The sequence below is a fragment of the Tetrao urogallus genome (genome assembly GCF_951394365.1).
Source record: "Tetrao urogallus genome assembly, chromosome: 8".
Taxonomy (NCBI): Eukaryota; Metazoa; Chordata; class Aves; order Galliformes; family Phasianidae; genus Tetrao; species Tetrao urogallus.
Genome location: NC_136821.1, coordinates 35352699 through 35468487, shown reverse-complemented (window position 1 = coordinate 35468487; position 115789 = coordinate 35352699). Strand labels below are relative to the sequence as shown.

Here is a 115789-nt window from a genome sequence, read left to right as displayed (position 1 = left end):
CCTCGCCATTCTGCCCCCCACACCTTAGATATTTATAGACCTAGACTGAATATGCCTGCACTGTGTTTCTCAATAAACCCACATACACATAAAATCTGTCTCCAGCTAGTTCAGATGGAAACAGCGCAATGCATGGGCAAAAATACAGCAATGCTTTAGCAAAATATTTTCTTTGCTTCCAGATGTTGTGCAACCCAGAAACTCTGTCAAAAAAAACACTTACATTTTTGAGGGTTTTTTTTCAGTCTTTTTGGTAGCTCTATGACCTTTCCGTGCGTAACAAGATCCCTCACTTCAATCCCTTTTGTTTTGTACTTGCCACTCCCTAGTTTCTCTTACTGTGCTGCAAATGTTTGTTTTAGAAACGAATGAGCCACGAATTATACTGAAGCACTGAATAATCATTCCCAATCTACCTTAATCCTACTTGCAATTTTATGGTTCTTTATCACATTAACCCAAAAGTGTGGATGCCCCATCTCTGCAGGCATTCAAGGCTAGGCTGGATGTGGCTCTGGGCAGCCTGGTCTGCTGGTTGGTGCCCCTGCACATAGCAGGGGGTTGGAACTGGATGAGCACTGTGGTTCTTTTCAACACAGGTCATTCTAGGATTCTATGATCCATTCTTACAACTGAGTGAATCCCCCATCTTCTATTACCCTTATAAAGTTCCAGAGGTGTGCAAACCACAGGTTGCTATAGCTAAATAATCATTGTTTGGCTCTTGTTCAAGCGCTGAGCATTCATCTTAGAAATGCTTAGTTTTGTTGTTCTTGTGGTTTTTTTAGATCACGCCAATCATGCCAGTACTCTGCTGTACATTCACTTCAAACTCAGACACTATGCACATAGTTTACACACGAATTTACCTACAATCAGCATTATCAGCTACTGCATCCTTCTGCTTCTCAGTAGCTTGAAGACTTGCAAACTTCACTAACGGTGCTCATTTTTATTGCTATGTATCAGCAGATATCACAAGAAAAAATACCCACTTCAAAATTCACTTTCTTTTTTTTTGGCCAACTGATTACCGATGCTGAACCTCAAAAGAGCCCTAGAAAAAAGAGAAACTACATCTTACTCCCTTCTGTGAGGGTTCATCTTCAATTTCCTATCTTTTATTCAACTATTCAATCAAGCAAAAACTTTCTTCTCCTGTGCCAGCTTACTTTCCTAGAGAGCCTTCAGTGGCAAACCTTACTGAATATCTTTTTAAATGCCAATAGTCCTGAGCTCCCCACTCAACTAGCTGCTAGTTCTTCAAGTATCTGACAAATCTCTTTTTATAAAATCACATAGAATCATAGAATGTCTGTGTTGAAAAGGACCACAATGACCAACTAGTTTCAACCCCCCTGCTATGTGCAGGGTCGCCAACCAGCAGACCAGGCTGCCCAGAGCCACATCCAGCCTGGCTTTGAATGCCTCCAGGGATGGGGCATCCACAACCTCATCATTACATTAAATAATTTTAGTCCTTTTGCCTATTTCTCATGCAAAAGGCTATGCTCTGAGAAGCTGACTATGAAGCAGCATGGGAACGTTCACTCTTATTCGTGACACTTCTTTATCACTTTATACAATGCATATGCATCTTAAAACTCCTTCAAAAATGAAATCATGCAGTTGGAATAATGAACACACACACGGGATAAATCTTTTTTCAATGCCTTTTTCTACTCTGAATGCAGCTCTAAAACCTTTATCTCACCTCCCCTGCTTCAAACATGATTGATAAGTTGAGCACCCTTCAAAAGCTCTCAGCCTTCATCTATTTTACAGTGGGTGTGTCAATGTTTACCATTTAACCAGACAAAGATTATGATTCATACTGTTCTCATGTGAACACATACTTTGATCCTAATAGGCTTGCTCACCATAAAAGCACGCACACTTGGGAAGCACTGCTGACTTGAGCACCCCTCACCACTCCAGAGAAGCAGGTAAGTGGGACAATACCAAACTTTCCTTCACTCCTTGCTTCCGGACCCACAAAGCATTACTGTGTCTTAGCTTCAGCTGGGAAGGAATTGTTTTCTTCAAAGTGCCTAGCACTATGCTTTATTTTGTTTCTAGGAGATAAACAATACTGGTAATACGCTGATGTTTATAGCAGCTGTTAAGCAACGCTGTAGAGAGCCAAGGCCATCTGCAGCAAAGGGCCCAAGGAGCTGAGAGGGAACAGAATTAGGACAGCTGATTTAAAATGACCAGAGCAATATTCCATATCACACGGCATCAAGCAAAAGGTGTTCTGAAGGAGGAGAGAGCTCATCTCTCTCTCTTCCACTGCTCAGGGGCTAGCTGGGCATTTCTCAGGGGGTGGTGAGCAATTGCTTGTGCACTACTTGTAATTTAAATTCATATGTATATATATACATATATATATATAGTCGTAATTATTATCCTTCTCCTTTTCTCTATCTTGGTAAATAATTATCTCAGCCTATGAGTTCTACTTTGGTTGTGTCGCCCTCCCCCCCCCCATCCCACTGGGAAGGAGGGAAGCGAGAGCAAGGCTGCGCGGTGCCGAGCCACCTGCTGGCTTAAACCACAACATGCTGCCAGCACTTTCCTTCCCTTAAAAGTCATAAAATACGGATTAGAAACGTAAAATCACAGCACGGCTTCGGCTGGAAGGGACCTTACGGCCCATCTAGTTCCAGCCAGGTGGGGCTCGGGGCTGCTTGCCAACAAAAATGGTTGCCCATCCCCCATCCTTCAACGCCTCAGGGCACCCAGAACTTCACCGGGCAGCGCCTCATCACTCAAAGAGTCAATAATTTCCTCCCAATATGCAATCCAGATTAATTAAACTCTTTCAGTTTAAATCCACTCCCCCTTGTCCTGTCCCTACCGGGCCACGTGAAGCCACTCTCCCTCCTGCCTGTAAGCTCCCTTCGAAGAAACGAGACGCCCCCCCAACACTCACCTCACCTCACCTCCGCCGCCAGCCTCCCACCTCTCCTCAGCCGCCTCTTCCCCTCGCGGGCTGCACCCCCGCCCAACACCCGGCTCCACCCCGCCAGGCAACTGCGGCAGCGCTCCACTCTCCGCTCGGCCTTGTCTCGGTTCCGGCCGGGAAGAAGGCTGGATCCGCACCGCTCAGAGCAATCAGACGGCCCAAAGCCGCCGCCTCTCTGTCGCCGCTGCCGCCATTTTTGTTTTGGCGCGACGCAAAGTGCGCTGAGGGGCCGGGCCTGCCGGGCCTGCTGGGGGATGGAGTCCGCCGTGCCGTGGCAGCTCTGTGCCTATGGCCCTACGTCATGCTGTGCCTTACCAGCACAGCCCCAAGGTCCTCCGCAGAGAATCTCAGAAGGGCTGAGGTTGGAAGGGACCTTAAAGTCCATCCAGTTCCAACCCCTCTGCTCAGGCTGCCCTTGAATGCCTCCAGGGATGGGGCACCACAGCAGCCTGTACCAGTGCATTACTGCCCTCAAAGAAACAATTCCTGCCTGACATCTAACCTAAATTTATCCTCTCTTAATTTAAAGCAATTCCCCCTTGTCCTATCACTCAAAAGGGTGCATCTTCAGATGAAAGACAGTTCCTCCTTCATCATGCCCCAACTTTGTCCTTTCCCACTCAAGCCTGAAGTTCCTAACTGTCTCCTTGTGTGGGTAAATCAGTTTCAGAAGAAACCAGCTGTTATCCAGCGCTGCCTTGAGCCCAGAAAAGATTAACTCATACATAAACCCTTGCCAGATAATCCAGCAAAATAAGTGAGGCCTTGGCAAACCGGCAGACATATGCAAGCTCTTCTATAGTACTGATTAACTTCCCTCATCCTCAGTTTGACTCTGCACCCTTTACCTTCCCTATTAGCACTGTTGCAAGTTTGGATTTTCCAATCGTCATGCTGCAAGCTGAGAGTCAATAGTGGAAGCCTAAAAGAGGGCAGGGCATTTCCCTGGTAGAACACAAGCTGCTCTCTGCTATTTAGCTAAAAATCAGCTCTGATAACTGGGCGCGCATGTGAGTCTTTTTTGTGAGACCTTTACACATATTAGGTATACCATGTTATATCTGATTCTACTTGATATCTATATTGGTGAAGAGTTTTCAGCTGCATAACAGAAGTTCCATGGCCGTTTCCTAGACTGTGAAAAAAACTGCATCGCTCCTTGGAAGTAAGATGCTGGACTTCAAATACACAGATCTCTGCTGCAGATGCCAGACTAGTCTCTAAATCTCCCATCTTAGTGCTACATTGTAGGCTGCAGGGATATTCCCTTCCTGGTAGCCCAGAAGACTTTGTCAATCTCACTTTAGTCAGTAACACAACATCCTCCTGTTCTGTTTTCAGAGAAATTCTCTGAACATCTGTGTATCCAACCATAATCTAATGTCTTGAGGCTCTTTTCATTTGTTATTGTACTGTGTCAACTCTTTTCACCACACTTGCCTTCCTTTACCCTGACCAGGACACAACAGTGATCAAGAGAAATGTTTTAAGAAAACTAATTGGGATGTAAAGGAGCTAGTTCTTCACTGAGCACTGCAGAACTCCAGTGAGTCAACACAGTGGAGGGTCAATACATTCGGCATTACAAGTAACTAAAAAAAAAAAAGCAACAACACTCACCCACAAATCAGCACAGATCTCAGGAGTAAAAAATTAACTGGAATACAAACAAAAAACAGCACAGCTCAGCAAATACATCCAATCACAACCTGTGAAAGCATATTCAAGCTAGAGCCTGCAGTAGGAGACAGTTTTGCAGTCAGTGCTCTGTCCACAGCACAATGACGCTGCGGCTTTGCTATCCACTTGCTGCCGGGATTTTTATCCTCCTCATTCCTGGCCTCTCTGAAGGAGGGAAACTCCTGGTGGTGCCCATGATTGGAAGCCACTGGCTAAGCCTGAGGGAAGTAGCTCATGAGCTTGCTAAGAGAGGACATGAAGTGGTGGTGGTTAAACCAGAAGTAAGCTGGAATACGGATGACAAACAGGGACACGCATATACTGTGAAAACATACCCAGTGTCCACCAAGTTTGAAGATCTGGATAATACCTTTAAAGTGTATCTTGAAGCTCACCTCAAGAGTATGCCTTTCCCAAAATATGCTATAGTACTCTTCAATTTTTTCAAACGACTTATTGAAGCCTTTTATGGTCAGTGCAAGGAACTGTTCAACAGCACGGAAACACTGCAGTACTTGAATCAAAGCAACTTCGACGCAGTCATCACAGATCCCTTTTTTATGTGTGGAGCAACAGTTGCTAATTACCTTTCGCTTCCATTTGTGTTCTTCATGAGAGGATTACCTTGCAATCTACACTTCGATGCAGCACAGTGCTCAAGTCCTCTGTCGTATGTCCCCAGAACACTTTCCTTCAACTCAGACCACATGACATTTTTCCAGAGAGTAGAGAATACACTGATTTCTTTCTTGGAGCGCTTTTACTGTAATGTCCTCTATCAAGATGCAATACAGTTTTCCTCTAAAATTCTTCAAAGAGACGTAACCCTGCTGGACCTCCTGAACTCTGCTTCTATTTCAATAATGAGGTTTGACTTTGTGTTTGAGTATCCCAGACCGGTGATGCCCAATATGGTCTTTGTTGGAGGTATGAACTGTGCTGAGAAGAAACCACTGCCTAAGGTATGTTCATTTTCTCAAATTGCACATTTTCCAAAGCAATGCAATTTCATGGCTTATGGATGGTTAGTGTACTTGATATTATTTTTCTTTCCAAAATATTTTAACAGATCTGATTCTTGGCCTACTGTTATTCCATGGTCTGAAGTGGTGGCAGGTGACTGTTCTTTGAATTAGTATTTTCAGAGAAATCCAATGTTTGACTTCATTTTCTGTATGCTGTTGTCAGTGAATACATATTATTCTGTCAGATGCAGGCATAGTTTCATCTTCATGCAGTGTAACTAGTTTTTCTTTCATCTGAATGATAAAATGCATTTCATTAATTTGAAAAATTATTTTTTAATTAAATTTGCATTGTTTCTATTTTCATAACATGATGTTTCCTAACTGGCTAATCATTTTTCGTATGTGTTTTTTGACACTGGCTTTTATCAGAATTGTTCTGCAGGAGTCTTATAGACAGCCTATCTAGTTAAAACAATTAGTAGCATCAGACATTTCTTACCAGTCATGGAGGAGGACACACATTGCTTTCCTCTGATATTTCCTTCTCACTTCTGAAATGTGCTGACATGGTATTATTACATATTTGTACCACAGTTTCTTTGAGTTAAATTTCTTTTCTTTCTGCACTTGTACTCTTTCATGGGTTTATTCAGTTTCCAGTGAGTTTCAGCAAGGCAAATACAAAATAAGCTGAATGCAGATATTTCCTTGTGTTTGGCTGAAGATAGTGATAATTTAATGATTTAGATTTTGGATGTACTTGCAGATGTTCTTGCAGATTGCATGACAGAAGTGTTTTATATTCTTTTACTTGTCTTTATATCCTGAAGCTGATGGTCAGATTAGGTGATCTTGGAGGTCTTTTCCAGTAATGGTATACCATGTGATACTATGAAGGTCTCAGATCTGCCAACAGTTTGTAGATGGCTGTTTTCCAAAGGTGTATAACTATTCTTCCTGTATTTTATACCCGGTGCCTCCTATCATCATAATGACTTTCATCACTGTCTGGAAATCATGTTTTCTGCACTTTTAAAAACCTTCTCTATTCCTCCTCCCTTCTCTCTGGTTATATTTTGTATGGAAAACGTTAGCATTTCTCCTATTTTGCTTGGAACAGCACCCTGCAGCAAAGCAAACATGCATCAGAGTGTAAACATACAAATAAGTGGTGTGTATCCATACACAGATGTAAGCTCTGTGTCGATCACTACTGTTCAGAAATACAATCCTGTGATAAGAACAGATAGTTCTCTGAAGCACAGTACCCTGTGAGTACCCATAGATAAGAGAATGGAAGGCTGGGATGACCCAGTTACAGGAGAAATTTGTGTAGCAAAACACCTAAAAGGATATGTAACACAAAGTCACAAGGTTTAGTTCCCTGGGTCTAGCTCCCTGAGTCACTCTAACTGGAGTCTGGGAGGCTATTCTGTATATGGATTGTTGTTGCTTTCTTACAGCCATTACCTGGTGTCCAGTGGATAACCAGGTTTGTTTTGGCGTCTACCAACCTGCTGCAATCCTTATGCGTGACATTTCAGCAGCAAAAAAACCACCAGATTCAATTGCAGAATGATTCCTTCTGACTTAATGTAGAAGCCTATGGTATCAAATGTATTAGGATCCTAGAATGTTCCAAATGGGAAGGAACCCTTAAGGATCATTGAGTCCATCTCCTGGCTCCACAGAAACCTTTCAAAACCCAACTCTTATGGCTGAGAGCAGTGTCCCAACACTCCCTGTGCTCTAGCAGCTCGGGGCTGTGTCCACAGCCCTGGAGACTTATGGAGCACCATGGGGAGCTTCAGGCTACCATGAGGTTTCCCCTCATTTCCCCTTCTCAGAGCTTTAAAAGGAGGGCTCAGCTTCTCCTTATCAGTCTTGCCCTGATGTCCTATCACTCAGGACTTGGAGCAACTTTTTTTGCTTCTTGTTAAGCTTGAAGAATAAGAGTGCTATCAGTTGGCTATGAGCAATCATATATCACACTATACAAACAGAGGGGCATCATGACATGTTATCCTAGCAGTGCTTCTGGACATCTGTGCTGTGGATGCATTTCTGTCATGGGGACCCAGGTACCCTGGAGTATGTTGTCAGTAAATGTCCAAGTCCAGTTTCTTCTGTCCACCCAAAGAGCTCCAGCAGCTGCACAAACCACACGGCAGTCTGCACGTGGGTGCTCATCCCACTTGCCAACATGTCAGACAGCCTGCTGTCTAAAGACGTTTGTGTTGGGTTCTGGGACACTGGTTTAAGGTCTGGAGTGATGCGATGTGCATCCAACATTGTTTTATCAAAGTTCTCCATTTGGATGCCAAGATTCCAGTTGTGTTACAGCGCACCTTCTCTTCACTTACTGAATGTACAGCAAGAACGGGAAAACCCTGTGAGAGGTGCATGAATTTGAGGCAAATGTTTTGTGTGTGATGGGAGAGGAAGCCTTACATGGAAGTGAAAGTATCACACACATTTGTGAGAGAATTTTCCAGTCTGTAGCAGATTTTCTGTGGCCAAACATCCTGCATTCCGTTGTACTGGTATTCTTATAGGATAACAAGGAGTTGTTTTCACGAGACTTGCCTTCCTTTGTGCTGACCAGAGCAGAGTGAAGACACATCAGTGTTCAAGAGAGAAGTCTGTAGAAATCCAACGAGGATGTTGAGGAGCTCGTTCTCTGTTAAGTATTGAACATTCTAATGATTCAGCAAAGGTATGGATCACTATAGTTGGGTTCACAAGTTCTTAAACAAAAGCCATAAACTTTATTCACCCGTGGGTTATGAAGGATTAGGGCAGCAAATCATTAACTAGAAGGTAACCATAGATCAAAACAATACAGCAGATAAATTCATCCCCTTCCCTTCAAAAGCATATTAAAGCTACAGCCTGGAGAAGGAGAGGGAGAAGGCGAAGGCGAAGGCGAAGGAGAAGGCGAAGGCGAAGGAGAAGGAGAAGGAGAAGGAGAAGGAGAAGGAGAAGGAGAAGGAGAAGGAGAAGGAGAAGGAGAAGGAGAAGGAGAAGGAGAAGGAGAAGGAGAAGGAGAAGGAGAAGGAGAAGGAGAAGGAGAAGGAGAAGGAGAAGGAGAAGAAGGAGAAGACGGTTTTGCAGTCAGTGCTCTGTTCTCAGCACAATGACGCTGCGGCTTTGCTATCCACTTGCTGCCGGGATTTTTATCCTCCTCGTTCCTGGCCTCTCTGAAGGAGGGAAACTCCTGGTGGTGCCCATGATTGGAAGCCACTGGCTGAGCATGAAGGAAGTCGTTCAGAAGCTCGCCGAGAGGGGACACGAAGTGGTGGTGGTTAAACCAGAAGCAAGCTGGCAGATGGGAGAGAGAGAAAAACACGCGTACACTGTGAAGACCTACCCAGTGTCCACCACGTTAGAAGACGTGGATAATGCCTTTCAGCTGTATCTTGCTACTCACCTGAAGAGTCTGCCTCTCCCACTGTATATTCCAGCACTGTACAACATCGCAGTAGATTTTTGTGGCAAATTCTTTATTCAGTGCAGAGATCTGTTCAGCAGCACAGAAACTCTGCAGTACTTGAATCAAAGCGGCTTCGATGCAGTCCTCACAGACCCTCTTTTGATGTGTGGAGCTACGCTTGCCAATTACCTTTCACTTCCATCTGTGTTCTTCATGAGAGGATTTCCTTGTAACCTACACTACGAAGCTACACAGTGCCCAAGCCCTGTGTCGTACGTCCCTAGGCTATTTTCCTTCAACTCAGACCACATGACATTTTTCCAGAGAGTGGAAAATACACTGATTTCTTTCTTGGAGCTCTTCTACTGTAATGGGTTCTATCGAGCTGCAATACAGCTTTCCTCTGAAGTTCTTCAAAGAGATGTATCCCTGCTGGACCTCCTGAACTCTGCTTCTGTTTGGTTAATGAGATATGACTTTGTGTTTGAGTATCCCAGACCGGCGATGCCCAACATGGTCTTCATTGGAGGTATAAACTGTGCTGAGAAGAAACCACTGCCTAAGGTATGTTCATTTTCTCAAATTACACATTTGCCACAGCAGTGCAATTTCATGGCTTAGGGACAGTTCGTGGATTTTTTTCTTTCCGAAATATTTTAATATTTCTGAGACTTGGCTTTTTCTCCCATGGTCTGGAATGCTGGCAGGTGGCTGTTACTTGAATTAATATTTTCAGAGAAATCCGATGTTTGACTTCATCTCCTGTATGCTGTCATCAGGGAATACATTCTGTTCTTTGGTCAGATGAAGCTGTAGTGTCATCTTCATGGAGTGTAGCATCAGAAATTCCATCAGAAATTTGAAATGCATTTCATTAATTCAAAACATTATTTTTAATTAATTTGCATTATTTCTGTTTTCATAGCGTGATGTTTCCTAACTGGCTACTCGCTTCTTGCATGTGTTTCTTGACACTGACTTTTATTAGAATTGTTCTGCAGCGGTGTTAAAGACAGTCTGTCTTGTTAAAGAATTCATAGCATCGGACATTTCTTCTAGCCATGGAAGAGGTTATGTATTTCCTTCCTCTGGTATTTCCTTCTCACTTCTGAAGTGTGTACACACGATATCACAATGCGATTGTGTTACTGTATCTAAGAATGGATTGTTTTCTCTTTCTTCCTTTTTCTTCTTTGACGGGCGCATGCTCATTGCATTGAACGTCACAGTGTCAAATACAAAATAAGCTGGTTGCAAACATTTTCTTGTTTTTGACTTGAGAGTGTGATAACTATTTTAGTCTGAAGAGCCAGCATTACTTGTCATCAGTGATTGCAGGACTGAAGATCTAATTGGTCCAATAAGAAAATGATCGTGTCAGGAGACAGGTGTGGTAAAAGGCATGATCAAGATCTACATTCTTAACAACAGACTGTTAATGACGTGGGGAAGATTCCTAAGAAATAACGGTTCAGTGCTACTTCCAAAATAGGAAAGGAAGAAGAGAGACTGGGAAAAATCAAGCAGTGGCTTATTGATATAAGAACAACTACAAAAAGCTGATTTTTTTTTTCTCTCAGGTTTATGACTGTCATGATAGTTATAGAGTTCTGCTGATAAATTCCAGGAGGAGACTGTGTAAATGAACTCCTAAAGGGATGTGTAATACAAAGACACAGAGTTAGGTTCAGGGGTTCTTGGGGTCAGCCTTGCAGGAGCCTGAGAGGCTATTCTGTATACGGGTTGTTACTGCTTGCTTGTGGCATTACCCAGTGTCCTGTGGCAGTGCTGGGTAAGAGGAGCATTTGGTGTAATTCAGTGCCGTCGTACCTACCAAAAGCGGTGTGGAGGTGGGGAAGACAAGAGCCATCAGCTGTCTGTGGGCTGCATCGTGTGGAAGGTGTGAGACTGTGACACTGGGAGCCAAAGGCAAAGACATGAGGAACATGCTAAAATGTACCCCTCCTTCCCTGCTTGCTTTGCTCAGAGAGAGGGCTATGGTGAATGCTACCGACCTGACCTACTGCTTACTGAACTGAACTGAGAACTGGAGAATTCATTCTGTATTCCAGCTTGAGATCCAATATGAGATTTGGAAATAGTTTACGTGATTAATCAGAAACCTCAGCCCTGTGCCCAGACTTCTGATGATAAATGACAATGATAATGAAACCACACCTGTGAGGGATTAATTGACATCTTCAGTAGTTTCGAATGGGATTTTCTTTGGGGTCTACCGACCTCCTTGTAGGAGGCAGGAGAATCAATAGATGTGCTGGCCTGTGGATACAAGAGAGGGTTGTTGGTTCTTGGCTCGGCATCATCACTTTGACCTTGAGCAATTGCAAGCTTTTGTACTTACAGAAGAGAGTCCAAGTGATAGTCACAGGCTTAAACCTGCTTGTAGGTGGCCTCACATAAACTCAGTGAGCTAGGAAGCTGCATATCTTGCAATCAGCCTGAAGGTCAGCAAGTAGGTCTTTTTGGGATCCAACACTCATAAATTCACAGCGTCTGCAGTCAGGCTCTTTGTGGCTGGAGACGTGTTTCGCAGGTAATGCAAGCATCTAAATGATGGTGCTGTCACCAACATCTGCCTAGTTTTTCACATTTATCTTTATTGTAAGATATACTTCACTGACAAATTTGCCTTGGTTTGGTTAGAAAAGAAATGTTTATTACTCCTAGCAGTGTTTATGGACCTCTGTGCTGTGGATGAATTTTGTCACGTGTTCCCAAGTACCCTGGAGTATGTTGTTAGTAAATGTCCAAGTCCAGTTTTCTTCTGTCCTCCCAAAGAGCTCCAGCAGCTGCACAAACCACACGGCAGTCTGCATTGGTAGACAGCCTGCTGTCTAAAGACGTTTGTGTTGGGTTCTGGGACACTGGTTTAAGGTCTGGAGTGATGCGATGTGCATCCAACATTGTTTTATCAAAGTTCTCCATTTGGATGCCAAGATTCCAGTCGTGTAACAGCCCACCTTCTCTTCACTTACTGAATGTACAGCAAGAACGGGAAAACCCTGTGAGAGGTGCATGAATGTGAGGCAGATGTTTTGTGTGTGATGGGAGAGGAAGCCTTAAATGGAAGAGAAGGTATCACACACATTTGTGAGAGAATTTTCCAGTCTGTAGCAGATTTTCTGTGGCCAAACATCCTGCATTCCATTGCACTGGTATTCTTATAGGATAACAAGGAGTTGTTTTCACGAGACTTGCCTTCCTTTGTGCTGACCAGAGCAGAGTGAAGACACATCAGTGTTCAAGAGAGAAGTCTGTAGAAATCCAACGAGGATGTCAAGGAGCTCATTCTCTGTTAAGTATTGAACATTCTAATGATTCAGCAAAGGTATGGATCACTATATTTGGGTTCACAAGTTCTTAAACAAAAGCCATAAACTTTATTCACCCGTGGGTTAGGAAGGATGAGGGCAGTAAATCATTAACTAGAAGGTGATCACGGATCAACACAACACAGCAGATAAATTCATCCCCTTCCCTTCAAAAGCATATTAAAGCTACAGCCTGGAGAAGGAGAGGGAGAAGGCAAAGGCGAAGGCGAAGGCGAAGGAGAAGGCGAAGGCGAAGGCGAAGGAGAAGGAGAAGGAGAAGGAGAAGGAGAAGGAGAAGGAGAAGGAGAAGGAGAAGGCAACGGTTTTGCAGTCAGTGCTCTGTTCTCAGCACAATGACGCTGCGGCTTTGCTATCCACTTGCTGCCGGGATTTTTATCCTCCTCGTTCCTGGCCTCTCTGAAGGAGGGAAACTCCTGGTGGTGCCCATGATTGGAAGCCACTGGCTGAGCATGAAGGAAGTCGTTCAGAAGCTCGCCGAGAGGGGACATGAAGTGGTGGTGCTTAAACCAGAAGTAAGCTGGCAGATGGGAGAGAGAGAAAAACACGCGTACACTGTGAAGACCTACCCAGTGTCCACCACGTTAGAAGACGTGGATAATGCCTTTCAGCTGTATCTTGCTACTCACCTGAAGAGTCTGCCTCTCCCACTGTATATTCCAGCACTGTACAACATCGCAGTAGATTTTTGTGGCAAATTCTTTATTCAGTGCAGAGATCTGTTCAGCAGCACAGAAACTCTGCAGTACTTGAATCAAAGCGGCTTCGATGCAGTCCTCACAGACCCTGTTTTGATGTGTGGAGCTACGCTTGCCAATTACCTTTCACTTCCATCTGTGTTCTTCATGAGAGGATTTCCTTGTAACCTACACTACGAAGCTACACAGTGCCCAAGCCCTGTGTCGTACGTCCCTAGGCTATTTTCCTTCAACTCAGACCACATGACATTTTTCCAGAGAGTGGAAAATACACTGATTTCTTTCTTGGAGCTCTTCTACTGTAATGGGTTCTATCGAGCTGCAATACAGCTTTCCTCTGAAGTTCTTCAAAGAGATGTATCCCTGCTGGACCTCCTGAACTCTGCTTCTGTTTGGTTAATGAGATATGACTTTGTGTTTGAGTATCCCAGACCAGCGATGCCCAACATGGTCTTCATTGGAGGTATAAACTGTGCTGAGAAGAAACCACTGCCTAAGGTATGTTCATTTTCTCAAATTACACATTTGCCACAGCAGTGCAATTTCATGGCTTAGGGACAGTTCGTGGATTTTTTTCTTTCCGAAATATTTTAATATTTCTGAGACTTGGCTTTTTCTCCCATGGTCTGGAATGCTGGCAGGTGGCTGTTTCTTGAATTAATATTTTCAGAGAAATCCGATGTTTGACTTCATCTCCTGTATGCTGTCATCAGGGAATACATTCTGTTCTTTGGTCAGATGAAGCTGTAGTGTCATCTTCATGGAGTGTAGCATCAGAAATTCCATCAGAAATTTGAAATGCATTTCATTAATTCAAAACATCATTTTTAATTAATTTGCATTATTTCTGTTTTCATAGCGTGATGTTTCCTAACTGGCTACTCGCTTCTTGCATGTGTTTCTTGACACTGACTTTTATTAGAATTGTTCTGCAGCGGTGTTAAAGACAGTCTGTCTTGTTAAAGAATTCATAGCATCGGACATTTCTTCTAGCCATGGAAGAGGTTATGTATTTCCTTCCTCTGGTATTTCCTTCTCACTTCTGAAGTGTGTACACACGATATCACAATGCGATTGTGTTACTGTATCTAAGAATGGATTGTTTTCTCTTTCTTCCTTTTTCTTCTTTGACGGGCGCATGCTCATTGCATTGAACGTCACAGTGTCAAATACAAAATAAGCTGGTTGCAAACATTTTCTTGTTTTTGACTTGAGAGTGTGATAACTATTTTAGTCTGAAGAGCCAGCATTACTTGTCATCAGTGATTGCAGGACTGAAGATCTAATTGGTCCAATAAGAAAATGATCGTGTCAGGAGACAGGTGTGGTAAAAGGCATGATCAAGATCTACATTCTTAACAACAGACTGTTAATGACGTGGGGAAGATTCCTAAGAAATAACGGTTCAGTGCTACTTCCAAAATAGGAAAGGAAGAAGAGAGACTGGGAAAAATCAAGCAGTGGCTTATTGATATAAGAACAACTACAAAAAGCTGATTTTTTTTTTCTCTCAGGTTTATGACTGTCATGATAGTTATAGAGTTCTGCTGATAAATTCCAGGAGGAGACTGTGTAAATGAACTCCTAAAGGGATGTGTAATACAAAGACACAGAGTTAGGTTCAGGGGTTCTTGGGGTCAGCCTTGCAGGAGCCTGAGAGGCTATTCTGTATACGGGTTGTTACTGCTTGCTTGTGGCATTACCCAGTGTCCTGTGGCAGTGCTGGGTAAGAGGAGCATTTGGTGTAATTCAGTGCCGTCGTACCTACCAAAAGCGGTGTGGAGGTGGGGAAGACAAGAGCCATCAGCTGTCTGTGGGCTGCATCGTGTGGAAGGTGTGAGACTGTGACACTGGGAGCCAAAGGCAAAGACATGAGGAACATGCTAAAATGTACCCCTCCTTCCCTGCTTGCTTTGCTCAGAGAGAGGGCTATGGTGAATGCTACCGACCTGACCTACTGCTTACTGAACTGAACTGAGAACTGGAGAATTCATTCTGTATTCCAGCTTGAGATCCAATATGAGATTTGGAAATAGTTTACGTGATTAATCAGAAACCTCAGCCCTGTGCCCAGACTTCTGATGATAAATGACAATGATAATGAAACCACACCTGTGAGGGATTAATTGACATCTTCAGTAGTTTCGAATGGGATTTTCTTTGGGGTCTACCGACCTCCTTGTAGGAGGCAGGAGAATCAATAGATGTGCTGGCCTGTGGATACAAGAGAGGGTTGTTGGTTCTTGGCTCGGCATCATCACTTTGACCTTGAGCAATTGCAAGCTTTTGTACTTACAGAAGAGAGTCCAAGTGATAGTCACAGGCTTAAACCTGCTTGTAGGTGGCCTCACATAAACTCAGTGAGCTAGGAAGCTGCATATCTTGCAATCAGCCTGAAGGTCAGCAAGTAGGTCTTTTTGGGATCCAACACTCATAAATTCACAGCGTCTGCAGTCAGGCTCTTTGTGGCTGGAGACGTGTTTCGCAGGTAATGCAAGCATCTAAATGATGGTGCTGTCACCAACATCTGCCTAGTTTTTCACATTTATCTTTATTGTAAGATATACTTCACTGACAAATTTGCCTTGGTTTGGTTAGAAAAGAAATGTTTATTACTCCTAGCAGTGTTTATGGACCTCTGTGCTGTGGATGAATTTTGTCACGTGTTCCCAAGTACCCTGGAGTATGTTGTTAGTAAATGTCCAAGTCCAGTTTTCTTCTGTCCTCCCAAAGAGCTCCAGCAGCTGCACAAACCACACGGCAGTCTGCATTGGTAGACAGCCTGCTGTCTAAAGACGTTTGTGTTGGGTTCTGGGACACTGGTTTAAGGTCTGGAGTGATGCGATGTGCATCCAACATTGTTTTATCAAAGTTCTCCATTTGGATGCCAAGATTCCAGTCGTGTAACAGCCCACCTTCTCTTCACTTACTGAATGTACAGCAAGAACGGGAAAACCCTGTGAGAGGTGCATGAATGTGAGGCAGATGTTTTGTGTGTGATGGGAGAGGAAGCCTTACATGGAAGTGAAAGTATCACACACATTTGTGAGAGAATTTTCCAGTCTGTAGCAGATTTTCTGTGGCCAAACATCCTGCATTCCGTTGTACTGGTATTCTTATAGGATAACAAGGAGTTGTTTTCACGAGACTTGCCTTCCTTTGTGCTGACCAGAGCAGAGTGAAGACACATCAGTGTTCAAGAGAGAAGTCTGTAGAAATCCAACGAGGATGTCAAGGAGCTCATTCTCTGTTAAGTATTGAACATTCTAATGATTCAGCAAAGGTATGGATCACTATATTTGGGTTCACAAGTTCTTAAACAAAAGCCATAAACTTTATTCACCCGTGGGTTAGGAAGGATTAGGGCAGTAAATCATTAACAAGAAGGTAACCACAGATCAACACAACACAGCAGATAAATTCATCCCCTTCCCTTCAAAAGCATATTAAAGCTACAGCCTGGAGAAGGAGAGGGAGAAGGCGAAGGCGAAGGCGAAGGCGAAGGCGAAGGCGAAGGAGAAGGAGAAGGAGAAGGAGAAGGAGAAGGAGAAGGAGAAGGAGAAGGAGAAGGAGAAGGAGAAGGAGAAGGAGAAGGAGAAGGAGAAGGAGAAGGAGAAGGCAACGGTTTTGCAGTCAGTGCTCTGTTCTCAGCACAATGACGCTGCGGCTTTGCTATCCACTTGCTGCCGGGATTTTTATCCTCCTCGTTCCTGGCCTCTCTGAAGGAGGGAAACTCCTGGTGGTGCCCATGGTTGGAAGCCACTGGCTGAGCATGAAGGAAGTCGTTCAGAAGCTCACCGAGAAGGGGCATGAAGTGGTGGTGCTTAACCCAGAAGTAAGCTGGCAGATGGGAGAGAGAGAAAAACACGCGTACACTGTGAAGACCTACCCAGTGTCCACCACGTTAGAAGACCTGGATAATGCCTTTCAGCTGTATCTTGCTACTCACCTGAAGCGTCTGCCTCTCCCACTGTATGTTCTAGCATTGTACAACATCTCAGTAGATGTTTCTGGCAAATTGTTTCTTCAGTGCAGAGAACTGTTCAGCAGCACAGAAACTCTGCAGTACTTGAATCAAAGCGGCTTCGATGCAGTCCTCACAGACCCTGTTTTGATGTGTGGAGCTACGCTTGCCAATTACCTTTCACTTCCATCTGTGTTCTTCATGAGAGGATTTCCTTGTAACCTACACTACGAAGCTACACAGTGCCCAAGCCCTGTGTCGTACGTCCCTAGGCTATTTTCCTTCAACTCAGACCACATGACATTTTTCCAGAGAGTGGAAAATACACTGATTTCTTTCTTGGAGCTCTTCTACTGTAATGGGTACTATCGAGCTGCAATACAGCTTTCCTCTGAAGTTCTTCAAAGAGATGTATCCCTGCTGGACCTCCTGAACTCTGCTTCTGTTTGGTTAATGAGATATGACTTTGTGTTTGAGTATCCCAGACCGGCGATGCCCAACATGGTCTTCATTGGAGGTATAAACTGTGCTGAGAAGAAACCACTGCCTAAGGTATGTTCATTTTCTCAAATTACACATTTGCCACAGCAGTGCAATTTCATGGCTTAGGGACAGTTCGTGGATTTTTTTCTTTCCGAAATATTTTAATATTTCTGAGACTTGGCTTTTTCTCCCATGGTCTGGAATGCTGGCAGGTGGCTGTTACTTGAATTAATATTTTCAGAGAAATCCGATGTTTGACTTCATCTCCTGTATGCTGTCATCAGGGAATACATTCTGTTCTTTGGTCAGATGAAGCTGTAGTGTCATCTTCATGGAGTGTAGCATCAGAAATTCCATCAGAAATTTGAAATGCATTTCATTAATTCAAAACATTATTTTTAATTAATTTGCATTATTTCTGTTTTCATAGCGTGATGTTTCCTAACTGGCTACTCGCTTCTTGCATGTGTTTCTTGACACTGACTTTTATTAGAATTGTTCTGCAGCGGTGTTAAAGACAGTCTGTCTTGTTAAAGAATTCATAGCATCGGACATTTCTTCTAGCCATGGAAGAGGTTATGTATTTCCTTCCTCTGGTATTTCCTTCTCACTTCTGAAGTGTGTACACACGATATCACAATGCGATTGTGTTACTGTATCTAAGAATGGATTGTTTTCTCTTTCTTCCTTTTTCTTCTTTGACGGGCGCATGCTCATTGCATTGAACGTCACAGTGTCAAATACAAAATAAGCTGGTTGCAAACATTTTCTTGTTTTTGACTTGAGAGTGTGATAACTATTTTAGTCTGAAGAGCCAGCATTACTTGTCATCAGTGATTGCAGGACTGAAGATCTAATTGGTCCAATAAGAAAATGATCGTGTCAGGAGACAGGTGTGGTAAAAGGCATGATCAAGATCTACATTCTTAACAACAGACTGTTAATGACGTGGGGAAGATTCCTAAGAAATAACGGTTCAGTGCTACTTCCAAAATAGGAAAGGAAGAAGAGAGACTGGGAAAAATCAAGCAGTGGCTTATTGATATAAGAACAACTACAAAAAGCTGATTTTTTTTTTCTCTCAGGTTTATGACTGTCATGATAGTTATAGAGTTCTGCTGATAAATTCCAGGAGGAGACTGTGTAAATGAACTCCTAAAGGGATGTGTAATACAAAGACACAGAGTTAGGTTCAGGGGTTCTTGGGGTCAGCCTTGCAGGAGCCTGAGAGGCTATTCTGTATACGGGTTGTTACTGCTTGCTTGTGGCATTACCCAGTGTCCTGTGGCAGTGCTGGGTAAGAGGAGCATTTGGTGTAATTCAGTGCCGTCGTACCTACCAAAAGCGGTGTGGAGGTGGGGAAGACAAGAGCCATCAGCTGTCTGTGGGCTGCATCGTGTGGAAGGTGTGAGACTGTGACACTGGGAGCCAAAGGCAAAGACATGAGGAACATGCTAAAATGTACCCCTCCTTCCCTGCTTGCTTTGCTCAGAGAGAGGGCTATGGTGAATGCTACCGACCTGACCTACTGCTTACTGAACTGAACTGAGAACTGGAGAATTCATTCTGTATTCCAGCTTGAGATCCAATATGAGATTTGGAAATAGTTTACGTGATTAATCAGAAACCTCAGCCCTGTGCCCAGACTTCTGATGATAAATGACAATGATAATGAAATCCCACCTGTGAGGGATTAATTGACTTCTAGCAGGCTCTTGAAATTCACTTCTTCAGTAGTTTCCAATGGGATTTTCTTTGGGGTCTACAGACGTGGAGCACGATAGTTGCTTACCTATTCTTTCATTGCTACATGGGTGATTTTAATGATGATCTTCCGGGATGGTGGGAAACTTTTTGCACTGTCCGATGTGAAAACCACAGGTTTTGCATGAGTCATGTACTGCAGAAGCTCAGTCAGAACAGGTAGAAACTGCTTGCTGATGACCTGCAAACCAGCATCACGTATGTAGTGGACACACTGTAGACATGTCCAGTCCTGTACACAGGACAGGTGGGCTTCTGTAATGTTCCATGGTCACAGGGTTTCCAGTTTCATGTTCAACTGTCTCCATTCAGTACCGCCATGGTGATGTTTTCATCCTGTAGAAATCTGTTTGTTGACAAGGAAATGACAGAATATGTCATTTACTGTGGCCTGGATGGTCTCTTTTGATGCTTCTGAGAGGAGCCACAGTTGCTAACTGTGCTACAGTCCCATTTGTGCTCTATGGGAGATGATCTCCAACTGTTTTATGCCAGCGTGTTGTTGTTCTGTCAGTTTTGCTAGTATTATTCCTCTTGTTGTTTTGTGTAGGGAAGTCAATAGATTGTGCTGGCCTGTGGACACAACAGATGGCTGTTGTTGCTTGGCTAGTCATCATCACTTTGAGCATGAACGATTGCAGCCTTTGTACTTACATGAGAGAATCCAAGTGATAGTCACAGGCTCAAACCTGCTTGGAGGTGGCCTCACGTAACCTCGGTGAGCTAGGAAGCTGCGTATCTTGCAATCAACCTGAAGGTCAGCAAGTAGGTCTCTTCTGGATCCAACACTCATAAATTTACAGCGCCTGCAGTCAGGCTCTTTGTGGCTGGAGATGTGTTTTGGCAGGTAGTAAAACAATCCAACCAGACGGCAGTGCCACCAACTGCTTCCTTGCTTCCCTGTTCTCCCTCTCAGGTTTTGCCCTGAGTGCTACTGTGATTTTGTAAACAGCCCCTTGTTGACTTGGATAGTGACATGGATCTCCCATTTCCCTGGCATGCCTTGAAAATAAGTAAGTCGGTTAAAAGTGCAGAGGGAGGAAAAGCAGTGGTGATGGAGAGCCTTGAATGGCTGGAGGAACAAATCCCCAAGGCAGGATAGAAACATGCTTGTTTGTAGATAGCATCTGCCTGGTCACTTACCTGTATCCGTTGGTTTCTTGGGAAGCAATGCCACCTATTTCTTTCAGTGAAAAGTACAACAGATAAAAGAGCACAACAGCACTATTTGTCAGAGTAAATTCTCAGCTACAAAACACTGTTCTACAGCAGAGTCACCACCCCTGGCGGATTCACATGCATGAACTGATTGAGGCCCTACTCATTTTGTGGTGGGGCAGCTGTGCATGGCCATCAAGAGCTTGGCTCGCCTTCCACATTGCTGTTGCCACTGCAGAAATGCGACAACCACGGCTTGACTGATCTAACTTCCAGAGTTTGGTCTCTGTAAACGTTTATCAATTATTGATGAAGGTCAGTGGGTGCCATTTAGTGCACATGGTGGTTATCGAGTATGCGTATAAATTTTAATTGTGACTAGTAGTCATCACTCAGGAATTTACAACTGCAAAATATCTGTCGGCACACTGTTCAAAAACCATGTCAGTCCGGAAATGCACTCACTCAGACCTTGAACTCACCATTTTATGAGCTAGAATCATGTTCTTCGAAGTCTTGTGTTATCTTGGGCTCCGCAGTGGACTTCAGTTTCGCAATATAGCCTTATGCCTGACAGGATGAAAGGTTAGAAGGAAGTTCTATTTTCTATTTCTAGAAGGGAGTATATTTTACGAGGGGAGAAGATTTTCAGTTGTCTACTTCTTTCAAAAATGCAGGTATCCTTCAGTGAAGAAGATAAATCTCAGTTGTACCAAGTAGTGGTTTGGGTTATTTAAAAAGCAACACAGGTCGTTCAACACTAGTTTTTCACATTTATCTTTACTGTAAGATATACTTCACTGACAAATTTGCCATAGTGTGGTTATGAAAGAAAATGCTTATTAATCCTAGCAGTGTTTCTTGACCTCCGTGCTGTGCATGCATTTCTGTCACGTGTTCCCAAGTACCCTGGAGTATGTTGTCAGTAAATGTCCAAGTCCAGTTTCTTCTGTCCTCCCAAAGAGCTCCAGCAGCTGCACAAACCACACGGCAGTTTGCACGTGGGTGCTCATCCCGCTTGCCAACATGTCAGACAGCCTGCTGTCTAAAGACGTTTGTGTTGGGTTCTGGGACACTGGTTTAAGGTCTGGAGTGATGCGATGTGCATCCAACATTGTTTTACCGAAGTTCTCCGTTTGGATGCCAAGATTCCAGTTGTGTAACAGCCCACCTTCTCTTCACTTACTGAATGTGCAGGAAGAAAAGGAAAGCCCTGTGAGAGGTGCATGAATGTGAGGCAGATGTTTTGTGTGTGATGGGAGAGGAAGCCTTAAATGGGAGTGAAAGTATCACACACAATTGTGAGAGAATTTTCTACGGAAGCAGATTTTCCGTGGCCAAACTTCCTGCATTCCATTGCATTGGTACTGTTATAAAATATCTAGGAGTTGTTTTCACGAGACTTGCCTTCTTTTGTGCTGACCAGAGCAGAGTGAAGACACATCAGTGTTCAAGAGAGAAGTCTGTAGAAATCCAACGAGGATGTCAAGGAGCTCATTCTCTGTCAAGTATTGAAGAATTCTATTCACTCTGCTTGGGTAAAGGTCACTATACTTGGCTTTAAAAGTAATTTAAAAAAACCAACAGCATTATTCACTGGTTGGTGTGCAGTGATTAAGTCAGTAAATCATTAACTAGAAGATAATCACAATTCAACACTACTCAGCAGATAAATACATCCACTTCCTACAGAAGTGTATTATAGCTACAGCCTGGAGAAAGAGAAGGAGGAGAAGGCGACGGTTTTGCAGTCAGTGCTCTGTCCTCAGCACAATGACGCTGCGGCTTTGCTATCCACTTGCTGCCGGGATTTTTATCCTCCTCGTTCCTGGCCTCTCTGAAGGAGGGAAACTCCTGGTGGTGCCCATGGTTGGAAGCCACTGGCTGAGCATGAAGGAAGTCGTTCAGAAGCTCGCCGAGAGGGGACATGAAGTGGTGGTGCTTAAACCAGAAGTAAGCTGGCATATGGGAGAGAGAGAAAAACACGCATACACTGTGAAGACCTACCCAGTGTCCACCAAGTTAGAAGAGCTGGATAATGCCTTTAAACTTTTTCTCGATCCTTTCCTGAAGAGTTTGCCTTTCCCAGAGAATGTTATAGTACCCTACAAGAACACCATACACCTTTTCAAAACCTTCTATCTTGAGTGCAGAGAACTGTTCAGCAGCACAGAAACTCTGCAGTACTTGAATCAAAGTGGTTTTGATGCAGTCCTCACAGATCCCTTTTTTATGTGTGGAGCAACAGTTGCCAATTACCTTTCACTTCCATTTGTTTTCTTCATGAGAGGGTTTCCTTGTAATCTGCATTACGAAGCTGCACAGTGCCCAAGCCCTCTGTCGTATGTCCCGAGAGCGACTTCAATGAACTCAGACCACATGACATTTTTCCAGAGAGTGCAAAATACACTGATTTCTCTCCTGGAGAGCTTTCAGTGTAATGCAATGTATCAAGATGCAATAAAGTTTTCCTCTGAAGTTCTTCAAAGAGACGTAACCCTGCTGGACCTCCTGAACTCTGCTTCTATTTGGCTATTAAGATACGACTTTGCGTTTGAGTATCCCAGACCAGTGATGCCCAATATGGTCTTCATTGGAGGTATGAACTGTGCTCAGAAGAAGCCATTGACTAAGGTATGTTCTTTTTTTCCAATTACACATTTTCCAAAGTAATGTAATTTCGTGGCTTATGGACAGTTAGCAGATTTGATATTATTTTTCTTTCCAAAATATTTTAATAGATCTGATTCTAGGCATATTGTTATTCCATGGTCTGAAGTGGAGGCAGGTAGCTGTTATTTGAATTAATATCTTCAGAGAAATCCAAGAAAAGTTTGTCTTCATCTGCTGTATGCTGTCCTCAGTGAACACATATAGTTTTTCTGTCACTGTATTAGTTACATCTTCATGGACTGCAACAATTTTATTTTTTTTAATCAGATATATGAAATGCATTTATTTTATTCAAAAATTAATTTTTAATTACATTGCATTTTCTGTTTTCTTAGCTGTAGGTTTCGTAACTGCCTAATCATTTTTTTGTGTGTATTTCTTGACATTGACTTCTATCAGAATAGTTCTGCACAAGTTTTAAAGACAGTCTGTCTAGTTAAACAATTAGTAGAATCAGACATTTCTTCTAGTCATGGAGGAGGATACATATTTCTTTCCTATGGTATTTACTCCTCACTTCTGAAGTGTGGCCACATGGTATCACTGCATAACTGCACCACAGTTTCTTTGAATTGAATTTCCTGTCTTTCTTCATTTATATTTTTAATGGGTTTATTCAGTTTCTACTGAACTTCACTAAGTTAGATAAAAAATAAGCTAATTAATTACAAACATTTTCTTGTTTTCATCTCAAGAAACTGGTGCTTAATTGTTTCACTTTTTTGAAGTACCATGTCATGTTCTTTCAGATTGCATGACAGAAGTCTTTTATATCCTTCTATGTGCTTTTATATCCTTAAGTTGATGGTCAGACAAGATGGTCTTGGTGGCTTTTTCTAACCTTGGTGATTCTTTCATTCTATGAAGGTCCAGGCCTTTAAAGCAGTACAGATGGGCTTCTGTAAGGCCCTATAGTCACAACACATCCTGTTTCATGTTCTACTGGCTCCATTCAGTACTACCATGGTGATGTTTTCATCCTGTAGAAATATGTTTGTTAACAAGGAAATGACAGAATATCTCATTTACTGTGGCTTTGATGATCTCTTTTGATGCTTCTGAGTGGAGCCACAGTTGTTAACTGTGCTACAGTCCCATTCATCCCAATCCTCTCTGGGAGAGGATTTCCAAGTGTTTTACACCAGTGTGGTGTCGTTCTGTCAGTTTTGCAAGTGTCATTCTCCTTGTTGGAGGCAGGAAAATCAAAAGACATGCTGGCCTGTGGATACAAGAGAAGGCTGTTGGTGCTTGGCTAGTCATCATCACTGTGACCTTGAGCAATTGCAAGCTTTTGTACTTACATGAGAGTCCAAGTGATAGTCACAGGCTTAAACCTGCTTGTAGGTGGCCCAACGTAAACTCAATGAGGTGGACGAGAAGCTGGCCATGAGGCAGCAGTGTGCGCCTGCAGCCCAGAAGGCCAACTGTGTTCTGGGCTGCATTACAAAAGGGGTGGCCAGCAGGGGGACGGAGGTGATCGTCCCCCTCTACTTGGCTCTTGTGATGCCCCATCTGCAGCACTGCATCCAGGCCTGGGGCCCCCAGCACAGGGAGGACGTGGAGATCTTGGAGTGGGTCCGGAGGAGGGCACTGAGATGAGCAGAGGGCTGGAGCAGCTTTCCTATGAAAAAGGTTCAGGGAACTGGGCTTGTTTAGAGTGGAGAAGAGAAGGCTGCAGGCAGACCTCACTGTGGCCTTCCAGTACTTGAAAGGAGCATAAAAACAGGAGGGGGAATAGCTGTTTGTGAGGGTGGGTGGTGATAGGACAAGGGGGAATGGTTTTAAACTGAGACAGGGGAGTTTTAGGTTAGATATTACGAGGAAGCTTTTCACACAGAGGGTGGTGAGGCACTGGCACAGGTTGCCCAAGGGGGCTGTGGATGCCCCATCCTGGAGGCATTCAAGGCCAGGCTGGATGTGGCTCTGGGCAGCCTGATCTGCTGGTTGGTGATCCGACACATATCAGGGATTTGAAACTAGATGATTGTGTAGTCTGTTTCAACCCTGGCCATTCTATGTTTCTCTGATACTACAATATGCTGCAGTCAGCCTGAAGGTCAGCAAGTAGGTCTCTTCTGGATCCAACACTCATAAATTTACAGCGCCTGCAGTCAGGCTCTTTGTGGCTGGAGGTGTGTTTTGGCAGGTAGTAAACAATCCAACCAGACGGCAGTGCCACCAACTGCTTCCTTGCTTCCCTGTTCTCCCTCTCAGGTTTTGCCCTGAGTGCTACTGTGATTTTGTAAACAGCCCCTTGTTGACTTGGATAGTGACATGGATCTCCCATTTCCCTGGCATGCCTTGAAAATAAGTAAGTCGGTTAAAAGTGCAGAGGGAGGAAAAGCAGTGGTGATGGAGAGCCTTGAATGGCTGGAGGAACAAATCCCCAAGGCAGGATAGAAACATGCTTGTTTGTAGATAGCATCTGCCTGGTCACTTACCTGTATCCGTTGGTTTCTTGGGAAGCAATGCCACCTATTTCTTTCAGTGAAAAGTACAACAGATAAAAGAGCACAACAGCACTATTTGTCAGAGTAAATTCTCAGCTACAAAACACTGTTCTACAGCAGAGTCACCACCCCTGGCGGATTCACATGCATGAACTGATTGAGGCCCTACTCATTTTGTGGTGGGGCAGCTGTGCATGGCCATCAAGAGCTTGGCTCGCCTTCCACATTGCTGTTGCCACTGCAGAAATGCGACAACCACGGCTTGACTGATCTAACTTCCAGAGTTTGGTCTCTGTAAACGTTTATCAATTATTGATGAAGGTCAGTGGGTGCCATTTAGTGCACATGGTGGTTATCGAGTATGCGTATAAATTTTAATTGTGACTAGTAGTCATCACTCAGGAATTTACAACTGCAAAATATCTGTCGGCACACTGTTCAAAAACCATGTCAGTCCGGAAATGCACTCACTCAGACCTTGAACTCACCATTTTATGAGCTAGAATCATGTTCTTCGAAGTCTTGTGTTATCTTGGGCTCCGCAGTGGACTTCAGTTTCGCAATATAGCCTTATGCCTGACAGGATGAAAGGTTAGAAGGAAGTTCTATTTTCTATTTCTAGAAGGGAGTATATTTTACGAGGGGAGAAGATTTTCAGTTGTCTACTTCTTTCAAAAATGCAGGTATCCTTCAGTGAAGAAGATAAATCTCAGTTGTACCAAGTAGTGGTTTGGGTTATTTAAAAAGCAACACAGGTCGTTCAACACTAGTTTTTCACATTTATCTTTACTGTAAGATATACTTCACTGACAAATTTGCCATAGTGTGGTTATGAAAGAAAATGCTTATTAATCCTAGCAGTGTTTCTTGACCTCCGTGCTGTGCATGCATTTCTGTCACGTGTTCCCAAGTACCCTGGAGTATGTTGTCAGTAAATGTCCAAGTCCAGTTTCTTCTGTCCTCCCAAAGAGCTCCAGCAGCTGCACAAACCACACGGCAGTCTGCACGTGGGTGCTCATCCCGCTTGCCAACATGTCAGACAGCCTGCTGTCTAAAGACGTTTGTGTTGGGTTCTGGGACACTGGTTTAAGGTCTGGAGTGATGCGATGTGCATCCAACATTGTTTTACCGAAGTTCTCCGTTTGGATGCCAAGATTCCAGTTGTGTAACAGCCCACCTTCTCTTCACTTACTGAATGTGCAGGAAGAAAAGGAAAGCCCTGTGAGAGGTGCATGAATTTGAGTCTGCTATTTTGTGTGTGATGGAAGAGGAAGCCTTAAATGGGAGTGAAAGTATCACACACATTTGTGAGAGAATTTTCTACGGAAGCAGATTTTCCGTGGCCAAACTTCCTGCATTCCGTTGTACTGGTATTCTTATAGGATAACAAGGAGTTGTTTTCACGAGACTTGCCTTCCTTTGTGCTGACCAGAGCAGAGTGAAGACACATCAGTGTTCAAGAGAGAAGTCTGTAGAAATCCAACGAGGATGTCAAGGAGCTCATTCTCTGTCAAGTATTGAAGAATTCTATTCACTCTGCTTGGGTAAAGGTCACTATACTTGGCTTTAAAAGTAATTTAAAAAAACCAACAGCATTATTCCCTGGTAGGTGTGCAGTGATTAAGTCAGTAAATCATTAACTAGAAGATAATCACAATTCAACACTACTCAGCAGATAAATACATCCACTTCCTACAGAAGTGTATTATAGCTACAGCCTGGAGAAAGAGAAGGAGGAGAAGGCGACGGTTTTGCAGTCAGTGCTCTGTCCTCAGCACAATGACGCTGCGGCTTTGCTATCCACTTGCTGCCGGGATTTTTATCCTCCTCGTTCCTGGCCTCTCTGAAGGAGGGAAACTCCTGGTGGTGCCCATGGTTGGAAGCCACTGGCTGAGCATGAAGGAAGTCGTTCAGAAGCTCGCCGAGAGGGGACATGAAGTGGTGGTGCTTAAACCAGAAGTAAGCTGGCATATGGGAGAGAGAGAAAAACACGCATACACTGTGAAGACCTACCCAGTGTCCACCAAGTTAGAAGAGCTGGATAATGCCTTTAAACTTTTTCTCGATCCTTTCCTGAAGAGTTTGCCTTTCCCAGAGAATGTTATAGTACCCTACAAGAACGGGAAAACCCTGTGAAAGGTGCGTGAATTTGAGGCAGATGTTTTGTGTGTGATGGGAGAGGAAGCCTTAAATGGGAGTGAAAGTGTCACACACATTTGTGAGAGAATTTTCCACTGAAGCAGATTTTCCGTGGCCAAACATCCTGCATTCCATTGCACTGGTATTCTTATAGGATAACAAGGAGTTGTTTTCACGAGACTTGCCTTCCTTTGTGCTGACCAGAGCAGAGTGAAGACACATCAGTGTTCAAGAGAGAAGTCTGTAGAAATCTAACGAGGATGTGAAGGAGCTTGTTCTCTGTTAGGTATTTAATAACTCCACTGACTTGGCATAGGTAAATCTTGTTGTACTTGGCATTACCAGAAAATAAAACGAACAAACAAGCAAAAAAATCCAGCATTATTCTCTGATAGGTGTGCAGTGATTAAGTCAGTAAATCATTAACTAGAAGATAATTACAATTCAACACAACACAGCAGATAAATACATCCACTTCCTACAAAAGCATATTCAAGCTACAGCTTGGAGAAGGGGAAGCAGAAGGAGAAGGAGGAGAAGGAGAAGGCAACGGTTTTGCAGTCAGTGCTCTGTCCACTGGACAATGACGCTGCGGCTTTGCTATCCACTTGCTGCCGGGATTTTTATCCTCCTCATTCCTGGCCTCTCTGAAGGAGGGAAACTCCTGGTGGTGCCCATGGTTGGAAGCCACTGGCTGAGCATGAAGGAAGTCGTTCAGAAGCTCGCCGAGAGGGGACACGAAGTGGTGGTGCTTAAACCAGAAGTAAGCTGGCATACGGGAGAGACACAAAAACACGCATACATTGTGAAGACCTACCCAGTGTCCACCAAGTTAGAAGACCTGGATAATGCCTTTCAGCTGTATCTTGCTGCTCACCTGAAAACTCTGCCTTTCCCAGAGAATGTTATTGCACTGTACAACATCGCGAAACATGTTTTTGAGACCTTCTATCTTCAGTGCAGGGAACTGTTCATTAGTAGCGAAACAATGCAGTACTTGAATCAAAGCGGCTTTGATGCAGTCCTCACAGACCCTATTTTTATGTGTGGAGCTACACTTGCTAATTACCTTTCGCTTCCATTTGTGTTCTTCATGAGAGGATTACCTTGCAATCTACACTTCGATGCAGCACAGTGCTCAAGCCCTCTGTCGTATGTCCCCAGAACACTTTCATTCAATTCAGACCACATGACATTTTTCCAGAGAGTAGAAAATGCACTGATTTCTCTCCTGGAGCTCTTTTATTGTAATGGTTACTATCGAGCTGCAATACAGCTTTCCTCTGAAGTTCTTCAAAGAGATGTATCCCTGCTGGACCTCCTGAACTCTGCTTCTGTTTCAATAATGAGGTTTGACTTTGTGTTTGAGTATCCCAGACCGGTGATGCCCAATATGGTCTTTGTTGGAGGTATAAACTGTGCTGAGAAGAAACCACTGCCTAAGGTATGTTCATTTTCTCAAATTGCACATTTTCCAAAGCAATGCAATTTCATGGCTTAGGGATGGTTAGCGTACTTGATATTATTTTTCTTTCCAAAATATTTTAATAGATCTGATTCTAGGCATATTGTTATTCCATGGTCTGAAGTGGTGGCAGGTGACTGTTCTTTGAATTAGTATTTTCAGAGAAATCCGACAGTGTTTGTCTGCATCTGCTGCATGCTGCCCTCAATGTGTTCATGTTGTTCTTCTGTCAGATGCAATTTTGTTTTCATGTTCACGGAGTGTAGCATGTATTTCTTTAATCGGAATGATGAAATGCATTTCATTGGTTCAGAAATCAGTCTTTAAACTGTTTACGTTGCTTTATTTTCATAGTGGGAGGTTCCCTACGTGGCTGATCATTTTTTCGTATGTGTTTCTCGACATTTACTTTTATCAGAAACGTTCTGCAGGAGCTCTAAATACATCTGTCTTGTTAATTCAATTTATAGCTTTGGACGTTTCTTACTAGTCATGGAGGAGGACACACACTTCTTTCCTGTGACATTTCCTCCTCACTTCTGAAGTGTGGTCACACGGTATGGCTACATAATTGCACCACAGTTTCTATGAGTTGAATTTCTTTTCTTTCTTCATTTATATTCTTTGATTATCTTATTCTGATTCACTGAGGCAAATACAGAGTAAGCTGGTTGCAAACGTTTTCCTGTGTTCGACTGAAGAGAGTGGTAATTAATTACTTTAGATTCAAAACGCACCATGACACGCTCTCACTGATTGCATGACTGAAGTTTTTTATGTGCTTTTACTTACTTTTCTATCCTGACAGCCTCAGGGTGCCGACACTTTGTAGCTCACTTCTTTTAAAAGGATTATAACTATTCCCCCTGTATTTTATTCCCAATGTCTTCCATATTCATAACGATGTTTGTCATTGAGTGGAAATGGTGCTTTCTGCATGTTTAAAAACCCTGTGTATTCTTCCAGTATATCTAAAGAAAATTGTGGAATTTGTCCTGTTTTGCTTGGAGTGATGCCCAGCATCAAGGCTGTAATGCAATAGTGTGTAAACATGCAAAGTAAGTCGTGTTCTGGAAAAATATCAGTTCATATGCACTGGGATAATCTGAGTTGATGTTCAGAAACTACATAACGTGAGAATAGATGGTTGTATGAGACCCAGTATCCTGTTGTGCAGAAGGTAAGAGAACAAGAAAGTTGGGATGACTAGGAAAGGGAAAGAGAAGAAAGCTGCCAAATAATTTCTTGGTATATCGTCATTCTGAATATTGTCTTATCCTTCATCTAAGTAAAGGAATTGTAGAACAGCAACACAGATAGTATCAGGAGACAGGTGTGGTAAAAGGCATGATCAGGATCTACATTCTTAACAACAGACTGTTAATGACATGGGGAAGATTCCTAAGAAATAACGGTTCAGTGCTACTTCCAAAATAGGAAAGGAAGAAGAGAGACTGGGAAAAATCAAGCAGTGGCTTATTGATATAAGAACAACTACAAAAAGCTGATTTTTTTTTTCTCTCAGGTTTATGACTGTCATGATAGTTATAGAGTTCTGCTGATAAATTCCAGGAGGAGACTGTGTAAATGAACTCCTAAAGGGATGTGTAATACAAAGACACAGAGTTAGGTTCAGGGGTTCTTGGGGTCAGCCTTGCAGGAGCCTGAGAGGCTATTCTGTATACGGGTTGTTACTGCTTGCTTGTGGCATTACCCAGTGTCCTGTGGCAGTGCTGGGTAAGAGGAGCATTTGGTGTAATTCAGTGCCGTCGTACCTACCAAAAGCGGTGTGGAGGTGGGGAAGACAAGAGCCATCAGCTGTCTGTGGGCTGCATCGTGTGGAAGGTGTGAGACTGTGACACTGGGAGCCAAAGGCAAAGACATGAGGAACATGCTAAAATGTACCCCTCCTTCCCTGCTTGCTTTGCTCAGAGAGAGGGCTATGGTGAATGCTACCGACCTGACCTACTGCTTACTGAACTGAACTGAGAACTGGAGAATTCATTCTGTATTCCAGCTTGAGATCCAATATGAGATTTGGAAATAGTTTACGTGATTAATCAGAAACCTCAGCCCTGTGCCCAGACTTCTGATGATAAATGACAATGATAATGAAATCCCACCTGTGAGGGATTAATTGACTTCTAGCAGGCTCTTGAAATTCACTTCTTCAGTAGTTTCCAATGGGATTTTCTTTGGGGTCTACAGACGTGGAGCACGATAGTTGCTTACCTATTCTTTCATTGCTACATGGGTGATTTTAATGATGATCTTCCGGGATGGTGGGAAACTTTTTGCACTGTCCGATGTGAAAACCACAGGTTTTGCATGAGTCATGTACTGCAGAAGCTCAGTCAGAACAGGTAGAAACTGCTTGCTGATGACCTGCAAACCAGCATCACGTATGTAGTGGACACACTGTAGACATGTCCAGTCCTGTACACAGGACAGGTGGGCTTCTGTAATGTTCCATGGTCACAGGGTTTCCAGTTTCATGTTCAACTGTCTCCATTCAGTACCGCCATGGTGATGTTTTCATCCTGTAGAAATCTGTTTGTTGACAAGGAAATGACAGAATATGTCATTTACTGTGGCCTGGATGGTCTCTTTTGATGCTTCTGAGAGGAGCCACAGTTGCTAACTGTGCTACAGTCCCATTTGTGCTCTATGGGAGATGATCTCCAACTGTTTTATGCCAGCGTGTTGTTGTTCTGTCAGTTTTGCTAGTATTATTCCTCTTGTTGTTTTGTGTAGGGAAGTCAATAGATTGTGCTGGCCTGTGGACACAACAGATGGCTGTTGTTGCTTGGCTAGTCATCATCACTTTGAGCATGAACGATTGCAGCCTTTGTACTTACATGAGAGAATCCAAGTGATAGTCACAGGCTCAAACCTGCTTGGAGGTGGCCTCACGTAACCTCGGTGAGCTAGGAAGCTGCGTATCTTGCAATCAACCTGAAGGTCAGCAAGTAGGTCTCTTCTGGATCCAACACTCATAAATTTACAGCGCCTGCAGTCAGGCTCTTTGTGGCTGGAGATGTGTTTTGGCAGGTAGTAAAACAATCCAACCAGACGGCAGTGCCACCAACTGCTTCCTTGCTTCCCTGTTCTCCCTCTCAGGTTTTGCCCTGAGTGCTACTGTGATTTTGTAAACAGCCCCTTGTTGACTTGGATAGTGACATGGATCTCCCATTTCCCTGGCATGCCTTGAAAATAAGTAAGTCGGTTAAAAGTGCAGAGGGAGGAAAACCGCAGTGGTGATGGAGAGCCTTGAATGGCTGGAGGAACAAATCCCCAAGGCAGGATAGAAACATGCTTGTTTGTAGATAGCATCTGCCTGGTCACTTACCTGTATCCGTTGGTTTCTTGGGAAGCAATGCCACCTATTTCTTTCAGTGAAAAGTACAACAGATAAAAGAGCACAACAGCACTATTTGTCAGAGTAAATTCTCAGCTACAAAACACTGTTCTACAGCAGAGTCACCACCCCTGGCGGATTCACATGCATGAACTGATTGAGGCCCTACTCATTTTGTGGTGGGGCAGCTGTGCATGGCCATCAAGAGCTTGGCTCGCCTTCCACATTGCTGTTGCCACTGCAGAAATGCGACAACCACGGCTTGACTGATCTAACTTCCAGAGTTTGGTCTCTGTAAACGTTTATCAATTATTGATGAAGGTCAGTGGGTGCCATTTAGTGCACATGGTGGTTATCGAGTATGCGTATAAATTTTAATTGTGACTAGTAGTCATCACTCAGGAATTTACAACTGCAAAATATCTGTCGGCACACTGTTCAAAAACCATGTCAGTCCGGAAATGCACTCACTCAGACCTTGAACTCACCATTTTATGAGCTAGAATCATGTTCTTCGAAGTCTTGTGTTATCTTGGGCTCCGCAGTGGACTTCAGTTTCGCAATATAGCCTTATGCCTGACAGGATGAAAGGTTAGAAGGAAGTTCTCTGCTACATGTTACCATCCATTACCATACTTGCTCTCTAGGAGATGATCTCTAAGTGTTTTACACCAGTGTGGTGTCATAGTGATAGATTTACAAGTATCATTCTCCTTCTTGGAGGCAGGAGAATCAATAGACATGCTGGCCTGTGGATACAAGAGAGGGTTGCCGGTGCTTGGCTAGGCATCATTACTTTGACCTTGAGCAATTGCAGCCTTTGTACTTACAGGAGAGAGTCCAAGTGATAGTCACAGGCTTAAACCTGCTTGTCAGTGGCTCGACATGAACTCGGTGAGGTGAAGGAGATACTTGACATGAGCCAGCAGTATTCATAAACTGTGTGAGTCCTGAACTGTACTCAATCCGACTTTGAACTGAGTACTTTATCAATTAGAAACTTTTGTCAACAGGGTTATGTTATCTGTGGTTCGGTTTTGAACTTCCCTTTTGCAATATAGCTTTATGACTGACAGGATGAAAGGTTTGAGGAAAGCTTTATGTAGAGATGCGAAAAGATTTTCAGTTTTCTACTTCTTTCAAAAATGCAGGTATCCTTCAGTGAAGGAGATAAATCTCAGTTGTATCAAGTAGTGGTTTGGGTTATTTAAAAAGCAACACAGGTCGTTCAACACTAGTTTTTCACATTTATCTTTACTGTAAGATATACTTCACTGACAAATTTGCCATAGTGTGGTTATGAAAGAAAATGCTTATTAATCCTAGCAGTGTTTCTTGACCTCCGTGCTGTGCATGCATTTCTGTCACGTGTTCCCAAGTACCCTGGAGTATGTTGTCAGTAAATGTCCAAGTCCAGTTTCTTCTGTCCTCCCAAAGAGCTCCAGCAGCTGCACAAACCACACGGCAGTCTGCACGTGGGTGCTCATCCCGCTTGCCAACATGTCAGACAGCCTGCTGTCTAAAGACGTTTGTGTTGGGTTCTGGGACACTGGTTTAAGGTCTGGAGTGATGCGATGTGCATCCAACATTGTTTTACCGAAGTTCTCCGTTTGGATGCCAAGATTCCAGTTGTGTAACAGCCCACCTTCTCTTCACTTACTGAATGTGCAGGAAGAAAAGGAAAGCCCTGTGAGAGGTGCATGAATGTGAGGCAGATGTTTTGTGTGTGATGGGAGAGGAAGCCTTAAATGGGAGTGAAAGTATCACACACATTTGTGAGAGAATTTTCTACGGAAGCAGATTTTCCGTGGCCAAACTTCCTGCATTCCGTTGTACTGGTATTCTTATAGGATAACAAGGAGTTGTTTTCATGAGACTTGCCTTCCTTTGTGCTGACCAAGAGCAGAGTGAAGACACATCAGTGTTCAAGAGAGAAGTCTGTAGAAATCAGGATGTTGAGGAACTCAACTTAAGCACTGAATAATTCCAATGACACTGTAATGCTCACTGTATTTGCCTTTACAAGTAAGGAAAAAAAACAGCATCATTATTCCCTGGTAGGTGTGCAGTGATTAAGTTAGTAAATCATTAACTAGAAGATAATCACAATTCAACAATCAGCAGATAAATCCATCCCTTCCTAGAATTCAATCTACAGGTTGGAGAAGGCGAAGAAGAAGGAAAAGGAGAAGGCGAAGGCGGAGAAGGAGGAGAAGGAGAAGAAAAGGACAAGGAGAAGGAGAAGGCGAAGGCGAAGGCGAAGGCGAAGGAGAAGGAGAAGGAGAAGGAGAAGGAGAAGGAGAAGGAGAAGGAGAAGGAGAAGGAGAAGGAGAAGGAGAAGGAGAAGGAGAAGGAGAAGGAGAAGGAGAAGGAGAAGGAGAAGGAGAAGGAGAAGGAGAAGGAGAAGGAGAAGGAGAAGGAGAAGGAGAAGGAGAAGGAGAAGGAGAAGGAGAAAGAGAAGGCAACGGTTTTGCAGTCAGTGCTCTGTCCACTGGACAATGACGCTGCGGCTTTGCTATCCACTTGCTGCCGGGATTTTTATCCTCCTCGTTCCTGGCCTCTCTGAAGGAGGGAAACTCCTGGTGGTGCCCATGGTTGGAAGCCACTGGCTGAGCATGAAGGAAGTCGTTCAGAAGCTCGCCGAGAGGGGACATGAAGTGGTGGTGCTTAAACCAGAAGTAAGCTGGCATACGGGAGAGAGAGAAAAACACGCATACACTGTGAAGACCTACCCAGTGTCCACCAAGTTAGAAGACCTGGATAATGCCTTTCAGCTGTATCTTGCTACTCACCTGAAGAGTCTGCCTTTCCCACTGTATGCTTTTGCAACCTACAACATTTCAACATACCTTTTTGAATCCTTCTATCTTCAGTGCAGGGAACTGTTCAACAGCACGGAAACACTGCAGTACTTGAATCAAAGCGGCTTTGATGCAGTCCTCACAGACCCTCTTTTTATGTGTGGAGCAACAGTTGCTAATTACCTTTCGCTTCCATTTGTGTTCTTCATGAGAGGATTACCTTGCAATCTACACTTTGAAGCCGAACAGTGCCCAAGCCCTCTGTCGTATGTCCCCAGAACATTTTCATTCAATTCAGACCACATGACATTTTTCCAGAGAGTAGAAAATGCACTGATTTCTCTCCTGGAGTGCTTTTACTGTTATGGTTACTATCGAGCTGCAATACAGCTTTCCTCTGAAGTTCTTCAAAGAGATGTAACTCCGATGGACCTCCTGAACTCTGCTTCTGTTTCAATAATGAGGTTTGACTTTGTGTTTGAGTATCCCAGACCAGTGATGCCCAATATGGTCTTTGTTGGAGGTATGAACTGTGCTGAGAAGAAACCACTGCCTAAGGTATGTTCATTTTCTCAAATTGCACATTTCCCAAAGCAAAGTAATTTCATGGGTAGTGGACATCTAGTGCTCTTGATTTGGTTCTTTTTTTTCCTAATGATTTAATTTGTAACTGACTCTTGACATATTTTTTTCTGTGGTCTAAGATGCATGTGGGATATCCACAGTTAGATCCAGGTTGGTCGGAGCCCCATCTTGACCTTGAAAGTTTCCAGGGTTGGGGCTTACACCAAATCTCTTAGCAATCTGTTCCAGAGCCTCACCACCCTTCACTGTAAGCAACTATTTCCTAATATCCAACCTAAATCTTCCCTCTGTCTGCTTGAAACCATTTCTCCTTTTCGTAATACTATTGACCCTGCAAAAGAGTCTGTCCCCTTCTTTCTTATAGCCCCCCTTTATATACTGAATGGCCTCACTTAGGTCTCCCCAGACCCTTCTCTTCTCTGTGCTGAACAGCTCCAGCTCTCTCAGCCTGTCCTTGCTGGGAGATGTTCCATCGCTGAATTATTTTTGTGGCCCTTCTCTGGACACTCTCCAACAAATCTATGTCTCTCCTGAACTGAGGACTGCACATCTGGATGCAGTATTCCAGGTGAGACCTCACCAGTGCTGGGTGGAGAGACTGAATCACCTCCCTGGACCTGCAAATCTATGAATTCCCACATTTTCTGTGTGTGCGCTTCAGAAAACTGACTCCCACCTCTCAACACCCCATATTCATCGCTCTCTGGGTATTGGTTATTTATAATGTAGTTGCTTACATTACTGCCTGTGTGTGGCCGGGAGCTTAGAGGCTTAGTTTGTTCGTTGAAGTTTTCTCTGTGTTATCAGTGGGACTAGTAAAAGATATCCAAGACTGCTGTGTTGTGTCCATGAAGGTATTTGCTAGCTTCCTTTCCATTCACCTGCCCTGAACCCATCATTTAGTTGTTGCTGTGTTTTTTGTTTCTGTCTGGTAGCATGGCTTTTTTCTTCTCTTTCCTTCCCCTCCTCAGATTTGGAATTGCATGGTACTTTCTGGTGTTCATGATATATTCAAAGGACACACAGTTTTGACTACTTGGAGGAGCTGTGAATTAAACGTCGGCCTTCTACATACTGATTAGGCACTTTTCAGTTATGCCAACCCATAAAAGAAATGGAATTGGAATTTCCACTCTCTCTCATGAGCATATTTTAAAGGTTTCCTTTAGAAAGTACAAAGACTTTCATAGTGGTAGATGCCTCCAGTGTTATTAAGAGATGATGCAGAATTATAAAATAGTTTGAGTTGGAAGGGACCTTAAAGCCCATCCACTTTGAATCCCTGCTATGGGAAAGGACACCTCCCACAGACCAGGCTGCCCAAAGCACTATCCAGCCTGGCCTTGAGCATTGCCAGGGGTAGGGTATCCACAGCCTGTGCCAGGACCTCACCACTCTCGTAGTAAAGAGTTTGTTCCTTGTGTCTAATCTAAATTAAATTTCTTACGGTTTAAAGCCATTGTCCTCATCCCGTATCCTACACCCTTTGATAACAAGTCCCTCCCCAGCTTTCCTGTGGCCCCCTTTAAGCATGAAAAAGCCACAGTGAGGTCTTGCTGGATTTCTTTCTTCTCCAGGTTGAACAAGCCCAGCCCTCTCCAGCCTGTACTCATGTTTGGGATTGCCCCATGCTAGGTGCAGGACTTTGCACCTGGTCTTGTTGAACTTCATGACATTATCATGGGCCCCCCTCTCAAGCTTGTCCAGGTTCCTCTGGATGGCAAGCCCTTCCCTCCAGCATGTCAGTCCCAATACAGACGCCTGAGGGCAGCACTTGTCACTGGTTTCCACCTGGACATCAAACCATTGAATGTAACTCTTTGAACATAACTGTCCAGCTAGTACCTTATCTGTTGAATGGTTCACCCATTAAATCCACATCTTTTCATTTTATAGGCAAGACTGCTGTCCCAGGTCTTGCTAGTTACACAATGAAAGAGCATGCTGACCTGCTTCTAAGGTTAATGATTAAATAAATTTAAAGTACAAAGGGGGACAGCTTTTTTCAAGAACTCTGTACTTCTTTCCCTGTTATATACACAATTGTCATCAATTATTGAACAATTACCTCAAAATTTTGGTAAGTTAAATATTTCTTTCTGTAGTCAATAATTATTTTCCTGTGGGTAAGTTAAAGCTTACACAGACCTTCATATAAAGGACTGTGGTGGGTGTCTCCAGAACAGAACTCTACAGCTTACTTTCAGTGAAATGGCTCTTCAATTTCTGTGTTTTTACCAACGTACTGGGATATTTTTTCTTCTATCATCTTTAATCTTTGCGGAATGTGGGAAGATCCTGGTGATACCTCAGGATGGAAGTCATTGGCTCAGTATGCAACCAGTAGTAGGAAAACTCCAGCAAAATGGACATGATGTTGTTGTGGTTGTACCGTCATCAAGTTTTTTTATGAAGACAAAGGAACATCAAAATTATACAGTGAAAGTATATCCAATACCTTATACAGATGAGCATTTACATGGCGTGCTCAAGTCATTTGTTAATGATCATCTTACTGAGCAATCTACATTGAAAATGATCATCACAATGTATCGCAGCATTGTAGAAGCTTTCAGGTTTTTTTTCACCACGTGTCAGAGCCTCTTGCACAACGAAGAAATGATGCAGTATTTGAAAAAGAGCAAATTTGACGTTGTTTTCACAGATCCAATTCTGATGTGTGGACCAATACTTGCTGATTATCTTTCAGTTCCTTCTGTCTACTTCTTGCGAGGATTTCCTTGCGGTATGGATTCAAAAGCTACCCAGTGTCCAAGCCCTCCTTCTTATGTTCCCAGGCTCTTCCTAAATAATTCCGATAGCATGACATTTGTTCAGCGTGTGAAAAACATGCTGGTCAATATACTGGAGCTTGTTTACTGTCAGCCTTTATTCACTGTATTTGAAGAACTTGCATATGAGATTTTGCAAAAGAAAGTGACGGCTACAGACCTTCTAAGCCATGGATCTGTCTGGCTCATGAGATATGATTTTGCCTTTGAATTTCCAAGACCAATAATGCCAAACATGGTTTTCATTGGAGGGATAAACTGTGCTCAGAAGAACAAGCTGTCTCAGGTATAGAACTTTATTTTATTTTTATTGAAAACCAAGAAAAGAAGTATGTAAGTATCTTACATTGAAGCTTCACTAAAAACACCTTCTTATTTAAAAATAGAAAGCTAATCAAAAATCCTGCAAGATTCATAAATATTATTTGCCAGTACCCAGCATTCTGATTAAATCATATCCTGGCAATCATAAAGTCTTATCACATAAGAAAACTTAAGTTACATGTAAACAGTATGCAAATGATGAACTGTTTTTTTGAATTGAAGCTCATCTGGGTTTTGGCAAGTGGCAGGCATTTCTCTCCTAAAGAACTTGGTAGCTTTTATTTTATCTAAGTTTCTAATGCTACATCCACCTCCAGAAGAGCAGGCACCACTATCATATTGCTACATAGCTCTGAAAGAGTAGCCTGAGGAACACACATAGACACTGGTCTTTATCTGCTCTACGGTGTTCAGGACTGTCCATCTGGACACATCAGGCACTTGCTGCCATGCCAGGAGCATTCAATCCACCTGCTTTGGTGGCTGTGGGAGCTATGGACTCTAGGTGTTGCCATCTGACTGTACTGACAGTCATGAAAAGCTTGCAGGATAAAGGGCACCCAATTACTGTTGTTGGAGGCAGCCTTGGCATCAGTGTTGAAGATTGGCATGGGCATTTCTGTGCACGTACATCTATATACCCATTCTCCTTTTTCATTCTTGAAGGTTATAGGACTAACATTTTTGCCATTTGTCAATTGTATTTCTGTCCATTCAGTCAGGTAGATTGAATTACCTCTTTCTCTTTATGTCAAGGTGTTAATATAAACTGAAAAAGAAATCAAATGCACATGAGGGTTAAATTTTGGAAAAAGTAGCAAATATATAAGCTGCAGCCAAATCTAAACCCAGAAGAAAGCCTTTCAAAAATACATCTTCTTGTTCTTTTTAAGTTATTTAATTAGATTCTAGGCATGGATGTCTTCTATAAATTCCCATACAGGTTTTTGGGTGAGAGCCAGACCTCTGAATCAAATTTAGGGGGGGGAAAAAAAAAAAAAAAGCAAGAAAAGAGTGTTCAAGAATTACATCTTCTAAGTGCACCTGAATCAGAATTGTGTAGAACAAAGCCCTAATATCTTCTCTTTTGTTTAGATAAGTATGTTTCGTATTTGTGTTGGAGGTGACTGAGACAACCTTTGTACCACAAGAGTCTTTAGGGCCACAGAACGAAGCAAACCACCTGGTTCTCTCTATCTGGTTACATATATCTGAATAAAGGGAAAAAGAATAGCCATTGCTTGTACAGTCTTTCAAAAGGACATAAATTATAAGTAGGAAAGATCACTGATCTGATATTAAAGACTCAAGCAGATGTCTGTGAAAGCCCCATGAAGGAAGCACGTGGCTGTCTGTATTCATATGACAGAGCCTAGCTTGATTTCGCCTAGTGTTCATCAGCCTTTGCTATGGTTATGAGTAACGGGCCTGTCTGTGTATCACCTTTTCCTGAGCTGTTTGAAAATTCACATTAATCTACTACCTTTGTCATAAACTATGGATATGTGGATAGTGCAGGTGGTAGAGCTAGATGTTCTTTTTGAAGGTGGGTTCTCATTGAGGTTAAAGCTTTCTCACAAGGCTTGGAAATAAGTAGACAGAAAATGCAAAGGAAAGAAGGCCCCACCAGTGTTGTAGAGCCTTGGATGCCTGAAGTAACAAACTGTGTGCTGAATGCAGGATTTTTCATTGTAGATAACACTTTCCTGGTCACCTACTTATACATAAAGTTTTACTGCAGCAGGTAAACACCAGTAATGACTCAGCAGTTTAGATCAGGAAGGATCTGACTCCACAGAGTTCATGGACTGTGTCAGCCTTGAACTGAGCTCACACAGACCTTGGACTCACAAGTTCATCAGCTAGAGACACATTGGCTTATGTTATCTGAAGGTCGGTGGTTCTCTTTTGCAATAGTTTTGCAGTTGATAGGGTAAGAGGTTAGATGGAAGTTTTATGTTTTAATGGGGAGACATTTTCAGATGGGTACCTATCTTCAAAAATGCAATTTCAATTCAATGGAAAAAAAACTTCATAGTTTTTCTCAATTTTACCAACTAGTTTGCTTTTTTTAAAAAACAAAAACAAAAATGAAAAAACACAGGTACTTCCACACTGATTTTTCATATTTATCTATTATACCCCACTGCACAATTTGCCTATGCTTTATTAGGAAAAAAATACTTATTAAAAAATACCAAGTTATTGGACTGTAACAACTCTGACATAATTCAGTGAGGTGAAGCTGTCCAACTCTATATGGCTAAGAGAAATTCTGGTGTGCTCTTTACAAACCGAGTAGCACCATATCATGTAATCCAAACAGTGTTTCTGGACAGCCATGCTGTGCATGCATTTCTGTCACATGTTCCCAGGTACCCTGGAATAAGTTGTCAGTAAATGTCCAAGTCCAGTTTCTTCTAACCCCAGGACTCCAGCAGCTGCACAAACCACACGGCAATCTGCATTGGAGCTCATCCCGCTTGCCAACATGTCAGACAGCCTGCTGTCTAAAGACGTTTGTGTTGGGTTCTGGGACACTGGTTTAAGGTCTGGAGTGATGCGATGTGCATCCAACATTGTTTTACCAAAGTTCTCCATTTGGGTGCCAAGATTCCAGCTGTGTTACAGCCCACCTTCTCTTCACTTACTGAATGAACAGCAAGAATGGGAAAACCCCGTGAAAGGTGCATGAATGTGAGGCAGATGTTTCGTGTGTGATGGGAGAGGGAGCCTTAAATGGAAGAGAAGGTATCACACACATTTGTGAGAGAATTTTCCACTCTGTGACAGATTTTCTGTGCACAAGCTTTCTGTTTTCCCTTGCACTGGTGTTGCTGTAAGATGGCTAGGATGGTCCCGTCCTATTTCATACATGTGTTGGAAATAGCCAACACCCTTCGGTCGTGCTGATATAAACTATGAACTGATTTTAGGTAGTATATAAGTTCAATTCAATCACATGAATGAGTAAAACCTAGGCATGGTTATTCATAACTTATTTGCCAATATGAAGGTTCCAATTTGCAGACCCAGATTTAAATGATCAGCTGAAGGTGACCCAGCATCGACTGAGCACCTGGGAAATGTTCTCTTACAAACAAGAGAAGTCAGAAACCTGCATTTACCTTGGCATCCCCAATAAATACTCACCATCTCTGAGTGAGAGATGCTATGGCATGTTCATTAGCTCACTTAACAGCCACCCACAAGCACCTCATCCTTAAACCATGTCTGGGAAAGGAGCAAAAGATTACGTAGGTGCCCAGATATCACCACCTGATCTGATCACTAGGCAGGGAATAGGTCTCCATCTCCTTCCTACATCAGAGCTACAGTAATTCTGCATTGAATAGATGTTGCTGTGTGAGAACAGAAAGAGATTGCAGAGATTTGTCTTTCTGGTGATTATTTCAAGTGTATGGATACTAGAGGAAAATAATCAGCTTTAGGAGGTGTAGTTGTAGCTAAAATCCAAACTTTTCCATGCAAAGTGCAAGAGACAGGCAAGAGTTAATCCCAGCTCCTTGGGTGACTTGCGTTCATGTACACAAAGTTATTAACTCCTGCCCCTGTGAAACAGTAACTGAGCCCAAGGATAAATCCCTGCTCTTAGTGTTACAATGAACATTTCCCAATGACTCAGCTTATCTCAGAACAGCAGTTGTTTGCACAGTTACATCAATCAGCCAACACTGAGCATAGCCAACTCACTCAGCAGCTAGCAGTCCTCTATCTCCCAGTGTAACCAGAGGCAAGAAAAGTGAATAGGAGAGATGGGGTTTTGGAGAGTTTGGGTAAGACAAGGGGGGGTCTGCACTGATGGGCTGCTGATGCTAAGAAGGTCATCAGTCTGTGGTACTGGTATGGAAAGGAGATGGGTGAGGCACTGAATTGTAGTCACAGTATGGGAGAGCCAAGTTTATGACAGCAGTCACACCTTTCTCGTGCTTGTACAAACCTGCTTTTGAAGTCCAAAACCATTTCAACATTTTATAATCATCAATCTCCTGGCATGAATCCAGTTGCGTGCAAACTGCTAAACACGTGAAACAGTAAATCAAAAGGGCAAAAGTATCATTGCCAAGTGCTATATTTGAGTAGGTGGATTGAAGCCTCAAAAGCTTTCAAACCACCCAGCTCGCTCTTGCAGGGATTTCTTTCCACCTTGCAGCATGCTGATGGCAATGCTTCTCCCCTTCTTGTGCTGCTTGAGTACTGCTGCTGCTGGGAAGTTGCTGGTGGTCCCGATGGACGGCAGTCACTGGCTCAGTATGAAGCAAGTGCTGACTGAATTGAGCAGGAAAGGGCACGAAATAGTTGTTGTAGCACCAGACAGCAATATCCTCATAGATTCTTCAGGGACTTTCACGATGAAGACGTATCCTGTACCATACAAGCAGGAAGAGATAGAAGAGCTTTTGCGTACTTTTGGCATGAGCAGTTTCAGTGAACAGCCTTTTCTTACCAAATTTTTGGATACTTGGGAACATTTTAGAAAGTCATCTGCTATATTTCAAGCTTCCTGCAGTTCCTTACTGTACGAAAAAGAGCTGATGAAATTTCTGGAAGAAAGCAAATTTGATGCAGTCTTTACAGATCCTGTGACACCCTGTGGACAAATAGTTGCTCTGCATTTGTCTATTCCTACTGTTTTCTTCTTGCGGGGTATTCCATGTTCTATAGACACTTATGCTGCCCAGAGCCCAAGCCCACTGTCCTATGTCCCACGATGGTTCTCATTCAGTACAGATCATATGACATTTCCTCAGAGAGTGAAGAACTTACTGATAGGCATTTCAGAGTATTTTACCTGCAGCATTATCTTTTCACCATTTGAAAGACTGGCCTCAGACTTTCTCCAAAAGCCTATGACGATGACACAGCTTCTAAGTCACGGATCTATTTGGCTGAAGAGAACTGACTTTGCCTTTGACTATCCCACGCCTGTGATGCCCAGTATGGTTTTCATTGGAGGCATAAACTGTGGAAGGAAGAAGCTGTTACCTCAGGTTAGTGAGTGACTGGGAAATGTTCTGGCAGTCATATGCTTGCATGGTCTGTGCCAGATCTAAAGGTATTTGATATAGACATTACTTACCTACAGGTGTTATTTAGAGTAACTGTTTCTGTATCACAATGCATGTGAGTAACAGTGGTGTCGTTGACCAGCAGAAGGCATGATTCCATCTTCTTTCCGACCTGCCCAGCACAGGGATTTTGTTCTCTAAGGAATGCTATGCTATATTTAATTCCAGCTGGTCAGGTACACAAACTTCACCTGGTCCAGGAATTAATGCATAAAAGTGCAGGTGGATTTAACAGTTCTTCCAAAAATTCTTTGCCCCATGAGACAATAGTGTATTTCTTCAAGAGCACTAGCTGTTTATCCAGTCAGAAAAGTAACTCACTGAGTTAAGTGCAATAGCATTATTTGCTTTTTTCTGTAACAGTAGTGTTGTGCTTGGTTTGAGTTGAAAGGCTAATACTTTATTATGGGGAAAGTTGCAGTCTAGCAACAGTTTCCATCACAAAAACTAGGCAGCTGCATGCTCAGCTGTCCTTTTATAAGACATCCAGTTCAGATAGAAAATGTTTTCCTGTAAATATTGTGGGGTCTTTAATGCTGATTACCTCTTGCACGTGTGTGATGCATGTTGACTTTCTGGTGTTCACGATGTACTACATTAGCTTCATGATGTACTACATTAGCTTGTAGTTACATGTGATGTGTCTCAGCTTCTTGCTTGCTTGTGATAAGTACAACAGTCTCATGCTGTGAAGGCAGCCATTAAGTAGAAAAGGATAGATGGGAGGAGATAGCACTCCTCAGCAGCTGGTGAATCTCCAATTAGTGGCATCCAGCAGTTTCAGCAGCAAATCACGTTGTTTCTTGAAAGAGATAAAAGTTTTGTCCTATGCAAATGCCCCTTACAAAGAAACAGGCATTTCTCTGTTCTTCCCTTGAACGTTTTTCACTTCTCTGTGTCATACATAGTGTATGTATTCCTCCTGCCTGTCAGCTCTTCTATTCTTCCTGTAAATGCATATGCCTTTGTGATTATGAATTAAGGATGCTTTATAGTAAAACAGATTTGCATTTTACAAGCTTGCACACCTTCCCCAGATCCAACCTTATCTGCCCTCAGGCTGTGCTTAATTCCTCCGTTTACTTCACCTGATGCTGCCCATTGTTAGTACTGTTTACTTCAGCTGAGCAGCTATTGCTCAGGTCTTGCTTACTCACAGAAATGTCTTTCAAATTGCAATAAACCCTCTCCATGGCCACTTCTATTGGGGTAGTGCTTTTTTTTCCCTGTTCTGTTCATCTGACCTGTTTAAAGGCTGCTTCAGGGGCAAGCCCAGACAGACCCTCCGGGAAAGCAACAGGACCAGTTTGTCTCCACTTTAAATTTCGACTCTCCTCTAAAACCAGAGCTCACTTTCACCCTTATCTTGCAAGGGTTAAAAAGTTCAGGGTCCAGCATATTTTTATTACTGATTCCTTAATGGCATTCCAGCCCTTTATTTGTTACCTTCTAGATGTAGCTAGGCATCACAGTTATATGTAAAAGAAAAATGTAATACTGAAGGTTAGCACATGTCTAACAAAAATGCTTGCTAACTGCTCAGGCATGGTATTTTAGTTTTAGTTTTTCCTCTGAAATAAGAACACCATGGCTTGCCATTCAAAAACAGTTCTTGTTTTGAAAGTGCTATTGATTACTTCTGCCCGGGCTTTAACTAACTGGGTACCAAGGGATCTGAGTGGCTTTATTTTCATGCAATTCTTGTCAATTGGCAGTTAACATTCTGGTTGCTCTTTCAGTTTACAGAATCACAGAATTTTAGGGGTTGGAAGAGACCTCCAGAGATCATTGAGTCCAACCCCCCTGCCAAAGCAGGTTCCCTACAGCAGGTCACACAGGTCGGCATCCAGGCAGGTCTTGAACATCTCCAGAGAAATAGACTCCACCACCTCCCTGGGCAGCCTGTTCCAGTGCTCCGTCACCTCACTGTAAAGAAGTTCTTGCGCATGTTTGTGCGGAACTTCCTATGCTGCAGTTTCCGGCTGTTTCCCCTTGTCCTGTCTCCACTCACCACTGAAAAGAGTCCGGCCTCGCCATTCTGCCCCCCACACCTTAGATATTTATAGACCTGGATCAGGTCCCCTCTCAGTCTTCTTTTCTCAAGGCTGAACAGACCCAGCTCACTCAGCCTTTCCTCATAGCAGAGATGCTCCAGGCCCCTCACCATCTTGGTGGCCCTCCGCTGGACTCTTTCCAAGAGATCCCTGTCTGTTTTGTACTGGGGAGCCCAGAACTGGACGCAGTGCTCCAGATGAGGCCTCACCAGGGCAGAGCAGAGGGGGAGGATCACCTCCCTCGACCTGCTGGACACGCTCTTTTTAATGCACCCCAGGATGCCATTGGCCCTCTTGGCCACAAGGGCACACTGCTGGCTCATGGCCAACCTGTCGTCCACCAGGACACCCAGGTCCCTCTCCGCAGAGAGAGTCTTATACTTCCACAGCATGGTTTCCTTATTTTCTAATACATGCACATCGATTTTTTTTCAGTGAATGATTTGTTACACAGCATTATTAGTGCAGTACTTGCTGAAAAAAATGTTATTCCCTGCAGTCCCACTATTCATTCAGTGCAAATGGATGGGCATTATCCAGTTTAGCTATGGATCAGATGACTGCTAGAGAGTTTGGCTGAACTTTAAAACCTCCAGCTTGTCCATATCAGTGATTATACATTCACCACAAAGCAAATAAGCCTAAAGGTCATCACAAAAAACACAGCTCAGTTAGCTTAAAAGCCCAGAGGTGCTTGTGTTCATTAGAACACCTCTTCCAGATTTCTGCAGGAATGGCCCTGCTGCTTCCTTCTCATCCACAAGTCTCAGTGTCACTGCTTCTGCTGCTGTCCGTGCTCAGCTTGGCTGCAGGTGGGAAGCTGCTGGTGATTCCTGTAGGTGGGAGCCATTGGCTCAGCATGCAGGAAGTATTAGTTGAACTCAGGCAGAAAGGACATGAAATAGTCATCGTTTCACCTGAATTCAATCTCCATGTAAAGCCATCAGACAATTTTACAATGAAGCTGTACCAAGTCCCCGTATCAGAGGAAGAGATAAACAGAGTTTTCCAAGCATTTTTAAAGGAGGCATTTGAAGGAGGATCATTCCTGGAAAGATTTCATGCAGTACGAGAAAGATTGAGAACACTCTTTGATTTAGGCTTCATAGCCTGTGAAGAGTTACTGAACAACAAGGAGCTCATCAGATATCTTGAGGAGAGTAACTTTGATGCTCTCTTAACGGATCCTGTAGTGCCCTGTGGAGTGATAGTGGCCGAGCATCTTTCCCTCCCTTCTGTGTACTTGCTAAGGGGAATACCATGTGGATTAGATTTTGAGGCCACTCAGTGTCCCAATCCCCCTTCGTATGTCCCCAGGCTATTTACAGACCATACAGATCACATGAACTTCCTCCAGCGTGTGAAGAATGTCATCTTTGACACCTCCAATCTCTTTCTTTGTGACTTTCTTTATAAACCATATGAAAAACTGGCTTCTGAGTTCCTTCAGCGAGATGTGACCATGGTAGATCTCTATCGTAAGGCTTCTGTATGGCTTCTGAGGTATGACTTTGTGCTAGAATATCCAAGACCATTGATGCCCAACATGATTGCGGTTGGAGGAGTGAACTGTGCTCACAAGCAGCTCTCTCAGGTGGGTCGTGCTCTGGTTTTAATTCTTATTCTGATAGACTTCCGTGCTCCTAAAACTGTGATTTTTTATAACGTAGATATTTAGTTCCCAATGGAAGTGACCTGTGCGAGCATTAGTGAAAACAAATGTATTTCTGTCATTTCTTCCTCACTTTCCGCTTTTTTTTCCTGTATGGACAGCTTCACCTTTTCATTTACAAAGTATGGTGAATTGAGAGGCAGTAAGTGGCTTCTGGCATGTTTTCTTTTCCTGTACAAGAAGGCATTCTCCCACTTGGCTGAGGAGAGGTAAGAGTGTATGGGAAGTATAGGGATGTGTCCCTTGTGTGTATTCCAATGGAGCTGTGCCCTGCATTGAAAGCTTCATCTGGCATTAGAGCAAAAAGCTATCTTAGGTTAATCCTCAGTGAAAGAGTGGTCAGGTGCTGGAATGGGCTGCTCAGTGGGGCAATGGAGTCACTGACACTGGAAATGTTCCAGAAACATTGACATGTTGTATATAGAGGGGCATAGTTTAGTGAGAACTGTTGGTGAGAGGCGGGCGGTTGGCTGGATGATCTTGAAGGTCTTTTCCAACATTGGCGATTATATTATTCGATGTTTCTGTCAAATTCAGTTTAACTGTGAAATGAACACTGGACTTGTTACACATGACTTTTTCGCTATGTGTTCTTGAAATACATTATCTATGGTGCTGAGTGACACGGGATTTGCTTGCTCTCATAAGGATCTCGTAATGAGCTATGGAAGGGTACTGGAAAGTCTGAGGGACTGCTGCTGCCTCACAGTCAGATAAAATCTTTCAACTTGATACCTGTTGGGAGTAGTGTCTGTTAGTTATAGAGAAATGCACATCAGGCTTCTGTCCAGAGGCACCCTTGCTGCCTTACGACTTCTTTCTTTGTTTGTGAAATTGCCTGCTGTATACAAAGGTATTTCCAAAGCCAGAGTGAACAGGAATGTCACAGATGAAGGACACTCAAGCTATGAAGAAGAGTCTGTGTTTACAGGCAACCTCAGACAATCTTCCCTTGGAGATGACCTTGTGATATCTCAGATGCCATCCATGTTGTGAGCCTGAAGGAGAAATGGTGGCATGGTGGATCCCGGTGAATTGCACGAGAGCTGCCACAGTGTTTTTCACCTAGAATTTCTTCCAGGGCTGCTCTCAGTAGAGGAAAAATTCTTTGCTCTTCTAGTGAAGGTCTGTAGTGGGACTTTGTACCCATTATCAAAAGGGACTACCAGGTTCCAACAAAAGTAGGACAAGGTGCTCTATTACCTGAGTTCTTTACTCAGAGGCTGGCCAGCTGTTCGGAGGCACTGGAAGTACCTCACTGTGTGGGTGATGTGTCCTGCAGTCAAACTGCTGCCGTTTTAAACAGCATCTTGAACAGCTCTTTCACATCAGGTGCTGGCCCATAGGCCTTCTAGAATGAATGTTCAGAAGGAGAGCCATGGTCAAAGGAAAGAAAGCAGCTGCTGCTAGGTGCAGTGGTGATGTGGGCATGACAGATCTCCTGTGGATGCAAAAGTCTCACCGTGAGGGAGGCTATTAGAAGCACAGAGCCACATGGACCTATTCCTGCCTCCTTCCAGGGTCACACACCACTATTCCTCTAAAAGGAACAGATGGGGTGTAGCTGGTGGGAGCAGTGGCACCACCCACCCATGGACTTGGTTGAACTCTAGTGCTTGTTATCCAGCCTTTTATCAAACCAGTGATTAAACATTTGCCACACAGCAATTATATTATGGAAGGATCAAAATCTACGGCATTGAGCAGACAGCTCAAAGAGCACAGGGCTGTTGCTGTTGCTTCAGAGCTGCCCAGAGTTTTCTTCCAGTGCAGCTCTGCCACATTTCTGCAGGAATGGCCCTGCTGCTTCCTTCTCATCCACAAGTCTCAGTGTCGCTGCTTCTGCTGCTGTCCGTGCTCAGCTTGGCTGCAGGTGGGAAGCTGCTGGTGATTCCTGTAGGTGGGAGCCATTGGCTCAGCATGAAGGAACTGTTAGTTGAACTCAGGCAGAAAGGACATGAAATAGTCATCGTTTCACCTGAATTCAATCTCCATGTAAAGCCATCAGACAATTTTACAATGAAGCTGTACCAAGTCCCCATACCAGAGGAAGAGACAAACAGAGTTTTACAAGCATTTTTAAAGGAGGCATTTGAAGAAGGATCATTCCTGGAAAGATTTCATGCAGTACGAGAAAGATTGAGAACACTCTTTGATTTAGGCTTCATAGCCTGTGAAGAGTTACTGAACAACAAGGAGCTCATCAGATATCTTGAGGAGAGTAACTTTGATGCTCTGTTTACAGACCCTGTAGTGCCCTGTGGAGTGATAGTGGCCGAGCATCTTTCCCTCCCTTCTGTGTACTTGCTAAGGGGAATACCATGTGGATTAGATTTTGAGGCCACTCAGTGTCCCAATCCCCCTTCTTATGTCCCCAGGCTATTTACAGACCATACAGATCACATGAACTTCCTCCAGCGTGTGAAGAATGTCATCTTTGACACCTCCAATCTCTTTCTTTGTGACTTTCTTTATAAACCATATGAAAAACTGGCTTCTGAGTTCCTTCAGCGAGATGTGACCATGGTAGATCTCTATCGTAAGGCTTCTGTATGGCTTCTGAGGTATGACTTTGTGCTAGAATATCCAAGACCATTGATGCCCAACATGATTGCGGTTGGAGGAGTGAACTGTGCTCACAAGCAGCTCTCTCAGGTGGGTCGTGCTCTGGTTTTAATTCTTATTCTGATAGACTTCCGTGCTCCTAAAACTGTGATTTTTTATAACGTAGATATTTAGTTCCCAATGGAAGTGACCTGTGCGAGCATTAGTGAAAACAAATGTATTTCTGTCATTTCTTCCTCACTTTCCGCTTTTTTTTCCTGTATGGACAGCTTCACCTTTTCATTTACAAAGTATGGTGAATTGAGAGGCAGTAAGTGGCTTCTGGCATGTTTTCTTTTCCTGTACAAGAAGGCATTCTCCCACTTGGCTGAGGAGAGGTAAGAGTGTATGGGAAGTATAGGGATGTGTCCCTTGTGTGTATTCCAATGGAGCTGTGCCCTGCATTGAAAGCTTCATCTGGCATTAGAGCAAAAAGCTATCTTAGGTTAATCCTCAGTGAAAGAGTGGTCAGGTGCTGGAATGGGCTGCTCAGTGGGGCAATGGAGTCACTGACACTGGAAATGTTCCAGAAACATTGACATGTTGTATATAGAGGGGCATAGTTTAGTGAGAACTGTTGGTGAGAGGCGGGCGGTTGGCTGGATGATCTTGAAGGTCTTTTCCAACATTGGCGATTATATTATTCGATGTTTCTGTCAAATTCAGTTTAACTGTGAAATGAACACTGGACTTGTTACACATGACTTTTTCGCTATGTGTTCTTGAAATACATTATCTATGGTGCTGAGTGACACGGGATTTGCTTGCTCTCATAAGGATCTCGTAATGAGCTATGGAAGGGTACTGGAAAGTCTGAGGGACTGCTGCTGCCTCACAGTCAGATAAAATCTTTCAACTTGATACCTGTTGGGAGTAGTGTCTGTTAGTTATAGAGAAATGCACATCAGGCTTCTGTCCAGAGGCACCCTTGCTGCCTTACGACTTCTTTCTTTGTTTGTGAAATTGCCTGCTGTATACAAAGGTATTTCCAAAGCCAGAGTGAACAGGAATGTCACAGATGAAGGACACTCAAGCTATGAAGAAGAGTCTGTGTTTACAGGCAACCTCAGACAATCTTCCCTTGGAGATGACCTTGTGATATCTCAGATGCCATCCATGTTGTGAGCCTGAAGGAGAAATGGTGGCATGGTGGATCCCGGTGAATTGCACGAGAGCTGCCACAGTGTTTTTCACCTAGAATTTCTTCCAGGGCTGCTCTCAGTAGAGGAAAAATTCTTTGCTCTTCTAGTGAAGGTCTGTAGTGGGACTTTGTACCCATTATCAAAAGGGACTACCAGGTTCCAACAAAAGTAGGACAAGGTGCTCTATTACCTGAGTTCTTTACTCAGAGGCTGGCCAGCTGTTCGGAGGCACTGGAAGTACCTCACTGTGTGGGTGATGTGTCCTGCAGTCAAACTGCTGCCGTTTTAAACAGCATCTTGAACAGCTCTTTCACATCAGGTGCTGGCCCATAGGCCTTCTAGAATGAATGTTCAGAAGGAGAGCCATGGTCAAAGGAAAGAAAGCAGCTGCTGCTAGGTGCAGTGGTGATGTGGGCATGACAGATCTCCTGTGGATGCAAAAGTCTCACCGTGAGGGAGGCTATTAGAAGCACAGAGCCACATGGACCTATTCCTGCCTCCTTCCAGGGTCACACACCACTATTCCTCTAAAAGGAACAGATGGGGTGTAGCTGGTGGGAGCAGTGGCACCACCCACCCATGGACTTGGTTGAACTCTAGTGCTTGTTATCCAGCCTTTTATCAAACCAGTGATTAAACATTTGCCACACAGCAATTATATTATGGAAGGATCAAAATCTACGGCATTGAGCAGACAGCTCAAAGAGCACAGGGCTGTTGCTGTTGCTTCAGAGCTGCCCAGAGTTTTCTTCCAGTGCAGCTCTGCCACATTTCTGCAGGAATGGCCCTGCTGCTTCCTTCTCATCCACAAGTCTCAGTGTCGCTGCTTCTGCTGCTGTCCGTGCTCAGCTTGGCTGCAGGTGGGAAGCTGCTGGTGATTCCTGTAGGTGGGAGCCATTGGCTCAGCATGAAGGAACTGTTAGTTGAACTCAGGCAGAAAGGACATGAAATAGTCATCGTTTCACCTGAATTCAATCTCCATGTAAAGCCATCAGACAATTTTACAATGAAGCTGTACCAAGTCCCCATACCAGAGGAAGAGACAAACAGAGTTTTACAAGCATTTTTAAAGGAGGCATTTGAAGAAGGATCATTCCTGGAAAGATTTCATGCAGTACGAGAAAGATTGAGAACACTCTTTGATTTAGGCTTCATAGCCTGTGAAGAGTTACTGAACAACAAGGAGCTCATCAGATATCTTGAGGAGAGTAACTTTGATGCTCTGTTTACAGACCCTGTAGTGCCCTGTGGAGTGATAGTGGCCGAGCATCTTTCTCTCCCTTCTGTGTACTTGCTAAGGGGAATACCATGTGGATTAGATTTTGAGGCCACTCAGTGTCCCAATCCCCCTTCTTATGTCCCCAGGCTATTTACAGACCATACAGATCACATGAACTTCCTCCAGCGTGTGAAGAATGTCATCTTTGACACCTCCAATCTCTTTCTTTGTGACTTTCTTTATAAACCATATGAAAAACTGGCTTCTGAGTTCCTTCAGCGAGATGTGACCATGGTAGATCTCTATCGTAAGGCTTCTGTATGGCTTCTGAGGTATGACTTTGTGCTAGAATATCCAAGACCATTGATGCCCAACATGATTGCGGTTGGAGGAGTGAACTGTGCTCACAAGCAGCTCTCTCAGGTGGGTCGTGCTCTGGTTTTAATTCTTATTCTGATAGACTTCCGTGCTCCTAAAACTGTGATTTTTTATAACGTAGATATTTAGTTCCCAATGGAAGTGACCTGTGCGAGCATTAGTGAAAACAAATGTATTTCTGTCATTTCTTCCTCACTTTCCGCTTTTTTTTCCTGTATGGACAGCTTCACCTTTTCATTTACAAAGTATGGTGAATTGAGAGGCAGTAAGTGGCTTCTGGCATGTTTTCTTTTCCTGTACAAGAAGGCATTCTCCCACTTGGCTGAGGAGAGGTAAGAGTGTATGGGAAGTATAGGGATGTGTCCCTTGTGTGTATTCCAATGGAGCTGTGCCCTGCATTGAAAGCTTCATCTGGCATTAGAGCAAAAAGCTATCTTAGGTTAATCCTCAGTGAAAGAGTGGTCAGGTGCTGGAATGGGCTGCTCAGTGGGGCAATGGAGTCACTGACACTGGAAATGTTCCAGAAACATTGACATGTTGTATATAGAGGGGCATAGTTTAGTGAGAACTGTTGGTGAGAGGCGGGCGGTTGGCTGGATGATCTTGAAGGTCTTTTCCAACATTGGCGATTATATTATTCGATGTTTCTGTCAAATTCAGTTTAACTGTGAAATGAACACTGGACTTGTTACACATGACTTTTTCGCTATGTGTTCTTGAAATACATTATCTATGGTGCTGAGTGACACGGGATTTGCTTGCTCTCATAAGGATCTCGTAATGAGCTATGGAAGGGTACTGGAAAGTCTGAGGGACTGCTGCTGCCTCACAGTCAGATAAAATCTTTCAACTTGATACCTGTTGGGAGTAGTGTCTGTTAGTTATAGAGAAATGCACATCAGGCTTCTGTCCAGAGGCACCCTTGCTGCCTTACGACTTCTTTCTTTGTTTGTGAAATTGCCTGCTGTATACAAAGGTATTTCCAAAGCCAGAGTGAACAGGAATGTCACAGATGAAGGACACTCAAGCTATGAAGAAGAGTCTGTGTTTACAGGCAACCTCAGACAATCTTCCCTTGGAGATGACCTTGTGATATCTCAGATGCCATCCATGTTGTGAGCCTGAAGGAGAAATGGTGGCATGGTGGATCCCGGTGAATTGCACGAGAGCTGCCACAGTGTTTTTCACCTAGAATTTCTTCCAGGGCTGCTCTCAGTAGAGGAAAAATTCTTTGCTCTTCTAGTGAAGGTCTGTAGTGGGACTTTGTACCCATTATCAAAAGGGACTACCAGGTTCCAACAAAAGTAGGACAAGGTGCTCTATTACCTGAGTTCTTTACTCAGAGGCTGGCCAGCTGTTCGGAGGCACTGGAAGTACCTCACTGTGTGGGTGATGTGTCCTGCAGTCAAACTGCTGCCGTTTTAAACAGCATCTTGAACAGCTCTTTCACATCAGGTGCTGGCCCATAGGCCTTCTAGAATGAATGTTCAGAAGGAGAGCCATGGTCAAAGGAAAGAAAGCAGCTGCTGCTAGGTGCAGTGGTGATGTGGGCATGACAGATCTCCTGTGGATGCAAAAGTCTCACCGTGAGGGAGGCTATTAGAAGCACAGAGCCACATGGACCTATTCCTGCCTCCTTCCAGGGTCACACACCACTATTCCTCTAAAAGGAACAGATGGGGTGTAGCTGGTGGGAGCAGTGGCACCACCCACCCATGGACTTGGTTGAACTCTAGTGCTTGTTATCCAGCCTTTTATCAAACCAGTGATTAAACATTTGCCACACAGCAATTATATTATGGAAGGATCAAAATCTACGGCATTGAGCAGACAGCTCAAAGAGCACAGGGCTGTTGCTGTTGCTTCAGAGCTGCCCAGAGTTTTCTTCCAGTGCAGCTCTGCCACATTTCTGCAGGAATGGCCCTGCTGCTTCCTTCTCATCCACAAGTCTCAGTGTCGCTGCTTCTGCTGCTGTCCGTGCTCAGCTTGGCTGCAGGTGGGAAGCTGCTGGTGATTCCTGTAGGTGGGAGCCATTGGCTCAGCATGAAGGAACTGTTAGTTGAACTCAGGCAGAAAGGACATGAAATAGTCATCGTTTCACCTGAATTCAATCTCCATGTAAAGCCATCAGACAATTTTACAATGAAGCTGTACCAAGTCCCCATACCAGAGGAAGAGACAAACAGAGTTTTACAAGCATTTTTAAAGGAGGCATTTGAAGAAGGATCATTCCTGGAAAGATTTCATGCAGTACGAGAAAGATTGAGAACACTCTTTGATTTAGGCTTCATAGCCTGTGAAGAGTTACTGAACAACAAGGAGCTCATCAGATATCTTGAGGAGAGTAACTTTGATGCTCTGTTTACAGACCCTGTAGTGCCCTGTGGAGTGATAGTGGCCGAGCATCTTTCCCTCCCTTCTGTGTACTTGCTAAGGGGAATACCATGTGGATTAGATTTTGAGGCCACTCAGTGTCCCAATCCCCCTTCTTATGTCCCCAGGCTATTTACAGACCATACAGATCACATGAACTTCCTCCAGCGTGTGAAGAATGTCATCTTTGACACCTCCAATCTCTTTCTTTGTGACTTTCTTTATAAACCATATGAAAAACTGGCTTCTGAGTTCCTTCAGCGAGATGTGACCATGGTAGATCTCTATCGTAAGGCTTCTGTATGGCTTCTGAGGTATGACTTTGTGCTAGAATATCCAAGACCATTGATGCCCAACATGATTGCGGTTGGAGGAGTGAACTGTGCTCACAAGCAGCTCTCTCAGGTGGGTCGTGCTCTGGTTTTAATTCTTATTCTGATAGACTTCCGTGCTCCTAAAACTGTGATTTTTTATAACGTAGATATTTAGTTCCCAATGGAAGTGACCTGTGCGAGCATTAGTGAAAACAAATGTATTTCTGTCATTTCTTCCTCACTTTCCGCTTTTTTTTCCTGTATGGACAGCTTCACCTTTTCATTTACAAAGTATGGTGAATTGAGAGGCAGTAAGTGGCTTCTGGCATGTTTTCTTTTCCTGTACAAGAAGGCATTCTCCCACTTGGCTGAGGAGAGGTAAGAGTGTATGGGAAGTATAGGGATGTGTCCCTTGTGTGTATTCCAATGGAGCTGTGCCCTGCATTGAAAGCTTCATCTGGCATTAGAGCAAAAAGCTATCTTAGGTTAATCCTCAGTGAAAGAGTGGTCAGGTGCTGGAATGGGCTGCTCAGTGGGGCAATGGAGTCACTGACACTGGAAATGTTCCAGAAACATTGACATGTTGTATATAGAGGGGCATAGTTTAGTGAGAACTGTTGGTGAGAGGCGGGCGGTTGGCTGGATGATCTTGAAGGTCTTTTCCAACATTGGCGATTATATTATTCGATGTTTCTGTCAAATTCAGTTTAACTGTGAAATGAACACTGGACTTGTTACACATGACTTTTTCGCTATGTGTTCTTGAAATACATTATCTATGGTGCTGAGTGACACGGGATTTGCTTGCTCTCATAAGGATCTCGTAATGAGCTATGGAAGGGTACTGGAAAGTCTGAGGGACTGCTGCTGCCTCACAGTCAGATAAAATCTTTCAACTTGATACCTGTTGGGAGTAGTGTCTGTTAGTTATAGAGAAATGCACATCAGGCTTCTGTCCAGAGGCACCCTTGCTGCCTTACGACTTCTTTCTTTGTTTGTGAAATTGCCTGCTGTATACAAAGGTATTTCCAAAGCCAGAGTGAACAGGAATGTCACAGATGAAGGACACTCAAGCTATGAAGAAGAGTCTGTGTTTACAGGCAACCTCAGACAATCTTCCCTTGGAGATGACCTTGTGATATCTCAGATGCCATCCATGTTGTGAGCCTGAAGGAGAAATGGTGGCATGGTGGATCCCGGTGAATTGCACGAGAGCTGCCACAGTGTTTTTCACCTAGAATTTCTTCCAGGGCTGCTCTCAGTAGAGGAAAAATTCTTTGCTCTTCTAGTGAAGGTCTGTAGTGGGACTTTGTACCCATTATCAAAAGGGACTACCAGGTTCCAACAAAAGTAGGACAAGGTGCTCTATTACCTGAGTTCTTTACTCAGAGGCTGGCCAGCTGTTCGGAGGCACTGGAAGTACCTCACTGTGTGGGTGATGTGTCCTGCAGTCAAACTGCTGCCGTTTTAAACAGCATCTTGAACAGCTCTTTCACATCAGGTGCTGGCCCATAGGCCTTCTAGAATGAATGTTCAGAAGGAGAGCCATGGTCAAAGGAAAGAAAGCAGCTGCTGCTAGGTGCAGTGGTGATGTGGGCATGACAGATCTCCTGTGGATGCAAAAGTCTCACCGTGAGGGAGGCTATTAGAAGCACAGAGCCACATGGACCTATTCCTGCCTCCTTCCAGGGTCACACACCACTATTCCTCTAAAAGGAACAGATGGGGTGTAGCTGGTGGGAGCAGTGGCACCACCCACCCATGGACTTGGTTGAACTCTAGTGCTTGTTATCCAGCCTTTTATCAAACCAGTGATTAAACATTTGCCACACAGCAATTATATTATGGAAGGATCAAAATCTACGGCATTGAGCAGACAGCTCAAAGAGCACAGGGCTGTTGCTGTTGCTTCAGAGCTGCCCAGAGTTTTCTTCCAGTGCAGCTCTGCCACATTTCTGCAGGAATGGCCCTGCTGCTTCCTTCTCATCCACAAGTCTCAGTGTCGCTGCTTCTGCTGCTGTCCGTGCTCAGCTTGGCTGCAGGTGGGAAGCTGCTGGTGATTCCTGTAGGTGGGAGCCATTGGCTCAGCATGAAGGAACTGTTAGTTGAACTCAGGCAGAAAGGACATGAAATAGTCATCGTTTCACCTGAATTCAATCTCCATGTAAAGCCATCAGACAATTTTACAATGAAGCTGTACCAAGTCCCCATACCAGAGGAAGAGACAAACAGAGTTTTACAAGCATTTTTAAAGGAGGCATTTGAAGAAGGATCATTCCTGGAAAGATTTCATGCAGTACGAGAAAGATTGAGAACACTCTTTGGTTCAAGCTTCATAGCCTGTGAAGAGTTACTGAACAACAAGGAGCTCATCAGATATCTTGAGGAGAGTAACTTTGATGCTCTGTTTACAGACCCTGTAGTGCCCTGTGGAGTGATAGTGGCCGAGCATCTTTCTCTCCCTTCTGTGTACTTGCTAAGGGGAATACCATGTGGATTAGATTTTGAGGCCACTCAGTGTCCCAATCCCCCTTCTTATGTCCCCAGGCTATTTACAGACCATACAGATCACATGAACTTCCTCCAGCGTGTGAAGAATGTCATCTTTGACACCTCCAATCTCTTTCTTTGTGACTTTCTTTATAAACCATATGAAAAACTGGCTTCTGAGTTCCTTCAGCGAGATGTGACCATGGTAGATCTCTATCGTAAGGCTTCTGTATGGCTTCTGAGGTTTGACTTTGTGCTAGAATATCCAAGACCATTGATGCCCAACATGATTGCGGTTGGAGGAGTGAACTGTGCTCACAAGCAGCTCTCTCAGGTGGGTCGTGCTCTGGTTTTAATTCTTATTCTGATAGACTTCCGTGCTCCTAAAACTGTGATTTTTTATAACGTAGATATTTAGTTCCCAATGGAAGTGACCTGTGCGAGCATTAGTGAAAACAAATGTATTTCTGTCATTTCTTCCTCACTTTCCGCTTTTTTTTCCTGTATGGACAGCTTCACCTTTTCATTTACAAAGTATGGTGAATTGAGAGGCAGTAAGTGGCTTCTGGCATGTTTTCTTTTCCTGTACAAGAAGGCATTCTCCCACTTGGCTGAGGAGAGGTAAGAGTGTATGGGAAGTATAGGGATGTGTCCCTTGTGTGTATTCCAATGGAGCTGTGCCCTGCATTGAAAGCTTCATCTGGCATTAGAGCAAAAAGCTATCTTAGGTTAATCCTCAGTGAAAGAGTGGTCAGGTGCTGGAATGGGCTGCTCAGTGGGGCAATGGAGTCACTGACACTGGAAATGTTCCAGAAACATTGACATGTTGTATATAGAGGGGCATAGTTTAGTGAGAACTGTTGGTGAGAGGCGGGCGGTTGGCTGGATGATCTTGAAGGTCTTTTCCAACATTGGCGATTATATTATTCGATGTTTCTGTCAAATTCAGTTTAACTGTGAAATGAACACTGGACTTGTTACACATGACTTTTTCGCTATGTGTTCTTGAAATACATTATCTATGGTGCTGAGTGACACGGGATTTGCTTGCTCTCATAAGGATCTCGTAATGAGCTATGGAAGGGTACTGGAAAGTCTGAGGGACTGCTGCTGCCTCACAGTCAGATAAAATCTTTCAACTTGATACCTGTTGGGAGTAGTGTCTGTTAGTTATAGAGAAATGCACATCAGGCTTCTGTCCAGAGGCACCCTTGCTGCCTTACGACTTCTTTCTTTGTTTGTGAAATTGCCTGCTGTATACAAAGGTATTTCCAAAGCCAGAGTGAACAGGAATGTCACAGATGAAGGACACTCAAGCTATGAAGAAGAGTCTGTGTTTACAGGCAACCTCAGACAATCTTCCCTTGGAGATGACCTTGTGATATCTCAGATGCCATCCATGTTGTGAGCCTGAAGGAGAAATGGTGGCATGGTGGATCCCGGTGAATTGCACGAGAGCTGCCACAGTGTTTTTCACCTAGAATTTCTTCCAGGGCTGCTCTCAGTAGAGGAAAAATTCTTTGCTCTTCTAGTGAAGGTCTGTAGTGGGACTTTGTACCCATTATCAAAAGGGACTACCAGGTTCCAACAAAAGTAGGACAAGGTGCTCTATTACCTGAGTTCTTTACTCAGAGGCTGGCCAGCTGTTCGGAGGCACTGGAAGTACCTCACTGTGTGGGTGATGTGTCCTGCAGTCAAACTGCTGCCGTTTTAAACAGCATCTTGAACAGCTCTTTCACATCAGGTGCTGGCCCATAGGCCTTCTAGAATGAATGTTCAGAAGGAGAGCCATGGTCAAAGGAAAGAAAGCAGCTGCTGCTAGGTGCAGTGGTGATGTGGGCATGACAGATCTCCTGTGGATGCAAAAGTCTCACCGTGAGGGAGGCTATTAGAAGCACAGAGCCACATGGACCTATTCCTGCCTCCTTCCAGGGTCACACACCACTATTCCTCTAAAAGGAACAGATGGGGTGTAGCTGGTGGGAGCAGTGGCACCACCCACCCATGGACTTGGTTGAACTCTAGTGCTTGTTATCCAGCCTTTTATCAAACCAGTGATTAAACATTTGCCACACAGCAATTATATTATGGAAGGATCAAAATCTACGGCATTGAGCAGACAGCTCAAAGAGCACAGGGCTGTTGCTGTTGCTTCAGAGCTGCCCAGAGTTTTCTTCCAGTGCAGCTCTGCCACATTTCTGCAGGAATGGCCCTGCTGCTTCCTTCTCATCCACAAGTCTCAGTGTCGCTGCTTCTGCTGCTGTCCGTGCTCAGCTTGGCTGCAGGTGGGAAGCTGCTGGTGATTCCTGTAGGTGGGAGCCATTGGCTCAGCATGAAGGAACTGTTAGTTGAACTCAGGCAGAAAGGACATGAAATAGTCATCGTTTCACCTGAATTCAATCTCCATGTAAAGCCATCAGACAATTTTACAATGAAGCTGTACCAAGTCCCCATACCAGAGGAAGAGACAAACAGAGTTTTACAAGCATTTTTAAAGGAGGCATTTGAAGAAGGATCATTCCTGGAAAGATTTCATGCAGTACGAGAAAGATTGAGAACACTCTTTGGTTCAAGCTTCATAGCCTGTGAAGAGTTACTGAACAACAAGGAGCTCATCAGATATCTTGAGGAGAGTAACTTTGATGCTCTGTTTACAGACCCTGTAGTGCCCTGTGGAGTGATAGTGGCCGAGCATCTTTCTCTCCCTTCTGTGTACTTGCTAAGGGGAATACCATGTGGATTAGATTTTGAGGCCACTCAGTGTCCCAATCCCCCTTCTTATGTCCCCAGGCTATTTACAGACCATACAGATCACATGAACTTCCTCCAGCGTGTGAAGAATGTCATCTTTGACACCTCCAATCTCTTTCTTTGTGACTTTCTTTATAAACCATATGAAAAACTGGCTTCTGAGTTCCTTCAGCGAGATGTGACCATGGTAGATCTCTATCGTAAGGCTTCTGTATGGCTTCTGAGGTTTGACTTTGTGCTAGAATATCCAAGACCATTGATGCCCAACATGATTGCGGTTGGAGGAGTGAACTGTGCTCACAAGCAGCTCTCTCAGGTGGGTCGTGCTCTGGTTTTAATTCTTATTCTGATAGACTTCCGTGCTCCTAAAACTGTGATTTTTTATAACGTAGATATTTAGTTCCCAATGGAAGTGACCTGTGCGAGCATTAGTGAAAACAAATGTATTTCTGTCATTTCTTCCTCACTTTCCGCTTTTTTTTCCTGTATGGACAGCTTCACCTTTTCATTTACAAAGTATGGTGAATTGAGAGGCAGTAAGTGGCTTCTGGCATGTTTTCTTTTCCTGTACAAGAAGGCATTCTCCCACTTGGCTGAGAAGAGATGACTTCCCCTCTGTGTCAGCCAATGGAGTGGTACTCTGCACTGAAAGCTTCAACTGGCATTAGAAAGAAGCACATGCTGTCAGGAGCACAGTTCCATACAACATGCTCCCTCCCTTCTTCTGTGTTACACTCTACTGTTCATCCTGTAGAATATTCTGCAGCTTATCTATTGTATCCACCCCTTTTGCACCCACCTATGTACTTTTCTGATTTCTAGTGCTTGTTATCTGACCTCTTACTTAATCCAGGATTATACATTTACCACACTTTGGGTACATCCAAGGTTCACAGGTTATTGAGTTGCTCAGGTTACTTAAAAGTGCAGAGCTGATGCTTTTCTTTCAGAGCTGCTCAGAATTTTCTTGCAGTGCAGCTCTGCCTCATTTGTGCAGGAATGGCCCTGCTGCTTCCTTCTCATCCACAAGTCTCTGTGTCGCTGCTTCTGCTGCTGTCCGTGCTCAGCTTGGCTGCAGGTGGGAAGCTGCTGGTGGTGCCTGTAGATGGGAGTCATTGGCTCAGCATGCGGGAAGTGTTAGATGGAGTCAAGCAGAAAGGACATGAAATAGTTGTCGTTGCACCTGAAGTCAGTGTGCACATAAAGCCAACGAATAATTTTATTATGAAAATGTACCCAGTCCCTTTCACACAGGAAGAGATGGATGGCAGTTTCCGGGAATTTTCTAAGGAGGCATTTGCAGAAGGACCCTTTCTGGAAAGGCTTGCTACAATTCGTCAACGTCTTCAAAGAATGTCTGCCGTATACCTGTCTTCTTGTGAGCATTTACTGTACAACAAAGAGCTTGTCAAATATCTTGAGGAGTCTGAGTTTGATGCTCTCTTTACAGATCCATTTTTACCCTGTGGGCAGATACTGGCTGAACATCTTTCAATCCCTTCTGTGTTTCTTTTACAGCAAATACCATGTGGATTAGATATTGATGCCACTCAATGTCCCAACCCCCCTTCTTACGTCCCCAGGATTTTCAGTGGCAATTCAGACCACATGAACTTTCTCGAGCGTGTAAAGAATATTCTTTTTGACATCCCACATTCTATTCTTTGTCATCTTCTCTTTCAACCGTACACAAAACTGGCCTCCGAGTTCCTTCAGCGGGATGTGACTGTATTAGATCTCTTACGCAAGGCATCCATTTGGCTTGTACGATCTGACTTTTCTATCTATTATCCAAAACCACTAATGCCAAACATGATCATAATTGGAGGAATAACCTGCACTCATAAGAAGTTATCTCAGGTAGGTGATGCCCTTGTTTCTTTCTTCACTAGTATTTTCACTGTAGAAGTTTGTATCATTTAGTTAGAAAGATTTAACTGTATAAACAGGTTCAAACTGCTTTTCACATACCAAGAGATGCCAGTATTTGTTTAGATGAAGACACTAACATATTACAGTGTAGAAATTGTGTTTAGAACAGATATATCTCAGCTGACATCTATACAGATCTGTACATCTGAATCTACCCTTGTTGCTCTGACCCAAGCCCATAATACCTTCCGTTACCACCTGAGAAATTCAACTTCTCTGCTAGAGGTAGGAAATGTGAAAGGTGATGAGAACAGCTTAAGATGTTTGTATGAGAGCACAGTTCATGAGAGCAGCTGGTGCTTCTGCTAGGTAGGTGTCAGTGTCTGTGTGTGCTTGTAGATGAGTGCAGTCAGAAGAAATGTGAAATAGTTGGCCCTGAAGGTGCAAGAACAGATCTCCCAATAAACGTCAGAGAGGAAAGAAGGAGATGGCTGCAGTAGTGTTCTGAAGGGAAGACAGGGATGGACGTTACCTGATGAGCAGGTCTCATGAAAAATCATTCTAGAGGAAGTCTGAACAGGCCTGAGAGGGAATAGTTGTGTCTGTGCAAGGAGTGTACCCCCTGATGCTTGACGAACGTGGAGCACAGTTGTACACAGAACCACCCCTTCCTCGTTACAAGATCACATTTCACTGTTCCTCGAACTGAAACAAATGGTGTTTCATTGATGTGTTCATCAGACTAAGCAGTCCCCTGTGGAATGCCTGAACTTAGTACTTGTTATCGAGACTTTCATGAGATCACAGGTTACACATTTACTACACAGCAAATACCTTGTTGCAGGATCAAAAGTTATGATATAGCACAGATAGCTCAAAGAGCACAGGGCTGTTGCTGTTGCTTCAGAGCTGCCCGGAGTTTTCTTCCAGCGCAGCTCTGCCTCATTTGTGCAGGAATGGCCCTGCTGCTTCCTTCTCATCCACAAGTCTCAGTGTCGCTGCTTCTGCTGCTGTCCGTGCTCAGCTTGGCTGCAGGTGGGAAGCTGCTGGTGGTGTTTGTGGATGGCAGTCCCTGGTTCAGCGTGCTGGAAATGTTAGAAATTCTGAAGCAGAAAGGACATGAAATGGTCGTCGTTGCACCTGAAGCCAATATAAATGTAAAGCCATCAGGGAATGTTACTGTGAAAACCTACCCAGTTACCTTCCCACAGGAAGAGATGGATGACAATTTCCACAGATTTATAACAAATTCATTTGAAGAAGGATCATTTCTGGAAAGATTTTTTAGATTACGTGAAAATGTGAAAAAAGGTTTTGATTTAGGTTTCCTATCCTGTGAACAGTTACTGCACAACAAAGATCTTATGCGATATCTGGAGGAGAGTAACTTCGATGCTCTCTTTACGGATCCTATATTTTCTTGCGGAGCGATACTGGCTGAGCATCTTTCCATCCCTTCTGTGTATTTCATGATAGGAATACCATGTGGATTAGACTTTGAGGCCACCCAGTGTCCCAGTCCCCCTTCTTATGTTCCCAGGCTATTTTCTGAACATACAGATCACATGAACTTCCTCCAGCGTGTCAAGAATGTCATCTTTGACATCTCCAATCTCTTTCTTTGTGACTTTCTTTTTAAACCATATGACAAATTGGCTTCTGAGTTCCTTCAGCGAGATGTGACCATGCTAGATCTCTTTCGTAAGGCTTCCGTATGGCTTCTGAGATTTGACTATGTGCTAGAATATCCAAGACCATTGATGCCCAACATGATTGCGGTTGGAGGAGTGAACTGTGCTCACAAGCAGCTCTCTCAGGTGGGTCGTGCTCTGGTTTTAATTCTGGTTCTGATAGACTTCCGTGCTCCTAAAAATGTAATTTTGCGTATTGAATATTTAGTTCTCAATAGAAGTGAGCTGTGCAACTCCCAGTGAAAACAAATGTATTTCTGTCATTTCTTCCTCAATTTCTACTCTTTCTGCATAGACAGCTTCACCTTTTCATTTACAAAGTATGGTGAATTGAGAGGCAATAAGTGGCTTCTGACTTGTTTCTTCTCCCTGTACAAGAAGGCATTCTCCCACTTGGCTGAGAAGAGATGACTTCCCCTGTGTGTCCGCTAGTAGAGTGGTAGTGTGCACTGAAAGCTCCAACTGCCATTAGAAAGAAAAGCTCTCTAAGGTCAATTTAACTGTGTCGTGAACACTGGATTTGTTACAGATTACTTTTTTGTTATGTGCTATTGAAATACGTTGAGTAATTTGGTCCTTTCTTGCTCTCATGAAGATCTTTCTTTAGATCACTCATGAAGAGTGATGGGAGGGTAGTGGAAAGTCTGAGGGACTGCCACAGCCTCACAGTCAGAGATAATCATCAACTTGGCAACTGTTGGGAGTAGTGTCTGCTGTTCATAGAGAAATGCACATCAGGCTTCTGTCCGCGGGTACCTTTGCTCCCTTACCAATTCTTTCTCTCTCAGTGATGTTATCTGCCATACACCAGGGGATTTCCAAAGCCAGAATGAACCGGAATATCCCAGGTCATGGATGTGCAAACTAAGAAGCAGCATCTATGGTAGTAGGCAGACCTCAGGCAAATGATCCTTGGTAATGACCGTGATATCTGAGATGCGGTCGATGTTGTGAGCCTGAAGGAGGTATGGTGGCATGGTGGATCCTGGTGAATTGCACGAGAGCTGCGAAAGCGCTTTTCTTTTTCTGTGTTTTCCACCTAGAATTTCTTTCCTGGGCTGCTCTCAGTTGAAGAGAAATTCTTTGCACTTCTAGTGAAGGTCTGAGGCGGGGCCTTGTATCCACTATCCAAAAGCATTGCCAGGTACTGTGGAAACCAGGACAAAGAGCTTCAAAGATCACTGTTATCAGGAGCACAGTTCCATACAACGTGCTCCCTCCCTTCTTCTGTGTTACACTCTACTGTTCATCCTGTAGAATGTTCTGCAGCTTATCTATTGTACCCACCCCTTTTGCACCCACCTATGTACTTTTCTGATTCCTAGTGCTTGTTATCTGACCTCTTACCTAACCCAGGAATACACATTTACCACACTTTGGATACATCCAAGGTTCGCAAGTTACTGAGTAGCTCAGATTGTTTAGAACAGATATATCTCAGCTGATATCTATACAGATCTGTACATCTGAATCTACCCTTGTTGCTCTGACCCAAGCCCATAATACCTTCCGTTACCACCTGAGAAATTCAACTTCTCTGCTAGAGGTAGGAAATGTGAAAGGTGATGAGAACAGCTTAAGATGTTTGTATGAGAGCACAGTTCATGAGAGCAGCTGGTGCTTCTGCTAGGTAGGTGTCAGTGTCTGTGTGTGCTTGTAGATGAGTGCAGTCAGAAGAAATGTGAAATAGTTGGCCCTGAAGGTGCAAGAACAGATCTCCCAATAAACGTCAGAGAGGAAAGAAGGAGATGGCTGCAGTAGTGTTCTGAAGGGAAGACAGGGATGGACGTTACCTGATGAGCAGGTCTCATGAAAAATCATTCTAGAGGAAGTCTGAACAGGCCTGAGAGGGAATAGTTGTGTCTGTGCAAGGAGTGTACCCCCTGATGCTTGACGAACGTGGAGCACAGTTGTACACAGAACCACCCCTTCCTCGTTACAAGATCACATTTCACTGTTCCTCGAACTGAAACAAATGGTGTTTCATTGATGTGTTCATCAGACTAAGAAGTCCCCTGTGGAATGCCTGAACTTAGTACTTGTTATCGAGACTTTCATGAGATCACAGGTTACACATTTACTACACTGCAAATACCTTGTTGCAGGATCAAAAGTTATGATATAGCACAGATAGCTCAAAGAGCACAGGGCTGTTGCTGTTGCTTCAGAGCTGCCCGGAGTTTTCTTCCAGCGCAGCTCTGCCTCATTTGTGCAGGAATGGCCCTGCTGCTTCCTTCTCATCCACAAGTCTCAGTGTCGCTGCTTCTGCTGCTGTCCGTGCTCAGCTTGGCTGCAGGTGGGAAGCTGCTGGTGGTGCCGCTAGATGGGAGTCATTGGCTCAGCATGCGGGAAGTATTGGACGAGCTCAGGCAGAAAGGACATGAAATAGTTGTCGTTGCACCTGAAGTCAGTTTATATATAAAGCCAACGGATAATTTTATTATGAAAATGTACCCAGTCCCTTTCACGCAGCAAGAGATGGATGACATGTTCCGGAGGACTGGTCAGGATGTATTTGCTGAAGGATCCTTCTTGGAAAGATTTATTATAGCGTATCAAGGGTTGAAAAATAGTTCCACTATGTTCCTGTCTATTTGTGAACAGTTACTGTACAACAAAGAACTTATCAGATATCTTCAGGAGAGTAAGTTTGATGCTGTCTTTACAGATCCACTGCTACCTTGTGGGCAGATACTGGCTGAGCATCTTTCAGTTCCATCTGTGCTCTACTTGCAGCAAATGCCATGTGGCTTGGAATTTGAAGCCACTCAGTGTCCAAATCCCCCTTCTTATGTCCCCAGGATATTTACAGAAAATACAGACCACATGAACTTCCTCCAGCGTGTGGAGAATGTCGTCTTTGAAATATCAAATTTTTTTCTATGTGATGTCGTGTTTCTGCCATATGCAAAGCTGGCTTCTGAGTTTCTTCAGCGAGATGTGACTGTGCCAGGTCTCTTAAGCAAGGCTTCCATTTGGCTCATTAAATTAGACTTTGTTTTACACTATGCAAGACCACTGATGCCCAACATGATTATGGTTAGCGGAGTAAATTGTGCCCAGAAGAAGCTAACTCAGGTGGGTCATCTGTTTTCTTTTTACTGTCATTCTTGTGGGCTTTTACATACACTGAGATGTTGTGACACACACTTTTTTTTGGAAGGTTTCTTTTAGCTGTTGATGGCAAAAGGATTTCAGGCTGCTTTTTATTTATGAAGAGCTGCCAGTACTCGACTCAGTGAAGATAACCGAATATCTCATTCAAAAGATAAAGTATTTCAAATTTAAATGGCTCTGGGTAACTCTTCTAAAATATGTGACTGTATTAGATCTCTTACACAAGGAATCTATTTGGCTTTTACTGTTTCATTATCCGAGACAACTGATACCAAACATGATCATAATTGGAAGAATAACCTACGCTCATGAAAAGCTATCTCACATGGGTGCTGCTCTAGGTTGTTTCTTTTTCTTCTCCTAAACCACTGTTTTCACTATAGAACCTTTTTATCATTTAGTTAGAAAGGTTTCTCTAACTGTGTAAACAGGTTCAAGCTTCTTTTCACTTACCAGGGGGTGCAAGTACTTGTTTTGGTGAAGACACTTGCATATCACAATATAAAAATTGTGTCTAGAACAGAGATATCTCAGCTGACATCTATGTAAATATGCAGAGGGTCTGAATCTATTCTTGTTGCTCAGAAGCGCACCCAAAATACCTTCTGCTACCATCTGAAGAATTCCATTTCTCTGATAGAGGTAGATAGTATAAAAGGTGGTGAGAATAGTACAAGATGGTTCTTTTGTGTGTGTATGTGAGCAGTTAGGGTTATTTGTGAAACTCCTAGTTTGGTCTTTCAGATTTGTCTTTACTTAGAGGTTGAAGCTATGCTTATGATCCTTCTCTTACTGTCTGTTGGTTGAAGAACCAATGTCCTATGCCAGATCCTGCCCTTGGCTTTTTACAGCAGCAAGAACTTGTGGCAATTCTTGCTTTGCAAACCTCTTCCTCCTTTCGCTGATTTCATGGGTGCTGCTTCTCGTAGTGTGTTTCTGCTTTGGGTGAATTGCCCTTATACAGAAAGCTATTTTCAGGTGTGGATGAGGTGGCTATTATTCTCTCAGCCTTGAGTCCCAGTTGCACTAGTACTCCTTTCCCAGCATTCCTCCAGAAGGGAAAAACCTGTTCCAAAAGCCAGGGAATCACAGAATCATGAAATATGCCCAGATAGACAGGAACTACAGCGGTCATTGAGTCCAACCCCCAGCCTCACGCAGCACCACCCAAACCCAATCCCCGTGGCTGAGGTTTGTGTACCAAAGCTCCCTGAGCTCCAGAAGCTCGGGGCCGTGCCCATTGACCTGGGAGATGCTCCGTGCCCACCACCCTCTGGGGCACAGCCTTCTCCTCGCACAACCTGACCGTCCCCTGTCTGTCACTGTCAGCAGAGAGCACAGCTCTGCTCTGCCCTTCCACTCCCCATGAGAAGCTGTGGCCCACCACAAGGGACCTCCCCTCAGCCTCTTCTTTTCTGGGCTGAACAAACCAAAGGACCTCAGCTGCTCCATGTTTCTCGCTTTGCAAACCCTTCCCAATCTTCAGAAGTATTTTAAATTTTGAAATATGTTTGAGTATTCCCAGGCCTGTAATGCCTAACATGGTCTGGATCAGACACATAAAATGCACTCGGGAAAACTGTTGTCAAAGGTTAGTTACCTTTTTATTTTCCCCCTTACTTTCCTACGGCTGCATTGTTAGCTTCTACCACTTTCCTAGGCAAGGACAGAACGGGGCCATGCTCTAGAACATGCTGCCCAGCGTAACAGAGGACGCACAATCCCTGCAGTTCTTGAAGGCCACTTTGCAAAGGGCTCTGGAAAATCTGATCTGGAGAGTGGAAACCCTGTCTGTGACCAGGAGTTGGAACAGGGTGGGCTTTAAAGTCCCTTCCAACACAACCATTCAATAATTTCATGTTACTGTTAGACTACGGTAATCAGACAACTTCAATCAGATGAGGGGAAAAGAGGAATATTAAGTCCTCTCTGTCTGCTGCACTGGAAGTACCTCATAGCGTGGATGATGATGCATCCTGCAAACAAACCTGGGATGGTGCCTCAGTCATCATCAGCCTCCCCATTCCAGACAGACTCTTGAACATCTCTTTCACATCCAGTGTTGGCCCATAGGTCTTCCAGAGATGAATGTTCAGCAGGAGAGGCCATGCCCAGAGAAGAGAGAGCAGCTGCTGCTAGGCGCAGTGGTGATGTGGGCATGACAGATCTCCTGTGGATGCAAAAGTTTCACCCTGAGGGATGCTATTAGAAGCACAGAGCCACATGGACCTATTCCTGCTTCCTTCCAGGGTCACACACCACTCCTCCTCTAAAAGGAACAGATGGGGCATAGCTGGTGGGAGCAGTGGCACCACCCACCCATGGACTTGGTTGAACTCTAGTGCTGGCTATCCAGCCTTTTATCAAACCAATGATTAAACATTTACCACACAGCAATTATATTATGGAAGGATCACAACCTATGGCATAGGGCAGATAGCTCAAAGAGCACAGGGCTGTTGCTGTTGCTTCAGAGCTGCCCAGAGTTTTCTTCCAGTGCAGCTCTGCCACATTTGTGCAGGAATGGCCCTGCTGCTTCCTTCTCATCCACAAGTCTCAGTGTCGCTGCTTCTGCTGCTGTCCGTGCTCAGCTTGGCTGCAGGTGGGAAGCTGCTGGTGGTGTTTGTGGATGGCAGTCCCTGGTTCAGTGCGCTGGAAATGTTTGAAGTCCTGAAGCAGAAAGGACATGAAATTGTCGTCCTTGCATCTGACAGCACTTTAAACATAAAGCCATCGGAGAATTTTATTCTGAAAACCTACCGTGTTGACTTCCCACAAGATGGGATGGATACCAGTTTCGACACATTTTTAGCAGATCTATTTGAAGAAGGATCATTTCTGAAAAGATTTTTTAAAGTACGTGAAAATATTAGAAAAGTCTCTGAGTCAACCATCATAGACTGTGAACAGCTGCTGCACAACAAAGAACTTATCAGGTATCTCGAGGAGAGTAACTTCGATGCTCTCTTAACGGATCCCGCACTGCCCTGTGGAGCAATACTGGCCGAGCACCTTTCCATCCCTTCTGTGTATTTCATGAGGTTAATACCATGTGAATTAGATTTTGAGGCCACGCAGTGTCCCAGTCCCCCTTCATATGTTCCCAGGGCATTTTCATACCATGCAGATCACATGAACTTCCTCCAGCGTGTGAAGAATGTCATCTTTGACACCTCCAATCTCTTTCTTTGTGACTTTATTTTTAAACCATTTGAAAAATTGGCTTCTGAGTTCCTTCAGCGAGATGTGACTGTACGTGATCTCTATCGTAAGGCTTCTGTATGGCTTCTGAGGTATGACTTTGTGCTAGAATATCCAAGACCATTGATGCCCAACATGATTGCGGTTGGAGGAGTGAACTGTGCTCACAAGCAGCTCTCTCAGGTGGGTTGTGCTCTGTTTTTAGTTCTTGCCTGATACAATTCTTTGCTTCTGCTTTTGCTGCGTAGGCAGCTCCATCTTTCACTTGCAAAGTATGCTCAAACGAGAGTCAGCAAGTTGTTTCTAACTTGCTTTTGTTTTGCTTTTAAGGCATCATTCTCCCAGTTGGTTGAGGATAGGCAAGTGCGTGTGGTGAGTGTAGGCAAGTTTCCCTTCTATGTATGCCACCGGAGTGGTGCTCCGCCCTGAGAGCTTCACCCTTCATTAGGAAGCAAATCTATGTGAAGGAAATGTATCCATCAGCACTGGATTTGTAACAGACTACTTTCCATTATGTGTTATTGAACTTCCTTTTGTATTGGGTCGAGTACCTTTGGTGGTCTCATGAGTACCTCGCAGTGAGTGAAGGAAGGTTGGTAGAAAATGTGAGGGACTGTGAAACAATCAGATACAATCCTGTGACTTGGCAAATTAACACCACAGGGAGCAGTGTCTGTTATTTACTGAGGTATTTCCACCAGGCTTCTGTCCTGGGGCACATTTCCTGCCTTACCACTGCTTTCTTTGTCAGTGAAACTGTCTGCAATACACAAGGCTATTTCCGAAGTCAGGATGAACAGGAGTGCCAGAGGTGATGAACACTCAAGCTACGAAGCAGCGTCTGTGTTCACAGGCAGACCTGAGACAGGCTGTCCTTGGTGATGTTAATAAGTGAAATGCCATCAGTGCTGTGAGACTGAAGAAGGTTTGGTGGCATGGTTGATCCTGGTGAATTATGCAACAGTTGCCAAAGTGTTTTCTTCCTTGAATTTCTTGCTGAGCCACTCCCAATTTAGTAGAAATTCTTTGCTCTTATAGTGAATGTCTGTGTGGGACTTTGTACCCACTATAGGGAGGAACTGCCAAGTTCAATGAAAAGAAGGACAAGGTACTCTATTTCCTGACTTCTCTAGTCAGATTGCGGCCAGGCACTGCAACGTGCTGCCCAGGGAACATGTGGTTGCCCCATCCCTGCAGTTGTTGAAGGCCGTTTTTTACAGGGCTCTGGGAAAAATGATCCACTGAGTGGATACCATGCCAGAGTACTGGGTGAGATTAGCAGTCCCTTCCAACACAACCATTCTGTGATTCTACCGTTCTGTGGGTGTATGATGGGACCTGCAAGCAGATGTGTGTAAAAGAGGGCAAAGCTGAGCCCTCCCTCTGTGCTTTGGGACTGTTCTGAGGCACAGGAAGTACCTCACCTCATTGTGTGGGTGATGATGCGTCCTGCAAATCACCCTGGGATGATGCTTCAGTCATCATCAGCCTCCCCATTCCAGACAGCATCTTGAACATCTCTTTCACATCCAGTGTTGGCCCATAGGTCGTCTAGAGATGAATGTCCAGAGGGAGAGGCCATGCCCAGAGAAGAGAGAGCAGCTGCTGCTAGGCGCAGTGGTGATGTGGGCATGACAGATCTCCTGTGGATGCAAAAGTTTCACCCTGAGGGAGGCTATTAGAAGCACAGAGCCGCACACAGGCACTCCTGCCTCCCTTTAGAGTCACATGCCTCTCTTCCTCCAAAGAAAAACAGATAGGGTATAGCTGGTGGGAGCAGTGGCACCACCCACCCATGGACTTTGTTGAACTCCAGTGCTGGCTATCCAGCCTTCAATCAAACCAGTGATTAAACATTTACCACACAGCAGTCACATTATAGAAGGATCACAACCTATGGCATAGAGCAGATAGCTCAAAGAGCACAGGGCTGTTGCTGTTGCTTCAGAGCTGCCCGGAGTTTTCTTCCAGTGCAGCTCTGCCACATTTGTGCAGGAATGGCCCTGCTGCTTCCTTCTCATCCACAAGTCTCAGTGTCGCTGCTTCTGCTGCTGTCCGTGCTCAGCTTGGCTGCAGGTGGGAAGCTGCTGGTGGTCCCACTAGATTAAAGTCATTGGCTCAGTGTGAGGGAAGTGTTTCATGGACTTAGTTAGAAAGGACTTGAAATAATCATTGCAGCACCTGAAGTCAGTTTATATATAAATCCAACACACAATTTTATTATGAAAATGTACCTGATCCCTTTCACACAGGAAGAGGTGGATGACATGTTCCAGAGGACTGGTCAGGATGCATTTGCAGAAGGACCCTCTGTGGATGGGTTGAAAAATGGTTGTTCTATGTTCCTGTCTGCTTGTGAACAATTACTGTACAACAAAGAGCCAGTCAGAGCATCTTTCAGTCACTGGATGCTCTCCAGTAGTGGTTTTTTTTTTACTCTATTTCCCCTCCTCTCATGCCAACAGGTCTAGTTTGTTGTATAACAAAAAAGCATGCCATGTGCACCGGCCATAAAGGATATTGGGTATTCTGAAGTCCAACTCGTCAGGCTGTCGCATGTCTCACAGGGAACTGTCATCAAAATTCTCCTTCAGTTGTGTGTGTGTAAGGGCTGCTAGTGTTCTTCTGATGCTTGATGTGTGTCTGAAGCACAGTCCTTCCCAAATCCACCCCCCCCTCCAAGCATTTCAGGCTGCTTTTTCTTTGCCAAGAGGTGCCAGGATTGTTTCAATGAAGACATCTGAATATCTCAGTAAGAATTGAAGAAAGTCTTTCAGATGCAATTGGCTCTGGGTAACTCTTCATCAGTCGTGTACTCTCTGCTAAAAGACAGCTTTGAAACTAGAGCAGGTTTCTCACGGCTTCTTCACTCAGGGCTGTTGATGCGATGTTCGCTGTTTCTAAGCATCTTCTGCGTGAGAGTTTTGTTTGAGGAGATCTTTGTTCACCCTCTGATCCGTTTTGTCATTGCAGATTTTCTCTACATCCCTGCCTCTTTCTTTTTAAGGAAGATGCACATCATAAAAATGAAGCATTTTGAAGAGGGCTCACGCTAGGCAGTCAGTCTAGAAAAGCAGAGATGGAATAAACTGTGGTTGAACTTTTACGGAGAGCTACGACAGAATCTGTGACAGCGGTCTCGAAATCCTGGAAGGAGTAGAGAAGGTGAAAGGGGAACTGATATGCGCTGTTTCTTCCACTACCTGACCTATAACAAACACCCTAATGAGGAAGCAGCAAGCTTAAACAAACAAAGGAGAGTAGTGTTTCGTACCACACACCAAAAACCTCACCAGTATCAACACCAGCAGGACGCTGGGGTTTTTTTGCACACAGAACCTATAAATGAACTTTAAAAGGATGGTTAATGAGAGAGACATAGTGACTGCTGGAATTGGTAGAATTATGAATAGGTATTCACTGATTCCTCCAAATGGGGGTACTTACTGTGCTCTTCCCAGTGTACAGGCTTGACACTCAACTCTGTACTTCAGCATTATTTTCTCCAGGGAGATATCTCTTTTTTTCCTTCACCTTTGGAAGAGGCTGAACTTAGTGTTCTGCCAGTGGACTTCAACCTCTGGACTCAAGTAAGCTTGAATCTGTTGCAAGGTGTTTGTGTGTTGCTTAAAATCCAGTGGCACAACCTTTACACTGTTATGCACGTGCTGTTAGCCTTCAGGTTTTATCTGTTTCTGCTTGCTTGTTTGTTTGTTTGCTTAATCTCTTTAATGTTGCTTTACTGCATTATGTTATTAGTGTTAGATTGTTGGTTATTAGTGTTTCCTGTGCAGATAGATACATGTTTGGCAGAAATGTCAGCAGGGCTGAAAGACCACATAGAATTGACCATACCGCAAATTTGCCAGTTCCCTGGCTATCAGAATTCTTCCTGCTGTCTAGAGGGTGACGTATGAAAATTCACTTTACACTTACCATTCCACCTAGAGAGCTTTGGAAAATCTGCAGACTTTTGTCATTCACCTTTTCCCTTTCTGTGAAATCTGCTTGATGAGATCAGGTTGGTGAGGCCCCTCTTTGAAGCACAAACTGCAGACAGCCACTCTTCTAGGTTTATCTTGAAAGTTTTAATGTGCTTTTGCACGTTCTTCCTATCTGCTGTGAAATATAGACACTCAGTCATTCACTCACTTATCCACTTAGTATTCCCTGTCTGTCCACTGTGTTAGTTGCTACAGCTTCAGCCCAGTTTCTCAGGAGTGTTTAAGCACTTCAATCCCACTCAAATTCAACCTGATCTGGATGTCTGAGGAAGTCCTCAGGGTGGAGCTCCTCAACATTAGATCAAGTCAGCCATGGTGTTATACAGGCAGACTGTCTAAACCTCAGGGGTAAAAAGCACTGAAACATTTTCCAAATCTCAGTAGAATTATAGAATTGCTTGAGTTGGAAGGGATCCTTACAGGTCGTTTAGTCCAACCCCCCTGCTGAATCTCTCCAACTGCCATTTGCAGCCATTCTTGACCTTATACCATGAGTGCTATCAAGAAAAGTTTGACTCCACCATAACTGTTGATCCTTCTAAAGCAGTTGCAGGCTACTGCAGAGTGTGACAGAGAACAGGACTTCCAAGATCCTGATTTTATGTTGTTGTTTCGTTTTGTTTTGTTTTTCTCCTCAAAAGTCTTAGCACAGCACCTGCAGAAGCAGCTCAAAAGCTTTGTCCTCCCTTTCTTCTAGTAATCAGAGGGCAGAAGTGGAAAATTCCCACTGTCTCATACCACAGCTAGGTCTTCTTAACTTTGTTTGAAAGTAGCAATTTTCAAGAAATCTCAAAAGCTTTTGGCCCAAACCTCAAATTTACTAACTCTAACGTGCCCCCTTGATCAAGGACTGCCTTTTCTGATGCATCATATCTTTCAAAAAGAAGGTTGTCCTGCGCCGCTCTCTTATGAACTCCTATGATCCCTCGTAAACAAGGACAGCTTATTCTGCTTTGTCGTGGCTGATGTAAAAAAGCTTTGGTTAATATGTTGCTCAAACTTTGGTGACACCACGGCTAGGCTTGCGGGCTCCTGTTTACTGCTGCCAGCTTGGTATGTGAACTCTGGACGCTTTTCCTAGCAAAAGCGGAGGGAGGAGGCAAAGCTGAAACATTTTATAGAGCTAAAGATTACAGATCAAGTTACAAAATGAGATACAACTGCTTTTTGCTTTCATGTACTGTTTGGTAGAAATAAGAAGTTCTCTTCTCCCGCCAGCAGCCCCATGCACTTAAGTGGAAATACCAGATATACGCTGAGCTTGTTCACTTCATTGGTGAAATACGTTTTCTTGACCCTACCCTTTGAGAAATAGTTATGTTTTCACTCGGTCGTCTATCAGAACTGACCAATGTGTTCTCATTTGCTTGTCAGTACCTCTTACGTAATGAAAAGTTAATGAACTATCTCCAGGATTACAAATTTCATGCCGTCATGATGAATCCCATGTTTTCCTGTGGACCAGTCGTTGCTAAATTTCTCCATTCAGTTTATTTCATGTGTGGTCTTCAGTGTAGCTTAGACTACAAAGCCACCCTTCATCCCAGTCCTTACATGCTCAGGACTTACAGATGTGCTTAGCCTTCTGTACTAGAATCACCTCAAGGATTTCTGCCAGGAAAAGCTTCAATGAAGATGTCTAAACTGCACAGTTGTGTCGGGATAGCTTAGCTTTGCCCAACCACGTCACCAAAAAATTACACACTCGTGGCACACATGCTGTATTTAGATAAATGACAGAGTAATTGTATGTCAGAAGATTAAATATCCACAACAGTTGTGGAATACTGATTAGTTGCAGGAGACCTGGATGGACAAAGGATGCAAAGGACAGAAACTATCTCCGTGTATAAAGCCCAACGCGCATGGTGTGCCACAGAGAATGATTCTGTGGATGAGTACCCCAACACTCGGTAGTGTATGCAATCAAACACAATAAAGAGAGCTGCTTTGACTCTGAATTTCTGTAAGAAGCAGTGTAGGATGGCACATGAGAGGATGATTTGAAAAAGATGACTTTACGTTTCTAGCTATCTACTCTTCCTCCGTAACTTATTCAAATCTCCCTAGTGAACCTTGAGATAGTAAACTTTGTAAAAAGTGCAGATGTGGTCATTTATTCACTGTTTCACACCACTGTGGTGTTGCAACAGCAGAAGTTATTGCTATATTTGCATTGCATTTTCTACTGTAGACCAAAGGCTTTCACTTTGATAACTGCTACCGTATAGAAACAAATCTGAAGATAAGCCTTATCAACCTGCTGCCTATCAATCTTTACTTTTTGTTTATAGTGGTACAAAATTATGCAAAGCTCAGATTTCTGTGACAAGTGTTGTACCAACAAGCTGAACAGACGTGAAGGCAGGGAGTTCAGCATTCACATCATGTTAATCGCTGGGCCCTGACAGTGGCTGCTGGGTCAGGCACTGCCTCCCATTCATGGCTTTGTTCAGTGTTTCACGTAAGCACATTGCCCACTGCTGTCCCTCGAGCGCTTGAATGCTTCAATGTTGACGCCAACGCTCAACTATATCTCATTTGTCCAAAGCCTTCTCTGTGTGTGCAAATCATAAATTCAACCTTTACTTAAAGTTAAAAATTACCCTAATTTCTGCTTACGGACCATTAGGAATTAAACATTTACCTTAGCAAAGATGGAAGAGCAAAGTACAAGTCATTCTTTCTTGCTTTCGGGATCTCCGCATCCACATAAAGTCTTGCGGACATTCTACCGAAGGGAAATGGCCTCTTTGCATCCAGGATTTCGTTTTCTTGCCTCCTGGGCTGTGATTTTCCTACTCCTGAGGACCTCTTCCGAAGGTGGGAAGCTTTTGGTTATCCCTATTGATGGCAGTCACTGGCTCAGCATGCGCCAGGTTGTGGAGCGGCTCAGACACAGAGGACACGAAATTGTGGTCACTGCTCCAGAGATAAGTTTGCGAATAGGTGCGTCGATGCATTATACCATGAAAACCTACCCCGTGTCTTACACCAGGGAGTTTGTGGAGGCAGAATTTAAAAAGCTTGGCTATAAGAGTTTCCTACCTCAACCTTTCTTGGAAAAGTTCTCAAAAATAGCAAATATTACAGCAATGTTTCATGATTCCTGCAAGAGGCTTCTTTCCAACAAAGAGCTGATGAAATACCTTGAAGAAAGCATGTTTGACGGTGTCTTTATGGATCCTTTTTTTCCCTGTGGACAGATAGTGGCTGAGCATCTCTCCATACCTTCTGTGTACCTCGTACGGGGACTGCCGTGCAGCCTGGACTTCCATGCTACCCTCTGCCCAAATCCTCCCTCTTACATTCCCAGGTTCTTCACACAGTACACGGATCGCATGGGGTTCTTCCAGCGCCTCGGCAATCTCCTAGTTAGCCTGAGCAGTACCCTAACCTGTAGATTTCTCTATTCACCGTACGATCACTTGATCAAAGAGTTCCTGCAGCAGGAGGCAACACTGCTTGAACTTTTAAGCCGTGCATCTATCTGGCTTATGAAGTATGACTTTGTGTTTGAGTATCCCAGGCCTGTAATGCCGAACATGGTCTTGATCGGAGGCATAACCTGCACTCGGGAAAAACTGTTATCAAAGGTTAGTTACCTTTCTATTTTCCCCCTTACTTTCCTATGGCTGCATTGTTAGCTTCTACCACTTTCCTAGGCAATGACCATGTGATAACAGAACGGGGCCATGCTCTAGAACATGCTGCCCAGCGTAACAGAGGATGCACAATCCTTGCAGTTCTTGAAGGCCACTTTGCAAAGGGCTCTGGAAAATCTGATCTGGAGAGTGGAAACCCTGTCTGTGACCAGGGGTTGGAACAGGGTGGGCTTCAAAGTCCCTTCCAACACAACCATTCAATAATTTCATATTACTGTAACACTACGGTAAGGCCTTCAATCAGATGAGGGGAGAGGAGGGAAAGGTAAGTTCTCTCTCTCTGTTGTGCTGCACTGGAAGTACCTCATTGTGTGGGTGATGATGCATCCTGCACACCAACCTGGGATAGTGCCTCAGTCATCATCAGCCTCCTCATTTCAGACAGACGCTTGAACATCTCTTTCACATCCAGTGTTGGCCCATAGGCCTTCTAGAGATGAATGTTCAGAGGAGGGGCCATGCCCAGAGAAGAGAGAGCAGCTGCTGCTAGGCGCAGTGGTGATGTGGGCATGACAGATCTCCTGTGGATGCAAAAGTTTCACCCTGAGGGATGCTATTAGAAGCACAGAGCCACATGGACCTATTCCTGCTTCCTTCCAGGGTCACACACCACTCCTCCTCTAAAAGGAACAGATGGGGCATAGCTGGTGGGAGCAGTGGCACCACCCACCCATGGACTTGGTTGAACTCTAGTGCTGGCTATCCAGCCTTTTATCAAACCAATGATTAAACATTTACCACACAGCAATTATATTATGGAAGGATCACAACCTATGGCATAGGGCAGATAGCTCAAAGAGCACAGGGCTGTTGCTGTTGCTTCAGAGCTGCCCAGAGTTTTCTTCCAGTGCAGCTCTCCCTCATTTCTGCAGGAATGGCCCTGCTGCTTCCTTCTCATCCACAAGTCTCAGTGTCGCTGCTTCTGCTGCTGTCCGTGCTCAGCTTGGCTGCAGGTGGGAAGCTGCTGGTGGTGTTTGTGGATGGCAGTCCCTGGTTCAGCGTGCTGGAAATGTTAGAAATTCTGAAGCAGAAAGGACATGAAATGGTCGTCGTTGCACCTGAAGCCAATATAAATGTAAAGCCATCAGGGAATGTTACTGTGAAAACCTACCCAGTTACCTTCCCACAGGAAGAGATGGATGACAATTTCCACAGATTTATAACAAATTCATTTGAAGAAGGATCATTTCTGGAAAGATTTTTTAGATTACGTGAAAATATGAAAAAAGGTTTTGATTTAGGTTTCCTATCCTGTGAACAGTTACTGCACAACAAAGATCTTATGCGATATCTGGAGGAGAGTAACTTCGATGCTCTCTTTACGGATCCTATATTTTCTTGCGGAGCGATACTGGCTGAACATCTTTCCATCCCTTCTGTGTATTTCATGATAGGAATACCATGTGGATTAGACTTTGAGGCCACCCAGTGTCCCAGTCCCCCTTCTTATGTTCCCAGGCTATTTTCTGAACATACAGATCACATGAACTTCCTCCAGCGTGTCAAGAATGTCATCTTTGACATCTCCAATCTCTTTCTTTGTGACTTTCTTTTTAAACCATATGACAAATTGGCTTCTGAGTTCCTTCAGCGAGATGTGACCATGCTAGATCTCTTTCGTAAGGCTTCCGTATGGCTTCTGAGGTTTGACTATGTGCTAGAGTATCCAAGACCATTGATGCCCAACATGATTGCGGTTGGAGGAGTGAACTGTGCTCACAAGCAGCTCTCTCAGGTGGGTCGTGCTCTGGTTTTAATTCTTATTCTGATAGACTTCCGTGCTCCTGAAATTGTAATTTTGCATATCGAATATTTAGTTCTCAATAGAAGTGAGCTGTGCAACTCCCAGTGAAAACAAATGTCTTTCTGTCATTTCTTCCTCAATTTCTGCTCTTTCTGCATAGACAACTTCATCTTTTCATTTACAAAATATGGTGAATTGAGAGGCAATAAGTGGCTTCTGACTTGTTTCTTCTCCCTGTACAAGAAGGCATTCTCCCACTTGGCTGAGAAGAGATGACTTCCCCTGTGTGTCCGCTAGTAGAGTGGTAGTGTGCACTGAAGCTTCAACTGCCATTAGAAAGAAAAGCTCTCTAAGGTCAATTTAACTGTGTCGTGAACACTGGATTTGTTACAGATTACTTTTTTGTTATGTGCTATTGAAATACGTTGAGTAATTTGGTCCTTTCTTGCTCTCATGAAGATCTTTCTTTAGATCACTCATGAAGAGTGATGGGAGGGTAGTGGAAAGTCTGAGGGACTGCCACAGCCTCACAGTCAGAGATAATCATCAACTTGGCAACTGTTGGGAGTAGTGTCTGCTGTTCATAGAGAAATGCACATCAGGCTTCTGTCCGCGGGTACCTTTGCTCCCTTACCAATTCTTTCTCTCTCAGTGATGTTATCTGCCATACACCAGGGGATTTCCAAAGCCAGAATGAACCGGAATATCCCAGGTCATGGATGTGCAAACTAAGAAGCAGCATCTATGGTAGTAGGCAGACCTCAGGCAAATGATCCTTGGTAATGACCGTGATATCTGAGATGCGGTCGATGTTGTGAGCCTGAAGGAGGTATGGTGGCATGGTGGATCCTGGTGAATTGCACGAGAGCTGCGAAAGCGCTTTTCTTTTTCTGTGTTTTCCACCTAGAATTTCTTTCCTGGGCTGCTCTCAGTTGAAGAGAAATTCTTTGCACTTCTAGTGAAGGTCTGAGGCGGGGCCTTGTATCCACTATCCAAAAGCATTGCCAGGTACTGTGGAAACCAGGACAAAGAGCTTCAAAGATCACTGTTATCAGGAGCACAGTTCCATACAACGTGCTCCCTCCCTTCTTCTGTGTTACACTCTACTGTTCATCCTGTAGAATGTTCTGCAGCTTATCTATTGTACCCACCCCTTTTGCACCCACCTATGTACTTTTCTGATTCCTAGTGCTTGTTATCTGACCTCTTACCTAACCCAGGAATACACATTTACCACACTTTGGATACATCCAAGGTTCGCAAGTTACTGAGTAGCTCAGATTGTTTAGAACAGATATATCTCAGCTGATATCTATACAGATCTGTACATCTGAATCTACCCTTGTTGCTCTGACCCAAGCCCATAATACCTTCCGTTACCACCTGAGAAATTCAACTTCTCTGCTAGAGGTAGGAAATGTGAAAGGTGATGAGAACAGCTTAAGATGTTTGTATGAGAGCACAGTTCATGAGAGCAGCTGGTGCTTCTGCTAGGTAGGTGTCAGTGTCTGTGTGTGCTTGTAGATGAGTGCAGTCAGAAGAAATGTGAAATAGTTGGCCCTGAAGGTGCAAGAACAGATCTCCCAATAAACGTCAGAGAGGAAAGAAGGAGATGGCTGCAGTAGTGTTCTGAAGGGAAGACAGGGATGGACGTTACCTGATGAGCAGGTCTCATGAAAAATCATTCTAGAGGAAGTCTGAACAGGCCTGAGAGGGAATAGTTGTGTCTGTGCAAGGAGTGTACCCCCTGATGCTTGACGAACGTGGAGCACAGTTGTACACAGAACCACCCCTTCCTCGTTACAAGATCACATTTCACTGTTCCTCGAACTGAAACAAATGGTGTTTCATTGATGTGTTCATCAGACTAAGCAGTCCCCTGTGGAATGCCTGAACTTAGTACTTGTTATCGAGACTTTCATGAGATCACAGGTTACACATTTACTACACAGCAAATACCTTGTTGCAGGATCAAAAGTTATGATATAGCACAGATAGCTCAAAGAGCACAGGGCTGTTGCTGTTGCTTCAGAGCTGCCCGGAGTTTTCTTCCAGCGCAGCTCTGCCTCATTTGTGCAGGAATGGCCCTGCTGCTTCCTTCTCATCCACAAGTCTCAGTGTCGCTGCTTCTGCTGCTGTCCGTGCTCAGCTTGGCTGCAGGTGGGAAGCTGCTGGTGGTGCCGCTAGATGGGAGTCATTGGCTCAGCATGCGGGAAGTATTGGACGAGCTCAGGCAGAAAGGACATGAAATAGTTGTCGTTGCACCTGAAGTCAGTTTATATATAAAGCCAACGGATAATTTTATTATGAAAATGTACCCAGTCCCTTTCACGCAGCAAGAGATGGATGACATGTTCCGGAGGACTGGTCAGGATGTATTTGCTGAAGGATCCTTCTTGGAAAGATTTATTATAGCGTATCAAGGGTTGAAAAATAGTTCCACTATGTTCCTGTCTATTTGTGAACAGTTACTGTACAACAAAGAACTTATCAGATATCTTCAGGAGAGTAAGTTTGATGCTGTCTTTACAGATCCACTGCTACCTTGTGGGCAGCATGGCTGAGCATCTTTCAGTTCCATCTGTGCTCTACTTGCAGCAAATGCCATGTGGCTTGGAATTTGAAGCCACTCAGTGTCCAAATCCCCCTTCTTATGTCCCCAGGATATTTACAGAAAATACAGACCACATGAACTTCCTCCAGCGTGTGGAGAATGTCGTCTTTGAAATATCAAATTTTTTTCTATGTGATGTCGTGTTTCTGCCATATGCAAAGCTGGCTTCTGAGTTTCTTCAGCGAGATGTGACTGTGCCAGGTCTCTTAAGCAAGGCTTCCATTTGGCTCATTAAATTAGACTTTGTTTTACACTATGCAAGACCACTGATGCCCAACATGATTATGGTTAGCGGAGTAAATTGTGCCCAGAAGAAGCTAACTCAGGTGGGTCATCTGTTTTCTTTTTACTGTCATTCTTGTGGGCTTTTACATACACTGAGATGTTGTGACACACACTTTTTTTTGGAAGGTTTCTTTTAGCTGTTGATGGCAAAAGGATTTCAGGCTGCTTTTTATTTATGAAGAGCTGCCAGTACTCGACTCAGTGAAGATAACCGAATATCTCATTCAAAAGATAAAGTATTTCAAATTTAAATGGCTCTGGGTAACTCTTCTAAAATATGTGACTGTATTAGATCTCTTACACAAGGAATCTATTTGGCTTTTACTGTTTCATTATCCGAGACAACTGATACCAAACATGATCATAATTGGAAGAATAACCTACGCTCATGAAAAGCTATCTCACATGGGTGCTGCTCTAGGTTGTTTCTTTTTCTTCTCCTAAACCACTGTTTTCACTATAGAACCTTTTTATCATTTAGTTAGAAAGGTTTCTCTAACTGTGTAAACAGGTTCAAGCTTCTTTTCACTTACCAGGGGGTGCAAGTACTTGTTTTGGTGAAGACACTTGCATATCACAATATAAAAATTGTGTCTAGAACAGAGATATCTCAGCTGACATCTATGTAAATATGCAGAGGGTCTGAATCTATTCTTGTTGCTCAGAAGCGCACCCAAAATACCTTCTGCTACCATCTGAAGAATTCCATTTCTCTGATAGAGGTAGATAGTATAAAAGGTGGTGAGAATAGTACAAGATGGTTCTTTTGTGTGTGTATGTGAGCAGTTAGGGTTATTTGTGAAACTCCTAGTTTGGTCTTTCAGATTTGTCTTTACTTAGAGGTTGAAGCTATGCTTATGATCCTTCTCTTACTGTCTGTTGGTTGAAGAACCAATGTCCTATGCCAGATCCTGCCCTTGGCTTTTTACAGCAGCAAGAACTTGTGGCAATTCTTGCTTTGCAAACCTCTTCCTCCTTTCGCTGATTTCATGGGTGCTGCTTCTCGTAGTGTGTTTCTGCTTTGGGTGAATTGCCCTTATACAGAAAGCTATTTTCAGGTGTGGATGAGGTGGCTATTATTCTCTCAGCCTTGAGTCCCAGTTGCACTAGTACTCCTTTCCCAGCATTCCTCCAGAAGGGAAAAACCTGTTCCAAAAGCCAGGGAATCACAGAATCATGAAATATGCCCAGATAGACAGGAACTACAGCGGTCATTGAGTCCAACCCCCAGCCTCACACAGCACCACCCAAACCCAATCCCCGTGGCTGAGGTTTGTGTACCAAAGCTCCCTGAGCTCCAGAAGCTCGGGGCCGTGCCCATTGACCTGGGAGATGCTCCGTGCCCACCACCCTCTGGGGCACAGCCTTCTCCTCGCACAACCTGACCGTCCCCTGTCTGTCACTGTCAGCAGAGAGCACAGCTCTGCTCTGCCCTTCCACTCCCCATGAGAAGCTGTGGCCCACCACAAGGGACCTCCCCTCAGCCTCTTCTTTTCTGGGCTGAACAAACCAAAGGACCTCAGCTGCTCCATGTTTCTCGCTTTGCAAACCTTTCCCAATCTTCAGAAGTATTTTAAATTTTGAAATATGTTTGAGTATTCCCAGGCCTGTAATGCCTAACATGGTCTGGATCAGACACATAAAATGCACTCGGGAAAACTGTTGTCAAAGGTTAGTTACCTTTTTATTTTCCCCCTTACTTTCCTACGGCTGCATTGTTAGCTTCTACCACTTTCCTAGGCAAGGACAGAACGGGGCCATGCTCTAGAACATGCTGCCCAGCGTAACAGAGGACGCACAATCCCTGCAGTTCTTGAAGGCCACTTTGCAAAGGGCTCTGGAAAATCTGATCTGGAGAGTGGAAACCCTGTCTGTGACCAGGAGTTGGAACAGGGTGGGCTTTAAAGTCCCTTCCAACACAACCATTCAATAATTTCATGTTACTGTTAGACTACGGTAATCAGACACCTTCAATCAGATGAGGGGAAAAGAGGAATATTAAGTCCTCTCTCTCTGTTGTGCTGCACTGGAAGTACCTCATTGCGTGGATGATGATGCATCCTGCAAACAAACCTGGGATGATGCCTCAGTCATCATCAGCCTCCCCATTCCAGACAGACTCTTGAACATCTCTTTCACATCCAGTGTTGGCCCATAGGTCTTCCAGAGATGAATGTTCAGCAGGAGAGGCCATGCCCAGAGAAGAGAGAGCAGCTGCTGCTAGGCGCAGTGGTGATGTGGGCATGACAGATCTCCTGTGGATGCAAAAGTTTCACCCTGAGGGATGCTATTAGAAGCACAGAGCCACATGGACCTATTCCTGCTTCCTTCCAGGGTGACACACCACTCCTCCTCTAAAAGGAACAGATGGGGCATAGCTGGTGGGAGCAGTGGCACCACCCACCCATGGACTTGGCTGAACTGTATTGCTGGCTATCCAGCCTTTTATCAAACCAGTGATTAAACATTTACCACACAGCAAATACATTACAGAAGGATCAAACTCTACGGCATTGAGCAGATAGCTTAATGAGCGCAGGGCTGTTGCTGTTGCTTCAGAGCTGCCCGGAGTTTTCTTCCAGTGCAGCTCTGCCTCATTTCTGCAGGAATGGCCCTGCTGCTTCCTTCTCATCCACAAGTCTCAGTGTCGCTGCTTCTGCTGCTGTCCGTGCTCAGCTTGGCTGCAGGTGGGAAGCTGCTGGTGGTGTTTGTGGATGGCAGTCCCTGGTTCAGTGCGCTGGAAATGTTTGAAGTCCTGAAGCAGAAAGGACATGAAATTGTCGTCCTTGCATGTGACGTCACTTTAAACATAAAGCCATCGGAGAATTTTGTCCTGAAAACCTACCGTGTTGACTTCCCACAAGATGGGATGGAGAGCAGTTTCGACACATTTTTAGCAGATCTATTGGAAGATGGATCTTTTCTGGAAAGGTTTTTTAGACTACGTGAAAATCTGAAAAAAAGATTTGATTTAGGTTTCCTAACCTGTGAAGAGTTACTGCACAACGCAGAACTTATCAGGTATCTCGAGCAGAGTAACTTCGATGCTCTCTTAACGGATCCTGTACTGCCCTGTGGAGCAATACTGGCCGAGCACCTTTCCATCCCTTCTGTGTATTTCATGAGAGGAATACCATGTGGATTGGAATTTGAGGCCACCCAGTGTCCCAATCCCCCTTCATATGTTCCCAGGGCATTTTCATACCACGCAGATCACATGAACTTCCTCCAGCGTGTCAAGAATGTCATCTTTGACACCTCCAATCTCTTTCTTTGTGACTTTATTTTTAAACCATATGAAAAACTGGCTTCTGAGTTCCTTCAGCGAGATGTGACTGTACTTGATCTCTTAGGCAAGGCTTCCGTATGGCTTCTGAGGTTTGACTTTGTGCTAGAATATCCAAGACCATTGATGCCCAACATGATTGCGGTTGGAGGAGTGAACTGTGCTCACAAGCAGCTCTCTCAGGTGGGTTGTGCTCTGTTTTTAGTTCTTGCCTGATACAATTCTTTGCTTCTGCTTTTGCTGCGTAGGCAGCTCCATCTTTCACTTGCAAAGTATGCTCAAACGAGAGTCAGCAAGTTGTTTCTAACTTGCTTTTGTTTTGCTTTTAAGGCATCATTCTCCCAGTTGGTTGAGGATAGGCAAGTGCGTGTGGTGAGTGTAGGCAAGTTTCCCTTCTATGTATGCCACCGGAGTGGTGCTCCGCCCTGAGAGCTTCACCCTTCATTAGGAAGCAAATCTATGTGAAGGAAATGTATCCATCAGCACTGGATTTGTAACAGACTACTTTCCATTATGTGTTATTGAACTTCCTTTTGTATTGGGTCGAGTACCTTTGGTGGTCTCATGAGTACCTCGCAGTGAGTGAAGGAAGGTTGGTAGAAAATGTGAGGGATCGTGAAACAATCAGATACAATCCTGTGACTTGGCAAATTAACACCACTGGGAGCAGTGTCTGTTATTTACTGAGGTATTTCCACCAGGCTTCTGTCCTGGGGCACATTTCCTGCCTTGCCACTGCTTTCTTTGTCAGTGAAACTGTCTGCAATACACAAGGCTATTTCCAAAGTCAGGATGAACAGGAGTGCCAGAGGTGATGAACACCCAAGCTACGAAGCAGCGTCTGTGTTCACAGGCAGACCTGAGACAGGCTGTCCTTGGTGATGTTAATAAGTGAAATGCCATCAGTGCTGTGAGACTGAAGAAGGTTTGGTGGCATGGTTGATCCTGGTGAATTATGCAACAGTTGCCAAAGTGTTTTCTTCCTTGAATTTCTTGCTGAGCCACTCCCAATTTAATAGAAATTCTTTGCTCTTATAGTGAATGTCTGTGTGGGACTTTGTACCCACTATAGGGAGGAATTGCCAAGTTCTGTGAAAAGTAGGACAAGGTACTCTATTTCCTGACTTCTCTAGTCAGATTGCTGTCAGGCACTGCAATGTGCTGCCCAGAGAACCTGAGGATGCCTCATCCGCAGAGTTGCTGAAGATCATTTTTTAATAGAGCTTTGGTCAACATGATCCACTGAGTGGATACCATGCCAGAGTACTGGGTGAGATTAGCAGTCCCTTCCAACACAACCATTCTGTGATTCTACCGTTCTGTGGGTGTATGATGGGACCTGCAAGCAGATGTGGGTAAAAGAGGGCAAAGCTGAGCCCTCCCTCTGTGCTTTGGGACTGTTCTGAGGCACAGGAAGTACCTCACCTCACTGTGTGGGTGATGCGTCCTGCACACCAACCTGGGATGGTGCGTCACCCATCATCAGCCTCCTCATTCCAGACAGACTTTTGAACATCTCTTTCACATCCAGTGTTGGCCCATAGGTCTTCCAGAGATGAATGTTCAGAGGAGGGGCCATGCCCAGAGAAGAGAGAGCAGCTGCTGCTAGGCGCAGTGGTGATGTGGGCATGACAGATCTCCTGTGGATGCAAAAGTTTCACCCTGAGGGAGGCTATTAGAAGCGCAGAGCCACATGGACCTATTCCTGCTTCCTTCCAGGGTCACACACCACTCCTCCTCTAAAAGGATCAGATGGGATGTAGCTGGTGGGAGCAGTGGCACCACCCACCCATGGACTTGGTTGAACTCTAGTGCTGGCTATTCAGCCTTTAATCAAACAAGTGATTAAACATTTACCACACAGCAGTAACATATTGAAGGATCACAACCTATGGCATAGTGCAGATAGCTCAAAGAGCACAGGGCTGTTGCTGTTGCTTCAGAGCTGCCTGGATTTTTCTTCCAGTGCAGCTCTGCCACATTTGTGCAGGAATGGCCCTGCTGCTTCCTTCTCATCCACAAGTCTCAGTGTCGCTGCTTCTGCTGCTGTCCGTGCTCAGCTTGGCTGCAGGTGGGAAGCTGCTGGTTCTATCCATGGATGGGAGTCCCTGGTTCAGCGTGTTGGAAATGCTAGAAATTCTGAAGCAGAAAGGACATGAAATAGTCGTCGTTGCACCTGAAGCCAATTTAAACGTAAAGCCATCGGAGAATTTTATCCTGAAAACCTACCCAGTCCCGTTCACTGTGGAAGGGCTGCTTGGCCGTTTGCAGTCATTTTTAAAGGATCTATTTGAAGAAGGATCATTTCTGAAAAGATTTTTTAGAGAACGTGAAAATATGAAAAAATTATCTGAGTCAACTACGAAAGAATGTGAACTGTTACTGTACAATGAAGAACTTATCAGATATCTCGAGCAGAGTAACTTCGATGCTCTCCTTACGGAACCTGTACTGCCCTGTGGAACAATACTGGCCGAGCATCTTTCACTCCCTTTTGTGTATTTCATGATGTTTCTCCCATGTGGATTAGATTTTGAGGCCACTCGGTGCCCCAGTCCCCCTTCTTATGTTCCCAGGGCATTTTCAGGCCATACAGATCACATGAACTTCCTCCAGCGTGTCAAGAATGTCATCTTTGACACCTCCAATCTCTTTCTTTGTGACTTTATTTATAAACCATTTGAAAAACTGGCTTCTGATTTCCTTCAGCGAGATGTGACCATGCTCGATCTCTATAGTAAGGCTTCCGTATGGCTTCTGAGGTATGACTTTGTGCTAGAATATCCAAGACCATTGATGCCCAACATGATTGCAGTTGGAGGAGTAAACTGTCCTCACAAGCAGCTCTCTCAGGTGGGTCATTCTCTTCTTTTAATTCTCCCTTGCTTCAGTTTTTTTCTTTATGCAGCTCCATCTTTCACTTGCAAAATACGCTCAAATGAGTGTTAGCAAGTTGTTTCCGACTGGCTTTCTTTTCCTTTATGAGACGCCATTCTCCAGTTGGCTGAGTACAGGAAAATGAGTGTGGCAAGAGTAGGGAAGAGTCCACCTTGAAAGCTTCAACCTTCTGTAGAAAGTGAATGTATCTGAGGTAAATTTATCTCTGAAGTGAACTCTGGATTTGTAATAGACTACTTTTCATTAGGTCTTATTCATATATTGTACGGAATGGAGTAACTTCGTTACTCTCATAAGGATCTCACAGAAAGTGATAGACAGGTCGTTGAGAATCTGAGAGGCTGTCAAAAGCATCACAGTCAGATATAATCATTCAACTTGGCAAATCTGGGGTGAAGAACTTATAGAGAAACACACAGCAGGCGTCTGCGCTGGGACACCATTGCTGCCTTACCACTTCTTTCCCTGTCCGTGAAATTGTCTGCTGTACATGAGGGTATTTCCAAAGCCAGAATTCTACAGGAATATTATGTGTCAAGTAGACTCAAGCTAGGAAGCAGCATCTGTGTTTAAATAACAGGGAGACCGCAGTCAAAAATTCCTGGGTGATGACCGTGTGATATCTGAGATGCCGTCGATGTTGTGAGCCTGAAGGAGGTATGGTGGCATGGTGGATCCCGGTGAATTGCACGAGAGCTGACAATGCATTTTTCAATGTTTTTCACCTAGAATTTCTTCCCGGGCTGCTCTGAGTAGAAGAAAAATTCTTTGCTCTTCTAGTGAAGGTCTGTAGTGGGACTTGGTAGCCATTATCGAAAGGGACTACCAGGTTCTGAGGAAAGTAGAGTCTCACAAGTCTCAGTGTCGCTGCTTCTGCTGCTGTCCGTGCTCAGCTTGGCTGCAGGTGGGAAGCTGCTGGTGGTCCCACTAGATTGAAGTCATTGGCTCAGTGTGAGGGAAGTGTTTCATGGACTTAGTTAGAAAGGACTTGAAATAATCATTGCAGCACCTGAAGTCAGTTTATATATAAATCCAACACACAATTTTATTATGAAAATGTACCTGATCCCTTTCACACAGGAAGAGGTGGATGACATGTTCCAGAGGACTGGTCAGGATGCATTTGCAGAAGGACCCTCTGTGGATGGGTTGAAAAATGGTTGTTCTATGTTCCTGTCTGCTTGTGAACAATTACTGTACAACAAAGAGCCAGTCAGAGCATCTTTCAGTCACTGGATGCTCTCCAGTAGTGTTTTTTTTTTTACTCTATTTCCCCTCCTCTCATGCCAACAGGTCTAGTTTGTTGTATAACAAAAAAGCATGCCATGTGCACCGGCCATAAAGGATATTGGGTATTCTGAAGTCCAACTCGTCAGGCTGTCGCATGTCTCACAGGGAACTGTCATCAAAATTCTCCTTCAGTTGTGTGTGTGTAAGGGCTGCTAGTGTTCTTCTGATGCTTGATGTGTGTCTGAAGCACAGTCCTTCCCAAATCCACCCCCCCCTCCAAGCATTTCAGGCTGCTTTTTCTTTGCCAAGAGGTGCCAGGATTGTTTCAATGAAGACATCTGAATATCTCAGTAAGAATTGAAGAAAATCTTTCAGATGCAATTGGCTCTGGGTAACTCTTCATCAGTCGTGTGCTCTCTGCTAAAAGACAGCTTTGAAACTAGAGCAGGTTTCTCACGGCTTCTTCACTCAGGGCTGTTGATGCGATGTTCGCTGTTTCTAAGCATCTTCTGCGTGAGAGTTTTGTTTGAGGAGATCTTTGTTCACCCTCTGATCCGTTTTGTCATTGCAGATTTTCTCTACATCCCTGCCTCTTTCTTTTTAAGGAAGATGCACATCATAAAAATGAAGCATTTTGAAGAGGGCTCACGCTAGGCAGTCAGTCTAGAAAAGCAGAGATGGAATAAACTGTGGTTGAACTTTTACGGAGAGCTACGACAGAATCTGTGACAGCGGTCTCGAAATCCTGGAAGGAGTAGAGAAGGTGAAAGGGGAACTGATATGCGCTGTTTCTTCCACTACCTGACCTATAACAAACACCCTAATGAGGAAGCAGCAAGCTTAAACAAACAAAGGAGAGTAGTGTTTCGTACCACACACCAAAAACCTCACCAGTATCAACACCAGCAGGACGCTGGGGTTTTTTTGCACACAGAACCTATAAATGAACTTTAAAAGGATGGTTAATGAGAGAGACATAGTGACTGCTGGAATTGGTAGAATTATGAATAGGTATTCACTGATTCCTCCAAATGGGGGTACTTACTGTGCTCTTCCCAGTGTACAGGCTTGACACTCAACTCTGTACTTCAGCATTATTTTCTCCAGGGAGATATCTCTTTTTTTCCTTCACCTTTGGAAGAGGCTGAACTTAGTGTTCTGCCAGTGGACTTCAACCTCTGGACTCAAGTAAGCTTGAATCTGTTGCAAGGTGTTTGTGTGTTGCTTAAAATCCAGTGGCACAACCTTTACACTGTTATGCACGTGCTGTTAGCCTTCAGGTTTTATCTGTTTCTGCTTGCTTGTTTGTTTGTTTGCTTAATCTCTTTAATGTTGCTTTACTGCATTATGTTATTAGTGTTAGATTGTTGGTTATTAGTGTTTCCTGTGCAGATAGATACATGTTTGGCAGAAATGTCAGCAGGGCTGAAAGACCACATAGAATTGACCATACCGCAAATTTGCCAGTTCCCTGGCTATCAGAATTCTTCCTGCTGTCTAGAGGGTGACGTATGAAAATTCACTTTACACTTACCATTCCACCTAGAGAGCTTTGGAAAATCTGCAGACTTTTGTCATTCACCTTTTCCCTTTCTGTGAAATCTGCTTGATGAGATCAGGTTGGTGAGGCCCCTCTTTGAAGCACAAACTGCAGACAGCCACTCTTCTAGGTTTATCTTGAAAGTTTTAATGTGCTTTTGCACGTTCTTCCTATCTGCTGTGAAATATAGACACTCAGTCATTCACTCACTTATCCACTTAGTATTCCCTGTCTGTCCACTGTGTTAGTTGCTACAGCTTCAGCCCAGTTTCTCAGGAGTGTTTAAGCACTTCAATCCCACTCAAATTCAACCTGATCTGGATGTCTGAGGAAGTCCTCAGGGTGGAGCTCCTCAACATTAGATCAAGTCAGCCATGGTGTTATACAGGCAGACTGTCTAAACCTCAGGGGTAAAAAGCACTGAAACATTTTCCAAATCTCAGTAGAATTATAGAATTGCTTGAGTTGGAAGGGATCCTTACAGGTCGTTTAGTCCAACCCCCCTGCTGAATCTCTCCAACTGCCATTTGCAGCCATTCTTGACCTTATACCATGAGTGCTATCAAGAAAAGTTTGACTCCACCATAACTGTTGATCCTTCTAAAGCAGTTGCAGGCTACTGCAGAGTGTGACAGAGAACAGGACTTCCAAGATCCTGATTTTATGTTGTTGTTTCGTTTTGTTTTGTTTTTCTCCTCAAAAGTCTTAGCACAGCACCTGCAGAAGCAGCTCAAAAGCTTTGTCCTCCCTTTCTTCTAGTAATCAGAGGGCAGAAGTGGAAAATTCCCACTGTCTCATACCACAGCTAGGTCTTCTTAACTTTGTTTGAAAGTAGCAATTTTCAAGAAATCTCAAAAGCTTTTGGCCCAAACCTCAAATTTACTAACTCTAACGTGCCCCCTTGATCAAGGACTGCCTTTTCTGATGCATCATATCTTTCAAAAAGAAGGTTGTCCTGAGCCGCTCCCTTATGAACTCCTATGATCCCTCGTAAACAAGGACAGCTTATTCTGCTTTGTCGTGGCTGATGTAAAAAAGCTTTGGTTAATATGTTGCTCAAACTTTGGTGACACCACGGCTAGGCTTGCGGGCTCCTGTTTACTGCTGCCAGCTTGGTATGTGAACTCTGGACGCTTTTCCTAGCAAAAGCGGAGGGAGGAGGCAAAGCTGAAACATTTTATAGAGCTAAAGATTACAGATCAAGTTACAAAATGAGATACAACTGCTTTTTGCTTTCATGTACTGTTTGGTAGAAATAAGAAGTTCTCTTCTCCCGCCAGCAGCCCCATGCACTTAAGTGGAAATACCAGATATACGCTGAGCTTGTTCACTTCATTGGTGAAATACGTTTTCTTGACCCTACCCTTTGAGAAATAGTTATGTTTTCACTCGGTCGTCTATCAGAACTGACCAATGTGTTCTCATTTGCTTGTCAGTACCTCTTACGTAATGAAAAGTTAATGAACTATCTCCAGGATTACAAATTTCATGCCGTCATGATGAATCCCATGTTTCCCTGTGGACCAGTCGTTGCTAAATTTCTCCATTCAGTTTATTTCATGTGTGGTCTTCAGTGTAGCTTAGACTACAAAGCCACCCTTCATCCCAGTCCTTACATGCTCAGGACTTACAGATGTGCTTAGCCTTCTGTACTAGAATCACCTCAAGGATTTCTGCCAGGAAAAGCTTCAATGAAGATGTCTAAACTGCACAGTTGTGTCGGGATAGCTTAGCTTTGCCCAACCACGTCACCAAAAAATTACACACTCGTGGCACACATGCTGTATTTAGATAAATGACAGAGTAATTGTATGTCAGAAGATTAAATATCCACAACAGTTGTGGAATACTGATTAGTTGCAGGAGACCTGGATGGACAAAGGATGCAAAGGACAGAAACTATCTCCGTGTATAAAGCCCAACGCGCATGGTGTGCCACAGAGAATGATTTTGTGGATGAGTACCCCAACACTCGGTAGTGTATGCAATCAAACACAATAAAGAGAGCTGCTTTGACTCTGAATTTCTGTAAGAAGCAGTGTAGGATGGCACATGAGAGGACGATTTGAAAAAGATGACTTTACGTTTCTAGCTATCTACTCTTCCTCCGTAACTTATTCAAATCTCCCTAGTGAACCTTGAGATAGTAAACTTTGTAAAAAGTGCAGATGTGGTCATTTATTCACTGTTTCACACCACTGTGGTGTTGCAACAGCAGAAGTTATTGCTATATTTGCATTGCATTTTCTACTGTAGACCAAAGGCTTTCACTTTGATAACTGCTACCGTATAGAAACAAATCTGAAGATAAGCCTTATCAACCTGCTGCCTATCAATCTTTACTTTTTGTTTATAGTGGTACAGAATTATGCAAAGCTCAGATTTCTGTGACAAGTGTTGTACCAACAAGCTGAACAGACGTGAAGGCAGGGAGTTCAGCATTCACATGATGTTAATCGCTGGGCCCTGACAGTGGCTGCTGGGTCAGGCACTGCCTCCCATTCATGGCTTTGTTCAGTGTTTCACGTAAGCACATTGCCCACTGCTGTCCCTCGAGCGCTTGAATGCTTCAATGTTGACGCCAACGCTCAACTATATCTCATTTGTCCAAAGCCTTCTCTGTGTGTGCAAATCATAAATTCAACCTTTACTTAAAGTTAAAAATTACCCTAATTTCTGCTTACGGACCATTAGGAATTAAACATTTACCTTAGCAAAGATGGAAGAGCAAAGTACAAGTCATTCTTTCTTGCTTTCGGGATCTCCGCATCCACATAAAGTCTTGCGGACATTCTACCGAAGGGAAATGGCCTCTTTGCATCCAGGATTTCGTTTTCTTGCCTCCTGGGCTGTGATTTTCCTACTCCTGAGGACCTCTTCCGAAGGTGGGAAGCTTTTGGTTATCCCTATTGATGGCAGTCACTGGCTCAGCATGCGCCAGGTTGTGGAGCGGCTCAGACACAGAGGACACGAAATTGTGGTCACTGCTCCAGAGATAAGTTTGCGAATAGGTGCGTCGATGCATTATACCATGAAAACCTACCCCGTGTCTTACACCAGGGAGTTTGTGGAGGCAGAATTTAAAAAGCTTGGCTATAAGAGTTTCCTACCTCAACCTTTCTTGGAAAAGTTCTCAAAAATAGCAAATATTACAGCAATGTTTCATGATTCCTGCAAGAGGCTTCTTTCCAACAAAGAGCTGATGAAATACCTTGAAGAAAGCATGTTTGACGGTGTCTTTATGGATCCTTTTTTTCCCTGTGGACAGATAGTGGCTGAGCATCTCTCCATACCTTCTGTGTACCTCGTACGGGGACTGCCGTGCAGCCTGGACTTCCATGCTACCCTCTGCCCAAATCCTCCCTCTTACATTCCCAGGTTCTTCACACAGTACACGGATCGCATGGGGTTCTTCCAGCGCCTCGGCAATCTCCTAGTTAGCCTGAGCAGTACCCTAACCTGTAGATTTCTCTATTCACCGTACGATCACTTGATCAAAGAGTTCCTGCAGCAGGAGGCAACACTGCTTGAACTTTTAAGCCGTGCATCTATCTGGCTTATGAAGTATGACTTTGTGTTTGAGTATCCCAGGCCTGTAATGCCGAACATGGTCTTGATCGGAGGCATAACCTGCACTCGGGAAAAACTGTTATCAAAGGTTAGTTACCTTTCTATTTTCCCCCTTACTTTCCTATGGCTGCATTGTTAGCTTCTACCACTTTCCTAGGCAATGACCATGTGATAACAGAACGGGGCCATGCTCTAGAACATGCTGCCCAGCGTAACAGAGGATGCACAATCCTTGCAGTTCTTGAAGGCCACTCTGAATAGGGCTCTGGAAAATCTGATCTGGAGAGTGGAAACCCTGTCTGTGACCAGGGGTTAGAACAGGGTGGGCTTCAAAGTCCCTTCCAACACAACCATTCAATAATTTCATATTACTGTAACACTACGGTAAGGCCTTCAATCAGATGAGGGGAGAGGAGGGAAAGGTAAGTTCTCTCTCTCTGTTGTGCTGCACTGGAAGTACCTCATTGTGTGGGTGATGATGTGTCCTGAAGATGAAGCTGGGATGGTGCTTCAGTCATCATCAGCCTCCTCATTCCAGACAGCATCTTGAACATCTCTTTCACATCCAGTGTTGGCCCATAGGTCTTCTAGAGATGAATGTTCAGCAGGAGAGGCCATGCCCAGAGAAGAGAGAGCAGCTGCTGCTAGGCACAGTGGTGATGTGGGCATGACAGATCTCCTGTGGATGCAAAAGTTTCACCCTGAGGGATGCTATTAGAAGCACAGAGCCACATGGACCTATTCCTGCATCCTTCCAGGGTCACACACAACTATTACTCTAAAAGGAACAGATGGGGCATAGCTGGTGGGAGCAGTGGCACCACCCACCCATGGACTTGGTTGAACTCTGGTGCTTGTTATCCAGCCTTTTATCAAACCAATGATTAAACATTTACCACACAGCAATTGCATTATACAAATATCAAAATCTACGGCATTGAGCAGATAGCTCAAAGAGCACAGGGCTGTTGCTGTTGCTTCAGAGCTGCCCGGAGTTTTCTTCCTGTGCAGCTCTCCCTCATTTCTGCAGGAATGGCCCTGCTGCTTCCTTCTCATCCACAAGTCTCAGTGTCGCTGCTTCTGCTGCTGTCCGTGCTCAGCTTGGCTGCAGGTGGGAAGCTGCTGGTGATGTTTGTGGATGGCAGTCCCTGGTTCAGCGTGCTGGAAATGTTAGAAATTCTGAAGCAGAAAGGACATGAAATTGTCGTCCTTGCATCTGACGTCACTTTAAACATAAAGCCATCGGAGAATTTTATTCTGAAAACCTACTCTGTTGGCTTCCCACAAGATGGGAGGAATAGCAGTTTTGACACATTATTAAAGGATCTATTGGAAGAAGGATCATTTCTGGAAAGATATTCTAGACAACAGGAAAATATGAAAAAATTCTCTGAGTCAACCATCATATCCTGTGAACAGTTACTGCACAGCAAAGAACTTATCAGATATCTCGAGGAGAGTAACTTTGATGCTCTCTTAACGGATCCTGCACTACCCTGTGGAACAGTACTGGCCGAGCATCTTTCACTCCCTTCTGTGTATTTCATGAGGTTAATACCATGTGAATTAGATTTTGAGGCCACGCAGTGTCCCAATCCTCCTTCATATGTTCCCAGGGCATTTTCTGAACATACAGATCACATGAACTTCCTCCAGCGTGTGAAGAATGTCATCTTTGACACCTCCAATCTCTTTCTTTGTGACTTTATTTTTAAACCATATGAAAAACTGGCTTCTGAGTTCCTTCAGCGAGATGTGACTGTACGTGATCTCTTAGGCAAGGCTTCCGTATGGCTTCTGAGGTTTGACTTTGTGCTAGAATATCCAAGACCATTGATGCCCAACATGATTGCGGTTGGAGGAGAGAACTGTGCTCACAAGCAGCTCTCTCAGGTGGGTTGTGCTCTGTTTTTAGTTCTTGCCTGATACAATTCTTTGCTTCTGCTTTTGCTGCGTAGGCAGCTCCATCTTTCACTTGCAAAGTATGCTCAAACGAGAGTCAGCAAGTTGTTTCTAACTTGCTTTTGTTTTGCTTTTAAGGCATCATTCTCCCAGTTGGTTGAGGATAGGCAAGTGCGTGTGGTGAGTGTAAGCAAGTTTCCCTTCTATGTATGCCACCGGAGTGGTGCTCCGCCCTGAGAGCTTCACCCTTCATTAGGAAGCAAATCTATGTGAAGGAAATGTATCCATCAGCACTGGATTTGTAACAGACTACTTTCCATTATGTGTTATTGAACTTCCTTTTGTATTGGGTCGAGTACCTTTGGTGGTCTCATGAGTACCTCGCAGTGAGTGAAGGAAGGTTGGTAGAAAATGTGAGGGACTGTGAAACAATCAGATACAATCCTGTGACTTGGCAAATTAACACCACTGGGAGCAGTGTCTGTTATTTACTGAGGTATTTCCACCAGGCTTCTGTCCTGGGGCACATTTCCTGCCTTACCACTGCTTTCTTTGTCAGTGAAATTGTCTGCAATACACAAGGCTATTTCCAAAGTCAGGATGAACAGGAGTGCCAGAGGTGATGAACACACAAGCTACGAAGCAGCATCTGTGTTCACAGGCAGACAGCAGAGAATCTTTCCTTGGTGCTGCCCATGTGATATGTGAGATCCCATCAGTGTTGTGAGCCTGAAGAAGGAATCGTGGCATGGTGGATCCTGGGGAATGGCTTAAGAGCTGCCAAAGTGCTTTTCTGAGTTTTGCACCTAGAATTTCTTCCTGGGCTGCTCTCAGTGGAAGAGAAATTCTTTGCTCTTCTAGTCAAGGTCTGAGTTTCAACTTTGTACCCACTGCAGGGGAGAACTGCCAAGTTCCGTGCAAAGCAGGACAAAGCGCTCTGTTACCTGAGTTCTCTAGTCAGATTGCTGCCAGGCACTGCAACGTGCTGCCCAGGGAACATGTGGTTGCCCCATCCCTGCAGTTGTTGAAGGCCGTTTTTTACAGGGCTCTGGGAAAAATGATCCACTGAGTGGATATCCTGCCTGTGGCAAGGGGTTGGAACTGGGTGAGATTAGCAGTCCCTTCCAACACAACCATTCTGTGATTCTACCGTTCTGTGGGTGTATGATGGGACCTGCAAGCAGATGTGGGTAAAAGAGGGCAAAGCTGAGCCCTCCCTCTGTGCTTTGGGACTGTTCTGAGGCACAGGAAGTACCTCACCTCACTGTGTGGGTGATGATGCGTCCTGCAAACGACCCTGGGATGATGCTTCAGTCATCATCAGCCTCCCCATTCCAGACAGCATCTTGAACATCTCTTTCACATCCAGTGTTGGCCCATAGGTCTTCTAGAGATGAATGTTCAGCAGGAGGGGCCATGCCCAGAGAAGAGAGAGCAGCTGCTGCTAGGCACAGTGGTGATGTGGGCATGACAGATCTCCTGTGGATGCAAAAGTTTCACCCTGAGGGAGGCTATTAGAAGCACAGAGCTGCACACAGCCACTCCTGCCTCCCTTTAGAGTCACATGCCTCTCTTCCTCCAAAGAAAAACAGATAGGGTATAGCTGGTGGGAGCAGTGGCACCACCCACCCATGGACTTTGTTGAACTCTAGTGCTGGCTATCCAGCCTTTAATCAAACAAGTGATTAAACATTTACCACACAGCAGTCACATTATAGAAGGATCACAACCTATGGCATAGAGCAGATTGCTTAAAGAGCACAGGGCTGTTGCTGTTGCTTCAGAGCTGCCCGGAGTTTTCTTCCAGTGCAGCTCTGCCACATTTCTGCAGGAATGGCCCTGCTGCTTCCTTCTCATCCACAAGTCTCAGTGTCGCTGCTTCTGCTGCTGTCCGTGCTCAGCTTGGCTGCAGGTGGGAAGCTGCTGGTGGTATCTGTGGATGGCAGTCCCTGGTTCAGCGTGCTGAAAATGTTTGAAGTCCTGAAGCAGAAAGGACATGAAATTGTCGTCGTTGCACCTGAAGCCAATTTAAACATAAAGCCATCGGAGAATTTTATCCTGAAAACCTACCCAGTCCCGCTCAGTGTGGAAGGGCTGTTCGGCAGTTTGCAGTCAGTTTTAAAGGGTCTATTTGAAGAAGGATCATTTCTGGAAAGATTTTTTAGAGAGCAGGAAAATATGAAAAAAGTATCTGAGTCAACTGCCAAAGAATGTGAACAGTTACTGTACAATGAAGAACTTATCAGATATCTCGAGCAGAGTAACTTCGATGCTCTCCTTACGGAACCTGCACTGCCCTGTGGAACAATACTGGCCGAGCATCTTTCACTCCCTTTTGTGTATTTCATGATGTTTCTCCCATGTGGATTAGATTTTGAGGCCACTCGGTGCCCCAGTCCCCCTTCTTATGTTCCCAGGGCATTTTCAGGCCATACAGATCACATGAACTTTCTCCAGCGTGTGAAGAATGCCATCTTTGACACCTCCAATCTCTTTCTTTGTGACCTTATTTATAAACCATATGACAAACTGGCTTCTGAGTTCCTTCAGCGAGATGTGACCTTGCTAGATCTCTATCGTAAGGCTTCTGTATGGCTTCTGAGGTATGACTTTGTGCTAGAATATCCAAGACCATTGATGCCCAACATGATTGCGGTTGGAGGAGTGAACTGTGCTCACAAGCAGCTCTCTCAGGTGGGTCATTCTCTTAATTCTCCCTTGCTTCAGTTTTTTTCTTTATGCAGCTCCATCTTTCACTTGCAAAATACGCTCAAATGAGTGTTAGCAAGTTGTTTCCGACTGGCTTTCTTTTCCTTTATGAGACGCCATTCTCCAGTTGGCTGAGTACAGGAAAATGAGTGTGGCAAGAGTAGGGAAGAGTCCACCTTGAAAGCTTCAACCTTCTGTAGAAAGTGAATGTATCTGAGGTAAATTTATCTCTGAAGTGAACTCTGGATTTGTAATAGACTACTTTTCATTAGGTCTTATTCATATATTGTACGGAATGGAGTAACTTCGTTACTCTCATAAGGATCTCACAGAAAGTGATAGACAGGTCGTTGAGAATCTGAGAGGCTGTCAAAAGCATCACAGTCAGATATAATCATTCAACTTGGCAAATCTGGGGTGAAGAACTTATAGAGAAACACACAGCAGGCTTCTGCGCTGGGACACCATTGCTGCCTTACCACTTCTTTCCTTGTCCGTGAAATTGTCTGCTGTACATGGGGGTATTTCCAAAGCCAGAATTCTACAGGAATATTATGTGTCAAGTAGACTCAAGCTAGGAAGCAGCATCTGTGTTTAAATAACAGGGAGACCGCAGTCAAAAATTCCTGGGTGATGACCGTGTGATATCTGAGATGCCGTCGATGTTGTGAGCCTGAAGGAGGTATGGTGGCATGGTGGATCCCGGTGAATTGCACGAGAGCTGACAATGCATTTTTCAATGTTTTTCACCTAGAATTTCTTCCCGGGCTGCTCTGAGTAGAAGAAAAATTCTTTGCTCTTCTAGTGAAGGTCTGTAGTGGGACTTGGTAGCCATTATCGAAAGGGACTACCAGGTTCTGAGGAAAGTAGAGTCTCACAAGTCTCAGTGTCGCTGCTTCTGCTGCTGTCCGTGCTCAGCTTGGCTGCAGGTGGGAAGCTGCTGGTGGTCCCACTAGATTGAAGTCATTGGCTCAGTGTGAGGGAAGTGTTTCATGGACTTAGTTAGAAAGGACTTGAAATAATCATTGCAGCACCTGAAGTCAGTTTATATATAAATCCAACACACAATTTTATTATGAAAATGTACCTGATCCCTTTCACACAGGAAGAGGTGGATGACATGTTCCAGAGGACTGGTCAGGATGCATTTGCAGAAGGACCCTCTGTGGATGGGTTGAAAAATGGTTGTTCTATGTTCCTGTCTGCTTGTGAACAATTACTGTACAACAAAGAGCCAGTCAGAGCATCTTTCAGTCACTGGATGCTCTCCAGTAGTGGTTTTTTTTTTACTCTATTTCCCCTCCTCTCATGCCAACAGGTCTAGTTTGTTGTATAACAAAAAAGCATGCCATGTGCACCGGCCATAAAGGATATTGGGTATTCTGAAGTCCAACTCGTCAGGCTGTCGCATGTCTCACAGGGAACTGTCATCAAAATTCTCCTTCAGTTGTGTGTGTGTAAGGGCTGCTAGTGTTCTTCTGATGCTTGATGTGTGTCTGAAGCACAGTCCTTCCCAAATCCACCCCCCCCTCCAAGCATTTCAGGCTGCTTTTTCTTTGCCAAGAGGTGCCAGGATTGTTTCAATGAAGACATCTGAATATCTCAGTAAGAATTGAAGAAAGTCTTTCAGATGCAATTGGCTCTGGGTAACTCTTCATCAGTCGTGTGCTCTCTGCTAAAAGACAGCTTTGAAACTAGAGCAGGTTTCTCACGGCTTCTTCACTCAGGGCTGTTGATGCGATGTTCGCTGTTTCTAAGCATCTTCTGCGTGAGAGTTTTGTTTGAGGAGATCTTTGTTCACCCTCTGATCCGTTTTGTCATTGCAGATTTTCTCTACATCCCTGCCTCTTTCTTTTTAAGGAAGATGCACATCATAAAAATGAAGCATTTTGAAGAGGGCTCACGCTAGGCAGTCAGTCTAGAAAAGCAGAGATGGAATAAACTGTGGTTGAACTTTTACGGAGAGCTACGACAGAATCTGTGACAGCGGTCTCGAAATCCTGGAAGGAGTAGAGAAGGTGAAAGGGGAACTGATATGCGCTGTTTCTTCCACTACCTGACCTATAACAAACACCCTAATGAGGAAGCAGCAAGCTTAAACAAACAAAGGAGAGTAGTGTTTCGTACCACACACCAAAAACCTCACCAGTATCAACACCAGCAGGACGCTGGGGTTTTTTTGCACACAGAACCTATAAATGAACTTTAAAAGGATGGTTAATGAGAGAGACATAGTGACTGCTGGAATTGGTAGAATTATGAATAGGTATTCACTGATTCCTCCAAATGGGGGTACTTACTGTGCTCTTCCCAGTGTACAGGCTTGACACTCAACTCTGTACTTCAGCATTATTTTCTCCAGGGAGATATCTCTTTTTTTCCTTCACCTTTGGAAGAGGCTGAACTTAGTGTTCTGCCAGTGGACTTCAACCTCTGGACTCAAGTAAGCTTGAATCTGTTGCAAGGTGTTTGTGTGTTGCTTAAAATCCAGTGGCACAACCTTTACACTGTTATGCACGTGCTGTTAGCCTTCAGGTTTTATCTGTTTCTGCTTGCTTGTTTGTTTGTTTGCTTAATCTCTTTAATGTTGCTTTACTGCATTATGTTATTAGTGTTAGATTGTTGGTTATTAGTGTTTCCTGTGCAGATAGATACATGTTTGGCAGAAATGTCAGCAGGGCTGAAAGACCACATAGAATTGACCATACCGCAAATTTGCCAGTTCCCTGGCTATCAGAATTCTTCCTGCTGTCTAGAGGGTGACGTATGAAAATTCACTTTACACTTACCATTCCACCTAGAGAGCTTTGGAAAATCTGCAGACTTTTGTCATTCACCTTTTCCCTTTCTGTGAAATCTGCTTGATGAGATCAGGTTGGTGAGGCCCCTCTTTGAAGCACAAACTGCAGACAGCCACTCTTCTAGGTTTATCTTGAAAGTTTTAATGTGCTTTTGCACGTTCTTCCTATCTGCTGTGAAATATAGACACTCAGTCATTCACTCACTTATCCACTTAGTATTCCCTGTCTGTCCACTGTGTTAGTTGCTACAGCTTCAGCCCAGTTTCTCAGGAGTGTTTAAGCACTTCAATCCCACTCAAATTCAACCTGATCTGGATGTCTGAGGAAGTCCTCAGGGTGGAGCTCCTCAACATTAGATCAAGTCAGCCATGGTGTTATACAGGCAGACTGTCTAAACCTCAGGGGTAAAAAGCACTGAAACATTTTCCAAATCTCAGTAGAATTATAGAATTGCTTGAGTTGGAAGGGATCCTTACAGGTCGTTTAGTCCAACCCCCCTGCTGAATCTCTCCAACTGCCATTTGCAGCCATTCTTGACCTTATACCATGAGTGCTATCAAGAAAAGTTTGACTCCACCATAACTGTTGATCCTTCTAAAGCAGTTGCAGGCTACTGCAGAGTGTGACAGAGAACAGGACTTCCAAGATCCTGATTTTATGTTGTTGTTTCGTTTTGTTTTGTTTTTCTCCTCAAAAGTCTTAGCACAGCACCTGCAGAAGCAGCTCAAAAGCTTTGTCCTCCCTTTCTTCTAGTAATCAGAGGGCAGAAGTGGAAAATTCCCACTGTCTCATACCACAGCTAGGTCTTCTTAACTTTGTTTGAAAGTAGCAATTTTCAAGAAATCTCAAAAGCTTTTGGCCCAAACCTCAAATTTACTAACTCTAACGTGCCCCCTTGATCAAGGACTGCCTTTTCTGATGCATCATATCTTTCAAAAAGAAGGTTGTCCTGCGCCGCTCTCTTATGAACTCCTATGATCCCTCGTAAACAAGGACAGCTTATTCTGCTTTGTCGTGGCTGATGTAAAAAAGCTTTGGTTAATATGTTGCTCAAACTTTGGTGACACCACGGCTAGGCTTGCGGGCTCCTGTTTACTGCTGCCAGCTTGGTATGTGAACTCTGGACGCTTTTCCTAGCAAAAGCGGAGGGAGGAGGCAAAGCTGAAACATTTTATAGAGCTAAAGATTACAGATCAAGTTACAAAATGAGATACAACTGCTTTTTGCTTTCATGTACTGTTTGGTAGAAATAAGAAGTTCTCTTCTCCCGCCAGCAGCCCCATGCACTTAAGTGGAAATACCAGATATACGCTGAGCTTGTTCACTTCATTGGTGAAATACGTTTTCTTGACCCTACCCTTTGAGAAATAGTTATGTTTTCACTCGGTCATCTATCAGAACTGACCAATGTGTTCTCATTTGCTTGTCAGTACCTCTTACGTAATGAAAAGTTAATGAACTATCTCCAGGATTACAAATTTCATGCCGTCATGATGAATCCCATGTTTCCCTGTGGACCAGTCGTTGCTAAATTTCTCCATTCAGTTTATTTCATGTGTGGTCTTCAGTGTAGCTTAGACTACAAAGCCACCCTTCATCCCAGTCCTTACATGCTCAGGACTTACAGATGTGCTTAGCCTTCTGTACTAGAATCACCTCAAGGATTTCTGCCAGGAAAAGCTTCAATGAAGATGTCTAAACTGCACAGTTGTGTCGGGATAGCTTAGCTTTGCCCAACCACGTCACCAAAAAATTACACACTCGTGGCACACATGCTGTATTTAGATAAATGACAGAGTAATTGTATGTCAGAAGATTAAATATCCACAACAGTTGTGGAATACTGATTAGTTGCAGGAGACCTGGATGGACAAAGGATGCAAAGGACAGAAACTATCTCCGTGTATAAAGCCCAACGCGCATGGTGTGCCACAGAGAATGATTTTGTGGATGAGTACCCCAACACTCGGTAGTGTATGCAATCAAACACAATAAAGAGAGCTGCTTTGACTCTGAATTTCTGTAAGAAGCAGTGTAGGATGGCACATGAGAGGACGATTTGAAAAAGATGACTTTACGTTTCTAGCTATCTACTCTTCCTCCGTAACTTATTCAAATCTCCCTAGTGAACCTTGAGATAGTAAACTTTGTAAAAAGTGCAGATGTGGTCATTTATTCACTGTTTCACACCACTGTGGTGTTGCAACAGCAGAAGTTATTGCTATATTTGCATTGCATTTTCTACTGTAGACCAAAGGCTTTCACTTTGATAACTGCTACCGTATAGAAACAAATCTGAAGATAAGCCTTATCAACCTGCTGCCTATCAATCTTTACTTTTTGTTTATAGTGGTACAGAATTATGCAAAGCTCAGATTTCTGTGACAAGTGTTGTATCAACAAGCTGAACAGACGTGAAGGCAGGGAGTTCAGCATTCACATGATGTTAATCGCTGGGCCCTGACAGTGGCTGCTGGGTCAGGCACTGCCTCCCATTCATGGCTTTGTTCAGTGTTTCACGTAAGCACATTGCCCACTGCTGTCCCTCGAGCGCTTGAATGCTTCAATGTTGACGCCAACGCTCAACTATATCTCATTTGTCCAAAGCCTTCTCTGTGTGTGCAAATCATAAATTCAACCTTTACTTAAAGTTAAAAATTACCCTAATTTCTGCTTACGGACCATTAGGAATTAAACATTTACCTTAGCAAAGATGGAAGAGCAAAGTACAAGTCATTCTTTCTTGCTTTCGGGATCTCCGCATCCACATAAAGTCTTGCGGACATTCTACCGAAGGGAAATGGCCTCTTTGCATCCAGGATTTCGTTTTCTTGCCTCCTGGGCTGTGATTTTCCTACTCCTGAGGACCTCTTCCGAAGGTGGGAAGCTTTTGGTTATCCCTATTGATGGCAGTCACTGGCTCAGCATGCGCCAGGTTGTGGAGCGGCTCAGACACAGAGGACACGAAATTGTGGTCACTGCTCCAGAGATAAGTTTGCGAATAGGTGCGTCGATGCATTATACCATGAAAACCTACCCCGTGTCTTACACCAGGGAGTTTGTGGAGGCAGAATTTAAAAAGCTTGGCTATAAGAGTTTCCTACCTCAACCTTTCTTGGAAAAGTTCTCAAAAATAGCAAATATTACAGCAATGTTTCATGATTCCTGCAAGAGGCTTCTTTCCAACAAAGAGCTGATGAAATACCTTGAAGAAAGCATGTTTGACGGTGTCTTTATGGATCCTTTTTTTCCCTGTGGACAGATAGTGGCTGAGCATCTCTCCATACCTTCTGTGTACCTCGTACGGGGACTGCCGTGCAGCCTGGACTTCCATGCTACCCTCTGCCCAAATCCTCCCTCTTACATTCCCAGGTTCTTCACACAGTACACGGATCGCATGGGGTTCTTCCAGCGCCTCGGCAATCTCCTAGTTAGCCTGAGCAGTACCCTAACCTGTAGATTTCTCTATTCACCGTACGATCACTTGATCAAAGAGTTCCTGCAGCAGGAGGCAACACTGCTTGAACTTTTAAGCCGTGCATCTATCTGGCTTATGAAGTATGACTTTGTGTTTGAGTATCCCAGGCCTGTAATGCCGAACATGGTCTTGATCGGAGGCATAACCTGCACTCGGGAAAAACTGTTATCAAAGGTTAGTTACCTTTCTATTTTCCCCCTTAGAGTCATAGAATCATAGAATCACCAAGGTTGGAAAAGACCTAAGAGATCATCCAGTCCAACCGTTCACCTATTCCCAACAGCTCCCACTAAACCATGTCCCTCAACACAACATCCAGTCTTTCCTTGAACACCCCCAGGCTCGGTGACTCCACCACCTCCCTGGGCATCCATTCCAGTGCCTGACCACCCTTTCTGAAAAGTAATACTTCCTCATGTCCAGCCTGAATCTCCCCTGCCGTAGCTTGAAGCCATTCCCTCTGGTCCTATCACTAATGACACGAGAGAAGAGGCCGACCCCCAGCTCACTACAGCCTCCCTTCAGGAAGTTATAGAGAGCAATGAGGTCTCCCCTGAGCCTCCTCTTCTCCAGGCTGAACATTCCCAGCTCCTTCAGCCTCTCCTCATGTGGCCTGTGTTCCAGACCCCTCACCAGCTTTGTTGCCCTCCTCTGAACACGTTCCAAGGCCTCAATATCTTTCTTGCAGTGAGGGGCCCAAAACTGGACACAGCACTCGAGGTGCGGCCTCACTAGTGCTGAATATAGGGGAACAATCACCTCTCTGCTCCTGCTTGCAACACTGTTTTTGATGCAAGCCAGGATGCCATTGGCCTTCTTGGCCACCTGGGCACACTGTCGGCTCATGTTCAGCCGAGCATCAATCAATACCCCCAGGTCCGTTTCCTCTACGCAGTCCTCCAGCCACACCGCCCCAAGCCTGTAGCGTCGCCTGGGGTTGTTGTAGCCGAAGTGCAGGACCCGGCATTTGGCCCTGTTGAAATTTATCCCATTGGCTTCAGCCCAGCTCTCCAGCCTGTCCAGATCCCTCTGTAGGGCCTCGCTACCCCCAGGCAGATCCACGCTTCCAGACAATTTGGTGTCATCTGCGAATTTACTGATTTACTGAGGGTACTTTCCTATGGCTGCATTGTTAGCTTCTACCACTTTCCTAGGCAATGACCATGTGATAACAGAACGGGGCCATGCTCTAGAACATGCTGCCCAGCGTAACAGAGGATGCACAATCCCTGCAGTTCTTGAAGGCCACTTTGCAAAGGGCTCTGGAAAATCTGATCTGGAGAGTGGAAACCCTGTCTGTGACAAGGGGTTGGAACAGGGTGGGCTTCAAAGTCCCTTCCAACACAACCATTCAATAATTTCATATTACTGTAACACTACGGTAAGGCCTTCAATCAGATGAGGGGAGAGGAGGGAAAGGTAAGTTCTCTCTCTCTGTTGTGCTGCACTGGAAGTACCTCATTGTGTGGATGATGATGCATCCTGCACACCAACCTGGGATAGTGCCTCAGTCATCATCAGCCTCCTCATTCCAGACAGCATCTTGAACATCTCTTTCACATCCAGTGTTGGCCCATAGGTCTTCTAGAGATGAATGTTCAGCAGGAGAGGCCATGCCCAGAGAAGAGAGCAGCTGCTGCTAGGCACAGTGGTGATGTGGGCATGACAGATCTCCTGTGGATGCAAAAGTTTCACCCTGAGGGAGGCGATTAGAAGCACAGAGCTGCACACAGCCACTCCTGCCTCCCTTTAGAGTCACATGCCTCTCTTCCTCCAAAGAAAAACAGATAGGGTATAGCTGGTGGGAGCAGTGGCACCACCCACCCATGGACTTGGTTGAACTCTGGTGCTTGTTATCCAGCCTTTTATCAAACCAATGATTAAACATTTACCACACAGCAGTCACGTTATTGAAGGATTACAACCTATGGCATAGAGCAGATAGCTCAAAGAGCACAGGGCTGTTGCTGTTGCTTCAGAGCTGCCCGGAGTTTTCTTCCAGTGCAGCTCTCCCTCATTTCTGCAGGAATGGCCCTGCTGCTTCCTTCTCATCCACAAGTCTCAGTGTCGCTGCTTCTGCTGCTGTCCGTGCTCAGCTTGGCTGCAGGTGGGAAGCTGCTGGTGGTGTTTGTGGATGGGAGTCCCTGGTTCAGCGTGCTGGAAATGTTAGAAATTCTGAAGCAGAAAGGACATGAAATAGTCGTCGTTGCACCTGAAGCCAATTTAAATGTAAAGCCATCGGAGAATTTTATCCTGAAAACCTACCCAGTCCCGTTCACTGAGGAAGGGCTGCTTGGCAGTTTGCAGTCATTTTTAAAGGATCTATTTGAAGAAGGATCATTTCTGAAAAGATTTTTTAAAGTACGTGAAAATATAAAAAAATTCTCTGAGTCAACCGTCATATCCTGTGAACAGTTACTGCACAACAAAGAACTTATCAGATATCTCAAGGAGAGTAACTTCGATGCTCTCTTAACGGACCCTGGGTTCCCTTGTGGAGCAATACTGGCCGAGCATCTTTCACTCCCTTCTGTGTATTTCATGAGAGGAATACCATGTGGATTAGATTTTGAAGCCACGCAGTGTCCCAATCCCCCTTCATATGTTCCCAGGGCATTTTCATACCATGCAGATCACATGAACTTCCTCCAGCGTGTGAAGAATGTCATCTTTGACACCTCCAATCTCTTTCTTTGTGACTTTATTTTTAAACCATATGAAAAACTGGCTTCTGAGTTCCTTCAGCGAGATGTGACCTTGCTAGATCTCTATCGTAAGGCTTCCGTATGGCTTCTGAGGTATGACTTTGTGCTAGAATATCCAAGACCATTGATGCCCAACATGATTGCGGTTGGAGGAGTAAACTGTGCTCACAAGCAGCTCTCTCAGGTGGGTTGTGCTCTGTTTTTAGTTCTTGCCTGATACAATTCTTTGCTTCTGCTTTTGCTGCGTAGGCAGCTCCATCTTTCACTTGCAAAGTATGCTCAAACGAGAGTCAGCAAGTTGTTTCTAACTTGCTTTTGTTTTGCTTTTAAGGCATCATTCTCCCAGTTGGTTGAGGATAGGCAAGTGCGTGTGGTGAGTGTAGGCAAGTTTCCCTTCTATGTATGCCACCGGAGTGGTGCTCCGCCCTGAGAGCTTCACCCTTCATCAGGAAGCAAATCTATGTGAAGGAAATGTATCCATCAGCACTGGATTTGTAACAGACTACTTTCCATTATGTGTTATTGAACTTCCTTTTGTATTGAGTCGAGTACCTTTGGTGGTCTCATGAGTACCTCGCAGTGAGTGAAGGAAGGTTGGTAGAAAATGTGAGGGACTGTGAAACAATCATGCAGCTTGGCAAATTAACACCACTGGGAGCAGTGTCTGTTATTTACTGAGGTATTTCCACCAGGCTTCTGTCCTGGGGCACATTTCCTGCCTTACCACTGCTTTCTTTGTCAGTGAAACTGTCTGCAATACACAAGGCTATTTCCAAAGTCAGGATGAACAGGAGTGCCAGAGGTGATGAACACCCAAGCTACGAAGCAGCGTCTGTGTTCACAGGCAGACCTGAGACAGGCTGTCCTTGGTGATGTTAATAAGTGAAATGCCATCAGTGCTGTGAGACTGAAGAAGGTTTGGTGGCATGGTTGATCTTGGTGAATTATGCAACAGTTGCCAAAGTGTTTTCTTCCTTGAATTTCTTGCTGAGCCACTCCCAATTTAATAGAAATTCTTTGCTTTTATAGTGAATGTCTGTGTGGGACTTTGTACCCACTATAGGGAGGAATTGCCAAGTTCTGTGAAAAGTAGGACAAGGTACTCTATTTCCTGACTTCTCTAGTCAGATTGCTGCCAGGCACTGCAATGTGCTGCCCAGAGAACCTGAGGATGCCTCATCCGCAGAGTTGCTGAAGATCATTTTTTAATAGAGCTTTGGTCAACATGATCCACTGAGTGGATACCATGCCAGAGTACTGGGTGAGATTAGCAGTCCCTTCCAACACAACCATTCTGTGATTCTACCGTTCTGTGGGTGTATGATGGGACCTGCAAGCAGATGTGGGTAAAAGAGGGCAAAGCTGAGCCCTCCCTCTGTGCTCTGGGACTGTTCTGAGGCACAGGAAGTACCTCACCTCACTGTGTGGGTGATGATGCGTCCTGCAAACGACCCTGGGATGATGCTTCAGTCATCATCAGCCTCCCCATTCCAGACAGCATCTTGAACATCTCTTTCACATCTAGTATTGGCCCATAGGTCTTCTAGAGATGAATGTTCAGCAGGAGAGGCCATGCCCAGAGAAGAGAGAGCAGCTGCTGCTAGGCACAGTGGTGATGTGGGCATGACAGATCTCCTGTGGATGCAAAAGTTTCACCCTGAGGGAGGCTATTAGAAGCCCAGAGCCACATGGACCTATTCTGCTTCCTTCCAGGGTCACACTCCCCTCCCCCACTAAAAGAAACAGATGGGGTGTAGCTGGTGGGTGCAGTGGCACCACCCACCCATGGACTTGGTTGAACTCTAGTGCTGGCTATCCAGCCTTTTATCAAAACAGTGATTAAACATTTACCACACAGCAATTATATTATAGAAGGATCAAACTCTATGGCATAGAGCAGATACCTTAAAGAGCACAGGGCTGTTGCTGTTGCTTCAGAGCCGCTCAGAATTTTCTTCCAGTGCAGCTCTGCCACATTTGTGCAGGAATGGCCCTGCTGCTTCCTTCTCATCCACAAGTCTCAGTGTCGCTGCTTCTGCTGCTGTCTGTGCTCAGCTTGGCTGCAGGTGGGAAGCTGCTGGTGGTATCTGTGGATGGCAGTCCCTGGTTCAGCGTGCTGAAAATGTTTGAAGTCCTGAAGCAGAAAGGACATGAAATAGTCGTCGTTGCACCTGAAGCCAATATAAATGTAAAGCCATCGGAGAATTTTATTCTGAAAACCTACCCAGTCCCGCTCAGTGTGGAAGGGCTGTTTGGCAGTTTGCAGTCATATTTAAAGGATCTATTTGAAGAAGGATCATTTCTGGAAAGATTTTTTAGAGAACGTGAAAAAATGAAAAAATTATCTGAGTCAACTACTAAAGAATGTGAACAGTTACTGTACAATGAAGAACTTATCAGATTTCTCAATGAGAGTAACTTCGATGCTCTCCTTACGGAACCTGCACTGCCCTGTGGAACAATACTGGCCGAGCATCTTTCACTCCCTTTTGTGTATTTCATGATGTTTCTCCCATGTGGATTAGATTTTGAGGCCTCTCAGTGCCCCAGTCCCCCTTCTTATGTTCCCAGGGCATTTTCAGGCCATACAGATCACATGAACTTCCTCCAGCGTGTCAAGAATGTCATCTTTGACACCTCCAATCTCTTTCTATGTGACATTGTTTATAAACCACATGAAAAATTGGCTTCTGAGTTCCTTCAGCGAGATGTGACCATGGTAGATCTCTATCGTAAGGCTTCTGTATGGCTTCTGAGGTATGACTTTGTGCTAGAATATCCAAGACCATTGATGCCCAACATGATTGCAGTTGGAGGGGTAAACTGTGCTAAAAGGCAGCTCTCTCAGGTGGGTCATTCTCTTCTTTTAATTCTCCCTTGCTTCAGTTTTTTTCTTTATGCAGCTCCATCTTTCACTTGCAAAATACGCTCAAATGAGTGTTAGCAAGTTGTTTCTGACTGGCTTTCCTTTCCTTTATGAGACGCCATTCTCCAGTTGGCTGAGTACAGGAAAATGAGTGTGGCAAGAGTAGGGAAGAGTCCACCTTGAAAGCTTCAACCTTCTGTAGAAAGTGAATGTATCTGAGGTAAATTTATCTCTGAAGTGAACTCTGGATTTGTAATAGACTACTTTTCATTAGGTCTTATTCATATATTGTACGGAATGGAGTAACTTCGTTACTCTCATAAGGATCTCACAGAAAGTGATAGACAGGTCGTTGAGAATCTGAGAGGCTGTCAAAAGCATCACAGTCAGATATAATCATTCAACTTGGCAAATCTGGGGTGAAGAACTTATAGAGAAACACACAGCAGGCTTCTGCGCTGGGACACCATTGCTGCCTTACCACTTCTTTCCCTGTCCGTGAAATTGTCTGCTGTACATGGGGGTATTTCCAAAGCCAGAATTCTACAGGAATATTATGTGTCAAGTAGACTCAAGCTAGGAAGCAGCATCTGTGTTTAAATAACAGGGAGACCGCAGTCAAAAATTCCTGGGTGATGACCGTGTGATATCTGAGATGCCGTCGATGTTGTGAGCCTGAAGGAGGTATGGTGGCATGGTGGATCCCGGTGAATTGCACGAGAGCTGACAATGCATTTTTCAATGTTTTTCACCTAGAATTTCTTCCCGGGCTGCTCTGAGTAGAAGAAAAATTCTTTGCTCTTCTAGTGAAGGTCTGTAGTGGGACTTGGTAGCCATTATCGAAAGGGACTACCAGGTTCTGAGGAAAGCAGGACAAGGTGCTCTATTACCTGAGTTCCTTACTCAGAGGCTGGCCAGCTGTTCTGAGGCACTGGAAGTACCTCACTGTGTGGGTGATGTGTTCTGCAGTCAAACTGATGCCATTTTTAACAGCATCTTGGACAGCTCTTTCATATCCAGTGTTGGTCCATAGGTCTGCTAGAGATGAATGTTCAGCAGGAGAGGCCACGCCCAGAGAAGAGAGCAGCTGCTGCTAGGCGCAGTGGTGATGTGGGCATGACAGATCTGCTGTGGATGCAAAAGTTTCGTCCTGAGGGAGGCTATTAGAAGCACAGAGCTGCACACAGGCACTCCTGCCTCCTTCCAGGGTCACACACCACCCTTTCTCATAAAGGAACAGATGGGGTGTAGCTGGTGGGAGCAGTGGCACCACCCACCCATGGACTTGGTTGAACTCTAGTGCTTGTTATCCAGCCTTTTATCAAACAAGTGATTAAACATTTACCACACAGCAGTCACGTTATTGAAGGATTACAACCTATGGCATAGTGCAGATAGCTCAAAGAGCACAGGGCTGTTGCTGTTGCTTCAGAGCCGCTCAGAATTTTCTTCCAGTGCAGCTCTGCCACATTTGTGCAGGAATGGCCCTGCTGCTTCCTTCTCATCCACAAGTCTCAGTGTCGCTGCTTCTGCTGCTGTCCGTGCTCAGCTTGGCTGCAGGTGGGAAGCTGCTCGTTCTATCCGTGGATGGGAGTCCCTGGTTCAGCGTGCTGAAAATGTTTGAAGTCCTGAAGCAGAAAGGACATGAAATTGTCGTCGTTGCACCTGATGCCAATTTAAACGTAAAGCCATCAGAGAATTTTATTCTGAAAACCTACCCAGTCCCGTTCACTGAGGAAGGGCTGCTTGGCAGTTTGCAGTCATTTTTAAAGGGTCTATTTGAAGAAGGATCATTTCTGGAAAGATATTTTAGAGAACAGGAAAATATGAAAAAATTATCTGAGTCAACTGCCAAAGAATGTGAACAGTTACTGTACAATGAAGAACTTATCAGATATCTCAAGGAGAGTAACTTTGATGCTCTCTTAATGGATCCTGCACTGCCCTGTGGAGCAATACTGGCCGAGCATCTTTCACTCCCTTCTGTGTATTTCATGAGGTTAATTCTATGTGGATTAGATTTTGAGGCCACTCAGTGCCCCAGTCCCCCTTCTTATGTTCCCAGGCTACTTACAGAACATGCAGATCACATGAACTTCCTCCAGCGTGTCAAGAATGTCATCTTTGACACCTCCAATCTATTCCTTTGTGACCTTCTTTATAAACCATATGACAAACTGGTTTCTGAGTTCCTTCAGCGAGATGTGACCATGCTCGATCTCTTTCGTAAGGCTTCTGTATGGCTTCTGAGGTATGACTTTGTGCTAGAATATCCAAGACCATTGATGCCCAACATGATTGCAGTTGGAGGAGTAAACTGTCCTCACAAGCAGCTCTCTCAGGTGGGTCATTCTCTTAATTCTCCCTTGCTTCAGTTTTTTTCTTTATGCAGCTCCATCTTTCACTTGCAAAATACGCTCAAATGAGTGTTAGCAAGTTGTTTCCGACTGGCTTTCCTTTCCTTTATGAGACGCCATTCTCCAGTTGGCTGAGTACAGGAAAATGAGTGTGGCAAGAGTAGGGAAGAGTCCACCTTGAAAGCTTCAACCTTCTGTAGAAAGTGAATGTATCTGAGGTAAATTTATCTCTGAAGTGAACTCTGGATTTGTAATAGACTACTTACTTTTCATTAGGTCTTATTCATATATTGTACGGAATGGAGTAACTTCGTTACTCTCATAAGGATCTCACAGAAAGTGATAGACAGGTCGTTGAGAATCTGAGAGGCTGTCAAAAGCATCACAGTCAGATATAATCATTCAACTTGGCAAATCTGGGGTGAAGAACTTATAGAGAAACACACAGCAGGCTTCTGCGCTGGGACACCATTGCTGCCTTACCACTTCTTTCCCTGTCCGTGAAATTGTCTGCTGTACATGGGGGTATTTCCAAAGCCAGAATTCTACAGGAATATTATGTGTCAAGTAGACTCAAGCTAGGAAGCAGCATCTGTGTTTAAATAACAGGGAGACCGCAGTCAAAAATTCCTGGGTGATGACCGTGTGATATCTGAGATGCCGTCGATGTTGTGAGCCTGAAGGAGGTATGGTGGCATGGTGGATCCCGGTGAATTGCACGAGAGCTGACAATGCATTTTTCAATGTTTTTCACCTAGAATTTCTTCCCGGGCTGCTCTGAGTAGAAGAAAAATTCTTTGCTCTTCTAGTGAAGGTCTGTAGTGGGACTTGGTAGCCATTATCGAAAGGGACTACCAGGTTCTGAGGAAAGTAGGACAAGGTGCTCTATTACCTGAGTTCCTTACTCAGAGGCTGGCCAGCTGTTCTGAGGCACTGGAAGTACCTCACTGTGTGGGTGATGTGTCCTGCAGTCAAACTGATGCCATTTTTAACAGCATCTTGGACAGCTCTTTCACATCCAGTGTTGGTCCACAGGTCTTCTAGAGATGAATGTTCAGAAGGAAAGCCTTTCTTCTTTCTTCTTCTTTCTTTCTTCCTCACTTTCCGCTTTTTT

At 44.2% G+C, this 115789-nt stretch overlaps 1 protein-coding gene and 9 pseudogenes across 10 annotated transcripts; all 10 read left to right on the top strand.

The window, feature by feature from the left end:
- Positions 1–4749: 4749 nt before the first annotated feature.
- LOC306949128 (UDP-glucuronosyltransferase 1A1 pseudogene) lies at positions 4750–6403 on the top strand (annotated as a pseudogene). The gene is made up of 2 exons: positions 4750–5610; positions 6383–6403. The product of its transcript is annotated as a UDP-glucuronosyltransferase 1A1 pseudogene (transcript).
- A 2349-nt stretch (positions 6404–8752) lies between these two features.
- LOC306949127 (UDP-glucuronosyltransferase 1A6 pseudogene) lies at positions 8753–10516 on the top strand (annotated as a pseudogene). Its single transcript has 2 exons — positions 8753–9613; positions 10481–10516. The product of its transcript is annotated as a UDP-glucuronosyltransferase 1A6 pseudogene (transcript).
- Positions 10517–12734: 2218 nt separating this feature from the next.
- Positions 12735–14498, top strand: LOC306949126 (UDP-glucuronosyltransferase 1A6 pseudogene; annotated as a pseudogene). Its single transcript has 2 exons — positions 12735–13595; positions 14463–14498. The product of its transcript is annotated as a UDP-glucuronosyltransferase 1A6 pseudogene (transcript).
- Positions 14499–28311: 13813 nt separating this feature from the next.
- Positions 28312–37761, top strand: LOC306949125 (UDP-glucuronosyltransferase 1A9 pseudogene; annotated as a pseudogene). Its single transcript has 2 exons — positions 28312–29172; positions 37573–37761. The product of its transcript is annotated as a UDP-glucuronosyltransferase 1A9 pseudogene (transcript).
- A 5467-nt stretch (positions 37762–43228) lies between these two features.
- On the top strand, positions 43229–47875 carry LOC306949124 (UDP-glucuronosyltransferase 1A1-like; the record flags this gene model as incomplete). The annotated part of the gene is made up of 2 exons (XM_079538898.1): positions 43229–43721; positions 46905–47875. 2 exons carry the CDS (start codon positions 43229–43231, stop codon positions 47873–47875), a joined length of 1464 nt encoding a protein of 487 aa, XP_079395024.1.
- Positions 47876–50272: 2397 nt separating this feature from the next.
- On the top strand, positions 50273–53341 carry LOC306949123 (UDP-glucuronosyltransferase 1-2 pseudogene; annotated as a pseudogene). The gene is made up of 2 exons: positions 50273–50408; positions 52348–53341. The product of its transcript is annotated as a UDP-glucuronosyltransferase 1-2 pseudogene (transcript).
- Positions 53342–55010: 1669 nt separating this feature from the next.
- Positions 55011–56074, top strand: LOC306949122 (UDP-glucuronosyltransferase 1-2 pseudogene; annotated as a pseudogene). Its single transcript has one exon. The product of its transcript is annotated as a UDP-glucuronosyltransferase 1-2 pseudogene (transcript).
- Positions 56075–57743: 1669 nt separating this feature from the next.
- On the top strand, positions 57744–58807 carry LOC306949121 (UDP-glucuronosyltransferase 1A1 pseudogene; annotated as a pseudogene). Its single transcript has one exon. The product of its transcript is annotated as a UDP-glucuronosyltransferase 1A1 pseudogene (transcript).
- A 1669-nt stretch (positions 58808–60476) lies between these two features.
- LOC306949120 (UDP-glucuronosyltransferase 1A1 pseudogene) lies at positions 60477–65809 on the top strand (annotated as a pseudogene). Its single transcript has 2 exons — positions 60477–61456; positions 65747–65809. The product of its transcript is annotated as a UDP-glucuronosyltransferase 1A1 pseudogene (transcript).
- An 11960-nt stretch (positions 65810–77769) lies between these two features.
- LOC306949119 (UDP-glucuronosyltransferase 1A1 pseudogene) lies at positions 77770–79124 on the top strand (annotated as a pseudogene). The gene is made up of 2 exons: positions 77770–78621; positions 79116–79124. The product of its transcript is annotated as a UDP-glucuronosyltransferase 1A1 pseudogene (transcript).
- Positions 79125–115789: the final 36665 nt, after the last annotated feature.